Source organism: Ochotona curzoniae, unplaced genomic scaffold (genome assembly GCF_017591425.1).
Source record: "Ochotona curzoniae isolate NIBS_2020 unplaced genomic scaffold, NIBS_Ocur_1.0 contig_883, whole genome shotgun sequence".
Classification (NCBI taxonomy): Eukaryota; Metazoa; Chordata; class Mammalia; order Lagomorpha; family Ochotonidae; genus Ochotona; species Ochotona curzoniae.
In genome coordinates this window covers 51,937,110-52,080,551 of record NW_024466599.1, presented here as the reverse complement: position 1 = coordinate 52,080,551, position 143,442 = coordinate 51,937,110, and the positions used below count along the sequence as shown (strand labels likewise).

General features: G+C 45.7%; 4 protein-coding genes across 7 annotated transcripts; 1 reads left to right on the top strand and 3 right to left on the bottom strand.

Annotated features, from left to right (window-relative positions):
- Window positions 1–935: 935 nt before the first annotated feature.
- POLR1B (RNA polymerase I subunit B) lies at window positions 936–23,055 on the bottom strand. Of its 2 annotated transcripts, XM_040993537.1 has the most exons (15): window positions 22,877–23,055; window positions 20,934–21,101; window positions 20,642–20,788; window positions 20,132–20,264; window positions 18,041–18,177; window positions 16,844–17,067; window positions 15,589–15,760; window positions 11,229–11,400; window positions 10,135–10,416; window positions 8,308–8,441; window positions 6,620–6,790; window positions 5,942–6,098; window positions 4,091–4,287; window positions 3,499–3,752; window positions 936–1,916 (listed from the first exon to the last, which is right to left on the bottom strand). In XM_040993537.1, the coding sequence occupies exons 1-15, from the start codon at window positions 23,051–23,053 to the stop codon at window positions 1,034–1,036; spliced, it is 3,408 nt and encodes a 1,135-aa protein (XP_040849471.1). In that variant the 5' UTR covers window positions 23,054–23,055; the 3' UTR covers window positions 936–1,033. The 2 variants fall into 2 exon arrangements, with proteins under 2 accessions (XP_040849471.1, XP_040849472.1); XM_040993538.1 differs by lacking the exon at window positions 20,934–21,101.
- A 5,207-nt stretch (window positions 23,056–28,262) lies between these two features.
- TTL (tubulin tyrosine ligase) lies at window positions 28,263–52,260 on the bottom strand. The gene is made up of 7 exons (XM_040993536.1): window positions 52,097–52,260; window positions 49,563–49,641; window positions 41,552–41,784; window positions 38,119–38,254; window positions 36,990–37,259; window positions 33,227–33,370; window positions 28,263–30,612 (listed from the first exon to the last, which is right to left on the bottom strand). Exons 1-7 carry the CDS (start codon window positions 52,251–52,253, stop codon window positions 30,498–30,500), a joined length of 1,134 nt encoding a protein of 377 aa, XP_040849470.1. The 5' UTR covers window positions 52,254–52,260; the 3' UTR covers window positions 28,263–30,497.
- Window positions 52,261–61,485: 9,225 nt separating this feature from the next.
- Window positions 61,486–86,661, top strand: LOC121164955. Its single transcript, XM_040993356.1, has 9 exons — window positions 61,486–61,736; window positions 70,932–71,115; window positions 72,424–74,269; window positions 74,562–74,661; window positions 75,301–75,538; window positions 77,627–77,806; window positions 78,396–78,568; window positions 82,353–82,470; window positions 86,479–86,661. The coding sequence occupies exons 1-9, from the start codon at window positions 61,486–61,488 to the stop codon at window positions 86,659–86,661; spliced, it is 3,273 nt and encodes a 1,090-aa protein (XP_040849290.1).
- An 8,637-nt stretch (window positions 86,662–95,298) lies between these two features.
- ZC3H6 (zinc finger CCCH-type containing 6) lies at window positions 95,299–142,135 on the bottom strand. 3 transcript variants are annotated; one of them, XM_040993532.1, is made up of 12 exons: window positions 141,709–142,135; window positions 119,825–120,023; window positions 116,914–117,036; window positions 115,150–115,423; window positions 110,298–110,428; window positions 108,435–108,551; window positions 107,762–107,873; window positions 104,481–104,590; window positions 103,462–103,715; window positions 101,694–102,205; window positions 101,196–101,426; window positions 95,299–99,595 (listed from the first exon to the last, which is right to left on the bottom strand). In XM_040993532.1, the coding sequence occupies exons 1-12, from the start codon at window positions 141,738–141,740 to the stop codon at window positions 98,115–98,117; spliced, it is 3,576 nt and encodes a 1,191-aa protein (XP_040849466.1). In that variant the 5' UTR covers window positions 141,741–142,135; the 3' UTR covers window positions 95,299–98,114. The 3 variants fall into 3 exon arrangements, with proteins under 3 accessions (XP_040849466.1, XP_040849467.1, XP_040849468.1); XM_040993533.1 differs by having other exon boundaries at window positions 115,294–115,423; XM_040993534.1 differs by lacking the exon at window positions 119,825–120,023.
- Window positions 142,136–143,442: the final 1,307 nt, after the last annotated feature.

Here is a 143,442-nt window from a genome sequence, read left to right as displayed (position 1 = left end):
ACATGGACTAACAGCCGTGACAGCCATGACAGCCATGACCTATGTAAGGCATGGTAGGGGACCTGTGGCCAGAGAGGAGACTTCTCCCTGAATACCTTTCTGTTCATCAGTGTCTCTTCCTCTCTCCTTTGAGAGGCACCCCGCCTCCCGCCTCTCTCTCTTGGGAGGTGCTTTCCTCTTCCTCCCCCACTGCCAACCTGGTCCCTTTGCAAATAAACTTCTCTGTCTGCAAATAAACATTTGTAAGGCAAAACAACAGAGAAGGGAAGAGGTAGAGATCTTCCAACCACTGGTTCATTCCCCAAATGGCTGCGACAGCCAAGGCTGGGCCAGGCCAAACCAAGGGGCCAGAGCCTCCCAGTGGGTCTCCCACGAAGGGGCCCAAGCATATGGACCATCTTTGCATCGTTCCCAGGTACCTTAGCAGGAAGCTAGATTGGAAGAGGAGCTGTAGGGACTTAAATATATGATCTGATACAAAATGCTGACTCTGCATGTAGTAGCTTAGCTCACAGTGCCAACACTGGCCCAAATATGTAATTTTTTTAAGAAGATACAGGTGGAATTTTGCAAAGAATACATCAGAAATTGACTTCGTAGCTATTATACCAAGCCAGACCTCAAATTCTTGGTCGACAGTTTTAAAATCCTTGGGGGAAAAAAATGCAAGAGTAGTGTTTAATGAATGAAAGTTATAATTAAAAAATATATATGTATTTATTGATTGATTTGAAAGAGTGACAGAGAAAGGAAGACAGACCTTCCATCCACTGGTTTACTCCCCAAATGGCTGCCAAGAGCCAGGGCTGGGCCAGGCTCAAGTGGGGAGCCAGGAGCTTCCTCTGGGTCTCCCCTATGGGTGCAGAGGCCCAAGCACTCGGGTCATCTTCTGCTGCTTTCCCAGGTGCACCGGCAGGGAGCTGGATCAGAAGTGGAGAGGCTGGCACCCATGTCAGATGTGGGCAGTGTGGTGGCTTAACCTGCCACAGCACCTGTACCGTGCGTTTTCATCTCCTAGAAGAGCAGTCTCAGATTATGCGACATCCAGCTTCACCTTGATGTTCATAGCTGCCAGTTCAGCTACAAAATACCGGAACACGTAAGGCACACATACGGTGTCGATGGTGTCGCTGCGCTTACAGAGCGCACAGTGGTACTTTCTGTTGCGCATGGCAGACCACGACGGGGGCGGCTTCTCCAACAGAGGCGAGAGTAAGCTGCCACACTCTACGCACACGTGGGCTATGGAGCGGTCGGAGCAGTTGAAGAGGCGGTCATGAAGCAGGAAGGACGTGCCATGAGCCAGCAGAGCGTCCCGCTCCATCTCCCCGAAGCGGATACCACCCTGGACATTCCTGCCCCCGATGGGCTGGTTGGTGACTTTGTCCCTGGCTCCGGTTGTTCTGACCTGAAATTTGTCTGAGACCATGTGGCGTAGGCGCTGGTAATAGACCACGCCTATGAAGATGTCGGCCTCTAGTTCCAGCCCGCTGATGCCGCTATACAACCTCTCGGTGCCATAGAAGTTGTAGCCGGCGGCCTTGAGCATCTCACCAAAGTACTCCAGGGCCGAGTTCTCCTCGGAGAAGGTAAAGGGGGTGGCGTCGTGGCAGAGGCCGTGCAAGGCCGCGGACTTCCCCGCCATGCTCTCAATCAGCATGCCGATGGTCATACGCGACGGGAAGCCGTGAGGGTTGAACAGGATGTCGGGGACCATCCCACTCTCGGTGAAGGGCATGTCCTCCGCCGGCCACAGGCAGCTCAAGATGCCCTTCTGCCCGTGACGACTGGCGAACTTATCTCCGATGGTTGGCCCCCGCGGGACTCTCAGGGTGATGCAGATGCACTTGAATTTGCCAGTCCCACTGTCGTTACTGCACACTTTGACGTTGTCCACAATACAATTTTCTTTACTCCTTAGGAAAACACAAACCACACAGAAACGTCAAACTGGTGAAATTCCCAAACACAGCTTCGTCCATGTAATCAGTGCTTCATAAAAGATGTCTGTGATTGATTCTTACCTCTACCCCGCCCCCCGCACTGATACAAATACTTGGTATCTCTTTAAGTAATCAGGAGCAAGGCTTTTGATTCTGTTCTCTACAGAAGAGTGTTCACTTGAAGGGATGTGAGCAGCAAACACTGCTAAAGAACTATGATGAAAACCTACTGAAATAAACACTATTGCTGTAACAACATAAAAATTATTATTTTTTTTTTGAAGTTTTATTTTTATTAGAAAGTCAGATACACAGAGAGGAAGATCTTCCATTCGATGATTCATTCCCCAAGTGGTCACAACAGCCAGTGATGTGCTGATCCAAAGTCAGGAGCCTGGAGCCTCTTCTGGGTCTCCCCTCAGGTGGCAGGGATCCAAGGCTTTGGGCCATCCTTAACTGCTTTCCCAGACTACAGGTAGGGAGGTGGATGGGAAGTGGGGCTTCTGGGATTAGAACCAGTGCCCATATGGGATTTCGCCATGTGCAAGGAAAGGACTTTAGCTGCTAAGCTACTGTGCCAGGCTCCAAAATTTATTTTTTTAAGAAGAAACATACGGCCCAACATAGTGGGACTAAAGTCCTCGCCTTGCGATTGCCAGAATCCTGTATGGGCGCCAGTTTGTATCCTGGCTACTCTACTTCCCTTTCAGCTCCCTGCATGTGGCCTGGGAAATCAGTAAGGGGAAAACCCAAAACCTTGGGACCCTGAACCTGTGTGGGAGACCTATAGGAAGCTCCTGGCTCCAGGCTCCGGATCAGATCAGTTCCAATTGTTGTGGTCACTTGGGAAGTGAACCAGTAAGTAGATCTTTCTGTGTCTCCTCTCTGTAAATCTGACTTTCCAATAAAGACAAATAAACCTTAAAAAAATCGCAAGTGATAAATTTGCAAATATTTATAAAAAAGAAAAAAACACACTTAGTAAATGCAACATTTTGGCTGGGAAGCATTCCTGATAGCATGCCTGAGACAGAAGATATAACTTGTATAAAAAAATGTATTTTTTCGGGGGAAGAGAGGAACCTCCACAAACTCTAATGAACCAAAAGCAAGAAATAGAAAAACTTAGCACAACAGACATGCAACTCTCTCTGCTTTACACAGTGACGATTCAGTTATGACAAAGACCACAGCAGCTACGGCCTGAATGTTTTCCCCTCCGCGTGTGTGCTATGGCTTTTAGGATGTGACCAAGTCATGAGGAACAGATTAGTGAGCTTATAGGAGGCGGCAGGCAGCTGTTGGCCCCTTCCTCCTCCTGAGGACAGTTGGGCAGTGTTATCTCTGAAGAATGACACCGCATCTGCCGGTGCCTCCATCCCGACTTCCAGAAAGACACTTCAATTTCCTAGCCTCACTGGGGCCTTTTGTTATAGCAGCACATACTGACTTAAGACAAGTGAGCTGCCACTTGGGTTCCCCCCACCTAAAGGAGAACTGCCACTGACTGCCAGCACTTGTACCAACAGCTTCTACAAATCGGCGAGACACTTACTTATAGTACACCACAAAGCTCTCCCCGGTGTTGAGGTTTAGGTAGCCATAATATGGGTCCCCATACTGCAGCTTCGCTCCTATGAATGGCAAGCCGTCATCATTCAACGTCTGTGAAACCCGCGGGTCGCCAGGTTTGACTCCAAACACCAAACTATCATCTCCTTGCTTGATTTTTTCAGAGAGGTCTATGAACTCAGACTTGTAGACGCTTCCGTAGGCAAAGCCCCGTTCCCAAGAAGCCTTATTCACGATCTGTGAAGGGGAGGGTTTTGAAATACTGTATAAGTACTTTCCTAGTCACCAAAATCAATAAAACCCAGAAGATTTAGATGTACACATGTAAAGGGTAGCCATATCCAAGAATACGTTCATCACCAATTATTCATAGCATGTGCTTAAACATGCATGCCTGAATACTCAGTTACTATTCCTCAAGGCTTGCCCACTTTCAACTTAGACCAGAAACCACGTTATAGAACGTGCCAGACACTCAGTACTGGAGGTCACAAAATATTTCTTCAGGGATCTCACAGTCTTCAAAAAACTCAAGAACCGTGAAGCTGTGCACTGCGTCTGCCGGCCACACTCACCATGGCATCCTCCATGTCGTAGCCAGTGTAAGAAATCACGGCCACAATGGCATTGGTCCCGGTGGGGTAGTTATCCATGTCATAGTAGTCGTACATGTACGGCCTCACTAAGGGACTCTGTGGTGTCTGCAGACGGTACAGTTTATTATCCGATCGGTCTTGGTAAGTGAGAAGTGGAAAGCCCATTGTTTGTTTGCCTACAGAGGAGAAAGAAAACACCATCTTACTGCTTTCTGCTTTGTTCTGATCATAAAGGTCACAGACCACAGCATCACAAGGGACTGAATCAATCAGTGATTGTGGCTGTGCTTATGACGAAGTAGAGCTTAACAGGACCGGATGGGAAGAACTAGAGTGACATTTCCTATGAAACTCCCCATGTCCGTGTATGAACACGTTCCCAACAACCCTGTCCCCAGCTCAGAGACACACAGTCTGCAGAAAGGCACAGAGAGATTTAAAGGCAAGACAAAAACACGATCTAGCACTACTGGAGGAAAAGAAAGGAACCCAACTCAAAAAACAAACCGTTCCTACATAACCAATGTGCAGACATGTGAGGAGAAATACATCCAGAATTGAAGAAGGTATGAAGCTTCAGAAAACAGAAATGACTACAAAAAGAAATGAGAATTGTAGACAGAAACATAAAAGGTGTATTTGCAATGAAGCAGCAAACGGTCCTGAGCATGATGCAAGAAGGGAAAAGCAACTTAACTGGCTGTCAGACAAACTCACTGGCTGAAGGTAAGGCACAGCTGAGCCTCAGCAGGGGAAACAGAGACCCAAGCAGAAGCAAGAGCTTTAGAAATAATCATATGAACAAAATTCAATAAACCTTCCAACGTTCACTATATTTTTTTCCTAACAGATGGAAGACCAGCAATCAGTAAGCAGAATAAAGGAAACCACACGTGGCCAACCATTAGCCATTCTCCTAAGAATTAGAAATGAAGTGGGAAAACCAGCACAGAGAGATGCGAGGAGACCTAAATCCACTGCCTTCTGAAGAGAAAGGACATAGACCAGGACATGGGGGCACTAGTGACCGGAGAGCACAGCAAAGCACTCATGAAAAACTGGAATTACATTTATATTTTTGAAGTCCAAAAACAATTCTTGATTCACATGTATAATTTCTTTGTGATCTGCATTTTTAATGAATCGCTCGAATATTCTTTGTGTGCAGTTCAAACATTTTTGCACCCAAATAAACTGATTTCAAATTCCTTTTGCAGAAACTTTTTTGAAGTATCCTACTCCATCCAGTAATGACTTTCCTTGAGTGAAAGTGAAATAAAAATGTTTTAAGATGAATGAGAACCAAGAGAACATGTGGCCAGTGATGTGTACTATAAATATGCTACAGGAAGACTTTCGAGGGAAGGGAAATTCCAGGTAATGCTAACTTGAAGCTTTAGGCAGGAAAGGACCCCGGGTGCGGACATTACACAGGAAATCACCACAGCTCACGAGCTTCAAACATGGAGACACAGTGTCTCAAATTCAAATGGATGCACACTCTTAAAAAAATTTTTTTTTTCTTAAATGTCCATTTCACGAAAGAATGAACAACGTGTCATCTTCAGCTGGGTGCTTGCTGCACAGAATATCTGATTTTAGGCTGGACTGGCCAAAGTTTGAATAAGAATTACGAAATGGCCGAACAGTACCATATGAGGTCTGCAAGTCCCTATTGTCAGGAAGACATGTGGAAGCATCTCGGGTGAAAGTGTCCTGTGCCTGCGTCCCACCTGGGCAGTGGGCTTGGGGGAACCTAGGTACTGTCCCCTACCCCCTGCATCTTCGCTTCTCTAAGTGCAACTTTACCAGCCCTCTGTGCCGCCTTACCCATCTGGCACTGGTACATGTTCCGGGGACTCTGGTTGTGATCGGAGAAAGGGATGAAGTTGGCGATCACGCTGAGCATGCTGTGAGGGAAGAGCTCCTGGTGCGTGGTGACTCCGGCCAAAACGTCACCTTCAAAGATTGCCACATTCATGAAGAGCTGGGGAGGGAGGGAGGAACATGCTAAGGGCCCATGTCAACAGTGCCCAGGAGCACCTCAGCTGACTGCTCCTGCAAGACGCCGAAAAGCATGGCCAGCCCAGCGTCGCGAAGGGGAGGCCTGCCGTCAGCAGTCACATCTGCCTCATGTATTCTTAATCAACGCTGGTCTAATTGTAAAGGGAGAACTTTCTAAGCAGCACACAGTTCCTAATTTTGCAACTGCATGCATGGTGGCAAAGACTATAGGCAAATCTCACGGGATGTTTCCATCTCACCAGCCACTTCAGACAGAGCCAGGCACAAAGGGGCTCTGGGGCTGAGTGAGAGGGGCCGAGAGCAGAAGTCCCTCCCAGGTTCCCCGCAGTGAGACACACATCTGCCTAGTGCTGGGCACAGGCGGCAGAAGGTGGTTTACCTTGCTTTCACATGTCTCCCTGTTAATGTAACAATGGCAATAAAGCCGCCTCAGGTTTCTGAAAGTCCCACAGAAGCACACCCCTCATCACGGACAAGGCATACCTGCTCCATAGTTCCAATCAGCTCTTCTCTGCCTAGTTCCACATTCTGCACAGGCCGGACGAGCCTGCAAGGAGTGGTAAAAAGGTACAGACCCGGGTACAGGCTGGGTTTTCCCGTCATGGGGACAAGGGCCACCTCCATCCAAGGGGGGATTCTTTTTTCTCTCAACACCTGTTTTGCAACAAAGAGAGTGTAAGTAGTATGCCTGACATTAGACATGCCCGATTGCCACCATGCTGGTAGATGGGGAGACTGGAGGAGATCTAATATGAGAAGCAATACCCCATGAACTTAAGTTACGCAAGTAACAAATCCAGTGCCCCAAATCCAATGCCATCCGAGCCAGTGTCATCCCCACACAGTGCCAACGTCAGCATGTCCAGAAGGACAAAGGCTCTACCTCCTTGGGAGCTCAGCCCTTATACCAGGAAACCACAATGACTGACATTGGGCATAAGGACGACCAATAACATGCACAAGGATGTACTACATGAAACCCCAGCTCCTGGTGTTAAAAATGCAATAGATTATCAATATTATTTTGTTCCATTTATCTGCTTTAAAGGTTAGTTATCTGGCTAACTTGCCAAGTACCTGCAAGGGTTAGGCAAGGCTGAAGCCAGGACCTCCACCTGGGTGTCCCGTGTGTACCAGCAGGAGGTGGAGGTAGAATTCCACCCAGGCACTCAGTTAGGCGTAGGATGCAGGCATCTGCTACATAACGCCCAACACTGGCTTTAGTTTTAAATGTTAAATGGGAAAGTCCTTCTCGAGAGGTAAGGAAAACTCAAAATAAAACTAATGTCCTCAAGAAACTACTCCCCAAGAAAATGCAAGAGTCACATGAAGGCACACCTGAAGAACAGCTTGATTAAAAAAGAACTAAAAGACCCAGCATGATGGCTCAGTTGGCTAAAGATCCCCTTGCAAGCATGAGATCCCATAAGGGCACTGGTTTGTGTTCCAGCTGCTCCACTTTCCAACCAACTCCCTGCCTGTGGCCTGGGAAAGCAGCAGAGGACAGCCCAAAGCCTTGGGACTCTGCACCCGCATGGAGACCCAGAAGAAGCTCCTGGCTTCAGATCGGCTCAGCTCCAGCCTAAGCTATCTGGGGAGTGAACCAGTGGATGTAAGATTTTTCTCTTAGCCCCTATGTGGCATCCTAGTGGCTAAATTCTTCGCCTTGAACACACTGGCATCCCATATGGGTGCAGATTCACATCCCAGCTGTTCCATTTCCTATCCAGCTCCCTGCTTGTGCCCTGGGAAAGCAGTTGAGGACGGCCGAAAGACTTGGAACCCTACACCCATTTTTGTGATTTAGTTCTCATAGATCTTCATTTAGTATTACCAAAATGTTCTTATTTTGAAATAATTTATATGCCACTGGTACTAATTAATAAGGGGAAGCAGCTAAAATTTATTACACTGGGGTCTTCAAGAGACCATCCTAACCTGCCAATGGGCCCGATGTGCCCCAGATCCAAACCAAGGTCAGTACAGATCAGGCCTTTGCCACCCATGGGAATAAATAAGCACCTCTAGAATGAGCATCAACCCACTGACTGCTTGATCCATTTTTGACTGCCCTGGACCACTCAGAGACTCTCCTAGAGCCAGCTCTCAAATGACAAAGGACAAAAACTCAAGTTTAGGGGCGGTGATAATCCACAAAGACTCATGCTCACCTTGAAATGACGGAGAGTATCTGCAATGCCAGGAGCCAATTCCTGGTCCACCCAGCCCATCATGACGCCATCCAGCAGGACAGGGTAGCACTCGATGTGCGGTCGCTGCGGAGTCCCATCGACAGGTGTGACCCCTGGTGACGGAGCAGACAGGACAATCACGTCAGGGTGCTCTAGCCAACTCCTCACACGTCCACCACACCTTCTTCAGTGTGTAGATATCAACCATCATCTTGGAACAGGTAGCCCTTTGCACTCTTTCGGAAATGAGTTGGGGCAGAGGGGTGGAAAGGCAGTCTCTCCGTGGACCCACAGACCCACTGTTTACAGCCTAGCATTCAAGTCCCCAAAACATCCAACTGCTCTCAAAATTGTATCATTCTTATTTGCAAGGCCCATATTTGCAATGAGTCTGGATAATCACAAAAGCCAACACTAAGGGTATTTTCAGGGTCATTCAATGACACTCAGCCTGCTGCATGTCTTTCCAGCTAAGATGCGGATGCTCTGGGTCCAATGACACTGTCAAGCAGCATCCTTGTGGCAGTTGGCACGGCATCTCAGGCACAGCACTGCTCTGATGTCAGTGCTGCTCAGGGCATGAGGTTGTGCTGCACTGTTACGGGGATAAATAGATCAGGTAAACTCAGTGTCATGGTGCTGATGGACAGCGTGACATCCACAGTCCACCACATCTTTCAACAGAAGCACAAAAAGCTGGGCTGGATACTGCCCAGTTGCTCAACACGCTGTGACCAGAGGCTGGCAGGAACTGCTCGCTGTGATTCCCTGAGAACTTACCAACTCAGTGTGACAGTGACTTGACAGAACACAAGCGCCACTACTAAGAACTAGCTGTGATTACAAAAAACAGTCTTGCTTGTCCAGGAACCCTGCACACATTCTGAAGACAGTCAATGTTTCTCCTCTCGGCCACCTGACCAGCTCAGCTCCAACAAGCCAGCGTTTTCTGCTCTACCTTCTCCTCCACGCCAGAGCAAACAACCCTCGCCGCTCCCCTGCAGCAGTGGGGTGTGTGGCCCCATCACGTTCCTTTTTTCTTTCCTCCTTTCTATCCTTTCCTGGGCTTTGGTCACTAAAATCGCTGGTGGCAAAGTTAGCCCTTTGCTTGTGGAAGGTGAACGTACACATCATACTGCTTACATTCTCAATTTGAGCATGTCTTGGCTTCTTTCTCTGGGACTCCCTCGTCTCAGGCCGCACTGTAACTGGAAGGAATCCTTGTCAAGCTGACCCTTCCGGACCTCTGACTCAAAGCTCTCTGCTGCTGGAGAATCCCTACTACCACCTGGCCTCTGGGAATTGGAAGTTTTACCCGTCTAATCATTAATCCTGCTGGAGAACCAGACAGTGAACATGCCTGGTCTCCAAATCACAACCAGAGAGCCCAGAACTGCAGGACAGTTAAAAGGCTATTGGGGCTGGTGCGGTGGCAGAGTGGCCTAATCCTCCATCCCCTAGTGCCAGAATCCCATGTGGTTCCTGTCCCAGCTGCTCCATTTCTGATCCAGGTCTGTGTTTATGGAAAAGCACTGGAAGATAACTCAAGTCCTTAGGATTCTGTACCCAAGTGGGAGACCTGGAGCAAGCTGCTGGCTTCTTCAGGTCAGTTCAGCTCTGGCCATTGAGGCCAATTGGGGAGTGAACCAATGAATGGAAGACCTTCTCTCTACCTCTCTGTAAAACCTGCCTTTCAGACAAAAATGAATCAATCTTTGGGGGCGGGGGAGAAGCAAAGGCAATCTCTCCTTAAGTATGAAGGTGAACTTGACCCAGGAGCAAGCTGCACAAGAGCAGGTCACGTACCTAAGCTGCAGAGCAGTGGTGCGATGGATGTCGTGTACACAAACTGCGTGACGACCTCGCAGATGGCAGTCAGGTGGTTCATGAGGCCACAGGGCTCGCCGTCAGGGGTGTGCACGGGACACAGGAAGCCCCAGGACTCCGGGAGCAGCCTGCGGACCGTGGTGGTCCTCATCTTGGCGAATGCAGCCCCTCTGTGCACGCAGCGGAAGTGGGAGAGGTAGCGTATGAAGTTCAGTTTGTCGGCCACAACACAGAGTCCAGAATCTTGCAGGATGCCCAGACCTTAACAAAACAGACATCACTCAAAAACGGGTCAAACGTAATGAAACAAAACCAGTTCCTAGAGAAGATAAGGCCTTGGGACACTCAAAAGATCAATAGAGTGGGTTATTCTGACATTCACTCAGCTCGGGTGAGTGGAGCATAACAAAAACAGTGAAACAGAAACACAACACAAAGCTCCCCATCACATCCGCTGGCTCCCCAGCTCCTCCACCACCAGCTCTTTGGTGGGAGAACATCAGGTAACTCGATTCATCTGAGTGAGGAGCCGGAGTCACAGCATGACTTAGCCTGCTAATCACAGCACCCGCTTTAGCAGCATCTATTTAAACAAGAAAAAGCTGGCACAATGCCTCAGCTGGCTAATCCTTCACCTGCAAGTGCCATAGGCGCATCTGTGTTCCAGCTGTGCCATTTCTGATCCAGCTCCCTGCTAATGCACCTGGGAATGCAGAGGATGGCCCAAGTGCTTGGAACCCTGCACTCATGTGAGAGACCCAGAAGAAGCCCAGGGCTCTTGGCTTCCGATCGGTTCAGTTCCACTCACTGCAGCCATTCATGGAGTGAAACAGCAGTTGGAAGATCTTTTCAGGAGGCACAAGAGATGTATTTAGCCCTAAGAACTGGGTTTAAGGTACCCATACGTCTTGGTGAAAGCCCTCTAGACTGACAGACGCTTGTCAAAAGGCAGCCCGTGAAATCAGACTTCAGGGAAAGCAGGCAGTTTCCTTTTAAAGAAGAACCTCCTTTGGCAACTACACGTAATTGCACAGCATGTAAGTCATTTGAGAGGCCTCTCGGCTTAATTTCACCTGTTTTGGAACGCAGGTTCCCAGTAGCCAGAAGATATTCAAATGGCCTGGTCAGGTCAGCTCCCATACTAAAGATCTTTTGCAAATTCTCAGTGTTAATGGACACGTTGGACTTCTGAGCTTTCTTATCCAGGGCAATTTTGATAGATGTTAACCAAACTTCCATCTTTTCCTAAAATGAAGAAAAGCAAATTTTCAAATGCTACATGCTTTCATCATTGCCAGTTCTATCTTGATGCTGGTACGAGTTTGTAACACAAAACCCAGGCTAGCTGTGAGTATACTTGCCCTGGGAAGACAATGAAGCCCTGACACCTGAATGGCAACTTTTCAGTACACAGCCACACCAGGTTCCCTGGACAGAAGACACTAACTTACCAGACACCTGGGCACCTGCACACCAAGAACACGCTGTTGGAAGGGGCCGTCCTGAGTACTGTTGGTAGTTAGCAGCATCCCTGGCCTGCACCTGCCAGAAGGCCAGCACCCCCTTCCCACACCACACTACACCACACCACACCACACCACACACACACACACTCACCCTCTCCCAGGTGGTAACAACCAAAGATGTCTCCAGACATTGTCAAACGTCCCTGTAAAGCGAGGAGGAACCACGGCTCTCCACACACTGATGGGGACAGAGCCACTTCTCTAAGGCTGACCCACATTAATGGGTGCTGGGGTCTGCACAGTGGGTGTGGATGACACGAGGGTGTGATGAGAACAGCTCCCCTGTGCGGCAAGGCCCGGGGGAGCTTCCAGCTGTTTGGCAAGGCCCAGCGGACTTCTCTCTGACCACCTTGACACAGTTTTACCACCTGTTTGCATGGACACTCAAGCACCCCACTAAGAATTCTGTAATCTATTGAGGCATTGTTTGCCCCTGTGGGATGGCTTTTATCACCAACGTGAGCTTGAGAGTTAATGTTATTGATAATGTCTTGGTGAGTGGGCCTTTAACTGCGCACAGGAGTACAATTAAACCCATGCCATTTCTGGACACCTTATTGTGTGCCTACCCATTGCCCTGAAATCGGACCCAGACATATAGCACACCTTCTGGGAAGGGGCTTGAAAATATCCTAAATATTAATACAAGTGATGGGAGTGAGAGCTGAAACTGCTATGGCAATAAATATAGTTATTGTTATCTCAAAGGCTAGCCTGTCTTTGCAATTTTTTTGGAACATAGAAAATGTAACTGTTTTAGCCGCTTTTATAATTTTTAGCTAGAGGAATTAAGGATGCTTTTATTAAAGAAAAATGCTTTTGATTATTGTCATATTGTTTATGGGGTTGTAGGGGTCTATAGTTGTAGGGAGATTTAACATTTGAAGTTTCTATTTTAGATTTTAGGTTTTTTCCCTTATAACCTATTTTCCCATTAAATGATGGGTAAATTGTAGAAGTAAAAATGTGGTGGGAAAGTACTACTGATTAGCAGATAATCACATGTGCCTTGGCCTTGGAGTCCTGGCTGTTGCTCCATGGCTACTGTTGAAGAATAAACAATAGCTTGAAGAATATGAATACAGTATTTTGCAAAATTATCTTTAGGAGCACCTGCTTAGCCTTGAAGTGCAGACGGAGTGACCAAATTTCTGTACATGCCCCCTTAATTTTGAAAAGAAAAAAAAAATAGAATAGTTGCTTGTGCAGAAGCTTGAGAAGGGTTTTTAGTAAATAAAAAGGACAGTTTTTTCCTGAGCTGTTGTGAGAACGCATCAAGTGTCTGTGTCTGTGTCTTTCTTTATCGCCGACTCTATGCACCCTTCCCGAGCTCCGAACTCGGCTGGAGCTGGACTCTGGCAAATGGGATCAGTTGTTTGCTTTGGCAGAAACGGGAACTAACTGCAATTTTGAACTGCAAGACTCTCATCAAGCAACTGCCACAGTGCCATGCCAGAAATCAGCAATCGCCACCACAACGACACCAAAGCAGCAGCTCCCGTGCTCCCAAGAACAGAAACCACCAGCAAGCCCTCAAAGGCTCCAAATCAGCCAACCGGCCAGTGGGGACGAGGCAAACTTCCTTCTGCTACGGGATCGGAAACATAACAGGAAAACAAAAACGCCCAGGAGGAGAGACGGCCGGGGAGCTGGGCACAGGGATTCGGGCACAGCTGCAGAGCAGGCAGCCCGCTCCCATGCTGGCCTGCCTCGCAAGCCTTGCTTTATTTTTGATTGACATTTAACAACTGCACAAACTTACGGGGATACACATGGGGCTCCTACACGTGCACAGGGTAATGACCACATGAACACAGGGGCCTAAGGACTGGCCCATCCGCTGCTTTCCCAGGCATCTTAGCAGAAAGCTGGGTCGAAAGTGGAGCAACCAGGACTTGAAGCAGCTGGTGTTACAAGGAACAACGTAAAGTGCTATGCAACAATGCTGGCTCCTCACATATCTTCTGAAGATGGCTTCTGTGTCTCAAACTCAGGTGTTTGGAAGCTTAAATTACGCTGGCAATGGGCAAAACAATGAGGTGTTCCTAAGTGATGTCTTCTCCCAGAAAGTCTCAGGCTTCCCAGTGCTTAGCCCGTTGCTGAAACACATTGCCCTACTTAGGAAAACGCTGTCTTGCTGCTAAGGATACATTTGTAAGAGTGTGGCCATAAGACAACCGGTGACCTGCCAGGCTTTAGCTTAAGCAGATAGGAAGTGTCAGTAGCTGTACTTGAAAAAAACCAGCAAGAGTCCACTGCAATGGCTCTACCGGCTAATCCTCTACCTCCAAAGACTGGATCCCAAAAGGGCACCGGTTCTAATCCTGGCTGCTCCACTTCCCATCCAGCTCCCTGCTTGTGGCACGGGAAGCAGTAGAAGATGGCCCAAAGCCTTAGGCCCCTGCACTCACATGGAAAACTCATAAGAAGCTCCTGGTGCCGGGCCTGGCGTAGTAGCCTAATGACCTTGGGACCCTGCACCCACATGGAAGACCTGGAAGAAGCTTCAGGCTCCTGGATTTGGATCAGCTCAGCTCTGGCCATTGCAGTTGTTTAGGAAGTGAACCAGCGAATGGAAGATCTTTCTCTGTCTCTCCTCTCTGTATCTGCCTTTCCAATAAAAATAATAAATCTGTAATAAATAAATTAATAAATAAATTAATTAAATAAAGGAGCTCCTGGTGCCAGGCTTCGGATCGGCTCAGCTCCAACCATTGTGGCCATTTGGGGAGTGAATTAGTGGATGAAATATCTCTCTCCATGTAACTCTGCCTTTCAAATAAATAAAAGCCTTTTAAAAAAATAACAAGAGCCTGGCACGATAGCGTAGCAGCTAAAGTCCTTGCCTTGAATAAGCCAGGATCCCATGTGGCCGCCAGTTCTAATCCCCGCAGCCCTGCTTCCCATCCAGCTCCCTGATTGTGGCCTGAGAAAGTAGTCAAGGACGGCCCAAGGCTTTGGGACCTTGCACCTGCGTGGGAGACCCAGAAGAAGCTCCTGGCTTTGGATCGGCTCAGCTCCAGCCGTCGTGGCCACTTGGGGAGTGAACCATCAGGTGGAGGATCTTCCTGTCTCTTCTCCTCTCTGTATACCTGCCTTTCCAATACAAATAAATAAATCTTTAAAAAGCACATTAAAAATATGAAAAACAGGGCACTAAGGAGACCCTGAAGACTCCTCATGGACAGTGTTGGGGCTGAAACAGGAAGAAGATGTCCTGTTGGCCCCAGCTGGGAAGGCAGCATCCAGGGACGGACTGCAAAAGCTCCAAGCATTGTGGGCCACGGGGGTAGGGAGAGGTGACACCAATAAACTTGAGCCAGCAAGTGAATCCACAAACAGGGAGTGTGTAAAGAACAAGAGTGAGCTCCAGGTACACTCCAGCCCGTTCACACTTAACTGTTCATGATGTGACCACGATTTGATGCTCTCAGCTACAATATCGGATGGTTTCTTAAAAAGAAGAAAGAAAAAGAAGAAATATTTATTTATTTTAACTGGAAAGGCAGATTTATAGAGAGAAGGAGAGATGGAAAGATCCTCCATCTTCTGGTTCAGTCCCCAAGTGGTTCCAACAGCTGGATCTGAGCTGATCCAAATCCAGGAGCTTCTTATGAGGCTCCCACTCAGGTACGGGATCCCAACGCTTTGGGCCATCCTCCACTGCTTTCCCAGGCCACAAGCAGGGAGCTGGATGGGAAATGGAGCAACCGGAACACAAACCAGCGCCCATATGCAGGAGGATCAGCCAATCGACCCACTGCAGTGGGCCCCTCTGTTTTTACTACTAAACAACAAAAACAAAATTGCACACTCTAAAATCGGGCATTCTGAACATGCAGACACACTCTACCAGGTGCCACCACCTTCCTCCATGAGCACACGTGGCGAGGACTGATGCGCTTACCTTCAGAAACATAAGGAAGAGCTGGCCAGGTGTGAGCACCTCCTGATTGACTAAACTGTCAGGATTGTCCTCCATGCACTCGCCTTTGGCTAAAGCAAAGAGCTTCCGAGTCATGAAGCAAAGCAGGTAAAACTTCTCCGTGTTGGATTTCAAGTGGATACAGATGCACTGGCTGCCAAAACAGAAAGAAAACGCTTTAAGAAACTCAGCTGCTAATACTTCTTAATGTCTTTCTGACCAAGATCATCAGTAAATACTTCATGTATACTTATAAACAAGAATCCTTACTCAAGCCGGGGGGGGGGGGAGAGGCTTTTCCTTGGGTGATATGCATCGTACAGAACAGAGGTACAAGGTCTAGCACCGCACCAGCCAGTTACAGGAGCAAGCAGTCCCACTTGGCTATTTCCGCTTCATTAAAACTAAGAATCGTTTTTCAGTTTACTGGCCACACTTGCCATGTTCATCTTGCAGCCTGCGGCAACCTTCTTTTTTAAAGATTTATTTTTGTTATTTTTTTATTGGAAAGGCGGATATACAGAGAGGAAGATCTTCCGTCCGATGATTCACTCCCCAAGTGAGCGCAACGGCTGACGCTATGCCGATCCGAAGCCAGGAGCCTCCTCCGGGTCTCCCACGCGGGTGCAGGGTCCCAAAGCTTTGGGCCGTCCTCGACTGCCTTCCCAGGCCACAGGCAGGGAGCTGGAAGGGAAGAGGGGCCGCCGGGATAGAACCGGCGCCCATATGGGATCCCGGGGGTGCAAGGCAAGGACCTTAACCACTGCGCCACCGCGCCGGGCCCAGCCTGAGGCAACCTTCTGCACAGAGCTCGCCTGGAGCTGAACTTTGGGGACATGAACAGACACACAGTAGCTGCAACTATCAAATAGTGCACAAGGAAAAATGTGTATCTATGCACAGGATAGCCATCCAGTGAATGTGGTACAATGTGAACAGTCAGCCAAAGTACTACCTTGGACATGATTTTGGAAATCTGAAACAATTTAAAAATAAATGAAAAAAAAAATGCAGTACTATCAAATGAAACCACCAGAGAGGGAGGAAGACAGTGAGCAAGTTGAGAGACAGAAATGTAAGGCTGGCTAGAGACTCAGCCAGCCCCTACCAGCAGGATCTGCATTCTACCCCAGGCTCACCCCGACTTTCAGAGCAGCACCAGCCCAAACTGCAGGCAGGGCAAGGAGCCACCATCCCCTTCTACCCCAAGAATGCAGACATGGCAAAGCATGCATACTTAAACAGGAATTCCGCAGCCTGCTCATTCGGGTACCAGTCCGGAAGGTTGAGCTTTACTCGGAAACATTCGCCGAGATGGTTAAGGACCTGCTTCTGGGTAGAACAACCCTCCTCCATGACAATCCTCAGCATCTGGGAGACAGAGTTCCGGAAGAAAGAGTCGTCCTCTTTCCCTCTGATGAGCTCCTGGAAAATCTGGTAATCGGAAAAGCTGACAAGGGCCTGCAATAAGGAGAAGAAGGTTAGCCTGAGCTGCTCGCAGGTGACAGGCAAGACATTTTACTCCTTTAGTAGCAATTTTCTCCTCTGATGATTTAACTACTCAAGTAGACTGGGTGCTCCACTACTGCCTCTCCTAACTAAAACACAGTGATGAGTGGACGACAGCCTGGGCGGGGGCCTCAGCTGCAGGCACTTCACAACCTGGATAGACTCCTCCCACAGTCAATCAGCTGAGGTCCACAGGACCAAGAGAATAAGGTGAGAAACACGAGACACCCCAGGTAAGTCAGCCTCTGCCATGTTCTCTGGAACCGCCAGGGTCAGTCCTTCCAGGTTCCTGATATAGGGGAGACACATCCTACTGGACATGGAGGTAAAAGCAGCAACAGACAACTAGCACAGCGTCCACTTCCCTGGGAGAAATCCACGCAGGGAAATCTGAGGACTTCCTTCCCACCCAGCAGGGTCCCCCAGGACTCCTTCCCCAAGCACACAGGGACCCCCAGGACTCCCTCTCCAAGCACACAGGGACCCTTAGGACTCCCTCTCCAAGCACACAGGGACCCTCAGGACTCCTTCCCCAAGCACACAGGGACCCCCAGGACTCCCTCTCCAAGCACACAGGGACCCCCAGGACTCCCTCCCCAAGCACAGCAGGGTCCCCCAGGACTCCCTCCCCAAGCACACAGGGACCCCCAGGACTCCCTCTCCAAGCACACAGGGACCCCCAGGACTCCCTCTCCAAGCACAGCAGGGTCCCCCAGGACTCCCTCTCCAAGCACAGCAGGGTCCCCCAGGACTCCTTCCCCAAGCACAGCAGGGTCCCCCAGGACTCCTTCCCCAAGCACAGCAGGGTCCCCCAGGACTCCTTCCCCAAGCACAGCAGGGTCCCCCAGGACTCCTTCCCCAAGCACAGCAGGGTCCCCCAGGACTCTCACCCTAACCACAATCACATCCATTTGGAGAGTCACACCTTAAGTGCAAATCCCAAAGGAAGAAAAAATAGCTCCTTCCGGTAGATGAAGTTCAACATGACCGTGCCGTTCTCCAGGTAGTGCAGGTTCATGTTCACTGCAGAGTGCTCCTCCCTCACGCAGTGCATGGACACCCCTGTGGAAGCAAGCGGCACACATCACACATGAGCACACCATGACTGGCCACCGAAACATCTGTAGGTCTCACTAACTGTCCACTGGGTGCAAAGTCAGCTTTTTACATCTCTACTATCCACATGCGAGAGCTCACATGGAGAAAAGCAGGATATTAGGTTTTTCAGCGTGTTATGGTATCAATTGATGTGAAGGACTACATGGCTATCTGGCCGTGCCGACACTGCATCTGGGTGTGGTGTGCACAGCTACAATGAAGGGCTGATCTTTACCTCAGTCATCAGGGGGAGCTGTCTGGATGCAGGGGTTGCTGGTTGTCGGCCTGGAGAAGCCAGTCGGTGCCACAGAGCACTTGGGGGTAGGGTGACTGTCAGCCAGTGACACCTCCAGGGGCACTGTCACAACAGATCAGCCCAGTCTTCACTGCCACAAGCAGTGGCATAAAAATACATAATACAGAGGCTTGCGCAAAGCCCTAACATCCCACAGAAGGGCCAGCAGTTCTGATCCTGCTGTTTTTTTGCCTGGAAAAACAGTGGTGGATGGCTCAAATCCTTGGGACCCTGCACCTACATGGGAGACTGGAAAGAAGCTCCTGGCTCCTAGCTTCAGATCAGTTCAGCTCTGACCATTGCGGCCATTTGGGAAGTGAACCAGCAGATGGAAGATCTCTCGGTCTCTCCCCTCTCTGTAAAAATTTCTTCCAAATAAAAAATATTCTTTTTTTAAAAGAAGAATGCACTGTTGCAGGGAAGTAGGTTTCCCAGGATTATATTAGGATTTTCTTTTAAAAAAAAATCTTAAGACCACTTTGAATGTTGACCTCCTGCCGGGCCAGGTACACACAGCATGAAGGGGGCTCCCGGTCAGTGACGCAGCCATGAGGGAGGCAACCCCAGCTGCACAGAACCACATGGCCTGCGTGTCAGCCCTGAGCTCTGCCTTCTCACATTCCACTGTGCCTACAGAACACCCACCTGGCTGTGTACCCGAGAGGGGTACAGGCCTGGCTGTGGGCTCAGTCAGGTGTCCCGAGCTCAGACGGCTGCACCTAGCTTAGTTACACAGCACAGCACGTTCCACTGCATACCTTCATCTTTTTTTTTTTTTTTAATATATTCATCTTTTTTTTTTAAGCTTTATTTTTTATTGGAAAGTCAGATATACTGAGAGTAGGAGAGACAGAGAGGAAGATCTTCTGTCCGATGATTCACTCCCCAAGTGAGCACAACGGCCGATGCCATGCTGATCCGAAGCCAGGAACCAGGAACTTTTTCCGGGTATCCCACACAGGTGCAGGGTCCCGAGGCTTTGGGCCGTCCTCGACTGCTTTTCCAGACCACAAGCAGGGAGCTGGATGGGAAGTGTAGCTGCCAGTTTTAGAACCGGCGCCCATATGGGATCCTGGCGTGTTCAAGGAGAGGACTTTAGCCACTAGGCCATGCCGCCGGGCCCTGCATACCTTCATCTTACGGTGGATTTCTTGGGATATGACCCGACCGCAAGTGAAGGAATGAGCCATGTGTACTTTGGGTAATGACAGCCACAATAAAGCTGGGCAAAACATCAGTCATGACCCACAGTTACCATCTGTGTGTGTGTGCACACGTGTGCAGGAACACATGTACATGCCCTATAGTCAGGATACTTGAAATCTATTCTCTTCCAAATCACAAAGAAAAAAAAGCAGTGTTATTGACTGTTATCACCAGGCCCTGCATCAGACGCCCAGAACTGACTCGCTTAGAACTGAAAGCTCAGCACCCTCTAACCAACATCCTTCCATTTCCTCCCTGCCTTCATTATCAGATCTTTGCATAGAAATGCAAAGCAGAAAAAAATCAAATAAATAGGAGAAAACTCCCCCCTTTTTTTTCCCACCTATTGCACCTGTTGAGGGTGCATGTGTTTTTTTTTTTTTTAAACTGGCTTAAAACTTTTCAAAGAGAACTTACCATACTGAGTGTAGCCAGGTCCTCTGCTTTTCCATTTTGGCCGTACCATGGCAATGGGGAAATTTCTCCGAGGCATAATCAACATCCGGATGACTTTCTCAATGCCATTGATTATAAAATAGCCTCCCATTTCCTATCAGAGACGAAGGAAAATTTGCTAAGTAAGATACCTCACTAGCTGTGAGCATGAAGCCACTGTAGAAAGAATCGGTGAGAAGGCGTGTAAGTTCTCCTACATCTGCACAATCCTACTGTCAGAAGCAGACACTTGGCACAGCAGTCCTGTGCATTAAGATGGCCAGAAACACACACACATTTCCTGGAAGTCTAAAAAATGCATGACTCAGAAAATAGGAGAATAAACTTCCAGTTCTTGCCTCAAAATATGCCTCAGGGGACAATCTCAGGAACCCTCAAGCCTGTGAAGATGAGGTGTTAACCTCTCATTTGTCCCTGTCCGGGAAGCCTGGCTCCCAGCCCCGAGCAGCCAGCTAGCCGGCCTGGAGTTACCTCTGGCTCCTCGTGGTGTTTGATGAGGGCCTGGGGAGGAAGCCCATACAAGTTGCAAAGCTTGGATTTCACCATGATGGGGACATGGCCAAGAAACTGTTTGATGATTCCTCTGGAGGCGCCATTTACTGCCCAGTTGATATCAGCCTAGGTGCAAAGGAGAAAAAGCAACTTCTGAGAACAGTGAAGACTTCCAGAGTAAGGCCCCGTACCATGTCGAACAACCGAGTGCTTGCACAACAGCACGAAGGAGGTAGAACTGTGGGCACAGCCCTTCACGGCTGGCACTCACCATCAGCCTCCCGCGGTAGGTGCTCCTTCGGCCACGGCACTCGGCCGGATACACATTGAGCTCTTTGCAGATGGTCCCCTTGGGAACTGTGGGTGGGCTGATCTCGGCGCCCACAATGGTAAGCGTGATGCGCTCATCTTTGAAAGCAAACTCAAAGGGAGGTATGGCCTGAAACACAAGGCACATGATTATTCAGTTCGCCCGGCCAAGGCATTTTTTTTAGAGACTCCTGCCAAGCCCAGCTGCTCCACGAGCATGGGTGCCTACAGAGCCAGTGCGATACAAAGAAAATGATCACACTTGCTTCTATTCCTAACTTCATGAAGAACCTAAGGCTGTCATCTAGGACCTGCTCCGTGGCGTAGTGGAAAAAGCAACCTCCTGTGGCACCGGCTCCAATCCTGACGACTTTGTTTCCAATCCAGGTCCCTAAAAAAGCAGCCCAAGATAACCCTTCCACCTGGACCCCTGCACCCACATGGCAGACCCAGAAGCTCCCGGCTCCTAGCTCTGTATCAGCTCAGCTCTGACTATTGAAGGAGTGAACCAGTGCATGGAAGATTCCTCTCTAACTCTGCCTTTCAAAAAAACAAATCTTAAAAAACAAAAAAACGGTCATACATTAACTCAAGATTTTTTCTTAGCCTGGGAGCAGAGAAAAGCTCCTGGTCTTGGAACCAACTGTCTGCCTTCACTAGTCCTACCATGTCCCCTCCGATTCCTGCTAAGAGAGCAAGGAGACGGGAACAGCCTTCGAATCAGGATTACTGAGGCTTCCACCTGCAGGCAGTCCCAAGCAAAGCGGAAGGCAGCGTGCCCAGGCACGTCTCTCCTCCTGCAGCCCCACACTCCCACTGAGGACACACCAGCTCTGGCCTGCCCTCCTGTACCAGCCACAGAGCCTAGAGGGAATACACAGGTCCCTTTCTTCATGAGATTCAACCCAGATTTTCCAAATTTTTACCTATACATTTCACATCCAAGGGATGGAGCATTAAACGGGGAACTGTAGACAAATACAAGAATGACTATTTGCCACGGGGATAAATATTTCCCAATAGTGTGATGGGTACCGGCTAAGGTACATCGTTACCTACGAGGAGCAGATCCTCTTCACCTACTTCAACTAAAACAATGGCCTGAGAGGCGCTCGCTGCTGCTCTACATTACACACCCTCTCAATCCTGGCCTGCCTTCACTGTTTTCGCCACCCCTGGGTCCAGGGACCACCTTTCCAAGAGACAGGACCCTGTGAGAGCACAAGCCCCCTGGGGGCTCGCAACCTGCTCCTTCCCAGGAACTCCCCTCATCCTGTCCTCCTCCACCACCTGAGTTAACGTCACCTCCCAGGTGCTCCCACCTAAGCCTGCACAAGCCCTGGGCAGGGCAGTTCTCTATAGGATGGGTACTGACTGCCCCAATCGCAAAAGCCCAAGAAGGAGCGCGCCAGAGCGTCCACTGCCTCCTGGTGCCTGGGGAGCCAGGCGATGCTTATTGTAGGAGCCCGTCCTCCGCCGTCCTCACCTGAGCTTCGCCAGCCTCAGCCACCCACCTCAGGTGCACAAACACTCCCAGACAGCGGCTGGTGCCTCTCTCCGGCTCTGCTGGCTTTTCCAGCTCAGGTACCCCTTCCTCTAACTTGTTTGTCATTGGCTACAGGCACCCAAGAGTTCCTCTTTGGAGCTCGGGAAGGAGGAGATGAGCAACCTTACAGCCCACGATGCATCCATTCAGAGGTTCAGGCGAGTCTTTGGATGCGTGGTGGAGGGCGGGACGCGCCACTTCCTCGCTCCTCCAAAGTCACGCTGAGTTAAGCACAGGTGCACCGATGCAGCGCCCCCTCCGAGATGCTGGGGCGCCCCGAAGCACCACCACAGAGCCATCAGGAGCCGGGGCTCCCGCATCCCGCACCTTCTCCATAGCCCTGCAGGCACCGCGCTCACCTGCACCGCCTGGCTGAGCCCCTCGCGCACTGCATAGTTGAACGACTCCACGTGCGCCCGCGTCAGCTCCTGCAAGGCTGCGTTCTGCTGCTCCCGCGGGACCCCGTAAGAGGGCTCGGTCAGATGCTTCAGGGTGGGCCCCTCGGGCAGGCCACGCCACCGGCCGACCGGATCCATGTGTTCGCCCAGAGGTCCAGGGAAGTCGGCGACTGCAGCACCGCACGCGGGCGGAACTGCGGGCGGGACTCGGCGCCCGGCGCCTGCTGGGAAATGTAGTTTCCCGCCCTGTTCCGTCGGCCCTGCGGTAATACAGGGTCGACGTGGAGCCAAAACCGCACCGCGAATGGGCCGGTTGAAACTGTACAAAACCAGCGCTGGGCCACAGCGCCCCTGCAACTGTGTTCCGACCCGGCTCACTTCCTTCCTCCCCCAAATACCGGAAGTGAGACTCCAAGCGCAATTGAAATGTTAACTCTTCGGTTCTACTCCCTTGCTAAGGATCGTCCAAGGGCCATCTGGATAGTTTCTATTGTGTGGCCATTATGAATGATGCTATGCATGTGTGCACACGTTTTTGTGTTGGATGGATTTTCATTTTTAGGAATTATAGCTATTAATCCGTACTTTATGTTTACCTCCACCCACTGCCTTCTGAGAGGCAGAGTGGGAGACGGAGAACATCCATTCATTGGTTCATTTCCTAAAGGCAAGCAACAGCCAGGCCTGCACCAGGGCAAAAGTGGGGAGCTAGGCCTCTTACGTGGGTGATGGAATCCAGTTTATTTGATCTGCCGTGACTGTTTGCTGGGTTTGGCAAGCGCAGGAAGCTTGAATCAGGAATTGGCGCTGAGAAAGGAACCCGGGAACTCCATCCAATGGCACACGGACCTCCTAGACCCTGGCTAAACAGCTGTCCTCAGGCTTAACTTTATGAGGTTGTGAAAAACTGTTTCCTAAGGGTGCTGCCCAATCTGACATTCCCCACACAATGTCTAGTTTTTCCATCTCCTTACCAGCACTTACTATTATTTCTTCTGTATTGTAAGCATCTTATTATGTTTCTGATGTACTACCTACATCAAATTGGGGCTTTCACTTGTATTTCCTTAACAACTAATGGTGCTTATTGTTGCTACGGTCTTGGGCAGCTAGTTCAGGGTCATGAGCTTGAAAGCCACACCTCCCTACGTGGTCCTTTCTGCCCACCTGTGAGGCTCACCCATCACCACCTGGAACCTGAGAGGGGGCATATTGTGTTGTTGCAGAACCTCTGCCCTCCCAAGCCCCTCTAAAGGGCCGAAATAAGGAAGGGCTTTCTCTTGGTCACCTGCTTCCCTCACTCTTGCACTCCAACTCCTGGCCTCACCAGTACTTGCTTGCTGTGAACATCAGCCCTCAAGATTGACGAGACTCCCATCATTTTGGACCTGCCACTGCTTTAGATAGTTGCTTCCCTTGGATTTTAGTTCCCCTAAGTTTCAGTTTCATTTTTTTGTAAAGTCTCACGCTATTTAGTTACGAGCCCACTTTGTACCTGACAGCCGTATTCCCATGGCCCTGGACTCCCCATACGTGCCCCTGTGTTCTTTCTCATTCTTTCCTTTCCTCATTCTCTCTTTATCCTGCTGGCGCACACTTGTGGCTCTCTATTTCTTTCCCAGGGCAGGAGTCCCTTCTCTCCTCTTCTCATGCTCTTTCTGCTCTACGCTGCTCTTCTCTGTCTCCCTCTCTGCCTTCATCCCTTCCGTGTGCACACAGTCCCTTTCTGCTCTGAATAAACATCTCCTGTATGGCTCACTGGCATCTAGTGTTTTTGGTTGATGGTGAAAACTCCTAAAACTTGCTCTCTGGTTTGCTGCTGACAGACTCCAAGGACAGGTATTCCCTGAGCATGGTGCCTGTGTGTCTGTATTCCTCACTCTCTGTTCACTGCTTGGGTGCCTCGGTGAAAGATGCTTTGTGTTTCTAATCTGTGTACTTTCAAGAGTTCCAAGGGAGGTGAGGCCGAGTAGTAATGGAGCATGGACAGAGAAGCCAGGAAAAGGTGAATGCTAAAAGTTACAACTTGTAAGTGTGTAACATAAATCTTCAGTGTAATGAATGAACTTTACCATCATGACCATTTGTTTGTTTGTTTGTTTGTTTGTTTCTTGTTTTTTATTCAGACTGAATTGTCCTGTGGACTTCTCACTTGCTAAATTCTAGTGGGCCCTGCCATCACCAAGCTTAGTTAATAAAGACTCCTTAAATAAAGACCGCCTCAACTTGTCTGCATGAGCTACCTTACACCCCACAATTGACCCATTTGTATCTATACTTTGGAGAAATAAATATCTTGAACAATAATATTTTACTTACTTTGAAATTGGATTTTAAAATTATTGAATAATTATTTAATATATTTTATGATCATCATATGTGATCTGAAAATATTTTCTCTCATTCTTTCAGTTGCCTTTTTACTTTTGCGATGGTGTCCTTTGAAGCAAAAACATTTTTACTTTTGATTAAGTGGTTTCATTGTTACTTGTGCACTTTTTTTTTTAAGATTTATTTTTTATTATGTTTTTTTCTTATTGGAAAGGCGGATATACAGAGAGGAGAGACAGAGAGGAAGATCCTCCATCCGATGATTCACTCCCCAAGTGAGCACAGCGGCCGACGCTATGCCGATCCGAAGCCAGGAGCCTCTTCCGGGTCTCCCACGCGGGTGCAGGTTCCCAAAGCTTTGGGCCGTCCTCTGCTGCTTTCCCGGGCCACAGGCAGGGAGCTGGAAGGGAAGCGGGGCTGCCTGGGATAGAACCGGCGCCCATATGGGATCCCGGGCGTGCAAGGCGAGGACCTTAACCACTGCGCCACCGCGCCGGGCCCTTGTTTTGTTTTTTAAGAAAAAGGGATTGTGCTGAATAAATAGACATTTCCTCCACGCTCCCCAAAGAGATAACTTCTCACAGCAAAGGGAGCCAGCATCCCCAAGGAAAACATTGTGAAGGCCTCACTCTTGGGTGCCTCATCTCATCACTCTTGGGTGCCTAAGTGGCTGTGTGCCTGGCTGCTGCACCCCGCCCATGAAATAAATCTCTATGGAGTTTCATGTCAGCTGTATCCCAAACTATGGTGTCCAAGCTCGGGTTTCTGAATATGGAAGGGCCTTCTCTGTGCCAGAAGTGTGTTTATTGAGTGGAAGCAGACACAAAAGGCAGACCAGCTGAGCATGAGAAAGGAGCCCCAAAGCATCAGAGGCAATATGCAAGTTATAAATTAATGACTTCATTCAAATGAAGTCCTTTCTATCTTGAGACTAAGTGCCTAAGGTAGGTGACAGCTGTGGGCCTTTACAAGCCTGGGGTAAGTGAAATGCTCCCTAAGGACCTTGGCTTCTGGCCAGTTATGGAAATCTCATTGAGAAGCCCTTCCACTTTGTCCCATACTAGAAGCACACCTCAACCCTCTCTTACAACCTTGGACTCACTTTACAATGGGCATTGTGCCTTGGCCAATAAAGAAGGCCCATGGGAAACAAGGCCTGGGTTGTGGACACTTCATTTTAGAGTCCATTTCTGGAAGGACGATCTCTGGTCACATCTAGTCTCTTTTTATATGGCTTATGAGTCTGGGACTGCTTTTGCACTTTCAATGAAGAGTTAGGGACGAAAAAAAAAATACAGATGGTAACATAGAGATCCTATATGGTTTGAAAAACCCTGGCCTATTTACTACTCATTTACAGGAAAAAATCACCAGTGACATCACAGGGCTGTCAATGCACACAGTAAGATGACAAAAGCAAGGGGAACACACACAGCTGGAATATCATCCATTTAATGCTCCAGGCATTTTGAACATTCATAAACTGCCTTATTTTGGAAGTCATTGCCTCTGAGCTACAGACTCTCTGTCCGGGATCAGACATGTGCATACTGAATGTTGTCTACAGCATCCACATGCTAGATCCGGGGTCCACTTCAGTGCTCTCACTTCGCTAGTGGAGCCCCATTCCACCCACTCACAGGAGGGCTGGATCCACCCCTGCTAGTACACAACCTTAACTGTGAAAAGTTTTGCAGCTTCACTGCTACTTGGCTGGTTTTGTCCCTTCCAGCTCTCCCAGACCCGGCATGCATATGTCATACAAACATGGAGGCACTTACAAGATGTTGATAAAATGGAGTTTACACTTAGCACAGGCATTGAGTACAAGGGAATTTATTCGCACATAAATAATTCATCTCAACATATATTTAGAAGATTTACAAGTTCCTATCTATGTACATCAGTTGCCAAGGCTTCATACACTGGATAAATGAAAGCACATTTTGAGGTTTTCAGGTGCCTGGTGAGAAATAGAGAACCTGCTCAGATAGTACTTGATTAGACCATGAACAGATATGTCAACATCTGGTCATTCCTAAAGAAATGTCTGTGTTTCCAAAAAAAAAAAGGATTTTTTTTGTTTAAGAAGTTATAAGCCATACACAATTCACGATTCTTCCAAAGTGTGTGTCCTTCCTTTCTCAGGCAGAGGTTTGAGACATCTTGGGATGAATTAGTTGCCTGAGGTTTTGATTAATTGGCCAAGGGCAAGAGGGAAGGCCAAGTGTGGGCATCAATGTTTTTTTTTTTAAAGACTAGAATCTTCCCTAGTTAGTCCAGCACACAGCCAGCATTGATAACCTTAGCCCTAAAGGCTTCTGAGTCTTGCGACACTCCTCTGTCCTCACAGAAAGCCCTTGAGGTAGTCCTTGGGTCAGGCAAGGGTCTCTTCCATGAGATAAGAAACTAAGGCACACAGAGGTTACGGGCTTGCTGACACTCGCACAAACAGGGCCGAAGCCAGAAACAACATCTCCAAACACATTTGTGCCTCCTTGCCCAGCATCCTCAGGGACTCGACATGTGAACACTGACCAATCGGTGGGGTGGGGCTAGGGGGACACACAGGAGTGACCACTTATGCCAAGGACACCATGGATACATAGGGGACAGTTCTGAGTTGACCATTCTGCTGACTTAAAAAGGGCCTGACGCAGTAGCCTAGTGGCTAAAGTCCTCACCTTGAACATGCTAGGATCCCATACGGATGCTGGTTCTAATCCAGCTCCCTGTTTGTGGCCTGGGAGGGCAGTAGAGGAAAGCCCAAAGCCTTGGGATCCTGTACCCTCTTGGGAGACCTGGAAGAAGTTCCTGGCTCCTGGCTTCAGATCAGCAGAGTGCTGGCCATTGTGGTCACTTAGGGGAGTGAATCAGCGGATGGAAGATCTTCCTCTCTGTCTCTACTCCTCTCTGTGTATCTTACTTTCCAATAAAAATAAATAAATCTTAAACAAATCTTTCAAAATTTGTAAAGCCATATGAGGAACAAACACCAACTTTTCCTGTTTTTTTGTTTAGAGTCCCACTTCCCTCGTAGATACGCTATTGAAGTTCCCCAGAAAACCCATCAAGATTCAGACTTTCCCAAAACACACACTCTAAGCTCTGCTCTTGCAAGAAGGGGAAAATTGCAATGTCACTGTAATAAAAAGGTTAAGTTCAAGCCTATGTTACAGGTGACAGTACACAAAGACCTCCATACCTTCCCTGATCGCAGCTCACAGCACCCTCCACTTTCTAAATGACTGCACTGTGCCAAGATCCGATCAGATGGCAGTCCCTTCTCAAACCCCATCAGCTGCAGCACACTCAGGAATGACTCTTAGCCATAGACGCAGGCTCTGGATGCCAACTTGCTCATCTACCTTCGGGAGAACTCCCAGGACTTCCCTTTGGTAATTCCAAATCCCCAGTGACAGTCCCCTCAGCAGGGCCTTCCTCCCCTTCCTGCCACAGCCACCTGTCCCACCACCCACTGCTGCATCTGCTCCATCAGGGCTATCTTGACCAGCCTTTTCACTGCATGCCTCTTTTGCCTCATCGTACTGGAGGTGTGGCTTTCCTTTCTCTTCTGTACCTCAGTGCAGAACTATCTGTTCCAAAGCGAGACAAATCATGGCGCACATGGATGCACAAAGAAAGCGGACGTCATGTTCTGGGCCATGTGTGTACGCATGTGCACTCAGCTTCTGCATGGGTCTGCTGTGATTTCTAGGAAACTCAAAGAAGGGCTTACGAGGCTTGCACAGAAAACAAATGACAGCTGCTCTTCCCACTGCAAGTGGTGTGGCTTCTGAAAGGCTTACCGAATACAGAGTTACTGCTAAAGGTTCCTGGAAAAGATAAGCTTATTCTAGTGCAAAAACAGCTCAAATCCATGCATAAAAGGCATCCTTCCATAAAAATATTGTCCATGACCTTTTAGAAGATTTCGCATCTGCATGGATCTCAACTGCTTTCTGCATCAAAATAAACTTAACCTTTTAACTCCATTCCCACTGCACATCTCAAAGCTACCCTTGTATTAGTCGATCTAGGCAAACAAATGTCTGACAGTACGCGTTCTGCTCACACTTAGAAGGCGACTTGTGAAGGTGGGACACTGTGGCATTCCCAGCAAGAGAACAAGCCCACTGTAGACCCCGAATCCTTCTGGTGAGGAAGGGGCCCCTCCCGTGGGTGCCTGCAGTGGGCGCCTTGGGCACAAGAGGAACCAGAAAAAGGGAACAGGGAACCGGGTTGGAGCTGAGACATGCAGGGAGCAAAGGGCGTGCCATTCTTTCTCCTGAACGGAGAAGTTTGTTCAACACACTTTTTGTTTCTGTTTTTTTTTTTTTTTTTTTTTTTTCTTGAAAGGGGAGATGATGGGGAGGGAGGAGAGGAAACTTGCAAAATTGCAATTTAGCATTCTGGCTTTAAAACAAACAAAAAAGAAATAATTGGGAACCACCTTCTGTCAAAGTCTCACCAGAGCTAACCTATCAAGTAAAGCAAGACGCTGTTTCATTTTTTTTCCTCCCTGCCGGGGTGGGGGAGGGCGGGGGGGTGGGGGAGGGTGTGGGGGGGTGAGTGAGTAGATTTCTTGCTGTTTGTAAAACATGCCGAGAGCAGTCCAAGCGCACAGTGCGCCAAACCTCAGGAACCTTGGCAGGTGACAACCCTCGGCCATAGCGGAAGGTGATGAGGGGAAGCTGCTGTGGCCAAGGCTGGCCGGCCGAGGGCAGGAAGCAAAGGGCCACAGATACATGCTAGGCTGGAGCGAAGAGGGCAGGGCATCGTGAGCTGGGAACACAGGCAGGCAACCTCCAGGTCTGCTTGAGCAGCTGATCCCTGCCCCGGGCGTCGGCAGGGCTGCGGCGGGGCGCAGAGCTAAGGCACTAAGTCTGCAGCGAGTGGAGAGACCCCTGCCACAGTCCCAGCCGTCTGCCTTCCCAGGGAGGCGAGGGTCTGCTTGCAATGCTGCCTTAGCAGAGAAAGAGTCCTGTACAATCACCAAACCCTGCTGGGTTTCTTTTTCTCCTCTTGGGAGAAACGCGGTGCTCCGCTCAGAGCCGTCAATTCCACCGTCAAGAGCAGAGCCGAGTCGTGAGCAGCGTGCTCTTGATCCAGTTGGCTCCTCTTCTGTCTCGTCTGCTCCAGCTGCCCTTTTTTCCTCCTCCATGTTGGCATGATAGAGAGCAGTCATCTCACCTTCCCCGGGGAAGGGCCCTGCGTTCTTCCCAGGGCAGCTCTGAGCTCACCGTGTAGCTCACAGCTTGATGAAGGCAGCTGGCGGGGGCTGTGGCTGCTCCACGTCAGGGGGCGGGAAGACCCTGGATATGGCTATGTCCACGATGCCCTGGCACAGCTCGGAGTACAGCTTCCTGAAACGCAATTGAAAACTGTCACTGAGGATGGTCACCAATGGACAAGTGAAAAAATAAAATTAGTGCTTTGGTTTTTTTTGACCAAAGTCAGCTCCACCCAGCCTGAATCATAACGACATTTATAAAACTGGTTCCTATTTGCTATATTTATATTGTAGTAGGCAGTGGAGGAAGATAAACAGTTGAATATTCTCAGATGGCCTTGTACTGAGTCACACAGACAACCTTTGCCCTGACTGACAGGGAGAATGGGGGCAAGTACAACAGCAGGGGAAGGGCCATCTTGTCCACCTGGGCAGGTGTCCATGGAGGCTTGGACACACCCAGGACAGGGACTGGCTCCGTAAGGTTGAGAATACACTGGGAAAGACTCCCCAGGAGTAGCAGTTGAGCTGACATACAGGAAATGAACAGCAAGACAGAGGATGAAGGAAGAAGAGAGAGAGAGAATTGAAGTAGAGAGATTCAAGGCACTGGAGGAATTCGGCAGACGGTAAGCTGGCTGTGTGGGATTCAGGGCGCAGAGCAGGAGTGCTCAGTCCCATCCCTAGAGGCCTCTGTTGGGTGCTGCACCATAGGCTCCCATTGAGTTCTTAGTGAAGCAGGTACACGTCTAGGGGAGGGGGTGGGGGCAGACAGTACTCCTGGCAGGAAAATCAAGGTTCTAACCATGGCCCTCCAGCACAGCTGAGGAGAAGGGACCATCTCACCACCTTCTTGCTTTCTTACATGGATGAAAAGGGGCAGCCCCTCTTGGACCGATGCGAAGGCAAGTGTTCAGCCTAAAGGACTTCGAGAGATGGCCTGCACCTTGACACAGGATGGCTCTACCGACAAAGAGCTACTCCAGAGGAAACCATCTGGTTAACATTGAAGCAAGCTTCAGAGGGACAGAGTGAAAGACCCTCTCACCTGCTCCCAGCCCCCAGCAGCGGGACCACCTTACTCCTCTCTTCCAGGAATACTTTTTTCCTTGACTGTATTTTAAACTCTGCTCCTTGATCCACCACTGGGATGTGATGGCATCCCTGTATCTGGGACTCCCATTATGCCATTCGGACACTCTCTAAGTTCCTTCCCTCCATCTTATATAACAAGACGGCCCGAGTGAAAAAGCTTTTGTACTTTAATACTAAAATCATGAGGAGCAGAAAGATGACACAAAGACACTTCTGTTGAAGCAGAACTCAAACAATTACTGAGCCAGGTGATTATACTGTTAATGAGGAAGGAGCACCTTGTGCATTTAACCTATGCATTACAAGAACTCCGTATGCCAATGCTGTGCTGTAGGACTCGATGAACAATAAGGAAAAGAAGGCCATTGCCTCCACGGGGCACAAGTTCTAGAAAGAAAACCAAAAATGAGTTTAAGACATTCAGTTCAGTGAAGGAAAATGACTAAGGTGAGACCTTCAGACATGGCACTGTTCAGGGATGGCTTCCCTGAGCTGTCGCCGTGGTACAGAAGACCAGCCCTGATAGCACAGGTGCGGAGGTGACAGCAAGTACACAGCCCCATGACAGACAGGAGCACAGAAGGTGGAGGATGCCCAGGGTGTCCTAAACAGGGAGGTGAGGCAGGGATCCCAGAGGTGTTGGAGGGAGATGGCTTTTCTCTCAGATGCCATGGGGAGTCTGGTCCCCGGGGCATGGCTCTGGCTCCTCCTGGGAAAATGGGCTTTAGGCAGGACAAGAGCAGAAGCAGAGATCCCAGCTAGGCGCTCTGCCAAAGCCTCCGCAGTGATGGCACAGGGTTTGCGCAAGGGCCACAGCAGTTGGTGGGCGGGGGTGTGTGGCACCTGAAGAGGAGGCAAGCCACAGAGTCCACAGGCCTTGTGGCCAGGGCCTGAGGATGACAGAAGCGGGAGGCAGGACCTGGCTGCAGTTCTGGGCACTGGGCATTTGGTGGCCACTCACCGAAATGGGGCAGGAGCCTACTGGGGGTTCCTCATGAGATGCTGGGAAGGCAGGAGCGGACGGCAGTCTGTGACCCTGTACTGTGTGTGATTTGGTGGCTTTCAAATCCTCAGGTTGAGTGAGATCACAGGGTCAGTGTAAGCAAGAGTGGACAGGAACAGCTGGGGCTGAGCAGAGGGTTTATTGAGCAGGAGGAAGGGGACACACTTGCCCACATGACCGCAGGCAGATCTGCCCAGTGCACAGTGCATTGAAGCCACAATCCCAGAGCGGAAGGCAAGGGCTGGCCAGCTGCTGCCAACCCTGCCAGGGATGTGATGACAGAAAGGAAAGGCTGCACTTGGCAACAAGGGCACAGCTGGTGACCTTCCCAGGTCAGTGCCTGTGGTGTGCTCAGGTCACCTTCAAACAAAACATATCCTGCTTCACTCCACTGCCAGGATCTTGCCCACTCACCTGCCACCTGAGAGGGTCCCTCTGCCCATTACCAACCACACCAACCTTCTAAGCAGGAGCTCCACACAGAGAGGAGAGAGATGGCAAGGCAAAGGACTCAGCCAAGTCCCCTGCCAGCTGGCATCCTTCCAGAAGACACCCAAGGCCTACGACTCACCCTTCCGGCACCCAGACGGATTATCCCCATTGCCCGGCCAAGTCGCGCTAGGCTCAACATGAGGCCCTTCAGACTTACTGAGCACAAGCAGGGGCGCCGTTGACCTCAATGAGCCAGACCTTCAGTTCCTCATCCACCATGAAGTCGAAGCCAAAGAGCTGGAAGCTTTGGTAAGGGAGGTTCTTGGTGCTAATGGCGGGCTCCACACTCAGGAGACAGCTCCTATGGGACAGGAGGAGAGAGCTCCCTGAGAATGGGGTGGTTGAGGGACAGGGGACACCTGAGACGTGCATGGAAGACGTTATATCAAGTGCATATAAAAACTGGCTTTGATTCAATCCTCTCTTTTAAATCTATCACCAGGGACTAGCATTGTGGGTGCAGTGTCAAGGCACTTGTGCAGAAAACCCGCAAATGGAAGATCGCTCCCACTCTGCCTTTAAATAAATAAACATAGAAAAAGGAGAAAACTGTTAGCCAGAATTCATTAAGAAACTAAATATAATTTTTTTATCTACTGGAAGTCCAAATGGACGCATCAAAGGACTTCTTACTTTAACCATTGGAGACGTCACAGCGTGTCTTGTTTTGACTGCTGTGGGAATCAAGTGGGTGCTGCAGGGAGCATGCCCAGCACCCAAGTGGCAACCCTCTAAACTGCTCAGAACAAAGAGGGGGCTGAGCAGGTTTCCAATATAGATCTTGCCTATGGTAGGAATTCTTTTTTCCAGCAAGTTTCATTTTTCTAATGTCAGAATTATGAGCACTCAGAATTCCTGAAAGAAAATCAGAGACGCTCCAGCTGCTGTAATAATTCTGCTGGACTTCTCGTAAAAATTTTGACAGTCAGGCAGTTTTTTCATAATACATTTTTCTCTTGAATGTTTTTGAAGACCTCCTCATAGGCCTGGATTTCAAAATCCTTTTTGCACCGAAAGTTATCTCTTAATCTCACTTTCCATAAACTTTCTGAAGTTCTCCTACACATTAAACATAAAACTAGCTGACTTCTCAGCAGAAACGGATGCCATGAGACAGGGGCAGATATTTGCAGTAGTGACAGAAACTAACTTGATCCACTGATCTACTACCTGAGTAAATTTGCTTTAAAAACAATGACAAGGTCCAAGTGCCGTGGCCTAGCAGCTAAAGTCCTTTGCCTTGAACAAGCCAGGATCCCATATGGGCGCCAGTTCTAATCCCGGCTGCTCCACTTCCCATCCAGCTCCCTGCTTGTGGCCTGGGAAAGCAGTCTAGGACAACCCAAAGCCTTGGGACCCTGCATCCACGTGGGAGACCTGGAAGAAGCTCCTGGCTTCAGATTGGCTCAGCTCCAGCCATTGCGGTCACTTGGGGAGTGACTCATCAGACAGATCTTCCTCTCTGTCTCTCCTCCTCTCTATATATCTGACTTTGCAATAAAAATAAATAAATAAATCTTTAAAAAATACAAAACTTACTAACAGATACTTCATCACTTGGTAACCCTACTTCAAAAGTTTCAAAAGGAGGGCCCTCCTTGCCCTCTCTGCACCTCTGCCTTCCAAATAAATATTTTTTTTTAAAAAACTAGGGTTAACCCTTGAAGACATTGGAATAGGAAATAACTTTTTTAAAGTACCAAGAGCAAGGTGTTTTATGTTAAAAATAAGAAAAACAATCTAGACAAAAGCAAGGAAACACAAGCAAGAAAGATGCAATGTAAAAGGTTAACAAGGATCCTTGTTAGATTTTTACAATTGAGTTGAATTGGTAAACTATTAATCCAAGAAGGCTCCGAAATATCAGATATATATTAGGTATATATATTGTAATCCCTAGAGCAGACACAGAAATAGAAAAATCATGGAAACATGCCAAGCATAAACAGGAAAAATAAAACTAAACATTTTCAAATAATTCAAAAGGCAGGAAAGGAGAAAATGGAAAACAAAAAGGAGGGACTTGACAACCACAATAAAATGGTATATACTGAGTCAATGAAAACAACAATTACAGTAAACTTGAATGACACAGATATGCCAATTAAAATGCAGATTGTCATACTGAATACGATAAAAAACCAAAACTCAACTATACATTATCTATCAGAAGTCTATTTCATTATTATTGTTTCTTAAGATTTTTTTGTGGGGGCCCAGCACGGTGGCCTAGCGAATAAAGTCCTCGCCTTGAACACACCGGGATCCCATATGGGCACCGGTTCCAATCCTGGCAGCTCCACTTCCCATCCAGCTCCCTGCCTGTGGCCTGGGAAAGCAGTCGAGGATGGCCCAAGGCTTTGGGACCCTGTACCCGCGTGGGAGACCCAGATGAGGTTCCTGGCTTCAGATCGGCATAGCATTGACTGTTGCGCTCACTTGGGGAGTGAATCATCGGACGGAAGATCTTCCTCTTTGTCTCTCCTCTCTGTATATCTGCCTTTCCAATAAAAATAAATAAATAAATAAATAAATAAATAAATAAACGTTTTTTAAAAAATCTTTTTTTTTTACTTGAAAGTAGAATTACAGAGAGAGACACACAGAGATCATCTGCCAGCTCACTCCCCAGGTGGCCACAACAGCTGGAGCTGAGCAGATCTGAAGCCAGGAGCCAGGTGCTCTTCCAGGTCTCCCGCACAGGTGCAGGGTCCCAAGGCTTTGGGCCGTCCTCGACTGCTTTCCCAGACCAGAAGCAGGGAGCTGGATGGGAAGTGGAGAAGCTAAGACTAGAACTGGGGCCCATATGGGATGCAGGCAGAGGATTAACCTATTAAGTCATGGCATGAGAGCCTCCCAGAAGCTTACTTTAAATGTAGAAGGGTCTAATATGGAACGTAATAAAAATAAAGAAATGGAAAGATACAAACCTTGGTAACACTAAAAGCCAGACAAAATAGCATAGAAAATAAGAAATGCTACCCAGAGGTAAAGACATATTATGTAACAGTAAAAATGGCCAATTCCTAAGTAAGGGACAACATCCCCAAGTGTGCACGTCCCAAAGACACACCTTCAAAATGCAGGTAGCAAAAACTGAGCAAACTGAAGCCAGACACTGACAACTCTCAAATTCTCCTTGGAGACTTCAACGTTCTTCCTCTTGCTCATGATCAGAACAAACAGAACAGACCGCTGGTGCGGCTTTCCAAGACTTGAACAGCTTCATCAAAGCGCTTCGACCAGCCTGCCATCAGCTGGAGTCTGTCCAACCCCAGCAGGAGCCCACTCCTTCCAGGGTACAGGACCCATGCACTCAGACCGCATTCTGGGCCTTGAAGCCATGCCAAGTGCCTTGACCATGAAGGACACATCCTCAACCATCTGGCTACCAAACAGAAAGTTCTACATCACCCGTGAGTCACAGACGAAGTCACAAGGGGAGTTAGCGGGTGCTACAATTAGCTGCAAAAGTTTCTGAGGTGCAGCAAACGCTGTGCTCGGAAGAAAGCCGACCGCATTAAAATGCTGTCTTTTATTTCAAGGAAATCTTCCTAGTTAACAGTCTCAACCTTTACCTTGAGAAACTAGAAAACTAAAGAAAAAAAAAAGGAAAATAATATAACGCAAAGAAATTAAAAACAATAACAATAAAGTCAAATGCTGTTTTTCTTTTAGAAAAGATTATTAAAATTAATAAACCTCTAGCCAATGGAGAAACAGAAATGATCAGTATCAGGATGAAATCTGTGACATAATTAGAGACTAAATGCTATAAGTAGCAAAAGGAAGAGAAGGGATATTACAAATAACTTTTACTCATGAATTTGACAGCTTACATGAAACAATTTCGTATAAGGCATAAGCACGCCGACCTCCTTCAAGAACCGCACAACGAAAAAGAGATGCAACCAAGTTACCTTATGATGTGTTTGATTTGAACCAGAATGCTGTTTTCCAGGGTAACGTTCAAAGCACTGGTCAGGTACTGGTTGAACTCCTCAAAGAACATCTCATTCCCTTCTTCGTACTTCCCGTAATTCTTGGAGTACTCCTTCTGAATGCAGTGGTTGGTCAAATGGCACGTCTTGTCCTGGAAGTTGTCCATGTGATAGGGTTCCGACGCCGTCCGCAGCACACCCTCCCTATAGAGGTAGATGTTGTACTGATGGTCCACCAAGACCCAGCTTCTGCAATTCAGTAAAACAGGGCGAGTCAATAGACTCCAATCTCAGAGTACATGACAGTATTTCAAAAAGTTACTGAGGCCAACAGAACCCATACCTATGAGGGAATCCTCAAGAAGTTCATGGACAAGTGGGTACAACTTAAATTCCCCTTTCGACAAACTTCCGGAAGCACCCTTGTATATATCTTTATATAGCCCATGCTCACATCATCACTTTTAGGGGGAAGTGGGGAAATGAGCGGGAACGGAGAGAGGAGGTGAGTTCTAACATTATACAGACCAAAATGGTGTGTTATCACTATAACGATAGCATTGTAAACACACCACTGCACCCTATGTGACAAGGGTCACATTGGCCCATTGTGAAGAGCCTCGACGGGCGATGGCTTTGGGTTAGCCCATAAAAGTCCACTTGTCCGGGGTGTTCCTTGAGGAAGGTCAGAGAAAGCTGGCTCAGGGCTGACCTGCCAAACGGCTGAGCAAGAGGCAGCCGCGGCAGAGGCCCACGGTGCTTGGAGAGCGGTGACAGTCAGGCAGAGGGTGAGCTGAGGGACGCTGGAAAGCACCCCATATCTTTTTCCAACCTACACCTTTTTGCTTGAAATTTATGGTCTGCCATAACCGAGGCATGCTCAGGAAATCCCTGACACGCGGGACCCAGGTGATGCGGCAGGGCCACGGGGGGCTTGTAATGCAGGCTCTTCTCTTTGGAAAGCAGAACATGAGGTAGGGAAGCTCTGCTGCGTTCGGTTGCACCACCCAACACTTGCTAAGTATTTAACATGGTACCCCATTTCCTCACTTTGCGCTTCTCAGTCCTTCCCGCACAGCACAGCCTGCTGAGGGCCTGGATGCGTTACCGAATGTCGAACTTGCGATGGCCCGGCTCCAGCAGCAGAGGGCGCTCGAGGTATTTCTGGATCACGTGCACTTGGCCCTGGGCGTCTATGAAGTCCAGAAGCTCCGTGGCCTCCGACGAAATGAGGATGCCTTCGCCTAAGAGACCAGAAGAGGAACAGGAAAAAGTACAGGTGGTGTCAGGAGGAAAAGCTTGATCTGTCGACAAAGCCATGGAGGAAGCACTGACGGTGAACATGAACATGGACACGCACACACGTGTGCAGCCAAAACTCAGGTGCTTTGGCTGGCTCATGTATTCATTCTCATTTTTCCCCTCCAATTTTTCCATATTCTTTCCTCTCCGGCAAGAACATCCAGTGTCATGCAAGAGTCTCTGTCTAGGATTGCCAATACTATTTGGACAGGCGTTAACGGTGAAGGTCCAGTTTTATAGGTACTTAAAGGGTCTACAAGCTGTCAGCCCATGTCACTTTTATTGCTCACTAGCTGCCAAGGGAAGAATGTTCACTGCCTCTGACCGAAAAACTCACCGCTGACATATTGGAAAGATCAGGACGTTTAAGGTATAAAGTAGACCGTCTGAGTCTGGTACAATGGCTCATCCTCCATCAGCAAGGACCAGCATCCCATACGGGTGCCAGTTCATGCCCCGGCTGCTCCACTTCCCATATTGCTCCCTGTTAGTGGCCTGGGAGGGCAGTGGACGACGGTACAAAACCCCGGGACCCTGCAAACATGTGGGAGACCCTGAAGAAGCTCCTGGATTTAAATCGGCTCAGCTCCAGCCATTGTGGCCATTTGGATAATGATCCGCAGATGGAAGATCTTTCTGTCTCTCCTTCTCTCTGTAAATCTGCCTTTCCAACAAAAACAAATATTTTTTAAAAAGGTAAAACAGATCATTTGGCTAACTTCAACATAATTCCTTAGAAATTTGCCCGTGGTGTATCAAGACTTCATTGCTTTGTATGGCTGCATAGTATTTCATTGTATGACAAGATTTTGAAAGGAGATTCATTAAAGAATGAACATTTAAGTTGTTTCCAATATGTAGCTCTTATTAATGACCCTGTTATAAAAATAGTTTTTATAAGCTTTTGTGTGGAAATGTTATTTTGATTTCTTGGGACTATATGTAGGAGTGGAAAAGACAGACTTTGCAGTAATTGTGTTGAGCTTTCTGAGGAAGCATTTCCCAAAATGGCCGCACAATTTGGCATCCTCACCAGCAACCCCGGCTCTTTACATCCTGGTAAGCACCTGTCACTGTCTGCCTTCTTGGGCACAGCCGTCTTCATGGGCAGGAGGTGGTACTGCTCTGTATTTTGGGTTTGCATCTCCCTAGTGACTGATCATGCTGCACTTTGCATGCACTCACTGGCTATAGGGACATGTTCTTTGGAAAAATGTCTACTCAGGGGCTTGCATGACAGCGTAGTGGTTAAAGTCCTTGCTTTGCATGTGCCGGGATCCCATATGAACGCCGGTTCTAATCCCGGCAGCCCTGCTTCCAATCCAGCTCCCTGCTTCTGGCCCGGGAAAGCAGTCGAGGATGGCCCAAAGCCTTGGGACCCTGCACCTGTGTGGGAGACCTAGAAGAGCTCCTGACTTCTAGCTTTGGATCAGCTCAGCTCCAGCCATTGTGGCTGCTTGGGGAGTGAACCATCAGACAGAAGATCTTCCTCTCTGTCTCTCCTCCTCTATATATCCGCCTTTCCAATAAAAAAAAAATTGTCTACTCAGATTCTTGCCTATTCCCCGATGGAATCATTTGTCTTTTTAAAATATGGATATTTATTTATTTATTTTATTGGAAGGGATGGGAAGTGGAGCAACCAAGACATGAATCTATGCCTATATAAGATTCTGGCACTTGCAAGCTGAAAATTTAGCTATTGAGCCATCACACTGGGCCCTTCTACATTACTTCCTTTTTACATATGGGCAAAAAAATCCTGGTTCAATCACAATGAATTCATTTTGCATTCTTTTTTCATTTATGTTGTTAACTGTTCTTATGACTTAATGTGGGTCCATGAGAGCAAGAGATCAAATCCATCTTGTTCTTACAACTCCAAACATCCATCCACTCATGCACTCAGGATAAATGCTGAACCTCTGCCGGCCGCAAGGTGCTGAGCACAGACGTGGCACGTTTGGCATGGCTGCCTGCTTTCTCAGGGTCTTTGCCTGCTGTGCCGTTGGTAGGCTCTGAGCAATGGCCAAGGATGGGTAGCAACATTCCTGTGCAAAGTGAGGGTGGCTGAGGTCAGAGATGGGTGGCAGATGTGATGAACAGGGCCTTGCTACTGAGTAGAGTTTGAAAAACGACCCAACTCACCCAAGCATGTAGTAGAGACTAAGTAACTATTTTGTTTAACGTGAATAAAAAGTTTTTATTTACTCTACTGGATTCATTTCAGTTTCCCCCAACAAAACAAACAACCACCATGGACTGCAACCCTTAAAGTAAAAACGCAGTGTCTGCCAGGCTGCAAAAGCCAGGCACCTCCACTTCATCCTTGACCACTCTTTGCTTTACAGTCCTGACCTAATGCATCCGCTGTAGTCTTGCTAGCTAGCCCTACCTTTCAAAAGACATGTTCTTAACTGGACTTTTACTTGTCATTGCCATGGCTGTCACCCTACATAAAAGCCACCATCTCTCCAATTTGATGTAACGACACTGCCTCCTCTTGGCTGGCTAGCCTCCTCCCAGACAGAGCAATGCTTTGAAAACAGATATGATTATGTTGCTCCCTGCCCAAATCCAGCCAGCTGGCTTCCTAAAACAATTAGGATCAATTCCGGGATCCCGGTGGTAGCCTGTACCATTAGACAATTTGGCTGGCATGTTTTGGTTTCATCTCCTTCACTGCACTGTGTGGATGCCGAGACTGCCCAGGGATCAGCAAAGACTCAGGATTGGTCTCTGTACCTGGAATGCACATACACAGGGGATTATCTGTTTATCTCAATTCAGATGTTGCCTCACCAGAAAAAGCTTTTCTCCTCTACAACAGGCCCTAGCTGCGTTCTTTCTCTCCCTTCACTCTGCCTTTCTAGCCTTTCCTGGCACTGCATCACTCATTTCTCTGTCTCATGAGCTCAGGACTTTGTGCCATGCGAACATTTGCCTTGTTCATCCTGTAGACACTCAATAAATGAGTGTAGAGCAGGAGCAGGAAGAGGTGAGGCTATAACATTATTTTAGGCATCAAACACGCCTGAATTGATGTAGTGATCATGCCTGTTTTGTAGTGAGCGCATAACCAGCCCTCCTTGGTGTCGACCGTGATTCTCTCCTTAAAAAATGTTCCGTTGTGAGCATACATAAACCAGTATCTAAAAAAATATATATATCACATGTTGCCATTGAGCAAAGCACTTTGGGAACCTCCAGGGGACAGAAGGGCTGTGACAGAAACTTACCCTTGGCACCAGCTGATGACTTTGCAATCCAAACATTGCCCTCCCCGTCCTCTTTCTTTTGGTTGTAAGAAGTCAGGAAGAATTCCCTCTCATCTGTTCTGGAGCTATTGACTGGCAGCTGGATTCCATTCTGCGCTGGGGCCACGGGCGTCTTGAGTGTCGTTGGGTAAATGACATAGGACTCAGGGAACCATGTGCAGGACTCGGCCAGTTCTGGGCTCGTCTTGATCAGCCTGGCAGGTGACAGAGGGTCAGTTCCCTTCTCGGTGCACTCCCCCCCTGTTGCCCGATTTAGAAAGGACACTACTTTGCCACTGAGCTTCACAAGGAGACAAGGCATGGCCTGGTCTCCTCCTTACCCTTCTAATTTGCCCTTGACCTTGCTGAACAGACATCCCAATGCACTACAGAGCAGCACACAGCTGGCAGGTGCAATGTTAAAGGGATGTTCTGGTTCATTCAAAGGGCTTGACACTCAGAACTTCAGCTTTTTTGCTAATGCATTTCCAAGGAAACTCAACTTGATGTAATCCTGAGCTAACATCTTTTCAGCAAATACGCCAAGGATGAACCAGATTCACACAAGAACATAAAGTGGGAAATGAAGGGAAATATTGGAACCATGAACAAATGCACTATCGTAGCTCAAATCTGGGGAGCAAACGTGCTTCGAAAACAGTGCTCTAAAGACATCTTTAATTTTTTGTTCTTCGCCTTCAGCTCAGTCTGGCTTAACAGACAGATGAAAGAAGGAATCTTTTCATGGGACACCAGTTGTCATAAACAAATAGATCTCCTGCTCCCAAAATAACATGACAGCACGGGGGCTCAAGTCAGACCCAAGCAAGGGACTCGATACCCGGAAGGGCTTACTGCAGACTTCCTCGCTGTCCCGAGCCCTGCCCAGGAGCAGCAGGCCCTGGCATTCCATCTCACTAATTAGGAACTGGGTCACACAGGCATAAATATCTCAGGATCACACAAGTGGTGAATACTGGCCAGGATGCAATCCTCAAATTCCCAACCCCCACCTCCCCTTCCTTCCCCAAAATCAGAGCTACTCAAAGACACGGGTGGGGCTTCTCTAGGCAGCATGCCCTCTTGGGTCTAGATCAGAAACATTCATGTCAAGACTCAGCTCTGGAGCCCAGACAGGGGAGCGTGTACTTAGCCCAGAGGTGAAGACACCTGCCTTCCATCTCAGAGCACTGACCCCCGCTCTGCCTCCGGACCCCAACTTCCTCCCTGTGCAGGCGCTGGGTGGCAGGAGCTGAGGACTCAAGCATCTGGATTCCTGCCACCCCATGAGAGACCTGGGATACGTTGCCAGCTCCCAGCTTTGGCCTGGTCCAGCGCTACTCACGCGGGAAGTGAACCAGCAGATAGAAATCCTGTCTCTCTTCCTGTCTTTCCTCTATTCCTCTCCCTCTCAAAAAAATACAATATGGAAAAAAGGGTCACACACACAAATCCTAGTCTGTGAGCAATAGACATAATGAAAACATTTAAACTAAAACTATTACACATTAAAATTGTTTCGAAAATAAAGGCAGTAGAATTTGAAAGTTATCTGAACTCAAAGGAACAAGAATGTATCTCTAACATGATGAATGTTCACATCTGTATGTCACTGTCCCTTAGGCTGACCACTGGCCACATGTGGCTGCTGAGCCCAGGAAGCAGGAGCCCAGTTTTGAATTGTACTGAATCCATGCTAAGTTACAGTGCTAGCTGTGCAACCCAAAACAGGAGACTAAAGTGAAATGTAATTCTGTGCTTTCCTAAGTCAAAAGCAATAAGACCGGGGGGGAGCGGGGGGCAGGCTTTGGTGTATTAGTTAAAACACTATTGAGCCTCCTGCACTCCATACTGGGAGTGCATGGGTTTGAGTCTTAGCTCCTCTCCAATTCTAGCCTCTTGCTAAAACACACCTTGGGGGTACAACAGCTGGTGGCTCTAACAGCTGATTCTTTGTCACCCAGGTTGGAGCCTCAGACTGAGTTCCCAGCCCTGGACTGGACCCGGCCCAACCCTGCTAGTGGCAGACACTTGGGGGCGCTCTCGTTCTCTGCCCCACAACCCATCTACCCCTCTGTCTTTAAAGTCACCAAAATAAATTTGAAGACATTTTTCAGAAGTCTGAATAAATTTTAAAATTTAAAATAGGGCCCGGCACGATAGCGCAGTGGTTGAAGTGCCTTGCATGCACCGGAATCTCATATGGTTGCCAGGTCTAATCCCAGTGACCCCGCTTCTCATTCAGCTCCCTGCCTGTGGACGGGGAAAGCAGCGGAGGACAGCCCAAGGCCTTGGGACTCTGTATCTATGCAGGAGACCCGGAGGAGCTCCTGGCTCCTGGCTTCGGTCGGCTCAGCTCCAGCCATTGTGGCCGCTTGGGGCCGGACGGAAGATCTTCCTCTCTGTCTCTCCACCTCTCTGTCTGTATATCTGACTTTGTAATAAAAATAAATAAATCTTAAAAAAGAGAGAGAGAGAGAGATTCTTAGCTCCTAGCCGTGCACAATCTCACTTTGATTTAGGGCTCTACCCACAACAAAACACTCTGAAAGCCTTTCTTAGATAAGCTATAAGCTACATTTTAATAATAATAATAATAATAAATTTAAAACAAAGGCCAACTACTATTGTGGAACTGGGATATACAGAAGTTCAGACAATGACCAGGACAGTAAAGCTAAAAACAAACAAAAACTGAGAAATTAAGTCACAAATTCACAGGGAATAGCAACTGCATGTGCTGTGACAGAGTGAAATGAACATGTAATTTATCATGCTAAGGAGATATTTTCAGTAGACACATAATCACCTTAATAAGAATTCTCTCAATGGTGAAAAACAGGATCAAGGAACTAGGCTAGAGGCGGGGGTTCAGTGGAAATGCCACTGAAGCCCGGATTTCCTTATCATGTTCTGGGGTTCAGGTATGGGCTCTGCTGCACATTCCAGCTTCCTGCTAATGTGCATCCTGGGATGCAGCAGGTGAGGGCTCAAGCAGCTGAACACCTGCCACCCAGAAGGGAGATGTGAACCGAGGATGGTTCCCGCCCGGTCCAGCCCTGGCTGGTATAGGCACCTTGGGAGCAGTAGCAGCTGAACACTTGCCACCCAGATGGGAGATGTGAACCCAGGATGGCTTCCGCCCGGTCTAGCCCTGGCTGGTATGGGCACCTGGGGAGCCAGTGTGCATCCTGGGAGGCAGCAGGGGACGGCTCGAGTATTTAGGCTCCTGCCACTCAAGTGACAGACCCAGACCGAGCTCCCAGCTCCCAGCCGTGGTCCTGGTTGGTGTGGGCAGCTGATAGAAGATCTCTCTTGCTCTTTCAAATTAAGTAAGATTTTTTTTTTAACTGAAAAAAGAAATTGACTAAAATTATAATTATCCATGGAAAGGTTTTTTTTAACAGGATCTGAGCTTATAACTTTGGTCAACTATAAAATGGCTTGGATTCTTATACACATACAAAAAAAAAACATTTTGGGGGGGAAATATGGTGACAAAACTTAACAATATATTTACAAAACATAAAGCATCTTCAGTTAAGCCTAGCTGTCATAGAATATAAAATACTTTCAACCAACAACATCAAAGTTTGACTCAAGGTTAAATATCTGGGGCCAGTATGATGGCTCTCTTTCCTAATCCTACACCCCCAAGTGCTGGCATTCCATATGGGTGCTGGTTCGTGTCCTGGTTGCTCCAATTTTCATCCTGTTCTCTCCTTATGCCCTGGGAAAAGCAATGGAGGATGGCCCAAAGCCTTGGGACCTTGCAACTGTGTGGGAGACCCAGAGGAGACTCCTGGCTCCTGGCTTTGGTTTGGCTCAGCTCTGGCCATTGCGACCATTTAGGGAGTGGACCAGCAGATGGGAGATCGTTGTCTCTCCATTTTTCCATAAATATGCCTCTCCAATAAAAATTAAAAATTACATATTTTTTCAGATTAAGATAAGTTATGTGACATCAGCCTAATTGATGTTTTGGGCATCCCTGGTCTTGGAACTTCCACACACATGAAAAAAATAATGGCAAATAGCAGCCCGCCAGATTTCAAATTCTTGGTATAAATATTTTTGAACCTTTTACATCTGTCAAAGAATTCTACCTGTATGTTGAAAACCCGCCTTAAAAAAATTAAAATGTGTTTATTTTCATTGGAAAGGGAGATTTACAGAGAGAAGGAGAGACAGAAATATCCTCCATCCTCTGATTTACTCCCCCCCAAGTGGCCACAATAGCCAGAGCTGAGCTGATCCAAAGTAGGAATCCAGAGCCTCCTCTGGGTCCTCCAGGTGGGAGCAAGGTCCCAAAGCTTTGGGCCACTGTTGACTGCTTTCCCAGGTCCTGAACAGGGAGCTGGATGGGAAGTGGAGCAGCCGAGACACAAACTGGTGCCCCATGGGATCCCAGCATATTCAAGCCAAAGATTTAGCCTCTGAGCCATTGTGCCAGGCCCCGGCCCCTATTTTCTGTCTTGACAAGTAGCTAAATACGAGTAAGTATAGATTTGCTGGGATTTTCAATGGAGTTTCCTTCCTTCCTTCACTTTACTCTGTGATACATATTGGAAACATTGTCTGGGTGCACTGGTGGAAGCCTCTGTGTTCAGTTTCCTGAAGCTGACTGCTCAAGCGGCTACAGTCACGGAGATGGTAAACTGTGTGGCACTCACAGATGTTACAATGATGCGTCAGTTGGGACTGTTGAAAGAGACAGGAGAGGACAAATAGAATGATCCAGAAATCTTTGCCAATTGCCGATTGAGAAGATGAGACATTTATACAGAAATTTACTGTTAAGTCTCAGACTTTTGTGAATAAAAAACCTGCTTGGCAAACCAGTACTTTGACTCAGTAAATATTTCATTCAATAATCAAAGATAAACACCGCAAGTGTGATTTGCATGAACTTCCCACTGTATCTGCATTGCATGTTAACCAACTAAAAGCTCCAAGCAAGGCAGGGAAACAGGTGTTTCACTACAGTCAAGATGCTCCTGTCCCATACCTGAGTACTGGGATTTAATTCCTAGCTGAGCTTCCTGCTGAGGCACAACCTAGGAGGAGCAGAAATAACTCAGGAGCCTGCTACCCACGTGGGAGACCTGGATTGAGTTCCAGGATCCTAGTTTCAGCTCTGGCCTTCCTCCAGCTCTTCTGGTATTTCGGGAGTAAATCAACAGATGGTGTATTTCTCTGTTTCTTTCAAACACTTATTTAAAAGTCAGACTTACACAGAGAGAGCTTTTATCCACTGTTCACTCCCCGCTGACCTCAGGAGCCAAGGCTGAGCCAGGCTGAAGCCAGGGCCTCATCCAGGTCTCTCTCACCAGTGGCAGGGGTCCAAGCACTTGGACCATCCTCCACTGCTTTTCCAGGCACATTAACAGGGATCTGGATTGGAACTGGAATAGCTGGGACATGAGCTACATGGGAAGCCGGCATGGCATGCAGTGGCTTTGCGCACTATGCCACAACTCCAGCCCCCTTTCAAATAAATTAAAAGTTAAAAAAAAAAAAAAAGCTCCAAGGGAAAGTTAGACAGATGTGAGAATTTATATTTGTTCACAATAGAAATCAAATTATAAATAATCATTTTATATATCTATTACAGGGCTCGTTGTGCAGATGATTTTATTTATAAAACACTATAAAAACTAATCGCAAAAACTAAAAAACAAATTGAACACGGTGACACCTTATAAATAAATAAATCTGAAAAATGGGACAGCTGAATTCAGAGTGGCACCATCGGGGTCACATGTACATCCCAGAATCTAATTGAGACGCCAGCTGTGGGTCTCTCTACCGCATAGATGCCCAACACACCCACGTCAGCACAACATTCCTCTCCACAACAGCCCATCCTCTGCTCCCCGCTATCGGGGAGTAAAAGTCCACCTTTGCCTTTAGAGAGAAAAATTGTAAGGAAAAAAAATTGAATATATTTCTCAATGAATAACCTCCAGGAAATGCCCTGTGCCGCGTCCTTCTTGCTTCTGGTGACACAGTTTTCTGTCTTGAAACCGTGTGAATAGATGCTAAGATGACTGTGGGCCTTTCTCCTTAGGATCATGGAGAACCACACTCCAGTTCCAGGGCTACTGAGTTTGAACACAAAGCTGGAAACAGTCCATGAACGCCCAACCTAGTTATTAGTTAGACTATAAAAAGAAACCCAAGTGGAGGGTCCAGCACAATGGCTCAACTGGCTAATCCTCTATCTCCAAGTGCCAGGATCCTATATTGTCACTGGTTCACATCCCAGTTGCTCCACTTCCCATCCAGCTCCCTACTTGTTTCCTTGCCTGGGAAAGCAGTAGAAGATGGCCCAAAGCCTTGGTATCCTGAACCCCCATGGGATACACAGAGGAGGCTCCTGGCTCCAGGTTTCAAATCAGCTCAGCTCTGGCTGTTACGGTCATTTAGGAAGTGAACGAGCCATGGAAGATAGTTCTGTCTCTCCTCTCTGCAAATCTGCCTTTCCAATAAAAATAGATAAATCTTAAAAAAAAAAAAAAAAGAGAAAGGAAAGGAAAGGAAACATGAGCAGAATAAAAAAAAAAAAAAAAAAAGCATTGTGCCTGGTGTCTTCTCCGTTACCTGATCTGGCCAGCTACACACACATTCCCTAATATTGTAAAAGGATCATCTGGGGCCAATCCCAGTTCACCAACACATTAAGCCCAGTCCCCATTAAGATGGCAACATAATAGCCAGGACGGCCACCATAATGGAAGAAGGGGAACACTTGCAAGGCAAAGCTTTTTTGTGCATGAACTCAATTACCATTCACAACAACCCTGAGGTCTTTCCCATTTTTAACAATTGTTATGTGCTTATTTGAGAAGCAGAGGAAATGGGGAGAGGCAGGACAGGCAGGCGCATGGACAGATAGTCGCATACACACACACATCTCTTATCGACTAATTCACTCTCCAAATGTCTGCAGCATCTAGGGCTGGGCCAGCTGAAGCCAGGAGCCTGAAACCCCATCTGGGTCTCTGTGGGTGGCAGGGGGCCATGTGCTTGAGCCACCTGCTGCCTTCCAGGGTGTACGTAACCAGGAAGCCGCAATTATGAGCATAGACAGAACTTGAACCCGGGCACTCCCATAGAGGGTGCAGGCATCTTGACTAGTGTCTGAAGCACCAGGTGAAATACCCCACCCCCAAGGTTGAGTCACTCTTACCAACCTCATTGAATGGAGAAGAAAACCAAGGCAGAGGGTCAAACACTGATTTCCCGATCAGCCTGCTGGGTTAGATACCACTATACTGCTGCATCACATTTACTTGTCACAAGGAGGGAGGGACAGATGCTTAGAGAGGTGGGGTTTGCCATGAGAAGAGGAAGAGCCAGGGTTCAGTCCACACTGATGACCCTAGATTAGTTGCTGGGCCATACCACCTCCTTAAGGGCCATGTCCCCTTATGATAGATATTCTTGTGACACCTGCCATCCCCTAAGCACCCAGAGATGAGTAAGTGCTGGGTTATTTCCTGTTACACTTGCCTAGACATCCTTTCTAAAAATGCCTTCACAGCAGCATCCTCTGGCTCTTCCCAGGGCCAGTGACTGATGGGCTCTGGTCCCTCAGCTTTAACATGCCACCACCCTGCGGTGACACTGGCTTAGGCGTCCTATGGGATGGGACTTTCCCTAGTACCTGTTCTTGGCCCGACTCCTGCCCCACTGCGTCCTCCTTGCTTTCTAGTGCGATTCTCTGGAAGAGACTGTCCCATAAGAAATCACCCACTCAGATCCCCACCCCACCCTGAGTCAGGCACCGCCTCCAGGGAGTCCCCCCTAAGAGGCCTCCGCCCTCAACAGCAACATTTGTGACTGCCAGTCACTGCAGCTCAGGGAAAGCTCCAGCCAGCGGAGGATCTGACCCTTCGATTCCACATGTCTGCGTCCATGCACGCTTCAAGATGAATGCTAAAGACAGCAATGTGAATAAGTGACACGGCGAGGCTCCAACAACACTTACTTCACCAAGGACGCTTTGCGGCACAGCTTGTCGGCCCCCCGGTAGTAATTGACCAGCTGTGCCAGCCCAGGCTCGTAACCTAGGAAGGAAAGAAGAGGCTCAGAGGGCTGAGGACCACATCAGCACCAACATGCAGCAGAGACAGAGAGAGTGGCCATGTCATGCCCAGCTTTTCTTCCCTTTGCCAGACTGCTGGTTAGAAATGGAATCAATTTTCCCCCTTGTGCTACCATGTTTCCACCAGCTGTCAGCTACGATTCCTCCTTCCCTTCACAGTGAACATGACAATCTCAGCATTGTGGGGCTACCCAGGAACACTGCTGCTGCTCCCTTTGCTTCTCCCTGTTAAAGTGAAGATCATCAGGGCTGTTTTCTATCTCACCCATCCATGTTCCTCACCATGCCTCTCTCCCGGCTTAACATGCCCAGGTTTTCAAGCCCCCGTGTGGTCAGGCTACTTAACAGGGAGCCATACATGGCACGCCCCTTAGCATGCCATCCAGGAAGGCAGCCGAGCCTCTGGAAGATGAGAGGTCATGGAGAGGCCACGCCCATAAAATCAGAAGCTACTGGAACTTTCCTCTTGGCCTCGCCCCCACAGGAATATCAATTTTGGTAGCTCTTATTACAGTTCCTGCTCTCTAGGCAATTAAAGCAGGAAGGGCATGAGTTGATGTTAATCTGTAATTTAAAAACTTTTCAATGCTGCCAAAAGTCATTGCCATTTCCAGCAACATCCAAGCAGGAAAAAAACCAGAGACTCTGAAGTGCAGATGCCAGCAGTAAGAGGAACTCATCCGAGAATGGCACACAGTCCAGTCTCTGGCACCAGAAGCCTGCATGGGCTGCCTGGGGTGGGCACACCTGCTTCCCACCTAACTACCTGCTTTACCCCCAAGCTCCTGAGTGTACCTCTATCTGAGTGTTGACTTGGCTCTGTAGCTCTCCTCGAGTCACATGATGCCTCTAAGCAGGTGGTAAATATCTCTATCAGCGATGACATGCAGCCATTTCGGTTGTGGGCTGTTGTCTTTTGTCCCACTGAAACCAAGTGCCTGCTGCCTCTGGGGCACCTGCTCAGGCTCAGGACCCTCCAGTTTTTCACTTGTCATCCCCACACTCCGGTGCCACAGCAATGCCAACCTTCCCTGCCTGAGCTCAAGGAAGCTCTTTCGATTTGCTTGTAGCCATTCGATGTTGGTGTTGGCATTCCACCCCAGCTTGGCCAGAGAGGACAGTCAGGAGGAGAAGCAGACCGCCCAAGGAGAAGAGAAAACCACCCCCTCTCCATTACGGGCATTTTCTCCACTCTTTCCTGTAGGAAAGGTGTTTTTGTTTGTTTGTTTGTTTTTATTTTTTGCCTTCCAGAAGAAACCGTTTACCGTTTACCAAAAGTGCATCTCCGGGCACAGCTCTGGTATGCTGGGGAGCGTCAGTCACCCTCTCCATGCAGTCACCACACTATAGGATAAACTGGAGCTAACAGAGGTGATGCCAAAGAAGAAAGTGCTATGAGTAACCAGCACCCATCTAGTCCAACTTGGTCCAACCAGCTCAGCCATGGTCAACGCACTGCAAACGCCCCCTGCGGACCTGCGCCCCTCCAGCCTGGCCACACCTGTGTCAGAACCCTGCCTGGACTCCTGCACATAACAGCCCTGCTCTCCAAGACACATCGGATTCCTGCTCTGCCTCAGGTCTCCCCTCTTACTGTGTGGAATGCAATCAGGGCCCCTCCCCAGGTGAAACTCAGCCAGGAATGCGGCGGCTCAGGGTTGAGGCCGACCCCACGCAGGTGCAAGAGATGGGCTCCAAGCCATCCGCACAACTTACGGGTGACGTCATCGAGAAGGAGCCGCCGGTCTCCCCTTCCTCCAGCAGGCTGAGTGCGCACGGTGGTGCCAAGCCCGCTCCCAGACTGCAAACCACGGCAACTCCCATCCGGAAAGCCGGTCACATACCCGGGGACACAGGGCAAACTCTGGCTCACGTGAAACCGTTATTCAGAGCCCAATTGAGCAAGCACGCTCAATGGAGATGGGAAGAACGTGCCCTCAATCAGACGCCCGAGGCTGGGTACCTGCTGGGGCTCCTAACTTGGGAATCCAGGTCTTCTCCCAAATCCCCTGGCCCGTCCGAGCTTTGGGGGGTGGGGGTGGGAGGGGCAGAAGGCGGCACGGCTCCCCACACCCGCAGGGCGGAATTGCGGGAGCGGGACAACCGCAGAAGGGTCCGGGATGCCTGCCGGCAGAACTGCGCCCCGTGCAATCCCCCGACTTGGGGGACCTGGACTCTTCCGCCCCCAGGGGCTGCAGGGTCAGGTTACTGTCCCCGCGTGGCCGCAAGCCGACTCCGGCTCCAAAGTCGACTTGAAGAGAAAAGGCATTGAAAAATGACGGGTTTCAGTCTGTCCCAGAAAGGATGGCCGGGAAGATCCCATGGCCTTAAAAACAAAAGCGCCCGCCGCAGCCGGCGTGGGCGGAGTGGCCGGGCGGCCCGCGGCGCGGGGAGGCGGGGAAGGGCGCGCGGCTCACCTAGTCTTCCGAAGGGCAGCCGGTTCCTCTCCCCCAGCATCAGGTTAAAGCGGGGGTTGTCTCGCCGCAGTCGCTTCCAATGGCCAGTGGCGAGCAGCAGCCGGGAAACCTCGGCGTAGACGCTGCTGTTCTCATCGCGCACCACGAAGGTGTACATGGTGGAGGCCGCGCCCGAGCCGGGCCCCGGGGCAGCCGAGGCAGCGGTGCAGCGACGAGCCGGCCCAGGGAAATAGCTGCTCGGCGGGGACCCCGAGGGCGCCGGCGCCCGCGCTCCGGCCGCGCCTCCCGGCCCGGGCACCGCCCCCGTCCCGCCTCCGGCCCGTGATGCCGCGCGCTCCCCTCCCTGGCTGCGCCGGCCCGGGTCGCCGGGGGCTGCCGGGGAGCGGCGGGCGCGGCTTCAGCCGCAGTGCTTGGAACGCCTGGTGGAAAGGCCGGGCCCACGGCCTGGGGGCGGTGCAGGCGGAAGTGCCGTTTTTCGGGGTGCGCACTCTAGGGGCGCTTCCCTAGGCGTTTGCCAAGGACTTTTTTTTTTTTTTTTGGCTAGAAACATGGATCTTTAAGGCCCTGGATTGTGTCACGGAAAGATGCAGTGCTCTCTCCCCTCACCATGTGCCCTTGGCGTCGTTTTCTCTTTCTTAGAGAAATAGTATCCTGGGGGTCCTCCCCATCCTCGTGCCCCCTGAGCTCGCAGCATCCACAGAGCATCTTGCACAAGCTGCCTGCTGGGCCCTTCCATGCCCACGTGGGGTGAGCACTCCACTCGTTTTGCACACGCACCTGCACCTGTAGGCGTGCGTCAGCAGTGGGGAAGCTGCTGAGGGAAGAATCAGGGCTGGGCTCCCCGCACCCGTTTGCCAGCAGCTCTCGAAGTTAAGAGCTGGTCGGCGGTCAGCTAGGAGTTGGTCGGCAGCGCTAGGTTTTCTCCCAGGCTCCCAGGGCGTTGAGTTCGCCGGTGGGCGTGTTCCCAGGTCCCATTTCAGGGGATCTCTGCACGGTGCAGCTCCTTTGGCGCATAGCTAACAGCTCTGACTGGCTTGCTTCCTTTCCAACCACTCCACTAGAGATTGGGTTGGCCTCCAAGATAAGCCGCCGGCCCTCACGTGCTTGTTCCAGGGCCACCTGTTTGGGGAACTCAGGCCAAGGTATTCCCATCTGTGGTACCTCTCCACAGTGGCACACACGCTCACTGCCCCTCCCTCCCACGCTGCTTCTAGTCTTGCACCTCATTTAGTCTCCCTTTGCTGCCTCACAGCCATGGATCCGGATCCCGTTTGAAACATCGGTGACCTCTGAACTTGCAAATTTAGAGGGTTCATTTCTCCTTTGTCTCGTCTTGCAGTGAGCACCATTTTTGTCCTTTTACAGCAATTCTTATCCTTTCTTATTTGGTAGCAGAATTTGGGGAACCCACGTTTGTGACTCTGATGAGATTAATGCCCTCCATTATGGGCCCAGAAAAATGAATAGCTAGGCCCGGTCTGGTAGCCTAGCGGTTAAACTCCTCGCCTTGCACGTGCTGGCATCCCATATGGGCACTGGTTCGTATCCTTGCATTCCACTTCCCATCCAGCTCCCTGCTTGTGGCCTGGAAAAGCAGTCAAGGACGGCCCAAGGCCTTGCGACCCTGCACTGGCTTGTAGGAGACCCAGAAAAAGCTCCTGGCTCCTGGCTTTGAATTGGCTCAGCTCTGGCCATTTCCCCCACTTAGGGGGTAAACCAATGGATGGAGGATCTTTGTCTCTCCTCTCTGTAAATCTGACTTTCCAATAAAAATGAACAAATCTGAAAGAAAGAAAAGAAAGAAAGAAAGAAAGAAAAAGAAAGAAAGAAAGAAAGAAAGAAAGAAAGAAAGAAAGAAAGAAAGAAAGAAAGAAAGAAAGAAAATGAGTATCCACGACGGATTCGGCAGGACAACTCCATCCCATTTGGCGTAGTGAATAGTAAAGTATAAGAAAATGATCTAAGTCAGATGAATCCAATTATTTATGGAACTATTTTTCTACCAGAGCTACAAGAGAAATCCTCTCTCTCTCTAATGCAGTTGCTTGGATGGAAGGTGGTATGGGCCAACTTGCTGCTGTGTTAACTTACAGAGGGAGGACCTGTCTGAGAATTTGATTTCCCTCCTTCTGTTGCATTAGGCCTGGCTATTTGTTTTTTTTTTTTAATATTTATTTTTATTGAAAAATCAGATATACAGAGAGAAGCAGAGACAGAGAAGAAGATCTTCTGTCCATTGATTCGACCCCCAAGCAGCTGCAACAGCCAGAGCTGAGCCAATCCAAAGCCAGGAGCCAGGAACCACAAGCCTCTTCCTGGTATGCCACACAGGTGCAGGGTCCCAAGGCTTTGGGCCGTCCTTAACTGCCTTCAGGCCACAAGCAGGGAGCTTGTGGGAAACACAACTGCTGGGATTAGAACCAGCGACCATATGGGATCCCAGGTGCATGCAAGGTGAAGACTTCAGCCACCAGCTCTCTGTGCTGAGCCAGGATTTTTCTTTTTTCTTTAATTATTTGTTTGGAAAGCTGAGCAGCAGAGAGAGAGAGTGAGATCTTTCATCTACAGTTCATTCCTCTATGTGGCCACAACAGCCAGGGCAGGACCAGGCTGAAGCCAGCAACGTGAATCTGCACTTGGGGCTCTCATGTGGGTGACAGAAGCCCAAGCACCGTCTTCTGCTTGCCTCCCAGACACGTTAGCAGGCAGCTGGATCAGAAGCAGGGCAGCTGGGACTCACACCAGCACTCCCATTTGGGAGGTTGGCATCATAGGCAATATCTTTATGCTTCGTGCCACGTGGCTATTTGAACATATTCTTGTCAACATACACGAGTGAGGCATGCCACTTCCCAGCAAGCACTTTCCAATGTGGAAATGCCTTTTCCTTCTCTGAGAGGCAGGCGCTACTAATAGGAATAGTAGAACAAAAGGATGTAAAGAATTGAGAAAAACCAGCACTGTGTTTAATCATAAAGCGACCCTCAACAAATTTTCAAGCGATTAAATAATTCTGAGCATTTTTTCTAACAACAGTGGAATTAGGCGTTGGAAAATTAAGTCATGCATTTATAAATAACTCATGAGTCAGTGAAGCAGTCAAAATAGTATGAAGAAATGTATCTTAAATTAATAATAATGAAGCTATGACACATCAAAACCAGTAGAATACAGCTAAAGTTGTGCTTAAATGGAATTTTACAATCTAAAAATACATTTAAAAAGGAGACTGAAAACTAGTTATCCAAGATCTCATCTCATGGGACTAGAAAAAAAATCAAACCCAAGATAAGTAGAATAAAAAATTAACAAAAGGAGAAACCAAGAAGATGGAAATGTATTACAAAGAAATGAACAAAATCCAAAGAAGGGTTTAGAGAATGACCAGTTAACTTGTTAAACATTCAGGCGCAATTCAGGAACCAACAGGGGCACAGGTAGTCAATGTTAACATGGCAAGACAGATGTCAACGAAGACAAATACGATACAATGAATAATTCTTACCAATTCATTTGACCATTGGACAAAATAGACAAATGGCTTAAAGATAGCATTTATACACACACAAAAAAAATAGAAATACAAAATCTGAATAATCCTCTCTCTCTTTTCTTGTCTCTCTCTTTTTTAAAAGGTTTACTTATTACAAATTTGCTGAGGAGAGACAAAGAAAGATCTTCCATCTGCTGATTGACTCTCCAAATTGCCACAATAGCTGGATGGAGCTGAGCTGGCTCCATCACAGTAGTAGGAGTTGCCAGGAGCCTCCTCTGGATCTACTATGTTGGTGCAGGGTCCCAAGGCTTTGTGCCATCCTTTGCTGCTTTCCCAGACCATAACTAGGGAGCTGGATGGGAAGGGGAGCAGCTGGGACTTGAACTGGCGCCCATATGGCACCCGCATGCTAAAGCCCATATGGGAGGTGGAGGATTAGCCAACTGAGCCAGCGTACTGGTCCAAATCCTATCTCTATTGAAGAGATTGATTCTGGTCGCAGATGGCATGTGTGCAGAAAATGTTAGTGAATCAAGGACTAAAGACGGACTACCTGCTACTCCCTCACCCAATAAACTGATACACAAAATCAGAAATAAAGAAAGTTTCATTGATAATAGCAACAAATCCCCAGTAAGGCAACATTTGAAAAACATTAGTGTCACAAAGTCAGCAGGCCAGCAGGTCAAATGCAAAATATCCACTGGGTTTTTAAATATCAGCAACAACAAAAACCCAGAAAATTTCAAAAACATAAAATTTGTATTAGAACTAAGAGATGCCAAGTACTTAGGACAGTAATAAAAGCTGAACAAGACTTCTAAAACAAACCCTAAAAAAATGCAATTCTTTTTTTTTAGGATTTATTTTATTTTATTTTTACTGCAAAGTCAGATTATACTGAGAGGAGGAGAGACAGAGATAAAGATCTTCTATCCGATATTCACTGCTCAAGTGACCACAATGGTCAGTCTGCACTGATCCAAAGCCAGAATCCAGGAACTTCCTCCAGGTCTCCCACGTGGGTGCAGGATCCCAACGCGTTGGGCTGTCCTCGACTGCTCTCCCAGATCACAAGCAGGGAGCTGGATGGGAAGTGGGGCTGCCGGGATTAGAACCGGCACCCATATAAAATCCTGGCGCATTCAAAGCGAGGACTTTAGCTGCTAGGTCACTGTGCTGCGTCTGCAATTCATTTTTTTAAGTGTATTTATTTAATTATTTGAAAGGCAGAGTGCTAAAGAGGGAGAGACATATTTCTTCCACCCTCTGGTTCTCTTCCCAAATGTCCTCCAGCTGCCAGGTTAGGCCAGGCCAAAAGCAGGTGCCAGGAATGCCATCTGGGTCTCCCCTATGGGTGGCAGCAACCCAAGTACTTGCCTCCCAAATGCACTAGTAGAAAGCTGAATTGGAGGAACAGAGTTGCGAGGTGGGTGTCTCAAGCAGCAGCCTCACCCTCTATGCAACAATGTTGGCCCCAAGAGAAGTTTTCAAAGCACAAAATAAATGGAAAGATGTGTCACACTCATGGCTGAAAGACTCACAGTTGCTAACCTCTCAGTTCTTGCCAAATTGATCCAAACTTTCAATGCAATCTGCAGTCAAATCTTTATGAAGCTACCCATGGGAACTGAACTGGCAATTCCAGTATTTATCCAGGAATTCATAGGATCAAGAGCGACGAAGACCGGAGACGTTCGTGAGGCTGGCAGAGCTCAGATTCATTTACTTCAGAAGGGAATTCTATGAGGATTGGGACTCCTGACTCTTGAGCATGCCATGCAAAATAAAAGGACGACTCTGCTTGTGTCCTGAGAGAACAGTGAAGGACAGCCCAACGCGTTGGGACCCTGCACCCACATGGGAGACCCAGAGGAGGAGACTCCTGGCTCCTGGCTTTGGTTTGCCTCAGTTTTGTTGTGGCCATTTGAGGAGTGAACCAGCAGATGGAAGATCTTTCTGTCTGTCTCTCCTTTTCTTTGTAGATCTGATCTGTTTTTTTTTTTTTTCAAATAAAAATAAATCTTAAAAAAAAACCCTTATTTTCACTCTAGTTTAAGCCCCATTTCTTTCCCAGGAAGCAGTAACTAGCCTATTGAGTCACAAATTCTTGTGAAAATTGACCACAATGAAAATACCAGTGGACAGAACAAGAAAAAAAAAAAAAAGCAATTAAACTGCTCAGTGATTCCTTACGTGGCCTTCCTGCATCCCAGTGCCTTCAATTCGTCTCAGTTCCCTACAATAACACTTTTCTGCAGAGCCACGGCTGAAGTTCTCTGCATTTGTTTCTTGCTCTTGCACAGAAGCTGGGCCTTCTCCCACAGCAGAAACAGGAGCCCTCCCTGGCTGCATGCATAAATCATGATGTTTGCTTGTTAGCAACACTAGGCGTGACGTCAGCCCCAGAGTCAGCTAACGGTGGCTGGGGGATGCTTCCACAGTGAGGTGCAGCTGAGCTGTGGCTTGCCCCCTGTGAACGCGAGAGTGATTGCAGTGATCCGAGCTTTAGCAGGAAGCAGGCAAAGTGTCTTTCCATCAAGGTAAGTAAAAAAGGCCTTATTTCCCCCTCCCTCCCCTTTCTTTTGGTTCTCTGCAGGTGGCTACACTCTCACCATTGTCCATCAAAGATGCATCATAGGATTTTGTGAGCTTTGAGTAAGATGGTGTTGGCTGATCCCTCAGTGTTTTCCAAAGCAGGAATAATCCCACTCCCTTTTTCTTCTCTGTTAAATCCTTTGTTATCTGAAGTATTAACCACACATGGTGAGGTGCTAAAATGCCTGTTTACCAGGGTTCATGCTGAAAATACTGTATAACTTATCCACTTGAAATGAGAATGCAGTATCCACTAAAGTAAAAACCCCACTCCCTCTTTCTGGGTTGTGAAGGAGGTAGGGAGGCGTGAATGGGTTCTGCCTGTCTACCCTTCATTGGCATTATGTGTTTGCCAACTGTAGCCGTGCAGAAAGGCAGGTCTGTGGGGACAACACAAGGTGCATGGGATGACAGAACGGCCAACAGAAACAAAATGGCTTAAGGGAGAGAAAACATGAGTTAGAGGACAAATGTTGGCTTGACCCTTGGGGTTTGAGCAGTGTCCCCAGGATTTGGTTTCACTCTCTCCCTTGGTGGCACTGTTTGCAGTGCTGGCTGTATCCACCATGGAGGTGGGAAGGAGGGTTAGGGGAAGTGGCCCCCAGCCCCGAGCGCATAGTAGAGCTTTCAGCAGGTTTGGGGTGTCAGCCCTAACTGGAGAGTCTAGCATCATCTTTCCTCCGTGAGTCCACCCGAGGAGTCCAGGACAGGGTCTTCACTTTCCCCAGAGGTGGAGCCCGAGACAGGTGGAGGTGCATGTAGGAGAAGCCTAGTGGGGAGGGAAGGAGCCAAACTCCAGCCAAGTCTTCCCTACTGCAAGCTACAAGATATGGCCACAAGTTATATCCTAGATGGTCTTTCCCTATGGGTTGGGGTAGAAAGAGTGGTAGCGGTGCTGACCTTCTCTATTCTATATCCAACCTGGCAGAGAGAATTGCTCCTTGGAAAGTAGCTGGCATTGTCTCTCTCTTTGGCCTGCTGCCATGTGGTGCCTTCCACCTGGTGAAGTTGTATCAAGCAGGCCCTCGCCTTCTAGAAGGCTGAGCCAAACCATTTCTGTTCATTATAAATTACCCAGCCTGAGACGCTTTGAGAGCAGATTAAGACTGGAAATGGGTCCCAGGAGCTAGGTGGTGCTGTAACAAATACTTGAAGATGTGGAAGCTTTTGGGGGTTGGGTACCGATCACAGAGGCTTAGCAGAGTGCAGCAGTGAACGCTGGGAAAGCCTAGGTTGCCCAGAATGAAGCACTGAGGGCAATTCCTGAGAGGCTCGGAAGAAGAGGAGAGCTGTAGAGAAAAGTCTGGAACTTTTAAAGGTTACTTAAGAGGTCGTGACCTGCATGTTTGTAGAACTACAAGCAGGAAGGCCATTCTGATGAGGTCTTGGGGTAGGAATGAGTAATAAAATACTGGAAACTGGAGAACGGGCCATCGTTGCTCTAAAGAGGCTAAGAATCTGGCTGAATTGTGCCCCCACCTGAGAGCTTGGCAAAAAGCAGAATCTAAGAGTAGTGAACTAAGATATCTTGCATAAGAATTTTTTTTTTCTGCAGAAGCATTTTCTAAGCAAAAGGTGTAGCATGACTAAAGCCTATATAGGAAAACACCAAGAACAAAGAATTTAAAGAAGGAATTTACAGTTTATGTTCGCTTCGGCAGCACATATACTAAAATGGGAATGATACAGTTTAAATAGCAGCATCATGCAAAGCCTTGGTCAGCTCACAGTCTGGCCGTCTAAAAAACTTGTTTTCTTGGGAAAGAATACCAAGGTGACCCTTTTGAAAGGGTTTAGGAGGAATAAAAGGAGGAAGGGGTTGGGGGATGACTCCTCTTCAAGATAGAGAGACAGGGACCCCGTGTGATGGCCTCCTAGTGGTGAAAGTCCCCACCTTGAATGTACCAGGATCCCATATGAGTGCTGGTTCTAATCCCAGCAGCCACACTTCCCATTCAGCTCCCTGCTTGTGGCCTGGAAAAGCAGTTGAAGACAGTCCAAAACCTTGGGACTCTGTACCCATGTGGGAGACCCAAAAGAGGCTCCTGGCTTCAGATAGGCTCAGCTCTGGCCATTGTTGCCACTTGGGGAGTGAACCATCGGACGAAAGATCTTCCTCCCTGTCTCTCCTCCTTTCTGTATATCTGACTTTCCAACAAAAATAAAAATAAATCTTAAAAAAAAACCCAAATTGCCATATATTGTTGATATTGGAAAAATTCTTATTTCTATGAAATAGAGGTTTTTTTTTTCATCCAACCAGGTTATATCTCTCAATTTATTCAGCTTTTCATTTCCTCTATAAGATTTAAGTCTAACTAAATCTGTACCTTTCATAGTAAATTTATTTCATGCTAAATTTCTTAAGTTTTTTTAATGACGTCTTCTTTTAAATTCTCATTTTTAATTTTTGCAAATGGGGAAAATATACACAAGGATATATGGAGACCATTTTAGTAAAGTACCTTGGATAATCTTGCTCATTTTCCCTATTTCAATTGATTCTTTCATTTTGGGGCCACTTGTATTGAGTAGAACTTGAAAAGCAACATTTTATTGTGGTTCTAAGTGGTATTTCTACCTCGGAATAGATTTGGATGAAGCTGGCACTGCATTTCATTCTTTGTTACGAAGCTTTCTCTTGATGAGTAATCTTCATCCTTTTTACCTCTGAAAGGATTGTGAATGAGATCGCACTCCCCTCTTGCAGTCCTGCCTTCACCGTTTTACCATTTCTTAAACTGTCACCATTTCCTAGTCTGTCCATTTGTCATTGTTTGCCTTCCCCCACACCTGTCTCATTGCATCTTTGTTCTGCTTTCTCATTTTATTCCTTGAAAAATAGGATTTACTTGTAGGGCAGAGTGACAGAGAAAGGGAGGGAGAGATTCCATTTACCTGTTCACTCCCTAGATGGCCACAACACTGGTGTCTGGGCCAGGTCAAATCCAGGAGCCAGGAGCTGTATTCCGGTCTCTTACTCAGGTGGCAGAAACCCATGTACTTGGGCCATCTCCGCCACCTGCCAAGGTGAATTACAAGGAACTGGACTGGCAGGTGAGAACCTGGAACTCAAACCAGTGCTCTGTCTTGGGATACCAGCTTAACCCACTATACCACAATGCCAGTGCCACCTTCTTCATGTTTCTGCTCAGCCACAACCTATTCCATACTTGCAGCATCCTGAAAATCAACCTCTACGTATTCCTTGAGCATCTTGTAGATTTCTCTCCCTTTGTAGAATTAGAATCAGACGAGCAACACATGAGGAAGAAGTAGTCTCACTTCGGTGAACATGGACAATGATCACGTTGTGACCTCTGTTCACAGACCACGACAGATGGATTCTTTCGTCTTTGATGACATCAGCTCCATGATACAGAACGAGGCTACTGAGAGAATCATCTCACCAATGAGTGTTCGGCTCTGCCACCTGCTCATCTCCATGGAGAAGGCAGATGTGGAGGAGGAGGCATTTGGCTCTTTGGAGAAAACGGCAGAGGACTTGGCTGAAGCTACTGAGGCATTGGTAGAGAAGGCCAGGAGGTACGCTGTGAAAGAACTCAGCCCTTTACTCCTACAGTGCTTTAAAACACCTTTGTTAAAAAAAGTCACATGTGAAAAAGCAGCACACTTATTTAATATATTATTATTTCTGATTTTGAGTATCCAAGTATTTCAGAGCCAATTGAATTTTCCACTAAGAAGCATATCTGTGTCTCATCAAAAGACTTTTAGATTCATCCGTATTGCATTTCACAGGCAATTTTTCTATATAGATATAAGAATATTCAGAATAGTCTAAACATAACTTAATTTTTTTAAATTGGAAAGTCAGATATACAGAGAGGAGAAGAGACAGAGAGGAAGATCTTCATCCCGTTGATTTACTCCCCAAGTGGCTGCAACGGCTGGAGCTGAGCCGATCTGAAGCCAGGAGCCTGGAGCCTCATCTGGGTCTCCCACATAGATGCAGGGTCCCAAGGCTTTGGGCCGTCTTCCACTGATTTCCCAGGCCATAAGCAGGGAGCTGGATGGGAAGTAGAGCTGTCAGGATATGAACTGGTGCTCATATGGGATCCTGGAGCATGCAAGGTGGGGACTTTCACCACTAGGAGGCCCTAAGCATAATTTTAATTTGGTCATTCAGTGCACTGAGCATGAGTCTTCTATTTTTTGAACATAAAAACTGTATCAGATGCAGAGAGAGAAAGGTCTTTCTTCCCCGAATTCAGCCAGGGCCAGTCCAGCCCACAGGCAGGAGCTAGGCGCTCTTATGGCAGTATGCTATGCGGGTGGCAGGACCCAAGTGCTTCAGCCATAACATGCTGCCTCTCCGGGCACACATTCTCAAGAAGCTTGATTGGAAGAAGAGGCTGGACCCACTGGTGCTCCAGTGTGTGATAGAAGCATCCAAGTGGCAGCTTAACTTGCTGAGCCACAGTGCCTGTCCCAATATTCCCCCTCTTTTACCCAACATTATTGACCAACCATTAAGTTGCCAGGTACCGTTCTGGGTTCTGAAATAGAGCAATCAATAAGAAAGACATTTGAAGTCCCTGTTCTCAGAGGCAGTGGAGACAAACCAAAACACAAGGTTATACTAGCAGAAAAAGTCCAAATACATAAATAGAAAGTGGGGACAGTAAAGTCATTTCACTGAAGAAATACATTTAAATTACAAAATATGGAAAATTAACCCAATCTTATAAATAACCTTTTTTTTCAGTAAGGATGCAAATTTAAATGGTAATATCCCAGTATTTGGACCCAACATATTAGCAAAGATTAAAGAATGATAACTCAATGTTGGGAGAAATAGATCTCTCATATACTAATGATGGAAATGAGAATTGGTATTTTATTTATTTCTTTTTAAAAATGTTTATTTATTTGAAGGCACAGTTACAGAGAGATGTGTGTGTGAGAAGAAGAGAGAGAGAGAGAGATAGAAACCTTCTATCCACTAGTTCACTCTCCCAAATGGCTGCCATGCCCAGTGCTGGGTCAGGCTTAACTCAGCTTCCTGTGTCTCCCACCTGGATTGCAGGGAGCCAAATACTTGGTCCAACTGCCACTACTTTCCCAGACACATTGGCAGGGAGCTGCATCAGCAGTGGAGTAACCAGGCCTTGAACTGGAACACTAGCATATGGAATCTAGCATCATGGGCTGTACCTTAACCCACCCCTGCAGCACAAGGTCAGCCCCAGGACTGGCATTTTAGAGGCTAATTCGGTACTAAAGATCCAAGACTTCAGAAATTATATGTTTATTGCACTCATTGATTCCAATCCTATTTGCCTGAATGTCTGAAATTATTGACTCCAGAAGTGTTTTAGACTTCTTTTTAAGTTTGGAGCATTTGCATGTGTGTGAGATGCCTTGGGGATGGGACCCAAGTGTAAATATGAACTTCATGTATGTTGCACATATATAATGTTCATATAGACTGAAGGTTATTCTATTTGGGATTTTCAATAATAATTTTGTATATGAAACAAAGTTTTTTTGATATGGAGTTTTCAACCGGTGACATGTGTCTGTGTCAGTGCTCAGAAAGTTTTAGAATCTGTAGCACTTCAGGTATTGGATCTTTGGATCAAGGGTGTTCAACCTGATGCTCATCCTAAGGGGATATTCCAAAATATGCACCCAAAATATGCATATCAGCATGTTTGTTGTGACGTTATTTAGAATTGTGAAAAAATAGAAGCAGGGTAAAATGTCTGAGTTTAATAATCCTAGTTGCAACATAAAATACAGTGTAGATGCTAAAGATGTTGCCGAAGAGCATTTGTTGGTTCGATATTCACAGTATCACTTAACATGGGAAAGCACGCTACCCAAAACTTACTTCGATCAAGGCAGCATGAGCGGGGTTGGAGAGTAAGACAATATGTAATTGAGAAAATAAGAGATGAGATGGACATAGATGGGCAGCCAGGGGAAGCCCCCTTCTCTGAGGCAGGAGGTTGACTTAGAAGGCTCGCTGCCTCAATCTTATATTGAACCACTTGGGAACTTGAATCACAGGAGTTGAAGTGGCACAAACTTTGATAGCTACGTCCCCTGTAGATGTTAACTGTAAGCCAGTGTTTGTGATCAGGAAGCAGCAGTGTGACCCAAGTACCGAGTACAGAGGTCAGCGTGTGACTGTCTCAGGCATTGCTCGAAGCACACAGTCCTGTGGCCTTGAGCCATTCGTCAGCCGCAGACCCTGACCCTCACCCCTTCACCTTGATCTCGCACCTTTGCCCACTTGCGGATCCTTGTTCTGGGTCTCCAGCTCCAGCAGTGGGAGAATTCAAGATTCCAGATGCAGTCTGCCTGCTCTCTCATGTCAAGTCACACTGTTATTCTTTACGAACTGCCTGCTGCAAAACTTAAAGCTAATGTGGAGCCAGAGTTGACACTAACTAGGCACACACCGTCTTAACAAGTCATCTGCAAACTTCCTCTCTTTTCTTTTATCTCAGTATGTTTCTGTCAGATTTTATTCAAGATCACATAGTAGCTATATAACTAGAAGTGTAGAACTCTATTTTAAAATATGAAAGAAATTTTAATTTAAAAATGAGATTAAGTGAGATTGGTCACCTTCAGAACCAACAGGGCGGGGTGAAAGTGATGGGCAAGGAAGAGGGACACTTTTTTGAGTTTTTGTGCAATTGGGAAACCTATGAATATTTTTGTAGATACAAATCCACTTAAAACTTAAAGAATGGAAGATAAAACCCTAAATTGGAGAAAAAATGGTATTGAAGTAAGCAAACAGGAGTGGCAAAATTTTTTCCTGCCATGTGTATATTTATAATGTCATTCATGGGCCGTACAGAATGACCATCATTAAGATCAACCTGTTAGGCCAGACCAAATGATTTCATGAACCTTATGTGTGGCCCGTGGTCTGGGTAAGACCATAATCTCATGGTGGAAAATAAAAAGAACCCAAGTGCCTAATTTTTGAGCAAGGCACTTCAATGTAATCCATCAATCTAAAGACAAAGCAAACTGCAAACAAAGTGGGTTTTTTAGTTTTGTTTGTTTTTTTTTTTTTTCCAAATTAGGATGGGCTATCAGCTTTGGATTGTTAACACACTCATGAACAAACAAGTGAACATGTTGAGGCTAAAGGGAGTCAGGTTTCTCACTCACGGAAAAGGGAGATCACAAATGGAAATGAAGAGTCCAGGAAGAACCCTCGGTGCTGGATGGGGTTAGGCTGCAAGGAGCAGCCATGTCCCCCAAATACAGAAAAAGTGGAAAAAGTTGTCTCACCCACTTTGCCCTGTTCCTCAACCCTCCCTGCCTTAATCAGTGGTCCACCCGGGCATGCATCCTTCTCCACTGCGCAAACATCATCAAAAATAAAACAAAATAGAAACACTGGAGACAATTGGATATGAACTCACATATATGCCCAACCACATGTCTGTTTACCATGTTTGTATTTCCATGCTCCTCCCACTACAAAGACCTAGAGGTAATGGTACCCCAGGAGCAGTGAGCACACCTGTCACCCAGATCTTGGTTTCTAAACACTATCTGCTTTAAAAAGAGCCCAAGTCTGTAGAAATGACCTGTCCTGGGACTGGGGTAAGGAAAACATGGAACCTGGATTTTCTTGAGTCAAGGAAGGAAGTGATTGAAAAACAAACCAAAAGACAAACAAATAAACAAACCCTTAAGGCCAGCACTGTGACATAGGGAGGAAAGCTGCCAGCTGAGTCCTGGCATCCCGCATGTGTGCAGGTCCAAGATCAGGCATCTCCATCTCTGGTGCAGCTCCCTACTAACCTGCTTAGTAAAGCAGCCAAGGAATCCCACGTCCCTGGACCCCTCTTTCCATGTGGGAGACCTAGAGGAAGCTCAAGGGTCCTGGCTTCGGATTGGCCCAGCTCCTAACACTGTGACCATTTGGGAAGTAAACCATCAGATGACGGATTCTCTCTGTTTCTCTGCCTACCCCCAATTCATAAATCTTTACAAAAATAATAATAATAACAACCCAACAGGGACAAATAAAAAAGATATAGGATACAGTTTGAAAGGGGAAAATTTGGGGGGAAATATGGTCCAATATGGGATCATATGAGGATAACAACAAAAAAATAATGGTTTATAAACCATTGAAGAAGATAAAAATGGAAGAGTCCCTAACATAATAAATGAACAGTGGAGAAGAGAACATTCTTTCTTGTTGTGGAAGGATCGTTGATGATGTCAGGAGGAGCTGTGAAATTAGTTACCATTTGGGCACTCTTCACTGGTCCACGCAAGGATCCTCAGTGGAAGCTTACAGCAGTAGACGGAAGCTTAATTTAGAGGCAGTTAGTATCTCAAGGAGAACTAGGACCTTCAGAAAGGAGAAACCTGGCAGGTCACTGCCCCCGCATGGTCAAAGGTGGCATTGCCCATTACTGGAACCAAACGCCTTCCTTGCCTGACAATGTGGCACTTTGAAGACACAGCGTCATTCTGGAGAACCACTTCCCACATTGTGCAACCAGAATTTATTAATAACACATCAGACCGACCCACACAGAAGAAGGGCTTTCTGTAAATCACTGGCTTGAAGGAGCCATAAAATATCAAGGTCAAGAAAGCCAGAGAAAGCTGCTTGACTTGTGGCAGATCAGAGGGATCTAAGCTCATTCCTATCGCTGATGGACCAAATTGTTTTTTTTTTTTTACATTTGTTTATTTTTATTGAAAAGGCAGATTTACAGAGAGAAGGAGAGAGAGAGAATGATCTTCCTTACACTGTTTTCCTCCAAAGTGTCAGCAACAACCAGAACTACGCCAACCCGAAGCCAGGAGTCAGGAGTTTCTTCTGAGTCTCCCACTTGGCTGCAGGCTCCCAAGGCTTTGGAACATGTTCCATTGCTTTTCCAGGCCATAAGCATGGAGCTGTGTGGAAAATGAAGCAGCCGGGGCATGAACCAGCACATTTATGGGATCCCAGCACCTGGAGGTGGAAGATTAGCCAATTGAACCACATCGCCAGGCCCACACACTAACTTTTGAGGGAAGTTCCATATTACTTTTGTGTGTGTTAGCATAAGTGCTTTTGCTGCATGATCTGTCCTTGGCAAGGTCAGTTACGTATACAGAGAGTGATCTGTGCTCATGACCGTGGGAAGTGGTCCAGCTCGTCCATTGGAGCAATACTATTTATAATTCATATCTGCACTCAGATTTGACTGCACCGACTTTCACAACAGTTCCTTCAGCAGTTCCCTAGGGAGGCCAAGTGGAGGCAAGCAGCCCGGAGCTTGTGGAGGTGGCAGCTCCTTCAGGCCTTCCTCTGCCTGGTGAGCCACCCAAGGACAAATCAACAGGCCCCGGCCAGCATTGGCGGTGGGAGAGGGCTGGTAGGAATGACCTTGCAGAAAGAAGACAGTACAACACGTACTTCCTTTTGCTTAAAAACCCACCTTTAAATTACTTCTTAACCTTTTGGCTAAGACCAAGTATAAAATCCCGCCTATGGGGACCAGTGTGGTGGTATATCAGCTTAGGCCTCTGCATGCAGTGCCAACATCCCACATGGACGCAGGTTCAAGTCCCAGCTGCTCCATTTCTGATCCAGCTCCTTGTTAATGTGTCTGGGAAAGCAATGGAGATGACCCAAGTGCTTGGGTCCCTGCACCCATGTGAGAAACCCAGAAAGAAGCTCCTGGCTCCTGGCTTTGGACAGTCCAGTCCTGGCCATTGCAGCCTTTTGGGGGAGTGAACCAGCATATGGAAGGCCTCACAGTAACCCTGGGGGAAACTGGTGGTTTCACTTATCTCCCCTCCACCTCCACTTTCTGCCCCCTGGGCATGCTCCTGAGAATTTTCTAGTTATCTTGTTTTTTTTATTTCTAGTATAATTGTGTTATAATCCAATACATACTTTGTATGATTTTTTCCAATTTTTGGTATGATTTTAAAAGATGTATGTGTATATAGATACAGATCTTTTTTTTAAAAAAGATTTATTTATTTGTATTGCCAAGTCATATATACAGAGAGGAGGAGAGACAGAGAGGAATATCATCTGTTCGATGATTCACTCCCCAAGCAGCCACAACAGCTGGAGCTGTGCTGATCTGAAGCCAGGAGCCAGGAGCCTCTTCCTGGTCTCCCACATGGATGCAGGGTCCCAAAGCCTTGAGCCATCTTTAACTGCTTTCCAAGGCCACAAGCAGGGAGCTGGATGGGAAATGGGGCCATCGGGATTAGAATCGGTACCCATATGGGATCCCGGCACATGTAAGATGAAGACTTAATTGCTACAGGCCGATCTTTTCTTTTTTAAACATGTTATTTCTTTGAGAAACAGAGAGCAAGACAGAGTGAGTTCCCATTTGCTGAGTCACTCCCCAAATGTCTACAATGACCAGGATTAGGCAGGTGCTGAAGCGAGCCAGGAGCTGAGAAATCTGTGGAGGTGTCGCACGGAGGTGACAGGAGCCCTCACTGTTGCCTTCCAGGGTCCGTTGTAGCAGGAAGCTGGAGCCAAGAACCAGAGGCAGGCATTGAACCCAGGCACTCTGACATGGGGTATGGGCATCTTAACCACTATGCCAAATGCCCACCCCTCTCGTGACTATATCCTCCAGCTCTGGGTCTCTATTTGGAAATGTCCCATGGACCCTTGAATAGACATGCATTCTAAATTATTGGGTGTAATATTCTGTATGTATCACCGAGGGCATGTTTGTGTGTTGAAATATCCTATCCATGCATCTATTTTTTTTTTCCTAGAGAGTTGAGCAAAACATCTTCCATTGTGATGATGGATCTGTTCTTCCTTTTCCCTTTTGTGACTACTTGCTTTTGTATATTGGGCTTATCTGAAAAAAAAAAAGCTTACAAATCTAGAATAGTTACCTTCCTTGTGGAAGCAATCATCTTTTGTCATTTTGAAATCTACCCTTCAAATCAGATCATTCTTGTCTCTTTGTCTAAATATTACAATATTATAGTTACTCTAGATTTAGTAGTTCATGCACTTGGGAGTTTATACATAAATACCGGATCATGTCCCGACGGCCCTGCTTTCCCTGCTTAGGGCCTGGGAAAGCAGCAGAGGACGGCTCAAAGCCTTGGCACCCTGCACTCACCTAGGAGACTCAGATGACTCTCTCAGTTGCTGTTTCAGATCGGCTCAGCTCCAGCTTTTGCAACCATTTGGGAAGTGAGCCAGCAGGTAAAAGACCTCTCCTTCTGTCATCCCTCTCTCTGTAAAATCTGCCTTTCAAATAAAAATCTTAAAAGACACACACAGAGACAGATATACGCCATCTGCTGGTTCACCGCCCCTCCCCCCCAAAAAGGCCACAAAAGTCAGGGTTGTGCCAAGCTGAAGCCGAGAGTTGGGAACTCCAGCTGGGTCTTTCATGTGAGTGGCAGGGACCCATGTTCCCTTACCCACTGCCACTCAGGATGCGTGGTCAGTAAGCTGGTTTGGAAACAGCGTAGCCAGGACTTGAACCAGGTGCATCAGTAGATATGGGCCTTCCACACCATAGTTTAACCCAGAATACCACCTGGCCTTTGTTTTTCACAACTTTATTAAGGCAAACTAATGATCAACAAACTGTATAAATTTAAAATGCATCCATTGATACATTTTGGCGTATGTATTTACCAATGAAACCATGACCGCTGTTAATGTGATAAACAGAACTGCCACTTCCAGAAGTTTTCAGTGTTGAGGTGAAATAGGAATGAATGGGTTCACAGAGGAAACTTGAAGGTGATAAATATATTCACTCTTGACCTTGAAGGTGGTTTTGTGGGTGAGTACACAACAAGCTTACTAAATTTTATAATTAAAATAGTCCAGTATATTTTAAGAAGCTGTAAACAAAAACACAGAACGATATAAGCATCCATGAGGCAATAGTGTGTAAGTAAATACATGACATAATAGATGAACGCAGAAGAAAGGACAGCATTTCTTTATAGAATTCCAGTTAATCAAAGCAGATGGAATGAAGGCAACTACAAATTATCATTGGGCAGGGCCTGGTGTGGTGACCTAGTGACTAAAGTCCTCACCTTGCACACGCTGGGATCCCACATAGTTGCTGGTTCTAATCCCGGCAGCTCCACTTCCCATCCAGCTCTCTGCTTGTGGCCTGGGAAAGCAGCTGAGGATGGCCCAAAGCTTTGGGATCCTGCACCCGCATGGCAGATCCAAAAGAAGCTCCTGTCTCCTGGGTTCGGATTGGCGCAGCTCCAGCCATTGTGGTCACTTGGAGGGTGAATCATCGGACAGAAGATCTTCCTCTCTGTCTCTCTGTCTCTCCTCCTTTGCAATAAAATAAGGAGGTTGAGACTGAGAGAGATATCTTCCATCTGCTGGGTCACTCAAACAGCTGCAATCACTGGGGTTGTGTGGTTCTGAAGCCAGGAGCTTCTTCAGGGTCTCTCATGTAGGTGCAGGGTCTCAAGGACTTGAGTCATCTTATGCTGCTTTGCTGGGCCATAAGCAGGGAGCTGGATAGGAGGTAGAGCATCTGGGCCATGAACCGGCTCCCATTTAGAATGCTGGCACTGCGATGTGGAGGATTAGCCTGTTGAGCCACTGTGCTGGCCCCAAACACACCGTATCTTTGGAGACTCCCAGCACCCTTAGCACAGCCGGGCATCTCCATGGGAGCGGCTGGTTGCTTGGTTCCTTGCTGCTGTGTATCATCCTCTCTCTAGGACATCAGCTTCTGTGACAGCATGTCGTCTCTCCAGGCTGGCGGCTGACTCTGGGGAACAGTGGCTCAGGGCAGAGGTGGAGCCTGCAGCAGAATCACTCCTGCTTTGCGGGAGGAATGTCACGCAGGTGGCACGGAAGCTCCTACTGCAGCCCGCCTGCCAGCGCCACCGCGAGGAGCTGGCGACTATGGCTCAGCAGATGGTGGTGGCCACTACCAAGGTGAGGCTGCAGTCCGAGCTTCACAGAGAGCTTGTTGCTGGGGACTAGGGGTGGAAGTGGCGTTTTCACAGTAGGTACCTGTCCCAGGCACAGAATCCAGGCCCAAGTCTCTGCTGAGTCCTAGGGCTCAGGATTCATGACCAACTACATGAAGGCTGCCTGTGGAAGCTGCCATGGCTGGGGCGAGGAACTGCAAGGGGGGTCTATGATCTTAAACACCTATGCAGTCCCTTCTGGCTTTACACTGAACCACCTACCTCTAATTTAAAAAGAAAGAAGGAAGAAAGGAGGGGAGAGAGAGGAGAGGAGAGACAGGGAGAGAGAGGAGAGGAGACAAAGGAAGGAAGGCAAGAAGGAAGCAAGGAAGAAAAAGAAAGGAAGGAAGAATGGATGGAAGGAGGGAGGGAGGAAGGAAGCTCTTAGAAACAAGATATTGCTGCAGTGGGGGTGATGTGAGGAAGCTAGAACAAACTCTCAGTTCCTAAGCATTGCCCAGTGCCAGTCTGACAGTCCTCCCTTACTGTGCCACTCCCTTACTGGGCACTTGGTGTTCCCTGTTAACATCACTATGCCTTGGGCCTAGCACAATGGCTTAATTGGCTAGAATCACTGGGATCCCCTATGGGTGCTGGTTCCTGTCCCTGCTGCTCCACATCCCATCCTGCTCCGTGCTTATGGCTTAGGGAAATGGCCCAAAGCTTTGACCCTACATCCACGTGGGAGGCCTGAAAGAAGCTTCTGACTCCTGGGTTTGAATTGGCTCAGCTCCAGCCATTGTGGCCATCTGGGGAGTGAATCAGTGGATGGAAGATCTTTCTCTCTGTCTCTTCTCTCCATAAATCTGATCTGCCTTTCCAATAAAAATAAATAAATCTTTGAAAGGTCTACATGCCTTAAACACTCTCAAGTGTTGTCTATCATTAGCTAGTTAGTGTGGACTGTTTGGTGGTGGTGGCGGAGGGGCATTTGTAATTCAATAGAACCTCAGTGAAACAGCATTAGAAATGAGTAGAGGAGACCATCTTGTCCACCTGCTGGTGGGAGGCTGGGCAAACTTTGTGGAAGACAGGAGATGGGAGGGCAGGGCTAGGCTAAGAAAAGTTTCTCAGAGGCACTTGCTGGAAGGTCCTCCCTCCCGTAGCCACTTTTTCCCTCCTTTTGACTTAGAGTCTACACTCCACTACAACGTTGGGATTTGGGAAGTGCAGAGGGCTTTGTAAAGCCTAAGACAGGGGCCACAATGCTCTCGCCTTTGCTCCAAAGCATGCAATAACCTCCAGGACTTGTCTTCTCTGGATGCCCTGACAGGTGCTGCTCCTCGAAGATGCGGCAACGGCAAGGAGGGCGGCGCTGGAGGCCGGCTGCTGCTTGAGCTGCCTGGACGCGCTGGAGGCCACGGACGACGCGGCCTCGCTGAGCCGCCTTTTCGCGGATCTGGCTATGGCGCTGCTGCGCCTGGGGCACCTGACGGCGCGCCGGGGCGAGGCCGACGGCCTGCTGCGGGGCTGCATCCCCGCACTTGTCGCGGTCGCTCGCGGCCATCTGCGGTACCCACGCGACCCGCAGTTGGCAGCCTCCAGGCGCCGCGTTCTCGCTCAAACCAGGGAGGCCCTGAGCAAGCTCCTGGCGCTGCTGGAGCCCAGCGCCAGCTCGTTCCCAGCGCAGACCCTCTCACGGAGCGGCGCGCTCACCCGGCGCCTGCAACAGGTGCGGGAGCTGCTGCTGGCGACGCCCACACCCGGGTGCCTGAACGGCCTGCTGGACGCGCCTCTGGCGGCGGTGCTCGGACACTGCATGTACCTGGCCGCCGGCTGCGCGCCGCCGGAGCGGCTGCACCTGGTAGTCCGCTGTCGCCAGCTGCTGGAGCTGCGGGGGAGCCTTGGGGCTGCAGAGACCGGCCGCGCGAGCCTGGATTCGGCCGAGGAGCGCGCGGCGCTGTGGGCTGCGGCCGAGGGCCTGTCGCAGGGTATCCGCACAGGGTTACTGAGCCAGATTCTGGACACGTTCACGGACACGCAGAGTCCCCTTCAAAGTCTGATCCAGGCCGCGCGAGTCACTCCCCCAGAAGACTGCCTGCGCAGTGGGGAAACCTCACCCACAAGCCTCCAGCCCTTTCTTGCAGTCTTCCTTGAACAGGCCGGGCACATGCTCCGGGTGGCCCACCTGGTTTTGGTGTGCTGCTCGCGGCCGCAGACTGGCAGAGACTTGGAAATCGCTGCTGCCGGCTTGTGGGCTCTCGTGGTTAGAGTGCAGCAGTTTTTCTCCCAAGACCCCCGGAACTGTGATCTGGACCTGAGCCCCGACGCCTTGCAGGCTTTGCTTCAGGCCTGGGCCGCTGCATCTGATCACCTGTTGTCATGTTTTGATGATGTCCTGGATATTCCTGAGTTCCTGAGCGCGTGCATTTGGGAAATGACTCGGCGCCTGCCCTTCCTTGCGTGGGCTTTGAGCAGTGGCGATCCCACAGAGCTCCGCAGACCTGTGGTGTATCTGCAGGCTCGAGCGGTGCACATGGTGCAAGTGATGAACAGGTATGTGGGCAGAGAAAGAGACCCCATTTTCCGAAATGGCCTGCGAGTCCTGATCCAGCAGCTGGCACAGGCTTCCCGGCGCCTGGGTGCAGCTGCCGAGGACTGCTCAGAGGAGAACAGCCTATGGGACACAGGTGTGGTTTTAGCAGCAGCCAGACAACTCATCTGTTCAGCTCAGAGCATCCTGGAGGGCTTGGATGGAACCAACCACCCAGACATCCTCAGCCCCCTACGGGTTCAAGTCTGCAGGTTTGGAACGACTGAGGACCAGCCCTGTTTGGTGCTCCCTGGCCTCTGGGACGGCAGGGCTCCTGAACTGAAACACCAGCAGGTGCCTGGGTTCAGGGAAAGGGATCCAGGCACTTTCTGCTCCCCCAGAGTCCATCCTGCCTGCCCCTCGATTCCTGGCATGGATCCCCCAGGAGGGAAGGAAGACTCTCGGCTCTCTGCCATTAACAAGCTGGTGCTGGCAGTACAGCGCTGTGGCCCTGAGGGGTCGACCTCAGCTGGCTTCAGCCTGCCTGAGCAGGGTGCAGGTCAAGAGCCCCTAGCTGGGGAGGGACTGCTGGGGTCAGAGCGGATGCCAGGCCTTCAGGAAGTCTCCACTCTGCCACCTTGTTTGTGTAAGCTGCCTAGGGAAGTAGCCCATGGTGCAGCTGCTGGAACGGACAGGCTTCTGGAGGCGAAGCTCCAGCTCCCTGGGAGGACCAGGGAAGCCAGGCAGGATATGGTAGCCACTGCTGGAGACTGGTACCTTCTGTGCAAAAAGAGGTTATAATAAATGATTTATCAGCTGTATATAAATGGGTGCATGGAATCTTTATATGGAGCTGACAGCAGTATTTGCATAGGTGGTGAGTAGTGATATTTTTGGGTAGATTGGATGTGGGTGTTTGTTTGGGAAATTGAGAATAGGGGATAACAGTTTAATGGGGGATATTTGGATTGATGTGGTGGGTGGATGTGTAGAGGAATTGATAGGTGGAAATGTGGAAGGGAAAGATGATTGGGGAAGGTGAGGGTATTATGGGGGGGAGGTGTTTATGGGTTGTATGTGGATGGGGGGGATTAGGAATGAATTGGTAATTGTATGAATGGGGTTTTGAGATTAGTGTGTATTGGGAAGGGGAAGGAGAAAAGAGGGATGGAGGGGTGATAATATGGGGGGGGTTGTGGTTGGTTAGGGGATGATGTTGATTATTTATATGAGGGATGTATTTGAAATGAGGGGGATGAAATAGGGGGGGTTAGTATGGGATGGAAGTGAGGAGAAGGGAGTGGATTGGTTGGATATGGATATAGTGGAGAGAGGGTGAGAATACACAGTGAGCGGAAGAGAAATTGAAGAGAATGAAGGGAATTATTAATGCAGTGAAAGAGGAGGGGTAGATAAGAGAGTGAATTGGAAAGGTTAGTATTAGGAATATGAAGAATGAGTATTATATGAATAGATTTGTATTGGTGATGAGAAGTGTAAATGTAATGATTGGTTAAATGTAGTTAAAAGGTTTATTGGTGTTGAATGGGGGAGGGATGAATTGAGGGTATGGATTGAGTGGATGTTGGTTGGTGGAATGGGAAAATAATGGTTGAAAGATAGGGGGTAGAGTGTGTTATGAAGGGAAGATAATGGTGGGGGAAATGTGGAGTAAAGGGAGAAGTTTATCATAGTGGAGTGCGAGACGCAGACCCTGGATTTGCTTTGGTGGGAGTGGGCAGCCACGGCTCACTCTGCCATGGCCCAGCTGCAAGCCTGGAAGGGCAGTCACTCAGAGGCCTGGAGACTCCTGGCCCAGTGCTTGAAACCAGGGGAGGACCCAGTGCTGGCCCCAGTGCAGGACCTTGCCCAGCCCGGGCTCTACCACAAGGCGGGGACAACAGGAACTGAGGCAGTAAGCAGTGTGAATTCTCAGGATTCCATCCTGGCAGGCACCCCCAGGAGCACAGAGGGAGCCTGCTCTACTGAAATAGCGCCAGCAGACCTGGGCATGGTAGGATACTCAGCATCTTTCCTCTGCCCTGTCTGAACCCTCTTCCTCTTACCCAAAGACCTTGCCAAGCTCCAGAAAAAAAAAACTGTCTTGGTGCACATGTGGGTAATTCACACTGAACAGGCAGCACCCACAACCTGTAGGAACCCAAGCTCTGGGACCAGACTTGTAGCAGAGTACCTGCTGCAGGCGCAGGGTAGGGTCATGCAGCCACACGGGGTCTGCAGGCTTTGGGAATGGAAAGGACCCCATCCCACTCCACCCCCTAGACATATCTGGCTCTGTCACCTGTATGTGAAAAGGCTTCTTTGGGTGGAAAATAAGGTGTCATATGCCAATGTTTGCCGCCCAAGTAGGTACTCTGTGCACATGAACGTAAACACACACACTCAGCTCCAGTGAAACAGGGAAAATAACTCTGTCTAAGGATCCTGCCACTGAGAGTGTGAGTGCTTGGAGAAGTGAGACTGACCACTCAGGGTGACCATCTGCTGTGCTCGCCACTCCTTGGGGCTCCCAAGGGGCAGAAGCTCAGCCTTTATAAAGCGCAGAAAGGCCACCGAACTCTGAGTAGCACCTGCTGTGGGAGGAGGACCTGGACTGGGAGAGTTCAGGCACCTGTAAGTCACCAACCGGAGCCTCCTGACTGCAGTTACGGGCGTCTGTGAGATGCAGCCCTGGGCCTCGTTGCTGCTGAAGAAACTGGAGGTGCTTTCAGCCATGTGTGATCCAGCTGCCTCCGACAGTTGGATATGGGCCTTGAAAAGGACAATTGCTGGGATCCGTTCTGTCAGCTCCAAGGCCGCTGAATCACACTGGCCATTTTCTTCCTCCTTGGTCTTCCGGGGCTGTAGCTGAGGGGTATTATCTGCCAGGTTCTCTTATCTTTCCATCCTGGTGACCTGCATGTACTCAGTCCCCCTCCTGAAGAGATGGCAGCTCACCCCTCACAGCATCCAGGGACAACTCACTATGTCCAAAATGAGGCCAAGAAAACAGTAGGAGACACGGTCAGTTTTCAGAAGGTGAGGGCAATGTGGCTGAAGCAGTCAACTTCAAAACCACAGTAAATCCAGGTTTCTTTTCAATATGCACCAACTTAAGATTTTCAAAACCACTAGTGGGCCCAGCGCAGTAGCCTAGCGGCTAAAGTCCTCCCTTGCACGCACTGGTGTCCCATATGGGCACTGATTCATTCCCTGGAAGACCCACTTCCCATCCAGCTTCCTGCTCATGCCCTGGGAAAGCAGTCAAGGACGGCTCAAAGTTTTTGGGACCCTGTATCTGCATGGGAGACCCAGAAGAGGTTCTGGCTGCCTGACTTCAGATTGGCTCAGTTCTGGCTGTTGCAGTTACTTGGGGAGTGAATCAGCAGACAGAAGATCTTCCTCTGTGTCTCTCCCCTTTTCTGTATATGTGACTTTGCAATAAAATAAACAAATCTTAAAAAAAAAAAACAAACAAAACCAAAACCAAAACACCAGCGGTTGAGGTTTTGGGACTCTGTCTTACTGGTCCTTGACCACGTGGTCTCTGACAGTGCAGGTGCACAGGAAGTAGTTCTGAATGCTTGCTAGGATGCTGAAGACAGCCTAGATGTACAGAACACGGGGTAAATTGAGTGTGGGAGGGATGGAGCTGATGTTCTAGATGCTTCCTTAGAGCAGAGCAGTTCTGGATGCCCAAGGGAGTATAGGGTTTACAATCACAAATGAAAAATGGAAGAACTTCCAGGGAATAAGGACTGGCAGGTGACTTTGGCACAAGAGGGTCTCCCGGTGCTTGGAGCCCAGTGGGTGCACTTTAGGCCCTTCCAGCGACCCACCTGGCTGATTGCTATTTTCAGTATCAGAACAGCTTTTCTGAGTCAAAACTGAGCAGTCAGGGCTGGTACCCACAGGGGATGCTGGCACTTGCAGGGGGAGGATTAGCCAGTTGAGCCATTGCGCCAGGCCCAAATCTGACAATTTCTAATTTGTTTTCTTCCAGCAGCACAATGGCCTACCTGCTGCCTCTCCAGGTCATCCTGCCTGGCCACAGACAGAGCTGGCCCAGTCATTGCAGAAAGATGACAGCGCAGACAATGACAACAGACTCTCGCAGATCACCCAAGAGATGACTGAAATGGTGCTGCGAATGGCCCAGAGTTTGAGGAAGAGATGCCTCCTGGTACTGGACATCAGCAGGCTGCGGTGGGGAACGGACTGGACACCTTGTAGGGGAAATGGGTTCCCACTGCATTCTCTGGAGCTGGATAGCTCCAGGCAGCACCCAGGACCTGTACAGCTTGGGGAAGGGGCCTGGAGGCTGCGTACCTCTGGCTTCTGGGAGCCACTTCCACTTGACAGTTCAGCTGCTCTGATCTACCCCAAAAGCCTCCTTACAGAAGTAAGGAACATTGTCATATCTTGGTTGGCATGTAGCATTGTCGGTTTGGACAACCATGCCAGATCTGGGGAGCGGAAGTTCATGTTGGCTCTGCGGGGTGATTCCTAGGCTGTCCATTTCCAACCTGGCTCTCCTCACCCACGGCCTGTCCAGGGGCACGTGCCTGCTCTTCCCAGACAAGCAGAAAAGGTTTGCTTTGGGCTCCATGTCAACTCATATCCCAGGCTGGATGGAGTGTGTTCACACTGAGAGGTGAAGCGGGAGGTGCGGAGTACGTTTGACGTGCTGCGGGATCTGTGACCAGCTTCCTGGGCGAAGCGTGTCAGGGCATCATCCACCTGCTTCTAACTGTTCCGTGTCTCCGGTGCAGACCAAAGATGAGCTCATTACCTCCGCGAGGAAAGTCGCAACCTGTGCACAAGAATTTGCCAGACTCATCTGCATGATCGCCAAGAACTGCATAGACAGAAGATGCTCCCAGGAACTTGTGTGTAGAGTCGAACAGATCCAGACGATGAGCAACCAGCTCCGTATCATCTCCAGGTAGGAACTGGGTTTGGTGAAAAGTGTTCATCTTTGCAGTGTAGGGGTGTAGGGTGGGATAATTCCATTTTCCCACGCTTCCTTGAATTATTTTATCCTTCTTCAAGAATTTACACTTACTTGGGGAAGAGTAAACAGACTCATACAAGGCCAAGAGGGAGGGGCAGGCCATGCCAGGCAAGAACCTAGTACCAGCTGTCATGCATGAGATCTGGGTCTGGGAGTGGGGCCAAGTGGGGGATCTTGGGAAACTCCCCTAGTGGGTCATAGCTCCTGCCGTGAGAACATGGTCTAGGCCTGGGAGTTGGGCAGGCTGGGCATGGTAGATCCAACTGTTGGCTAATGTGTGGGTTGGTTTTGGAGGAGGTCAGACCGGGCCAAGCAAACCTTAGCTCACCGGCAAGTACAGAAACCAGGCTGGAGGATAGGTCATAACGGGCTAGGCTGTCAGACCTACTGGTTTGCATAAGCCAGGGATGGAAGCAGACTGCTTTGAGTAAGACCAGGTTCCAGCACCCGCCAGTGAGAGTCAGGACTGGGTCAGGCTGGGTCAGGCAAGGCTATAGCATCTAAGGCAAAGGCCAAGACAGGTGAGGGACTATGCCAAGCTGGGTCAGAGCAACCACTGGCATGTGTGTGATCTATGGCTGGGAACAGGCCTGGTTGGGGAGCTAAACGGACACCCTGGCTAGGTTGGGGTTCCCACTGGTGAGTGTGGGGGTCAGAGTGGGAGCTATGTTCTGGTCTGGGTAGGGCTATAGTCTCCCTTGGGATAAATGTGAACTGGGGCTGGGCACACCAAACTGGGCTAGACTCAAGCACCAACTGGTGCTCTGGAGAACCAGGGTAGGTGTAGGATGGACTAGGCTAGGTCTCTGTCCCTACTGAGTCATGTGTGAGCTATGCCTGAATGTGGACCAGGCTTGGCCGGGCTGAAATATCCAACAGTAAAAACCAGAATGGGTTGAAGGCCAATCAGGAAAGGCCACTGTTCTTGCTAGGACAGGAGGTGGACTAAGTAGGGCTGGTGTGTGGACACACCTGTGTATGCTAAATCTGGCACTGGGAGAGGTTCTGATGGAGGAGCTTGGGGAACTCCTCTGCAGGCAAGTGCAAGAATCATAATAGGAGCAGCCCAGACCAGGCCAGGGAATGGTACCCAGTGGCATACATTTGGCACAGGTCAGAAGCAGACCCGACTGAGCCAGTTCACATCACCTGCTGGTGAATCAGCACCAGAATAAAGTATGGGTCGGGCCGGGCTCAGTTGCAACACATACTAGTACATATTATGGTTGGGACTGGGTGCTGGCTGAGCTGGACTAGTCTGTAACCCCCAACAGTGTGAGCTGGAATTGGGGGGTAGGCAGAGCCAGGCCAGGCTACAGCACCCACTGGCAAATGCCGGGGCAAGGAAGACCATGCCAGACTAGACCACAGTACCCAACCAGCGAGACCCAGGGGAGGGACAAAGCCAATAGGGGGGACTACATGGGGCTCCCTGCTGGACCACTACTCCCACTGGACAATGTGATATGGGATGGGGACAGACCAGACCAGGCAGGACTATAACACCTGTTGGACTCATGTGGGCTGGATCAGGGGAAAGTCAGAGTGGGTGTGGGTTGGTTGGCTTTGCCACAGCATCAGCTGGCAGATGCTGGTACTGGGGGCTAATTCTGTCAAGTTAAATTGCAGAACCACTTGGAGAGTGCATGATCTCAGAATGGAAGGGGGCCCAGTAGGGAAACAGTGGGCACCTCCCTCTTGGGTTACCACTGCCAGTGGTGAGCATGAGAGCCAGGACTGGGGCAAACATGGCTAGACAGAATGGCACCCACTGCCATGCATGTAGGCTGGATAGTGGGGCTAGTTGTGTTGAACTAGGCTTGATATGTATGAGAGCTGAATGGGATGTGGGACAGACTGGACCAGTCTGCTGTACATACTGGCAAGCATGGGAACCAGGCAGGGGGGTGAGCCTGGTGGGGGTTATTGTGGGACATTCCAACTAGGCTGCAACTCCCACTGGTTTATGTGAGGGCCAAGTGTGTGGTGGGCAGGATCGGGCTGGACCGCAACACCTGTTGGTTTGTTTAGAAGACAGGGCTGGACACAGAACTAACTCAGCAATTGCAACCACCAGCATATGCATAAGATGATTGGGGCGACAGACAGTGCTAGACCCTGCAAGCACACAAGAATCAGGTCTGGGATCTCCTTAGATGAAGTTTGTTTTGGGGATTCCCCCAGCTGAACTACTGATCTCAGAACCTCAACTGTGAAGAGAAGTGCAGGTTCCATGGTCTGACCATGGAGTGCAAATGCCAGAGCCAAGCCTCCTCAGAGGCTCAGATGGAGCAGTGGACAGCACAATCAGGTGCGCGTGAGGTAGTACACTGGAGCCTGCAGAGAACACCTGGTACCACAACAGAGTACAGAGGGCAGAAAAATCAATCAACTACTCCAGCCATGTGATAGCAGTGAAAATCTGAGCAAATGGAGACTCTAAGGTGGACTATGTCAGCCAGTAGATTGTGAAGAGATTTCATCGTGCTTGGAATGGCGAGACTGGCAGCAATTCATAACTGTTGACTATTGAAAATACTTGAGCAGGACCCCGGAGCATGCCCCACATGGAGGACCCTGGGATGGTTGGGAGGGAGGGTGTGGCCTCTCCCTTTGTCTCTCCCATTCCCCCAGATACAAGAAGGAAAAAAGAGAATGTGGAAACAATGGTCTTACCCACTTTCCTGTAGCCCTTGACCTGTTGTGCCCTAATCAACTATGTAAAGATCATTAGAAAGAAGAAGAAGTCGTCTGATGCTGTTAATACTGGCCTAGCGCAGTAGCCTAGCGGATAAAGTCCTCTCCTTAAACGCGTCAGGATCCCATATGGGTGCTAGTTAATTCCAGCAGCCCTGCTTTCCATCCAGCTCCCTGCCTGTGGCCTGGGAAAAGAGCCGAGGACGGCCCAAAGCCTTGGGACCCAGAGCTCACATGCAAGACCCAGAAGAGGCTCCGGGATCCTGACTTCAGATCTGCACAGCTCTGGCCGTTGCAGCCACTTGGGGAGTGAATCAACAGACAGAAAATCTTTTTAATTTTATTTTTACTGCAATGTTAGATATACAGAGAGGAGGAGAGGCAGACAGGAATATCTTTCATCCCATGATTCACTCCCCAAGTGAGTGTAATTCAGAACTGCTGAACTATCAAAACCACTTGAACAGTGCCCTCACAGCATGCCCCTTGTCTGGGATCCTGGGATGGGTAGGAGGTTAGGTAGGGCTTCTCTCTTCCTCTTCCCCCTTATCCCAGATATAGAAAAGAGAGAGAGAGAGAGAATGTGGAAACAATTATATTACCCACATCCTGTAGCCCTTAACCCTTTGAACCCTAACCAGCTATGTAAAGATCAACAAAATAAAATAATATTCATTTAAAAAAAGAAAAAGGAGAATGTCAAAACAATGGTCACAGCCACTTTCCTCTAGCCCTTGATCCTTCACACCCTAATCAAATATGAAAAAAGTCTCAAAAATAAAATTTACACAACAAAAAAAAGAAAAATTATCAATTTTTTAAAAGGTTTAAAAATGTTAAAGGGAACGCTCTCTCTGACTAGTCCCAAATGCTCTTCCTGATTACTCCCCCACAAAGTCATCCCAGATTTCTGAATGGAACTAGCATGGTGAAAGTCTTCTGGCATTGGAGACGGTTTCTGTGTGATTGCACCTCTTCCCTGGGGTAAGGTATGCTTTCCTTCTTGCTAACTCCGCAGCGTGAAGGCCTCCCTGGCCAGAAGCAGGTCCTCCGAAGAGCTCCTGGTGGGGAACGCGCAGCAGCTGCTCCAGGCCGTCCGTGAGGCCGTGAGAGCCGCAGAAGCTGCGAGTCTGCGGGTGAGTGCTGACCAGACGGGTCTGAAGTGGGTGTGGGCATGGGCTACCTAAGTGTGCACCGTGCCAGTGCTCAGGCTTGCAGGCTCCCTCCTGGCCACAGCCACGAGGGTTGGGCCAAGCAGAAGCCAGGAGCCTGGAACACCATCTGGCTCTTCCACACGGCTGGTAGGAGAACCATTATCAGCCACCTTCTCAGGAGCATTAGCAGGAAGCTGGATGGAAAGTGGAGCTGCCAGAACTCGGTGCTGTGCCTCAGTATATGGGATGCTGGCATTGCAAGTGGTGGCATAACATGCTATACCACAATGCTGGCCCCTCTGCCCTCTTCTTAGCTATTAAATTCAGCTTCATTCCTTCCCCCAATCTACCACCTGATTCCCTGTGGGACTGTTTGGTGAATCATTGGCTATTCCTTTAGCTCCATCCAGTATGTGGGTGAATTTGGTGAAACATTCTTCATGTCTGTTACATGAGTTTTTTGTTATTTGTAACATTATTGCTTATTTTAATAACTTTTATTCATCTGCTAGAATTTTCCATTTGTTCATGTATTTTTGCTCTTTTTCACTAGAATCCTTGACATGCTCCTCATAGTTATTTTCAGTTACCTATATAATTTTAATATTGTGGCTCATGTTTGAATCTGGATTTCTGGTGGGGATTTTTTTGTCTTCTGATAATGGGTTAGTCTTTTGTTATTCTTTCTTCATGTCTCATAACTCTTTGTTGAGAATTTGACATTATGCAGGGCATGGTATGGATCAAAAAAGCTAGAATACATGTGTGTATGTTCCAGATCTTTAGAGTGCTTGGTGATTCAATAGAGTTGGGTTTTGGGGCCTGCACTGTGGCATAGCAGGTAAAGCTCCCACCTACAACACTGGCATCCCAGATGGGCACTGGTTTGAATCCTGGTTGCTCCACTTCCAATCAAAATCCCTGCTAAGTACTTGAGAAAGTAGTAGAAAGTGACCCAAATGCTTGGACCCCTGCTCCCACTTGAAAGACCTGGAAGGAGCTCCTGGCTTCAGTCTGACCCCAGTCTAGCTGCTGTGGCCATTTGGGGAGTGAACCAGAGGATAGAAGATTAGAACATTCTCTCTCTCTCTCTCCCTCTCTCTCTCCTTTCATATAAACAGAATAAATCATATCCAGGTTCTGAGTTTTGGGCTTATTGTTGCAATCACAGTTGGCACACCATTACTATTACATTTGCTGGCGTGTATCATTTCTTCGCTTTAACTTGTACTGGTTTGAGAGGCTGAGACAGAGAGCACCCATTCTCTTGACACCTGCAGTGAGTGACCAAGCCTGAGCTTCACTGAAACTGGGAGCCATGATTCAATCCAGGTCTCCCACAGGGGTAGCAGGAACCCAAGTACTTGAGCCATTACCTACTGCATTTTGAGGTCTGCATTAGCAGGAAGCTGGATATGAAGCCTGAGGCTGGACTCCAATCCAGGCACTCTGATAGAATACAGATGTCTTAATTGGTACCTTAACCAAAGCACCTGCCCCAGCCAGAGTTACCTTCTGTCAGTTTACTGTCCTGCCCTTGGTGACTCAGCTGTCTTTTTAAAAGAGACAGATCTGGGCGGGGACTTGTGCCTGTGGTGACACTGGTGGCTGCTTGCCTCCCCCAAGCCTACATCACAAGAAGCCTTGTTCTGCCCAAGTCTTTCTCATGAGCATAGACATGGTCCCTTGAAAAACCTATGAGTTCATGTAGGTTTTCTTGTTGTGGTTTCCCATAGTTTCTGTACAAGCACACTAGTTTTTAGAGTTATTTTTGTTTTACTTCAAAATCAGAGTAATTGACAAAGAGGGAGAGAGACAGAGAGAGAGACAGAGAGAGTGAGTCTTCCATTCACTGATTCATTCCCCAAATAGCCAAAACTGCTGGAGTTGGGCCACTTGGAAACGGAGCCAGAAGCTTCTTCTGGGTCTCTCATATCGGTTCAGGGGTCTAGGCACTTGGGCCATCTTCTGCTGTTCTCCAAGTTGCATTAGCAAGGAGCTGGATTGGAAGTGGGGCAGCTGGGACTAGAACCACATGCCAATATGAGATGTTAGCCCTGCAGGCAAAGGATTAGCCTAATAAACCTGCAGCAGCCTCTCATATTATGCCATTACCTATTTGTTAGACATTTTTCCTAAATTTGTTTTATAGGATTCTAGGGTAGCCCTGTTTTCCTCCCCTGTTCCAGTATCTTGTGACAGTTGGATTATCCTTGTCTCTTCTCAGAGGTGTCTGTCTGCTTAGATTCCAGACCAACTTATCACCTTTTAACCTGAACTCTCTAATGAGTTGAGATTGCAATTTTGTGGACAATGTGTCTTCATTGTGATGGTGGTAGTGGTGTTAGGGTGTGGGCAACACTGTAGGGTATTTCCTATACCCTAAGTGGAAGCTGGAAATGGCAAATATTTGAGTGCCTCAAATGTTTTTCTTAGGGTCTCTCCATTCTTGGCCACTCCACGTCACCAATGATTCCCTCTTCCTTTTGTTCTTTTTCTTGATTTGTGTTATTACTTATTTGAGAGGTGGGGGACAGAGAGAGACAAAGAGCAAAGAAGGGAGGAAGGCGGGAGGGACAGAGAGGGGAGAGAGAGGAGAGAGCACAGGTGAATGAGTGAGCTGCCAATCCAGCTGGGGCCAGAACCAAGAGGCTGCAAGTGCAGCCGGATCTCCACGTGGGCGCACCACCCCTTGCTGTCTCCTAGAGGTTGCATGGAGAGGAAGCTGGAATTGTTAGCCTGGCTGCTTCTTAGCTTTTGAGTCTGAACTTGAATTCTGCCTGCTCAGGGTCGATAAACAATTCCACTCTGTCTAAACTGAATCACACCCACTGTCCTACACATTGATATTTTGCATGATTCCTTGATAGTACCCACCACAGTTTGTAGTTAGTTTTCTTTCTTTGTGTTTATTTATCTTTTTGGCCCCTTATTAGCATGTGAATTTCTTGAAGTCACATACCTAGACTGGCAGGCTGGCACAGCCAAGTGCTAAACATGTGTGGACAAGGTTCCAGCTGATGGAAACTTTGTATTGGTTAAGTTCAAAGAGTACCTAGACCAGACATATGCAGTAGAAGGGGTTTGACAGTGTCCGTATTGCAGCCACATGCAGCACGTGGCCCTCCTTGTGCCAGGGCCATTGTCCACAGCCTCCACGGACTGCAGCACCAACTAAGACAGGGCCCATGCCAGTCCCTCAACCTCCAGACCACCTGAGCCCAGGGAAACTGAGTGCCATGTGAGTGTGCATGGTGTGCACTTGTGCTGGCTGGGTCTTCTTAGAGCACTAGCTCCCTGACCCATACGTGTTTTGCAGAAAGCAAACTGAACACAGCAAGACCCAAAGGGAGTGGGAATCCCAATAGGGGAGAGAATTGACAAGTGCTGGCTACTGTGTTCGCAGAACAAAGATGACAAACCTTTTATTTTATTGGAAAGGAAGATTTACAGAGAAGGAGAGAAAAAAAGATTTTTCATCTGCTGGATCACTCCTCAAATGGCCACAATGGCTAGAGCTGAGCCAATTCAAAGCCAGGAGCTTCTTCCAGGTCTCCCATGCTGGTGCAGGGTCCCAAGGCTTTGGGCCATACTTCACTGCTTTCCCAGGCAAGACAGGGAGCTGGATAGGAAGTGGAACAGCCTGGACATGAACTGGTGCCCATATGGGATCCCGGTGCTTGAAGGGGAAGGATGAGCCAATTGAGCCATCACATCAGGCTAATGACAAAACCTTTTATGCTGCTGCAATGCATAGCTCCTCTACAAACAGGGCTCCTCAAGCCCCACAAAATAACGGGGAGGGAAAGATTGGGATTCAGAGCTTATGGAACTATATCATAAAAAATAAAGAATATTAAAAAATTAGGGCCAGAGCAACCTGAATCAGAGGAATCGAAGAGCCCAAATAACCAGCACGCAGGGGGCCAGCGGGCACGAACACCTACACTACTTAATCGCTTCTCTCTCCCTCCTTCACTCCAACTCCAGGGATTGAGATCGCCTCCCCACAACCCAGAGGAATCAGAAGTTGCTGCCCTCTGCATGCAGTGGAGGAAGAGACTTGTAAAACACAGACTTCAAGAAACTTCCACCAGGGACTGGGATGAGTGGGGCCTGCGAAAAGCAAGCACGGAAATGCCTCCCACACTTGCTGCCCTGATTCAAAGCTAAGGAATGGTCTCCAAGTGTGGCTCCCTGTTACCCAGTACCTGGATCCTGGGGAAAGGGCTGGGCAGGCTGAGTCAGCCAGTGAGACCCCAGAGGGCTGGGCCGTGCCAGGTCCTGACAGTATTCCAGCGAGGTGAACATCCCGGGCCTCTGGTGACACCAATGCCCTTCTGAGACAGACACTGTCATTTCTGTAGCTCAGAAGAAAAGTCAAATTATACAAGGTGGGGAACATGAATTTAAGCATTTATTAAGATGTAACGTGAGCACAGTTCCAGAATGTTCTACAGGGAGCAAAGAGCTGAAAGGCTCATAGAAACCGACTGGGGAGGCCACTATTCACTTTGCTTGTTAAGATTCGCAGAGGGGAAACTGAGGTTGTGTCTGTCAGGAGCTAAGAGGCAAGGACTGCCGTCGGTCTACATTTAGTGAATTTGAAGTTTGGGGTTAGAGCTAGCAAGGCCTCACCCAAGTCCAAGAGAATTTTTCAGCTCTTCAGCATTTTCACAAAACCTGACTTGTAAAAATCAGTGGCCTTCATTTGTGTCAGAGGACCGAACTCTGGGCTGGGGCCAACAGGCTGAGAGCAGGAGGAGGCCAGGCCTGGGCACCAGGGTCTCTGTTAATTTTTAGTGGCTAGAAAGCATTTGTTGTGTAATAGGAACCCTCTTAAATTTAGGGAGTTTTAGTTCGTATCTTGTATTATGGTCTCTTGTGCTCTGTGTTCCATGTATTCTAGAAAAGGATGTCCATTTCTGCAGAAATTGGGTAAAATGATTGATGCTGTTTATGAAAGTATTTTGTGGTCTGGCTGCTTTTATTTGTTCTATCAGTTTTATGGAGCAAAATATACACCTGTAATTGTGAATTTATCTGTTCAACTCTTTAGGGTCTTGCTTCATTATTAGATGCAGAAATGTCCTTGAGGGAGGGAGGATGGGGAGGGGGTAAGAGAAACCTCAGAGCTTATGCAATTGTATCATAACATTAAAATAAAATAGAAGGGAAAAATATTTATGTCGTCTTGATGCATTTACCATTATCATGAGTAAATTACACCTTGGGGGGTGGGGTGGGCGTGATGGCACAGCAAGCAAATCTTCTGACTGTTGTACCAGCACTCCATATGGGCGCTGGTTCGTATCCTGAATGTTCCAATTCCCATCCAACTCCCTGCTTGTGGCCTGGGAAAGCAGTAGAGGTTGGCTCAACCTTTGGACCCTGCATCCATGTGGAAGACCCCAAGAAGCTCCTGGCTTCGGATCGGCTCAGCTCCAGCCTTTTTGGTCACTTGGGGAATGAATCAGTGGATGGATCTTTTTTGTCTCCTCCTCTCTGTAAATCTGCCTTTCCAATAAAAATAAATAAATCTTTAAAAATAATTGAAATAAACATATTCTGCTCCATTTGTCTTCTATGTTTCATCCCATTTTATCCCTTCCTGCTTCATTTATTATTTTTACAACTTAATCATTTAATATTTTCACAACCTTAATTCACACAATACATTGACTGTTTTCAGATGCAAATATCAAAATAATCAATTTTAGCATTTTCTTCATCCCTGACAGAAATCCCCTATCCCTTCACATTTTTACCTAAAATTTAAGTATATAATTATTTTCTATAGGTTGTTTTTTTTAAAATCTATTTTTATTGCAAAGTCAGATATACAGAGAGGAGAGACAGAGAGGAAGATCTTCCATCCGGTGATTCACTCCCCAAGCAGCCGCAATGGCTAGAGCTGAGCCAATCCAAAGCCAGGAGCCAGGAACCTATTCCAGGTCTCCCACATGGGTGCAGGATCCCAAGGCTTTGGGCAGTCCTCGACTGATTTCCTAGGCCACAGGCAGGGAGCTGGATGGGAAGTAGAGCTGCCGGGATTAGAACCAGCGAGCATATGGGATCCCAGCGCGTGCAAGGTGAGGACTTTACCCACTACACTATCACACCAGGCCCTATTTTCTATAGGTTCTTTATAAATGTGCCTATTCTAAATATTTCATGTAAATAGAACTCCAAAATATGTGGTTCTTTGTAACTGGTTTAACTCAGCATAATGGATGCCTAGGTTATTTCCATTTTGGGATATTCAGATTAAGACTGCTCTAAACATTCATTTGAGCTGTCAATTTTATAGGCATATCATTCATAATACTCTGCCTTGCTCTTCACTGTCTACAGAACGCCATGTCACTCACTTCTTAAATTGATAATTTATCCTTTTTTGGATTAGTTTGTTAAGTGGTTTACCAATTTTATTGAACTTCTGAAATAACTGAATTTGCAATCTGTAATGATTTTTTAAAAATATTTGAAAACCATAGTTACATACACACAAACACATAGAATTTTCCATTCATTGGTTCACTCACCAAATGGCTACAACAGCAGCTGGACAGGTTGGAAGCCAGGAGCCAGGAGCTTCTTCCTGCTCTCCCAAGTGGGTTAAGGGGCCCAAGAACTTGGACCTTCCTGGGTGTACTAGTAGGGAGCTGGATAGAACTGGTGCAGCCAGAACGCAGAGGGTGTTCATACGGGATGCTGATTTCTGCCTTTGAGACTGCTATTCCTGTTCTAATCTATCAAATCTAAACAGAAACCATTGAGAAACACCCCTTGTTTTGTTTTGTTTCCAAACAGGCATCTAGTCCTATAAACTGCCCCATAAATACTGCTGTAGCACACATGCTGGTGTATTCCATTTTAATTTTCATTCAGTTAAAAACATTTTGCAATTTCATTTTAAATTTCTGCCCAGGAGGGTGGCAGCTCAGCAGCCCTGGCATACTTTAGCAACAAACAGAACATAGGTCAGTTCCTCCACACTGCCCAACCCCAAATGCTGCTGAATTCCAATAAACATCTTCCTGTATCATCTCACACATGCCTTTCAGTCCCTATTTTTCTTGCATATGGATTCCATAAACAGAAATACAACTAGCACTCAGTAGCAAAGCTTCTGACATACACCATGAGACCTAGTGGTTTTTACCCCAGGGTAATTCCTGACTGTACATGCGGAATGGGTAGACAGGTCAAGTGAAGGCTTGCATGGGTCTCAGGGTACGCTCATTTTCAAACATCCTGCTTTCTCGTGGACAGCAGTGGACACATCGCGTTCCTTAGCAAGTGTGCACATACCCATAATGATTACCAGGAAATACGATGAAGATGTTTAACAACTTTCAAGATGTTACACCATGTGTCTGTATTTCATTGTTAATATTTTTGTATCAGTGACTTTTTGGAAGTTGCAAGAATCGTGGGGAAGTCCTGGAAGCATGCACACAAGCCCCCAGTGGGGGTGGACGTGTGGTGTAGAGTTCTGCTGCCTCTCATGTCACTGCAGCCTCATCTGAGTCCTATCTTCTTCATTTTCTGATCCAGTTTTCTAGCTGAGGAACTTCCTGGGAGACAGTAGGTGATGAATCGAGGCGATGGACCCCTTCCGCCCACACGGGAGGTCCAGCTCAGCTTCTAGGCTTCTTGTTTAAGTTGGCCCAGTCCTAGCTGTCAGAGGCATTTTGGGAATGCCCCAAAGGGTGGATGACCTTTATCTTTCAAATAAAATGATATAAGTACATAAATGAATAGAAGGTTCTGATGTGAAGTCTCAGGTTGTCACTTCCTACTGGATGTGTATCCTTGGAACCCCTGCTGACAAGTACATCCGGGTGAGCTTGTAGGGAGATGAGGACAGAGAGAAAGAAACAGAGCTCCTAGGGTCATGAAGAGCCCAGGCCACAGCCCACTGCCACAGGATGTGAACAGCAGCAGGGTGACACAGAGGAATGGCTCCTTTTGCACAGAGCCACGGAGGTGACAGATCGAATGCAGAGGGCCCTGGGGAAGGAGTCACGACTGCCAAGCCCAAGCAGGGTAGGGGACTAGCAAGCCAGAGAATAGCGGTATACCAGCTGCATCTCAGGACAAGCCGGTTGTGATGTGAGAACTTAGAAATTGGTTCTCTTGCTGAGTTCCCAGCTCCTTTGCGGTGGCCCAGGAGTGGGACTCAGCACCTGGACACTTAATGTTTTCACTTACAAGTTGCAGAACATAACGACAGTCTTTTGGTTCACTAACAAGCCTAGAATTGGCCCTGAACAGGTACACGATAAGTATTTGCTGAGTGGCTATTTGCCACAAGGAATTAACCCAAGTATTCTGACTGTTTCACTCTGCCCCTCTCCCACGGTGGACAGGGGTCTTCCCTGGATCAGGGTGCTGCCCAAGGCCACAGAGCTGCCTCAGCGACAGGAGGCCAGCAGATGAGACAGAGACTTGTCTGTTCTGCCCAGGACCTCTAGAGCGAGTCTCTCAGATTCAGATATTTTCAAAGAAAACTAAATTCTAAATTTAGCTAATTTGAGTGGTTTCCTGGAATGAAAGCAGTATCAGAAAAAAAAAAAAAGACCTTACATGCTGTTCCTCATTTTGGTCACATGAAGGGCAGCTAGTTACATGCTTCTTCCTTCCTGGCAGGTCTGCCACAGGTTCCCATCTGTGCACTCCAGCATGGGCACATGGCTGTTCTATGCTCTGTTCTTAAATGCTCAAGAACCATGTGGGCAAAGCAGCACACTGCCAGACAGGTATTATTAGAAACATTTTTATTTAAATTCTGACAATAGTAAGGTATCACAGGAGAAAAGAAAAACTGACAGAACCTTGCAGTAACAGAATACAACCTGGAATTTCTAGAGAATTAGAAAGATAAAAAAAAAAAGAGAGAGAGAGAGAGAATCCTGATTTTACTCAGAGGTTTGCTAATTCTCAACAATTTATCAATTCAGCAAAGTATCTGTTGAACAGAGAATAAACAGATTAGCAAATTAGTTAATCTACTAAATTGTCATCTACTAAAATCTTCCCAAGTGAAATAATAAGGCAGTATTTCCCCAACATGTGAGATCCAGCTTGTAGGACTGAAATTAACAATAGAAAGTTAAAACAAACAAACAAACAAACAAAAAAACCAACCTACCTCATACCAAACAGGTCTAACCTGGATTTCAGGTCATTGAATATGCTGGTAGAGCTGACAGAAGAGAGTCGATGCTACGTCTAGACACTCCACTGTCACTCCTAAACACTGTGTATCCTCTCTCTTTGGGCCATTACCTAAAAAGACCAGGAACTGGGCCCTCGAACACTGGGTCTGTGCCGAGCCCTTTCTGAATCCTTGGAGGATGGGGTACAGAATGGAAAAATAGCAATAATCATAAACTTTGGCAAGTCAGTATACAAATGACTATTTCTTGATTGTCACTTTTAAGAGGATGCTTCATTCTAACTCTTGAAAAGATATTCTACCTTATTTGATTTCCCTCAAACATCTGGAGAGTAAATTCCTGTTAAAACAAAGCAGGTGGTTTAAGAACTCTTCCCTGTAATAATGGCTAGTCCCTCGGGCCCGGCGCAGTGGCGCAAGTGGTTAAAGGTCCTCGCCTTGCACGCCCGGGATCCCATGTGGGCGCCAGTTCTAATCCCGGCAGCCCCGCTTCCCTTCCAGCTCCCTGCCTGTGGCCTGGGAAGGCAGTCGAGGACGGCCCAAAGCTTTGGGACCCTGCGCCCGTGTGGGAGACCCGGAAGAGGCTCCTGGCTTCGGATCGGCATAGTATCGGCCCGTTGCGCTCACTTGGGGAGTGAATCATCGGACGGAAGATCTTCCTCTCTGTCTCTCCTCTCTGTATATCCGCCTTTCCAATGAAAAAATAATAAAAATAAATCTTTAAAAAAAAAAAATAATGGCTAGTCCCTCATTTTTCACCACCTCTACATAAAAGGCATATGGAATGTACAGTCTTTCACTAACAAATGGCCCAAAGACAATGCTGGTTACAGAGGCTTGGGAACATCTCACTGTTGTTTTGAAAAATTTAGTCCTTATATATTGTCTTTATAATAATATGTATTTCAGACCTTCCATAAAGTATTAGCTAAAGTGAATTTCACCATTCCCATCAACCCTAATACCTTTGCGCGTATGGGTAGGAACCAGTCATTTGCACAGCTAATTGTTTCTAAGATGCTATTAGTAGCTGGCTACTTACTTGTTTTAATAAATTGTTTCAAAGAGACTCAAGAATAAACAATGCTATAAAATATTATTCAAAGAACTCACAATCTGTGAAGAAGCAGATTTTATGTCTGCTATGAGTTTGCTGACTGTAGCACATACCTGCTTCATTCCCAAGGGTAATGAAAGCTGCTTCAAGACGAGACAAAGACTTCAGATTAGAGTCCAGCTGTAAGTTGATAGGGCTCATCAATGTCAGGCTATTAGGAATTTTAATTGTTATTGATAATTCGCTAAATTGGCCCTATCTGCATAATTCTGATTTATATTTCAAAGAGAATAGAGTGAGGGAAATTAGAGGACTACATGTAAAACTAAAAATATATCATTTCCATTATATACCTTCTGGTTACAGAAAAATCCTTCACACATAGATACAAATTGCTGATCTATCCGAACTTCCACCATGGGGTAAGCTGAGTCACCTTCTGAGTCTGGAGGATTTTTAAGACTTTGGAGTAGTTGCAGAAACATATGACCCCTCAGTAAGGTCATCACCTTGCCTTCACATTGTTTAGATATATGTGTGTTCAAAAAAGAAAAAGCTGGGCGGGGGGCCTGGTGTTGTGGCATGAAGGGTTACAATGCCTCTTCTGATGCCAGTGTCCCCTACCAGAGCGCCTGTTTGAGTCCCAGCTACTCCACTGCCTATCCAGTTCCCTGCTGACGCACCTGGAAGAATGGAAGACGGTCCATGTAGGAGACCTGGTTGGGGTTCAGTCCTGGCTGTCGCGTCCATTAGGGCAGTGAACCAGCAGATGGAAGATTTTTCTGTCATTCTGCCTCTCAAATAAATAATCCTAGAGTATCCTGTGGTTACTGAAGCAAAAATAAACGGACAAGTTCATTCTAATGTGATCACAGAATGCTTTCGCCACACCTGTTCCACTTGATAGCACCTGTGAAACCTACTCCTGGACGGAGATTCAGGAAGCAGTCAGGGAGCAGGTATCAAGTCACACATGCTGTGTCTGGTTTAAAGGGAAACATAAAAACAAGACGCAGATGGCTCCTGCCACCACTAGCACACAATGAGGCTTCCTTAACACTCGCAAACTCGCACACTGCATTGACGTTTGCCTGACATCCATTCTTAGGTCCGTGTGCTTCCCAAGGAAAAGGCCAAGTGGCTCTGGGCTTTGTAAGGAGTGGCAGATGCTGCAGATAAATTACATACCGGCACATAACACTCCCGCAGTAATAGTGCAAATGTTAGCCACTACAACAGGTTCTGCAGACTCCAGTTAGCTCTCTGAGGAGAAAACATCACATAAATACCAAGTCATAACAACAGGAGAACGGTTTTAAACACTCAGACCCTGTTTGGTTATATTTAATCAAAGCTTGTGTCTCCTAAACTAAGTTTCATTTAAACTAACTATAGTTACTACTGTGGTTTTTTTTTTATCTTGCTAAACTTCATTTTTCGGTTCATTTTATTTTTATTACAGAACAATCATAGTTTTTAATGGGTTTTGAACATAATAATACTATCAAGCATTACCAAAAAAAAAAAAAAAGCAACTCTTCATTTTAGAAATTCATAAAAACGCAGAGACCGAAGGCTAGCTACCAGGACCTTTATCAGAGAACAACCTGTCTTCAGACTGCCCCTTTGAAGCACAGCTTTCACAGACCTGCCACCTGAGCTGTGGCCTCAGCACAGAGGAGGAAAACAAGAGCACAGGATTCTGGGTCCTGCACATGGGATGGTGTTGACAGTCTCTCCAAGAGCTCACATCTGGCCCTCAGGGACCTCCTAACTTCTAGCTGCCACTAACCAAAGGAAATGATACCTTTATCAAACAAGTGGAAAATCAGAAGGCTTCAATATCACATGCCTGCAGAAATATATACTGAGAGGAGTAAACAACTCCATTTCTGAGTTAAGCAAATACAACATCACAACATGCAACATGGATGGTCACAATATTCTTACCCTTCATCAAAACCCAATCTGTATAAAACGGGCAGAGAAGTCAGACATCGAGGAGACATGACCAGTGTACACAGCTCTAAGGTAGGGAAGTCCTGTGTCTTAATGGCACAAGAATATGTAAGGAAATTGCTAACTTGACGGTTAATATTTTATGAAACAACTTCTCAGGCAAGTTTATCATTGTGTTCAGTGTACATCATCTAAAAATTAATAAAATTGGTAAGCCACAGTAACCATATCATGTTGCAATTTGTACAACTTAATGCACCTTAATAGGAGTGTAATTATTATATTCATAAAAGTTATAAATCAATTTCATATTTACAAATACTTTACAAAAAATTATTCATTCATTCCTTGCATCAAACCATTAAAATTATCCCCATGTCACATATAATGAAATACACATTGAAATATATTGCCTAGTGCTCAGTACAAAGTGAGAATATGATTTAATGTTTTTGAACTCCCAGCACTTCTGGTGTTTCTATCTATCCACCTAACTCTTTCCCTCTCACTCCCCTTACCTCTGTATTCAGCAAAGCGGCTTAGCTGAAAGCTCATACAAGATTTATTCAGTAATAAACATTTTTTCCACTGTTAAATAGGACTGGGAAGGAATACTATTAAGTACGAATCCCATAGCAGGTAAAATAGACGAAGAAACCTAAGTAGACTTCATTTTATCATTAGGCTGCTCTGGTACAGACTAATTGTGGGGTCTGGAGCATTTGGTTGGAAGACATAAGGTCCACACAGAAATGCATGCTGCTGCAGAGTCAGAGATGGAATTCATTCCAACACCTGACTTGTTTTTGAGGTTCGGAACTGAGTTTCAATCAAGACATGGGAAAGAAGTTGCTAAATCTAAATCATGATGTTCTTTTAGTGTTCAAATTCAAAACAGTGATAAACCCCAATCTACTGAACATGAATGTAATCAAGTTTAAAATTTCTGTCACAAACCAGGATGAAGTGACTCAGGAACAGATGGTTAGCCTGTTAAGACACCTGTGCCTGGGTTAGATTATCAGCTTCCTCTTAATGAAGGTCCTGAGACACGGCCTTAGTAGCTCAAATTATTGGGTTCCTGCCACCCTGGTATGGAAACTAATGAATTAACCAATACTGCAGACTGCATTCATGACTTTTAAATCTCACTTTAAACCAATAATTTGACATTTCCTTTAATAATAAAAAAGAATTTCTACCAAAAATTTTAATCCCACATTTAAAACTTTTTTTATTTATTTGAGAAGGGTAAAAAGGAGGTGAGGGGAAAAGAGAGTGGGGTGAGCCAAGAGTGCGAGCAAGAGATCCCTTATTTGCTGCTCACTCACTTCCCAAATGCCTGTAACGGCCAGGGCTGGACAGGGCAGGCTGGGAGCCAAGTGGCAGGAACACAGACCTCCCAGGGACTGCACCAGCAGGAAGCTGAAGGCAGGAGCCAGAGCTGGGAATGCAAGTCGCGCCCTCTGCTGGGAGACACAGACCTCTCAACAGGCAGTTGAGGACATGCTCTTTGCCAAATTCTTTCCTTGTGTGTCTGAGCTTTATTACTTAGCATTAGAATTACAAAATACATAGATAAGAGGTTGGCTTAAAAAATTTCATTTATTATTAAAGTCCAGAAGTCCTGCTGATTTGATCCTGGTAAATATATGTGTGTGTGTATATATATATATATATATATATATATATATATATGCATGTGTATGTGTATTTTTTTCTCTGTCAGGTTTTAACCATTTTATTGACTTTCCAATTCATTCAGACACTAAATCAGAAAATACTTCTATGGCAACTTTAAACTGCATTTTTAAACCCACAAGTGTATGTGGGGCAATTTTTTAGGCAACAATTGCAACCAAAGTATAAACAGTAAGAATCCACATTCCCTCAAGTAATGGTCCTTCTACCCAGAATACAACGAACTTCACAGATAAGCAGTTTTGTTCACTAAGCTGTGACCTCTTTTCCTTGTCTTACATGGAACTGAAGCAAGTAAAAGTGAAGAGAGAAGTGAATAGAAAGGATTAAATTATTACTAGGCCATATGCGTAATATTAAGGTTCCCACAGAAATATTTTGCTACAGTTTCTTATAATCACTTCTCAAAGGGAGCTGTTTTCAGCTGATTTTATTATACCCCCTTTCCAAGTCACTTACTGGACTTACCAATAAGTTCACAGCAAATGGTGACATGACTCCAGTTCGAGCTATGTATCAGTGTAATACTTTCAGTGGGAAGTCATGTATATATAAAGCACAGCTGCTGTTACCTATGTACTGCAACTAATAAAGAATAAATGCAAGTTTTTTTTCATAAAAATACAATTTCTAATCAATTTATGTTTCCAAAATAGGAGGGCATTAAATACTTAAAACACCAGGTACTCCCCTCTGTTACAGAATGCCAGTCAGGTAAGAACTGTAAGAGGTTCTTTTTATTGATAAGAGATAGATAGCTGAATATACCTGCAACCTATATGTTTTCTTGCTGTTTAAGAAAAAATATAGAAACTAAACATTGAAAACATGATCAATGTAGTAATCACTACAGACTCACCATCTTTTAAAATTTTGTTAAAACTGCCAAAACCATGATGAGTACAATTATTACAACTACATTATTTGAAAAAGTAATATGAATTATGCTGCTAAAGACAAGACATTGAAATACATAAACACCACAATGTAATAGCAGTAATTCATGACTATTTGATATGAAAAATTAAATTTAAAAAGTTATGTTAGAGAACTTGGGAGTCTTTCCCTTTAACAAAACATTCTGTTTATACACCTTCCAATGTCTCTGATACAGCAGACAATCAAATACCTTTAAAAGATATGACATTCAAATGCCTCATTTATACAAATAATATTACCAATACTAATAATGTGATGCCCTTGAACAGCAACTGCTCTGCTAATTTTGATTGTAAACTATTTTCTTCATTTCATTTTGCATTTTAGTTAGCAGTTGGCATTACATACTAATCAGTTCTGGGCTGACAAAGACAGTTTTAGTCAAAATACTGTTTCTCAAAAGTATGATACATCAATTGCTGAAAACTAAACAACCATATAAAAGTGGTAATCATTTATCTAAACAGTGATTATGAAAGACAACTAGCATATATTCAGGCAGGGTACTGCATTCATGATGGATTATTTACAATAAAAGTACTTTTACTAAAACTAACATGATATATAAGTGTCTATGTCAATTACTACAGTCTCTTAAAGTTATAAAAATATTATATATAAAATACCACAGGCTTTACAGGATATAACTTCATGTGGTTCTGATACTAGCAGCTGAAAAGTGTTTATAATTTAAAAATAAATAAACTATAGAGGTAAACCAGGTACAAAACAGCAGAGGACTGCAATAGTCACAAGAATGAAAAGAAATGCTCAATTACACAATAGCTAACAAAACGGTGAAGCAGTTGGATCAAAAGTTTTAAAAACCTCTTTGAGAGACTTGTCATCTGTTTCTCTACTGAGCTCACTGTCTGGGACTGGGCTCACCTGTCCAAGGGGCTTGGCTTGCCTTGGGTCGCTGTACTGGGGTCTGATTAAGCCTGTGAGTGCCTGAATAGGAAGAGTGTGCACTGCTGGGAACTGACCCTTACTGGAACTTTTCAGACTATCGGCCTGCGTGTCAGATGGCCCTTCAACAGCGACTTCCACGCTTGGAGAGCTCTTCTGTGACAGAACTGCTTCTCCAGCAGAAGGCTCACTTTTGTCATTACTTTTCAACCCATCATCTTTTTTCTCATTCTCTGCATTTTCTCCTGCAGAAGCTGTTGCTGTCTCTGACGTAGATGAGCCCTGCTCCCTAGGGTTGTACAGACTGATAGCACTAAGGGCAGAGCTTTGAGATCCCAGGGGAAGGCCTGCTGATGAGGAGAGTTTAGGGGCATAGGGAGGCAGGGCCCCAGAGCTACAACCGCTAGTTACTGCTCCAGACGGCTGTGAAGAGCCAGAGTTGGATCTGGCTGAAGGAGGGGTACCCTTTGATACACGGGATTCCTTCATCACAGCCTGGTGAGAGTCTGAATGGGACGATCTGTGAAGCCTAGGGTCGAAATTCTTTTGCAGCCTAGGATCTCCTAATTTACTTCCTGAACTATGTGAGTCCCCAAATTGTTCTAAGTAGCCTTCTCTGTTTGTTGTGTTACTTTTGGCTTTCACTGCTGATTTTGGATCAACAGATACTATGTTTTGATGAAGATCACTTTTTGTATTCCATAACCTACTGAGCCTCTGGTCAGCTATAAGAGGGGGCAGAGGTAAATTGATTGAAGATACTGGATCAGGTTTAGGTAAAGGTACTGGAAGTAAGTCTTCAGGAGCCCACACAATGTGTTTTGCAAAGTTGGGTTTGGCTAGGATAATGTCCATTTTAATGTGACTGAACTGTCTCAGCTGGGACCTCGGATCCTGGAGCATGACACCAGGTAAAGGCTCCAAAGGTATGAGGAAGGCTTTTTCTCTCAGTTCTCTTTCTGTGTCTTCATCATCATCATCCCCTCTTTTGTGTCTGACACTAGAACCGGTGTTTGTATGATGTAAATCCAACTTTGCTCCACCAACAGAAGAGCCTCCATGACCACTTCCACTCCCTCTTAATTTCCTGGGGTCCCACGCAAGTCTAAGATCCTGCGGGGCAGACTCAGAAGGCTTCCGCACGTCTTGCCTTGAGATAGTCCTAAGTCTAGGGTCAACCACTTGATGGCCTTTATTTTTCTCCTTAGCAAGTCTTGGATCAGTGAGAGTGCTGAGTTCTGGGGAAGGTTGCTGCTGGTTCCTTAAAGTTTCTGTTTGTTTCTGTAATGTTTTCAGTATTGACTTGACACTGCTTCCTTCTTCCTCTTCACTGCTGGAGTACCAGTTAACCGTATCATCTAAATGCATACAAAAATTTATTGTGAAGACTGAAGCACTCATATTTGGCCTTAACTACAATTTTAAAAAACACCACTCTGAAATAAGCATAGTAAGAACATACATGCTAGAAATGCCATGTTTTAATTCGCAACAAAACTCAACAACGGAAGAAGTGTATCCTAGAGTATGTCTAAGTCCTTTCTAGTCACAGAAAAGTCAGGATCTTTCACTCCACACATTCAGAAATATGTGTCACTTTTATGCCAGCACTGGGGAGAAGGAAAGATACTTTTGAAAAGCCACTCTAAACTGTTTAAGAGTCTCTTCAATTCAAGCAATTCTTAAGCTATAATGGCAAAGGGTCAGATCTCAGACCAAGAAAAATACTTTGAGACACTCTGGCTCATTTCTTCCCTTTGACCTCCAGGAAGCCTTGAGCTGAACTTGTGCTTCATTTTTACTGGATGTAGTAATTTAAATACTTTTGTATAAATAATCCCACTCATAATGTTTGCTACTTCTATCCTTACTTGCTTTTCCTTTCCGTGTCAATCTATTTCAAAAGGAGTTTTAAGTAATTTTTGGAATGAGACTAAATAACAGGATGTAGAAGTGCAGAGATGAATCAATGTAAAAATAGGTATGAGCATAGAAATGTTAGCAGCTTTTAATCAAAGGAAGTAAAATTCATGAAAGCATTAAAATTCATAAAGATGAACACACAAATCTAGTTATTAGGGATTATCTTTTTTATTTCTATTTGATTATCTTCTTTTTATTCACAGCAAGCAACTTTCCAAAGAACATTGCTGTGTACCACAGCATAAAGTTTTATATAAAATTTGATTATTTATAAAAACATAAAATTTGTAACACTTTACAAAAAGATAATCATTAAGGAGGTTTATTAAGAAAATCAGACTTTAGCAGTTAAAGTAGTCAATTTAAATAGTACAGGAAAGTCATTTATTAGGAATTCCTCTTTCCTCTGTGATTATATTACTGAAGAGTTAGTTTTCCTTCTTCAAAAAATGTAACAGATCATGTACATAAGCTTGTAGTTACCTACTTCCTATTTTATTCATAAATTTTATAAATAGGAGTGGCTAAACACAACCAAAGAGAGTAGCCAAATATATCAGTGTATTAATTTTGTAATCCACAAAAAGAACTAAGTGCATTAAATTTTTTGACACTTTATTGAATTAATTGTGTTATGCTTATCTATACCCCAAATACTAAGATACTTGTTATTTCCATATCATCTATTTATATTACAAAGTATGCTAACATCATAGCAAAACCTTAACTGGGCCCATGAAGATTTCTGTAATAGTGAAAGATTTGGATACTGGTTTAGAAGTCAAATCTCCAAACTGGAAGGTATCCCTTTCCTTTTCTTTCTTCCCTTAATAAACAGGGATTTAACTTCTTCCAAGTCTACTCACCCAGGCACTTCAAATGAACCCTTTCACACAATTCACTATTACTGTCACAAAACCACAGTCAATCCTAAGATGGGTGCTATGGAACTGGAAATATAGTAGATGGTTCTGAGGAACTCATTTTCAAATATTAACCAATTCAAATTAAGACGTATTCGAAAAACTGACACACCTTCTTCCTTGCTTGGTGCCCGATGAGGATGGGTGCCGGCTGGTTCTTCACCTTCTGGGTACCTCTGAGTCAGCCTGACAAAAAGGGCTCTCTGCACGGCAGGGAGGAGCCCAGGAGCAGACAAGGGGCCATGGCCGGTCATGTTGCTGCTGCTGTCGGGCCCACTCCCGAGACCAGGTGAGTCCTGAACGACAGGGGGCTGCTGGGCAAACTCCTCATGCCACATCCCATCTACAGACACAACAGGGGAGCAGACACTGTGTGAGTACAAAGACATGGGAGCTCTATTCATAATCACCTTGGATTCTTACATTGTTAAGCAATTCCTAAATATTTTTCAGTTATCTCAAGTTCTACTGTTTTAAAAGTTTGGCTAAACTGAAAGCATATTTTAAGAATTCAGTTTAGTTAATTCTCCTTAACTTTACTTAAACATAGTTATATACTTCTAACAAAAAAACAAGGCTCTAGATATGTTATTAAAAGAAGTCAACTTACCACCACAGCTACTGGGTGTCTGAAAGTCATGTACAGCATGCTGTGAATAGTAACTACTATAAAACTCGTCTGCAGCTTGTAGCGATTCATAGTTTGTGTTGAGTGGCATTTCACCAGGACCTTGCTGGTAGGATGAACCTGAAGAACAGTGATTCTCTCGAGGGACCTTCATCCCATGTCCTGAAAATGCAGGAGAGTGGTAAACCCCACTCATATTTGGTGGTGTCAAAGGTGCATCCGATTGGACAACTACTCCAGCTTGACTGTGAGGACCTACAATTTCAGGTGGACCAGGCGGCAAAGGTGGGCTCTGTCGCATTGACATGCCAGGAGGTCCTGCACATGTGTGATGCCCAGGAGAGCCTGGGTGCATCACAGGACTGCTGCATCCATGAGACACATTAGGTCCTGGACCTGGACTTGACCCAGAATTGTAGATGTGCTGAGGGTGTGGGCTGCTTCCCTGAAACTGTGGTCCTGGTGGTGAGGCACTGTTATAAAATGCTGGTGGCCTGTTCATAAAAAGAGCAAGTTGAAATATAATTATTTTTTAAAATTAAGCTTTTTTTCTACATAAAGCAGAATACTATGTGTTTTAAGAAGCATTATTCCATATCATCTATAGCATAAGTGGAAATACCACATATGCTTCTTGCTTTCCCTCATAGGCCAGACTTTTCCAAATTGCTGTTTACTAATCACTAAATTTTACTCATTAGGTATAGTATTGTTTAAAAACACAGGTTAATACAAAAACAAGAATCACCTCTATTCCCATTCCCCAGATGATTCTAACTGGTTCTCTGTCTTTTATCTAGACATGCATATACATTTTTTCTATGAAAATTAGTCATATAAACATACAACATTTGACTATACTTTCCAATTGGTTATATCTGGCATATAAGTTAACTTTTGGTTTTTAAATGGTGCATTCTCCTGGACATCCTGCTAATTACTATTTCTAATAGTTCTCTATCCGTTGGCTTTTGGGATTCATTGAGGAAAACCGCACAAATAATGAGTCTGGTCATTACTTCTGATTTTAATGCCCTTTGTTTCTTTCTCTGATTTTATTGATTAGGACCTGATATATAACAGTAGCAAAACAACAGACACACTTGTCCTCTTGATTTCAATGGCTCCTATTGTGATGCCTGGTACAGATTCCTTGCTTCTCATTTGCTGAGACCACATTGCTTCCCTGAACATTAGGCAATAAAAAAAATAATGACCATTGGGACTTGGGGCCCAGGTGCAGCCAAGAGACTGGCAGTGGCCAACAGGGCTGGGATGATGTGGTTAGAAAATGATAATCTACATCCAGATTACCTAAAGATTTTCCTCCAAGAGCCCACAATTAACTTTTTAAAAAGGACCAGACACACATTTACTTTCTCACACAAATGAGAAGCAAGATGTGGATTACCCACTGCTTGAAGACATCATCAATGACACTGCAGCTTCAGGGTCAGCAATGCCAAATCCATCCACTTGGCTTGCAGTGTCCTGCAGATCACTGAGTCTGTGAAGAGGCTTCTGCAGCTGGGTAAAGATTTTGCAGACAAAAGCATGGATGGCAGGCAGCAGTGGGTGACAACACACAGAAAGAGGGAAGTAGCGATCTTGGTGCATGCCAGGTACCTGCCATCTTCATCGAGTTTAATTGCGTGACTTACTTGGAATACTATGTAGTTTCCTAACACACACTTTTAACTTTTACAGGGAAAGAAGAGAGTGTACTGCCATTTTTAAAGATTTAACTTACTTCTTCCCAATTTTATGTGCTAAATCCACAGTAGGTTTTACAACTATTTCGAAGAGTGAGGGGATTTTCTTGAAGTCATCAGGAAAATCTGTCTGAAAATCGTCTTCAGGATCAGAAAAGGGAAAATGTTCCGATGGGGTTGGCAGAAGCCCAACTCCTGGGGGTGGTTTGGGAAGAGGAGTTATGCCACGTTTTCTGAGTTCTTCTAATTCTCTTTCATCTTCATTTATAAGCTCTTCCTCATTATTCAATACCTAAAAATAATTAGCTAAAATTAGTGTTTCAAAGCAAGTTTTCTTCCTAATTTGAAAACTGTACATATGATCTTAGTTTAAAAAAAAGTCTGAAAAAATGATCATTTTGAAAACTGTGTAAAGGCTTAATTAAGCTAGATTTTTAAAAATAGGAACAGTAACATCAAAGTTCAAATAGAGGGGCCAGTGCAAAAGCTCAACTGGCTAGCTTTCCACCTGCAAGTGCTGGCATTCTGTACAGCCACGGGTTCACGTCCTGGCTGCTTCACTTGATCTGGCTCCCTGATTACAGCTTGGGAAAGCAGTGGAGACTGGCCCAAAACCTTGGGGCCAGGCACCCACACGGGAGACCTTTAGAAGCTCCTGACTCCTGGCTTCAGATCAGCTCAGCTGCAGGCATTGCAATCATTTGAGGAGTGAACCAGCAGATGGAAGCTCCATCTGTCTTCTCTGTAGATTTCCCTTTCCAATGAAAATAAATATTTTTTTTAAAAAAAAGTTCAAATGGATCAGACAGTTAACTCCTCATTTTTTATACGCAGTTCGAGGTTCAAAGAGGTTAAGATAATGGTTGAATCAGTTCTTTTAATGGTGGAGTAAGGATGAGTAAACTGCTTCTTAGTCCAATATTTCTGTTTTTAATACACTTTACTAATGAAGAATAACAAATCCTTGATTTCCCAAAGTTTCAAAAATATGATAAATAAAATGTGATTCAAATAATCAACACTCAATAAATAACAAAAGTTCAAAAGTAATACTCACTTTGTCCAAAAGTTTCCTCGTCTCTTTAGTCAGATCATCATGGGAAAATTTACAGTTGTCTCCTTGGTAACATTTTGCACCAGTATGATAGAACTTACATGGAAATTCATGTAAATAAAAATATTAAGGAACAGTTTAAGTATAATCATGACCTGGTTTTCAAAGCTCAAACCATGTGACTGCTAAGCATGGCTACCTTCGGGAGAGCTGTGGTGCAGCACATGCCTATGGTCAGCAGTGTTGTACTGTACACTTAAACATGTTAGAAGACCACAGGTGTTGGACCTAGCAGTTAAGATGCAATCAAGATGCCTGGGTTGTTAACAGGAGTGGCTGGGTTCAAATCCCAGCTCTGAGTCCTTTTAAAAATTTTATTTTATTGAAAGGCAGGGTGACAGAGAGGCGAAAGGCAGAGAAAAAAAGATTTATCTATTGGCTCACTACCCAAATGCCGGAAGCAGCCTGGACAGAGGGAAGCAAACTTCTACATATGCTGTATGCCACCATGCCCTGAGTCTTGACTATCAGCTCCCTGATGAGAGAAGACAACAGGTGACAGCTCAAGCAGCTGGCTCCCTGACACTGGAACAAAATTCCTGACTCACAGGTTCACTGCCCAATCCCAGATCCTTGGCTGAGGTGGTCATTTGGGGAATGGACCAGAGGTTGGGGAAACATGTACTCATTTTCAAATAAATAAAAAAATATTTAAAACCTCTAAAAACTGTGTAAAAGCAGAAAGATGTTAAGTTTTCTATAATCACGTTATTCACTTTGCTATGAGTAGATATTTTAATTGTGCCAAAAGATACAACGATTTTTATTATTTGACAACTTTGTGAGATCTATATCACCACAACTCTCTTCACAACTATAACTCTAAACACTCCAGTATTTAAAATTATACTACATTTCATCTGTAAATATCTCCATATTTTTCTTGAACAGATAATATATTTTTTTTTACAATCATGGCCTCACCTGACAAAATTAATACACTAATGCTTATTAGTATGCAAGTTCAACATACAAAATTTTGACTGTTTTGGAAAGATTTTTTTTTTTTACAATTGTCTTATTCAGAATAGAATTTGAATCCAAATATGATCCTCAAATTTTACTTAGTTAATACATCTCTCAACTTTCTTTTATTGATCTCTAGAAATTCCCTTCTCTTTATTTCTGTACCACTGTTGCTTTTAATAATACCATATAACGTAAACTTTAAAAATTTTTCATTTATTTCAGAGACAGAGAATGCAAGGGCAAGGGAGAGCTCTCATCAGTTCATTGCCCAGATGTCCACACTATCCTGAGTTGGGTCAATGTTGGAGCAAGGAGCCAGAAATGTAATTCAGGTCTCTGGGTTTCAGGAATGCAATGACTTGAGCTGTCACCACAGCCTCCCAGGGCCCGTGTGAGCAGCAGCTGAACTCAGGAGCCAGAGGCAGCTGTCAAACCAGGCACACTAAATGGAACGTGGACATCTTAACTGCCAAGACAAATAACTACCACACAGATGGTGTTTAAATAGTCTCCACTGGAGACTGAAAATACTGACTTGACTGCTTCTGTTTTGACATTAGAACTGACCAGTTCTTCCAGGTGTTGTCTTAAACTTCCTCATCAACTTAACTTCTCAGCCAATATTTTAGTGGCTATCACAATCACTACTCAGATCTACTAATTGACTAGAACTTGCAAAATGGTGGATTGTCTTGTCAAAAGGTGAACACATATGCAATTCTGCCAGAAATTGCAAAGCTCTCCTCCATTAAAGGTGCAATATTTTAACAACCATAATATAGCAGAGCATTTTCTTACCTTCTTGTAACCAAATTTAACTGTTATGTGCTTTGAATTTTTGTAAATCTTACAGCAGTAAATGTTATTTCAACGTAGCTCACATTACATTCCTCTTGTTAACAAGCATGATCATCTTTCCATATGTTTTAAGAACATCTGCACTACCTCTTGCTTCATTTTTCTCAGAAACTCACACTGCAGCACTGCACGGGTATTAACTATGATACAAATGACATACAATTTGCCCACTTTGTTACTTACATTTTTACTTAGTTATACAAATCTAAACTTTAATGCGAATTTTCAACACATTCTATCATTAATAGTTTTCCATTACAGCTCTTGGATCTTGAATCACAGCTGGGAAGTTCTGTTCTCTTGCATTATAAAGGACTACACTCCAACATTTCTCCAGTTTCATTTTTCACATTTGAATCTATAATAACAGAATTTTCTTCTTCCCTATCATTCTCTTTCTTTTTGTTTATATTCATTCAAACTTTATTGGGAAAAAAATATGAGAAATCCAGCAGATCCCTAGAGGCAGCAACAGCCACAACAAATGAATCCACAGAGACAAACTGAAAGTTCAGGGGGGGAAAAGTGTACATGTATAAAAAGGTGCTCTCTAGCTAAAAAAAAAGACACACACAAAAAAAACCCTCCAAAACAGCTTCAAATCCATATGTAGTGGAATAGACACGAAAGTATAATTTAGATGCATTTATTTACAAAGAGAAAAGTAGGGAATACAGTGTTTATCATTCAGTGGTAAAATCTGATGAGACTTCAATTTTTACAATTTTCCACAATGAAAATTTATTACTACGAACCTAAGTAACATAATTATATGATAAAATAAATATTTCATAAACTACTCTTTCAGGAAGCACATTCCCTTGAAATACTTTAAACTGATTATATTAAATAAAAAGTACCTTCACTTCACAGAATTGCCTTTCAAAGGGAAGATAATTCATTTCTCTAAAGAACAAAGGTTAGTTTGTTTTTTTCAAATATAAAATCTGACTAGACTGGGCTTACTCAATATGTTGTTTTAAATTTAAAATATAATGAGGCGTTCTAGGTGGAATGATTTTTTTAAAGTTTCAGTGAGGGGCTCCCAGCACTGTGATGTTGGGGTAAAGCTGCCACTGGTGGTGCTGACACCCCATACAGATGCTGGGTCAAGCCCTGGCTGCTCTACTTCCAACCCAGCTCCCTGCCAATGTGCCTGGGAAGAGGCACCCGCATCCGGACAGGATACCCAGAAGAAGCTCCAGGCTCCTAACTCCAGACTTGCCTGGCTCCACCTGTTACAGCCATTTGGGAATGAACTAGTGATGGAATAGTTCTGTTTCTCTCCATCTGTAATTTTCTGTGATTCTTTTAAATAAAAATTTTAAAAAAGAATTTCAATGACACTTTAAAGACCTCAATATCTTGGGCACTATATATATTATAGTAAAGGATATTATGCATATAAATGCAGTTCTCTCCTTTGGTACAATATCCTTGTAAATAAAATTTGCAGATCTCTTTCCTCTTCTCCAACTCTGCATCATGATCAAATTTACATTGATCTCCCTGTTCACAAAAGAAAAGAAGTATGTGAATTTAATTTTCTCCATAGTGCTTCATGATAGCATACCAGTCATTACCTTTATTTCTTTAAATAATGAGCTAGTAATAACTAAAACAATACCCAGACAGTGGACATGGCTGTCTGCAGCAGGCCTGCCAGGGAGCAAGGCTGCAGAGGAGGCTGACAGCTTTCCCACTAGCGTGAACCATTTCTGGGACTTAACTTCTCAGTGCTGTGTAGGGACACCAACAGCAAGTACTTTGTAATGTCACTGTAAGGACTGAATCATTTAGTGTTAGCTGTACTTGCTATTTAGTCAAAGTTATATGTTTGTTAAACAAGATCTGATTTCAACAAATTATGGTACTGTCCCAGAATATAATGGAATGAGTGCTCATGCATAGTATTCCCATGCAAAATCCATTTGTAAGAACCAGTTTTATTATAATTACACAAAAAACAGTAAAATAAAACAAAACAACCACCACCAAAAAAAAAAAGACTTTAAACTTAAAAAATCATTTTGGCAGTAGAAATGACTTATGATATCTCTATGTATTTACCTTAATGCATCTCCCTTCCAGGAAGTATTTACAGATTTGTTTTCCTTTGTGTTCCACTGTATGCTGATTAATAAATTCCTGAGTCATAACTTTCCACTTTTTCCCTGGTTTACTATACTATAAGAAAAAAAGTCATTGAATGTAACATGAAATATTAACAGGTATAAAAATGTACAGTTAAATGCATCACCATTAAAAGTGATCAAAATCCAGTGTTTTGATGCTATTCATTTATTTGTACAGATACACATTTAATAATTTGCTTATACAGCTACCAATAGTACAAAGAGATCTATTTGTTTCTACCTTAATGAGGATAATATATTTAAAATAAAATTATAAAAAGCTTGAAAGTTCACAATAATATTCTATTTTAGTGAAGATATAACAAAATATGCACTGTACGTGTCATTGAGATGACTTCAAATGACTGCTTAACACAGAATGTGTAGTTTTCATGATCAACCTGAAGTAACTCACAGGAAAGCCTGAAAATTAACCATAGTAAATTAAACTAAAATAGAAACAACATTCAAAACTAGGAGAAGCATGTTTTCCCTTAAAACTTAAAATAAAGAGATACAGTAAGAAAAATGAGGAATCTCACAGCCTGGTTTGCTTTCCTTAGTTCCCTTTGGTCCTCTGTTCAACCTATGCTGTACACAGAAAACTGAATAGCAAAATGGACCATTGGGCCCGGCACAGTGGCGCAGTGGTTAAGGTCCTCGCCTTGAACACCCGGGATCCCATATGAGCGCCGGTTCTATCCCGGCAGCCCCGCTTCCCTTCCAGCTCCCTGCCTGTGGCCCGGGAAAGCAGTCGAGGACGGCCCAAGGCTTTGGGACCCTACACCCGCGTGGGAGACCCGGAAGAGGCTCCTGGCTTCGGACCGGCATAGCATTGGCCGTTGCGCTCACTTGGGGAGTGAATCATCGGGCGGAAGATCTTCCTCTCTGTCTCTCCTCTCTGTATATCTGCCTTTCCAATAAAAATAATAATAATAAATCTTAAAAAAAAAACGGACCATGGTGTTTATAATGAATTACATTCGTGAACTCCGGACGTTTCCAACACCTATCATGTGCCCTTCCACACTGTAGGTACTGAATACTATTTGCTCGTGATTCAATTTCGGATTTCCCTTTTCCTTCAATGAGCTTAAGGCACATTCTGTGGATGGCAGAATACTGCCTCACAGAAAATACTTGAGGAAAATACACAGAAAATTCTTGAGGAAAATACACAGAAAATACTTGAGGAAAATACACAGCTATTCCAGTTTTTCAGTTAGAAATTCTTCTCTTAGAAGAAAATGGAATAGAGGGTATCTTCAAAAAGCCATAGAAACACAGTATAAAAATAGTCTATGAATGAAATTCAACATAATTTTAATATCAAAATAACTTTGTCTCTTAATTTCCTTTCCTATGAACTTCCTAAGCACCCCTGCATTACTACTGGCCACAGGAAGCGCGGCAGGGTGGAGATGGGCAGCAGTTAGAGCAGCACTAACACACAGCTGAGAAGGCTTCATGCTGGTGTTCTTCAGCACTGGGCTAGCTACTGTCTGCATCACTTCACACTGAACTTAAAATTGACTACAAAGAACCTGATGGCCCTCAACACACAGAAGTGATAATTACTGTGGAGAGGAAATTGTTGATCACTCTTATTTGGTCATTACACATTTATATACATGGATCAAAATATCACACAATATTCCAGAAGTTATATACAAATATTAATGTGTCTATTTATAATAAATAATACATTAGTATTTAACAGCCACAAGACTCTTTTTGCAACCAAATAAATTAAAATACAGGAACGTCACTCTCTTCTGCCCATGTAAGCTCTCAGTACCTCCTGATAGTCATCCGTCCCCGAGTAAACAGGTCCCTTGTTCGTTCTTCCCCCACGGTCTTTTCGCTTGATTTTCTTTGGCAAACTACGTCCACGACCGATACTGAAACTTTTAGCTCTCTGCTCTGTACCTGAAAAAGTTAGAAGAACTAACTTTAAATATTATAGAATAACAAAATAATGTTCAGTCTGTTAGTTTGCAAGGAAGACTGTATTCTAAACTGTTTGTAATGTACAGTGCCTACTCTTCCCCCATCCACCAGATTCAATGAAAAAAAAATCTTTCCATTTTATCACCTTGGTAACACTTTCTGTTCCTTTGCTTTTAATGGATGTTAACAAAGCAAGGAAGGAGCAAGGATATACACAGAGCTTAAGAAGCCCAATCTAACCTTATGCTTTTCCACTTTCTTTAGGATAATGGCAAGTTTTTCTGTTTTGAGAGAATTAAATATTATTAGTAGAACTTAAAGAAGACATCAGAGTAGTAGTCATTAATTTGTAGCAAACTGTTTTCCTTTTGACAATTCTGAGAAGACCTATACAAATATTTCCAAGTAAACATGTTGTTTTTTGTTTTGGGAAAATTTGGTGCTTAAAAGTATCCAAAAAGGGCCTGGCAGAGCCATAGCCTTGAGGCTCAAGTCCTTCCTCACACGTACTAGGATCCCACACAGGCACTGGTTCTAATCCTGGCAACTCCACTTCCCATCCAGCTCCCTGCTTGTGGCCTGGGAAAGCAGTCGAGGACGGCCCAAAGCCTTGGGACCCTGCACCCAAGTGGGAGACCCAGAAGAGGCTCCAGGTTCCTGAGATCGGCTCCTGACTCAATTCTGGCCGTTGCAGCTGCTTGTCGAGTGAACCATCAGATAGAAGATCTTCCCCTCTGTCTCTCCTCCTTTCTGTATATCTGACTTTCCAATAAATAAATAAACAAATCTTTAAAAAGTATCCAAAAAACATAACTCGTTACGGCAGCAAATTATAATATGTGATAGTATCTCACCTAATCAAAGTCATACTCAAATGAAGACTCCAAAAAACTTAAAATCTATAAAAACAACAAAAAACTACGCAAAAACGTTTCAATCTATTAAATTTTTTAAAATGTTTTAATTACTAATACATTTTCGCTTCAAATGCAATAAAACTTAGGACTAGCACCATGGTAGAGCAGGTCAATCTGCGTGTTGGAGAATTTGTTTGGGTCCCCATCCAGCTCCCTGCTAACATGTCTGTGAAGGCTGCCAAGAACCGCTCAGGCACCTGAGTGGGAGACCAAGATCAAAGCCCTGGCTCCAGGTTCAGCCTGGCCCCAGCCTGGCTGTTGCAGCCATATTTTGTGAATGACAGATCTCTCCAAACAAAAGATCTTTTTCTGTCTCTCCATCATTTCCTGTCACTCTGCCTTTCAAATAAACAGACTTCTTAAAAAGTTAAACCTTGTTGTTACGATTTGCGGAAAGTTACATTTTGCACACTGCTGGAGCTGGGGCCTGTAAAATTAACATATCTTTATGAATATTTACTTGATACATATCTTAATGAATATTTACTTGATACATATCTTAAAATACATAAAAGACATACATGTCTTTTGACTTGGCAAGCCTATTTTTTTTAAAGATTTTTTTTTAATTGAAAAGTCAGATATACAGAAAGGAAGAGAGACAGAGGAAGATCTTCCATCTGATGGTTCACTCCCAAAGTGATCGCAACAGCCAGAACTGAGCTGATCCAAAGCCAGGAGCTTCTTCCAGGTCTCCCATGCAGGTGCAAGATCCCAAGGCTTTGGGTCGTCCTTGACTGCTTTCCCAGGCCACCAGCAGGGAGCTGGATGGGAAGCAAGGCCTCTGGGATAGAACTTGTGCCTATATGGGATCCTGGCACGTTCAAGGTGAGGACTTTGGCCCGCTAGGCCATGGCACTGGGTCCAATCTGATTTTTTATTGTAATTTTTTTTTGAGATATACATAGGAAGAGCTTCCACTTACTGAGTCATTCCCCAAACATCCACGAGAGGCAGAGCTGAGCCACCCCGAAACAGGGAGCTGCCAAGTCAATCCAGAACTCTACAGAGTGACAGGAATCCAACTATTGGATCATCTGCTGTCCCCCAAAGTCTGGGTTAACAGGAAGCTGGGATCAGTACTTGGAAATGTGTACTGAATCCAATGTGGAATGCTGACATCTTGGTAGTGCCTTAACCACTTGGCAAACCAACCACTCCAGGAAATCCACTTTTTATAATTTGTTCTTAAAAAAAAAAAAGATTTCTTTTTATTGGAAAGGGAGATTTACAAAGAGGAGAGGCAGAAAGATCTTCCATCCTCTTATTCACTCCTCAAGTGGCTGCAATGGCCAGGGTTGAGCCTATCTAAAGCCAGTGGAGCAGCCAAAACAGGAACCAAGCCCCATAAGGGATTCTAGCACTTGAAAGGGGAGGACCAGCTAACTGAGCCACTGTAGTACACCCATATAATTTATTCTTAAGAAAAGAAAGTATGCCAAGATGTTTTCTGGGTTATGCATAAGTATGTTTACTGAAGGGTGAATTTCAAGATTTGGAAAAATAAAAACTGGGTCCAACTTCAATCTCTAGTAATTGCTGTACTACTAAACAAACCTAACAATATGTTAGGACAAATTTCTATCAATTTCACTGAACAAAATGTAGCTATTTAAAGCTGCTCATTAACATGGGAGTGATTAAGATACATTTTACAGTTAAGGAGAAAAACAACATGTACAGTTTTTATTAAAAAGATTGGCCAGGAAATTTCTGGAAGAATGTATACACAAAATAATAAAAATTATTATCTCTGGTGGTAGGGATTCAAATTAATTTTGTCTTATCTTTGATTACTGCTACATTATCTTTTCAATAAACAAGAACACTTTTCTGCATTTAACTTCATACTATTTCTATAGCTTCAGGGAAGAAAATATCAAAAATAAAGTGCAATAGCCTCTAAAAAGACAAAGGAGAACTTACAAATCCAGGCAGGAAGATATATGCAAATTCTCTCAACACTATCTTCTGTAAATACACTGATGAGACTACATATGAACTCCATGAGTAAAAAACTCACCACAATAACATTCATGGAGATACATTATTTTTCCTTTGGTTCAATTAAAATTAACATTCATACTTTACAATGAATTTTTCTAAAAGAATTAAGAAAAATAGGTAAATTTATTCATAATTAATTCCTTTTTCAAAAATAATTACAGGGTCTTTAAATAGCGTGGCTGTTAATGTCTTCACCTCAGCCTCATCTTGTTATTCTTTCCCTGAATCTGCCATATCATCTAGCTAACATTTAAATCTGATTTGGGCCTCATGCATGTCAAAGTGTGAAACATGATGTGTTGTCAGCTAGCCAGCTCGCCTTGACCTCTACAGGGACAAGGTACCTCAATATAGCAGGTAAGCAGACAGGCGATAATTCCACAAATTTCTTCAGATTATGTTATTTTCGAAATTAAAGGCTGTTTGCAACCTTATGTACATGTGTACAACAAAGATGGTTACCATATTTTAGTTTAATAGAAGATCTGCTTCCCAGAATGCTGCTCTTACTGATCTAAACTATAAAGTAAATCAGAAACATAACTGTATACTAACATAATATAAAATGGAGGGGAGGACCTGGCACAGTAGGCTTGTGGCTAAAGTCCTCGCCTTGCATGCGCCAGCATCCCATATGGGCGCCGGTTAATGTCCTGGCGCCCTGCTTCCCATCCAGCAGTTGCTTATGGCCTGAGAAAGCAGAAGACAGCCCAGAGCTTTGGGACCCTGCACCCACTATGAGACCCAGAAGAGCTCCTGGCTCCTGGTTTTAGATTAGCTCAGTTCCAGCTGTTGTGGCCACTTGGGGACTCTTCTCTATATATTTCACTATCCAATAAAAACAGATTATTTTTTTTAAAAAGGAGGGGGAAAACATAAGAAAGTTAAATGAAAATTCTACATACTTTAAAATATTAGAATCTTTGTAATTGAAATATTAACGAATCAAGAAGGCTGATAATTATAGATTTCTGTCAAGGTCTACAAAATAAAGGAAAATGAATTTAGGTACCATAAGAATAAATCGATTTTGAGGGGCCCAGCACAAAAACTTAGTGGCTAAAGTCCTCGCCTTACATGTGCTGGGATCCCATATGGGTACCAGTTTGTGTCCTGGCTGTTCTGTTTCCCATCCAGCTCCCTGCTTGTGGTCTGGGATACCAGTCGAGAACGGCCCAAAGCCTTGGGACCCTGCACCCACGTGGCAGACTGGGAAGAAGCTCCTGGCTTGGATCAGCTCAGCTGTGTCCATTGCAGACACTTGGGAGTAAACCAATGGACAGTCTCTCTGTGTAAATCTGACTTTCCAACAAAACAAAAAAATCTTCTTAAAAAAATTTTTTTAACAAATTATCTATTCTTACTGCAAAGTCAGATATACAGAGAGGAGACACAGAGAGGGAGATCTTCTATCCAATGATTCACTCCTCAAGGGATCGCAACGGCCAGAGCTGAGCAGATCCAAAGCCAGGAGCCAGGAACTTCCTCCAGTTCTCCCATGCGGGTACAGGATCCCAAGGCTTTGGGCCATCCTCAACTGCTTTCCCAGGCCACAAGCAGGGAGCTAGATGGGAAGTGGAGCTGCTGGTATTAGAACCGGTGCCCATATGGTATCCAGGCATGATGAAGGCAAGGATTTTAGCCACTAGGCCACCATGCCAGGGTCCAAAAAAACTTATTTTGAGAAACGATTAAGACATTTCTAAGTTTCACCCTGGAGGTACCTGTTGAAATAAGGTTCTCATATTCTAAAACGGACTACAATTTTAAACTGACCTTGCTGAATTCCTTTCATCCTCTGTTTTTTCCCTGGATCTTTAGAATATGATGAACCTAAAGCACTGCTTGAGGATTCTTTACCATGTCTATATTGCTTCATCTGTCTTGAAAAATCTTCCTCTGTTTCCTGACCGTAGTTACCAAAATTGTCATCACTGTAGTTACCAAAGTTGTCATCACTGTAGGCACTGTACTCATCATATTCTTTACTCTTGAATTTTTTATGTTGATCCTTCTTTGATGTCATGTAGCTTCCTGATACGTGTCCATGCTAAGAAAAAAACGGGCAATCATTTTAGCAAGTTTTCCACTATATGCTTAATAGCACTTAACAGCAACAAAAGGCATCTTTTCAAGGAATGAATAAAGAAACTGTGGTACATTTACTCTATGAAATATTATTCAGCCATAAAAAATGAAATTTTCAACCAAATGGTCCCAACTGGAGAACATTATGTTCAGTGATATTTGCCAAAGGGCAAATATCATGTTTCCTCTGATACAAGGCAACCCTTATGCAAAATACAAGATAGAGAGATATACAGTAATTTGTGTATATACATATTCATCTAGAGGAACTGTATATAGAGACTAGTATACAGAGAAGTGAAGATATATTGCAGTATGCATTTCCACTCCCAATGAAACAGTTAAATATATGTTGACAATAAGATGCTGAACTTTCTATCATCGTCTATGCTTACAATGTCAGGATACAGTGTGATGGACTCGTAACTGTTCCTGAAGGACTATACTATTATAATAATATAGGGGAAAATCGAGGGGAGGTCTACTGGGGAGGAAAGAGAGGCAGTCAGCCTACATAATTGTATTATAAAAAATAATAATAAAATGTAAAAAGATCTTTTCTCCATACTAAGTTGAAAAACAGAAGCAAAGGTATTTATTAGTTTTAATCTTTTTTAAATTAATTGACTTAACAGAGAGAGAAAGCAAGACAGAGCTCCCATTTGCTAGTACACTGCTCAAATTCCTGAAATGACCTTGGGTGGGGCAAAGCTGAGAGAGGTCAGCAGTCCCCGCCTCCCAGAATGTGCAGTGGCAGGAAGCTCAAGTGAGGAGCCAGAGCCAAACCCTTAGTTCCCTGAAGCCACAAAATAGGAGGATTGCCCAAAGCCTTGGGATCCTGCACCTGCATGAGAGACCCAGGTACAGCTCTTGATTCCTGCCTTTGAGTAAGTTCAGCTCCAGTCAATGAGGCTATCGGGTAGTAAACCATTGGATGAAGATCTCTCTGGCTTTCCTCTCTGCAGAGGTTTCCAATAAAATAAATCTTTTTTTTTTTTCTTAACGAACATGGTTTATACATGCAAGAGAATATTATTTGGCTTCAAAAATAATGAAAAATGTATGAACTTCAAAGTACTGTGTTGTTATTGTGAAATTTTTCACTTCATATGAATAAAATAATTTTTTAAATTGTGCTGAAAAAGATAAGAGACACAAAAGAACAAATACTGGATGACCCACCTATATAAAGTATGTAGAGTGGGAAAAATGCATACAAACAGAAAGTACAATAGTGGTTACCAGTGGATGGGGCAAAGAAAACTAGCTTTAGTTGTTTCATGAGTATAGTTTCTATTTGGAATTCACACAAAGTACTAGAGAAAGCTAAGTGATGGTGACTGACAATACTGTCAACACACTCAATGCCACTGAACTGCACACCTTAAAAATGATGGAAACAGAGTTCATGCCATAAGCTTTATCACAATGTATCTTTTAAAAATACAATACCTGAGAAAATGGAATGTCATAATCCCTGTAGAAACCACTTCTTTTTTTATGGGAACTTTCTGTATGTTCAACGTCTGAATCAGGGCTGTAGTCGGAACTATCATCACTAGAGGGAGAATTATGCTGCAGAGAAAAAGACGAAGATGTTGCATTTGTAAAAAGGAAGCAAATTACCTAGGAAGCAGACAAGCTTGTTTTGGTTAGAAACACTAACCAGCAGATCTTACTATGCCAGTAGCCTGAATGTTGCTGGCAAATCCTCACATCAACTTCTCCGTCTTCTAGGAGGAAAGGATAGGTATCTTCCTTTCTGCTTAGAGACTTCATGGCAACATTTTCCTCCTCATCCTTTTGGCACAAGGACTTGAGTTGGAAGTTCCCTGTGCTCCAAAATGACCTTATATTTAAGCTCATCATAAAGGAAGAATTCTCAACACCAAAAAGGAGACGTGAAACATGAGGGGAGTACGTATTATTTTTACCTCAAATGACATCAAGGGTTCTTACTCTAATATGTTTGTACTCTTAAACGACACAACATTACAAATCATATGAAATGAATCCAGCTCTCAAAACTGAACAGAAATAAAAACTACAAAAAACTGATAATAATTGACAAATATAAAATTTCAACGAAAAGGTCATGAAATCATCTCTCTGGTCTGTCTCTCTCCTTCCAACACTGAGTTTTCTATTTAGAGAGTTCTTTTTTTATTTTTTTTAAAGATTTTTATTTTTATTATTTTGTTATTGGAAAGGCAGATGTACAGAGAGGAGAGACAGAGAGGAAGATCTTCCATCCGATGATTCACTCCCCAAGTGAGCGCAACGGGTCGATACTACGCCGATCCGAAGCCAGGAGCCTCTTCCGGGTCTCCCACGCGGGTGCAGGTTCCCAAAACTTTGGGCCGTCCTTGACTGCTTTCCCAGGCCACAAGCAGGGAGCTGGAAGGGAAGTGGGGCTGCCAGGATTAGAACTGGCGCCCATATGGGATCCCGGGCGTGCAAGGCGAGGACCTTTAACCACTTGCGCCACCGCACCGGGCCCAATTTAGAGAGTTCTTAAAAAGCTTAGCAATGAAGACACTGGCTGTATATTTTATGATTTCTTCCCAGCATTAAGGCTGAGTATAAACTCAGAAAAACATGCTGAATTGAATTAAACTCTAATGAACTCACAGAGGAAGAATCTGTTATCTTCCACCCCCTTTCCTAATGTTCTCTTACGGAAGGTAAACTGCTTTCCTCCAGTTTTTTGGTTTTTTTTTTTTAAGATTTATTTATGTTCATTGGAAAGGCAGATATACAGAGAGGAGTACAGACAGAGAGGAAGATCTTCCGTCCGATGATTCACTCCCCAAGTGACCTCAATAGTCATGCTGCGCAGATCCAAAGCCAGGAGCCAGGAACTTCCTCCTGGTCTCCCACATGGGTTCAGGGTCCCAAGGTTTTGGGCTGTCCTCAACTGCTTTCCTAGGCCACAGCAGGGAGCTGGACGGGAAGTGGAGCTGCCGGGATTAGAACCTGTACCCATATGGGATCCTGGCATGTTCAAGGCGAGGACTTTAGCTGCTAGGTCATCGTGCTGGGCCCTTTCCTCCACTTTTAATCTTACATCCTCTGGTCTTGGTTTTCTGTGGTTATTAGTTTTTCTGCCGAGGTGATGGGTGGCATGAAGAAATCTGATGTTTTAACATTAAATCTTTCAAGGATTTGAAATAAACACTGTCCATTCTTAACCCATGTTTGTTCAGCCACTACCAAAAGTCTGCTCCAATTCTAAGGAGAGCCTCTTGTTTGAAGAACACTACAGAGATAACACTGTTCAAGAAGAATCTCTAATACAGACACTGATTTAGGAAGAACAGTTGGAAAAGAGAAGATGCTGAGGCAGAGAGGGCTTCTGAAGCTACTCCCAAAGATGAGACTTAACACACGGAGTTTGTAGCTCACATGGAGAAATAAAAAGTAACCTCTAACCAGAAATAAGAAACTGAATTAAATGAAAAAATCAAAATAGGGCCATCTCTTTGGGCCAACTGGCTAATCCTATGCCTCCAAGTGCTGGGATCCCATATGGGCATTTCAGCTGTTCTACTTCCTATCCAGTTCCCTGCTTGGCCCTGACAAAGCAGTAGAGGACGGCCCAAGTCCTTGGGACCCCGTGAGAACTTTATTTGCTAGGCCACTAGCAGATAAAATTAAAAGTGGATTGCCCAAACCAATCCACTTTTAATTTTGAGATTCCTAGGGCAAACTTGTTACTTCATTTTTCTGTATGTGTTGTAAAGTTTTGGTTTTGCTATTTTTAATTGCTCTGCTTCTATGGGAGAAATAGAGAATTTCAAAAATCATCCCATCACTGCTGCCAACTTTTCCCTGATTTTTCTGTCAGCACAGGTCTCCCTTCTTCTTTCCCACCCCAAATCTGTATCACTGTCCAGCAGTATCCTGTTGCTTTCCTGAACATCTGTTTTCTCCTTTGACTATCTCTTCTGTCCTTCCTGCTTCCACATAACCTTGGTAAGATAACTTTTGGACATCATTTTAACTCCCCTCTTGTGGCACAGTGACTTCCATTGTAGGTACTGAATGCATATGAATGAGTAAATCAATGAACAAACAAAATACTGCGAATCCATATCTGCAGGGAAGATCTTTCCTTGGTCTTCCAATATCCTGGTGTACAATCTTCCATCAGTTAGAAGATTATTTAATCTATAGTACAATTTATCTTGATTTGTAGAAATCTTTAATTAATATATTTACATTTACACTTTTTTAAACACATAAGTATCTAATCCACACATATCATAAGAAAACAGGCACTGATTTCTAAATTCTAATGTTCAGTATTGTACAATTCATAGAAATTTACCAACAAGAATAAAAAAAGGAAATTCTAACCAACCTTATGTTTTTCACGTTTTCTCCTTTTGGATTTTTTCTTCTCTCTTTCTTTCTTGTGTTTTTTCCTTGATTTTCGGTAGGCTTTTTCGTTTTTGTCATTTTTGTCATTTTTCTGCTTTTTATCTTCCTTTGCTTCCTGTTGCTGTGTTTCTTCAAATCCTGCGTCATCTATCTCACCATCTTCCAATTCACCATCTTCTCTGTAGAAGACAATGAGCATTTTAATTTTCAAATGTCAATTACTAAAAGATTTTACACAAACTTTTCAAAAGGAAAAAAAAAGTCCCAAGAACTGAAATTGCACTCATTTACATAAAGGATTGAAAATTGTCTTTATAAAGGCATGGAGAGTAAATATTTTACACTTGCAGGCATACGAATATGTTCCTTTGCCGAAAACGTTTCTTTTTAACAACCATTAAAAATGTAAGAACCATCCTCAACAACTAAGGTTGCCAAGCTTGGTTTTAGAGCAAGAATTTGACTTTCACAAAATGACTGGATGAATGACACATCCAGGTATTTATAATAGTTATCACCTAAAAAATATCTCTAAAAAATTTAAACTACTTTAACAAAACACTAACCGCAGAAAACTTTAACTTAGTTGCCCATAGACAGCTTTAAAATAAAAGCCATCTATGTTTCTTATCAGCAAAATTAAATAAGTGAACAAATTTTTGTATGTAAACATGTAGCAAAACCAAAGACATGCAACTGTAAATTCTTTCATTTGAAAAATCTGCAAGGTGAAATTATAAATTCCACCTTTCAAAGTAGTCTCTTTGGAGGCTGATTATAGGAAAAATATGACTTTCATATTTTGACCTTTTTTTATAGTTACAGAATCCAAATGTTCACCAACAGTGCCTTGGAGCTGCCTGTGGTATCATGGGTTGAGCTACTGATTGGAACACATCAAAGTATCCAAGATAAAGTCCCTTTTCCTCTGTTTCCAATCCAGCTTCCTGCTAAGGCACCTGGGTGCCCTGAAAGCGACCTATGGTTCAAATACATGTGTTCCTACCATCCACAAGACCTGGACCGAGTACCTGCCAGCAGGCTTCATCTGCTAGCCCCAGCTGCTGCAGGCACTTGAGAAGTGAACCAGCAGATATAAGATTCTCTCTCTTCCTATGGGGCCCAGCGTGATAGTGTAGCAGTTAAGGTCCTCCCCTTGAATGCACTAGGATCCCATAGGGGCACTGGTTCCAATCCCAGCTGCTCCACTTTCCATCCAGTTCAGCTCCCTGCTTGTGGCCTGGGAAAGCAGTGGAGGATGGCCCAAAGTCTTGAGACCCTGCACCCGCATGGGAGACCCAAAAGAGGCTTCTGGCTTCAGATTGTCTCAGCTCCAGCCATTGCGGCCGCTTGGGGAGTGAACCATCAGACAGAAGCTCTTCCTCTCTGTCTCTCCTCCTCTCTGTATAACTGACTATGAAATAAAAATACATAAATCTTTAAAAAAAAAGTCTCTTCCTTTCTCTCTTGTGATCACTTTGCTTTTCAAACAATTTTTTTAAAGATTTATTCATTTGCAAACTGATGCCATGGCATAGTAGGTTAAGCCTTTCCCTATTGTGCCAGCATTCCATATGGATTCTAATTCGAGTCTCAGCTGTTCCATTTCTGATCCAGCTCCCTGGAGGGGAGGATGGCCCACATCCTTGGGATCCTGATCCCTTATGGGAGATCTAAAAAAAGCTGCAGGCTTCTGGCTTTGGATCAGCCTAGCTCTTGCTGTTTTGGCCATCTGGAGCGTGAACAAATGAATGGAAGATCTGTGTGTCTCCTCTCTCTCTCTCTAAATCTGCCTTTCAAAAAAGAAAAATCTTTAAAGATTTGCTTATTTGAAAGTCAGAGTCACAGAAAGAGAAGGAGAGACAAAGATCTTCCATCCACCAGTTTTCTCCCCACATGGCCAGACCTGCTCCCTCTGAGCCAAAGCCAGGGCCAAGATTTCATCTGGGTCTTCTCACATGGATGGCAGGAGCCCAAGCACACGGGCATCTTATGCTGCTTTTTCCAGGCCATTAGCAGGGAGCTGAATTAGAAGTGGAGCAACTGGGACATGAACTGCCTCCCATGTCAAATGCCAGCAGGATCACAAGTGGCAGCTTTATCTTCTATTCCACAACACTAACCCCCCTCATGCACACTTTTTAAAAATATTCATTTTTTAAAAATATTTATTTATATTTGAAAGGCAGCGAGAGAGAGAGAGAGAGAAAGCAGCTAGAGCTGAGCCAATCCTGAAGCCAGGAGCCAGGAGCTTGTTCCAGGTCCCCAGCGTGACTGCAGGGACCCAAAGACAAGCCATCCTCTGTTGCTTTCCCAGGCCATGAGCAGGGAGCTGGATCAGAAATGGAGCAACCAGAACTTGAACCAGTGCCCATATGGGACGCTGGCACAGACAGCATAGCCTACTACACCAAGGCACCAGTCCCATAGAGTGTGTGCTTTCTAAAGATAACTTACAATTACTAAGATTACTAAGAATGCTCTAAAATGCAAAACTGATCTTGTCCAGCTAAATATCTTCAATGTTGACATATCTCAAATTTGCTTCAAAAATCATATACTGCTGATACAAGAGGAGTCTCAATATGACTGACCATGAGTTGGTAATTGCTCAAACTGTGGGATATACATATATAACAGTCACTCTATTATTCTTTAAGATGTTTTGTATTGGAAAAGCAGATTTACAAAAAGAGGAAACAGACAAAAAGATCTTCCACTCACTGGGTCACTCGCCAAATGGCTGCAATGGCCAGAGCCAAGCCAATCTAAAGCCAGGAGCCAGGAGCTTCTTCCTGGTCTCACACATAGGTGCAGGGTCCCAAAGCTTTGGGCCATCCTCCATCGTTTTCCCAGGCCACAAGCAGGATCAGAATTAGTATCAGAATTGAAGCAGCCAGAACACAAACTGGTGTCTATATGGGATGCCTTGCTGGCAAGTGGAGGATAGCCAGCTAAGCCACTGCACCATCCTATTATTCTTCACGTTCAGTTTTCAATGTGAGCCAGCATTTTGTAATTTTTTTAAAGATTTATTATTATTATTATTTTTTATTGGAAAGGCGGATATACAGAGAGGAGAGACAGAGAGGAAGATCCTCTGCCCGATGATTCACTCCCCAAGTGAGCGCAATGGCCGATCCGAAGCCAGGAGCCTCTTCCGGGTCTCCCACGCGGGCGCAGGGTCCCAAAGCTTTGGGCCATCCTCAACTGCCTTCCCGGGCCACAGGCAGGGAGCTGGAAGGGAAGCGGGGCTGCCGGGATAGAACTGGCGCCCATATGGGATCCCGGGCGTGCAAAGTGAGGACCCTCACCACAGCGCCACCGCGCCAGGCCCAAGCCAGCATTTTGGTACAATGGTTTAAGTCACAGCCTGTGTGCCAATTGGGAGTCCCATCTGCTCTGCTTCTGATCCAGCTCCCTGTTAATGAGCCTGAGAAAGTAGCAATAGGAAGAGCCAAGTACCTGGACCTCTGTTACCCACATGCCTTTAGCCTGGCCCAGTCCCAGTCATTACAGCCACTTGGGAGTGAACCAGCTGATGCAAAATCTATGTCTCTGACTCTCCCTTTCTTTCAAATAAACAAGCAAACAAACCTTTGAGAAAACAAAATTTTCTATAATAAAAAGGTAACTGTTCCCTCTGGTCTGAGGATACTGATCTCCCGTTACTGCCTAAAAACCATTTATAATTGAACTCTTGCTTAACTGCTTTCAACTTCTCAACCCTCTACACCTTAAACAAAGCCTAAAAAGTCAAGATTTCATTGGCTACCTCCATAACCAGTCCCTTCACTAGGCTAAGTCCAAATCACTACGTCGGCCTCCAATGGGATGTCACTTCAAGGTTTGGGGATATGCTCCATCCTAAGCACTTGCCTAATGACTCTCCTTGCTTAATGCCATACTTGGTATATTATGTTCAAATGGCTTCTTTGTTGGTAAAAGCGGGGTGTGACTATTTTTCAGACTCTGCCAGCACTTCGCATGGTACCCTGCTGCTCACTGAATGCTTAAATGATAATATCTCTAACTCCTGCATCCTAGAACAGGCATGTGATACATTTTTTAAACGGCTGAAAAGTCACTACTATCTTTCCCCAACTTCTATTCATTTACAGACTTCTGTTTCTTGTGGTGATTTCAAGAAAAACGCTTTCAGCTTTTACAAAATTGTAGCGTTACCCAAGAAAATGAGCACATATACTCATCAAAAACCAAGTTGCTTTAGCAGACTGTTACAGTAGTAAAAAAAAAACAAACAAAACCAACTGTAAACCTCCAAGTATATATCAATGCACGAATTATAAATTGTACTTTATATAATTCTATTAAGAAACTACCACTACACAAAACTACATTGATGAAATTTATAAACAATGAACAAAAAGAAGCCAGACAAAACATGGTAATTTCTTTTTTTAAAAAAAGATTTATTTTTATTGGAAAGTCAGATATACAGAGAGGAGAAGAGACAGAGAGGGAGATCTTAGATCTGTTGATTCACTCCCCAAGCGGCCACAATGGCCGATGCTGCGCCGATCCAAAGCCTGGAGCCAGGAGCCTCTTTGGGGTCTCCCACATGTGTGCAGGCCTTTAGCCATGAGGCTACCATGCCAAGAGAACACTATAATTTTATTAAATGTACTTCAAAAACAGTTAACACTAATCTATAGCGACAGAAGTCAAAACTGTGATGACTCCTTGACAAAAAGGGGAAGGATGATACTAGAAACACTCCTGGGGCTTTGAAATATTCTGCACATTGATCTGTGTATGTATATGCACAACTGTAACAGGTCATCAAGCTGGACAATTAAGAAGTGTACGCTTGGGTCTGGGTAGATAGCCTAGTAGCTGAATCCTTGCCTTGCATGCACCAGGATCCCGTATGGGTACTGGTTTGTATCTTGGCTGCTCCACTTTCCATCCAGCTCCCTGCTTGTGGCCTGGGAAAGCAGTGGAGGATGGCCCAAAGCCTTGGGACTCTATAACCATGCGGGAAACCCGAAAGAGGCTCTGGGCTTCAGATCAGCTCAGCTCTGACCACTGTGGTCACTTGAGAAACAAATCTGCAGATGGACTATCTCTCTCTCTCCTTCTCTCTGTAAATTTGACTTTCCAATAAAAATAAACCTTTTTTTTTAAAAAATCATGGGCCTGGCGGCGTGGCCTAGCGGCTGAAGTCCTTGCCTTGAACGCACTGAGATCCCATATGGGCGCTGATTCTAATCCCAGCAGCTACACTTCCCATCCAGCTCCCTGCTTGTGGCCTGGGAAAGCAATGAAGGACAGCCCAAAGCTTTGGGACCCTGCACCTGTGTGGGAGACCTGGAAGAAGTTCCTGGATCCTGGCTCGGGATCAGCATAGCATCGGCCATTGAGCTCACTTGGGGAGTGAATCATCGCATGGAAGATCTTCCTCTCTGTCTTTCCTCCTCTCTGTATATCTGACTTTCCAATAAATAGATAAATCTTTAAAAAAAATCGTATACTACCAATAATCCTACCACAACCAGTGGCTATTTATCCTTTCTTATGGTTCCTGTCTTCCCCAACTTGAGATCCTGAAAGTTAAAAAAAAGTAAAGTACAGCTGAGGGCAGGCATTTGGCTTAGCAGTGAAGATAAGGATACCCCATATGGTATCAAATGGGTGGATTCACGCATCAGACCTGATCCTGGCTACAGCTTTCTGCTAACAGAGACTCTTGAAGGTTGCACATGGTATTTCAAGCAGTCGGGACTATGCCACCCACACAAGAGACTGCGATTGCGCTCCTGGCTTCTGGCATCAGCCTGACCCAGCCACAGCCAATAGAGGCATTTGGCAGATGGAGAGTTCCCTTGTTTGTATCTCTCTGGGTATCCCTCTGACTCTTAAATAAGAGGCTTAAAATGCTGTATCTGGGAAACAGCAATTTATATTTAACATTTGACAATAGCTGTTTAAAAATATTAAGCATTCAAGATAAAAATGCTGATTGTGAATTTATGCCCTATTCCACATAAATTCTTTTAAATGTGAAATAGACTGTTTATGTTTGATACTACAAGTTATCTTTAAATCTTTTCTTTGGAGCTAGATCTAGCACCCTGCTAAAATGTATCAGTAGTATCAAGAAAAATCAACAGAGGAGATAACAAAATTGAGAAGGTGGATGTTTTGTGATGAGGTTAATTCTATGCTAGGAATATCCACATCAAGTCCCAGTTCCTCTTCCAATTCCAACTTCCTGCCAGTGTTGCACCTAGGGAAGCAGCAGGCTATGGGTGAAGTACTTGGCTTCCTTGCTACCCACACACGACATTCCAAATGAATTCTGTACTCCAGGCCACAGCCTGGCCAACCCTCGGCTAGGTCAGGTACCTAGACAATCTCTATTTGTCTGTTTTTAACTCTCTTCCTGACCTGACTTTCAAATACAGTTTTTAACGTTTATTAAAAAAAAAAAAAAGAATGTTTAGCAATATCTATACTTGATTTAACACTATCACAAGAACTATTTTGTTTACTAATCTCAAGACATTTAAACAAATGTGTAAGCAGAAAGAAGGGAGTGGGCATATGGTACAGGGGTTAAGGAGCTATTTGGGATGCCTGCATCATACTGGGTTTAAGTACCAACTCCACTCCTGTTTCCAGCTTCCTGCTAATGCACACCCTGGGAGGCAGCAGGGGATGGCTCAAGGAACTGAGCCCCTGCCACCTCTACTAGAGACTTGGATTGAGTTCCAGGCTACTCGGTTTGGTCTGGCCCAGCCCCACATAAAGTGAGAATTTGGGAAGTATGCAAAAAACAGGTGGCAGAAATCTAATAATTTTAGAAAGTATGTTTGGGAGTCAATCATATATGTGAATCTTTACTAATGTATTTATGCCCTTTTCAGGAAAGCAGCACATTCATGCTTATGTGCCAAATATTAGAAATAACTCCCCAGTCGGAAAAAAAGATTTTAAAACCAGTTTATTTCTTGAACAAATTGACAGGGACAAAAAATAGATTGGGGGCTTCCAGGTACATTAGAGAGAAAAATAAGTGCCAATGGATACAGGGTTTCATTTTGGAGTGATGAAAATGTTCTAAAATGAGACAGTAGTGATGGCCACACAACTCTAAAGTAAAATCTAGTAATACCTACACTTTAAAAGGCTTAACTACATCTCAACAAAGTTCTTAAAAAATAATAAAGCTAAAAATGATTTTTTCCATATTTGCATCTTAATTGGAGATAACTGGAGAAAATCACACTATACAATGGTATAAATTAAAGGCTGAGGGGCCAGCATGTGATATAGCAAGCTAAGCTTCAGCCTACAGCACCGTATCCAATATGGGCACCTCTCCTCTCAACTGTTCCACTACCGATCCTGCTGCAAGCTTGTGGCTTGGGAAGGTAGTGGAGAATCACTCAAGTCCTTGGGCCTGCCAGTCAGGAAAAGCCACAGTTCCTGCCATGACAGGAGGTGGACTGAGTAGGGTTGGCTCATGGACCCACTGGTAAGCGTGAAACCTGGCATTGGGAGAGGTTCTGATGGAGGAGCCTGGGCAACTCCTCTGGCAGGACACAGACCCGGCAGGTAAGCACAAGAAACACGATAGGAAACAGCTCAGAAAAGGCCATGGAAAGCTACCCACTGGCATACAATTGGCAGACGTGGGGGCAAGACCAGGCTGAATCTGTCCACGTCATCCACTGGCAAATCCAGGCACCAGTGTGGGTCGACCCAGGTTTGGTCGCAACAAAGACTAGTGCACAATATGGAATGCCGAGGTAAGGTTGCCTGTACTGGAAGGGACCGCAGCGCCCAACCAGCCTGAGAACAAGAAAGGAAGTGGGCAGAGCCGGCAGAGGAATAAGGGAGGGTTCCTTTGATGGACAGCTACTTCCGTAGGAGAGTATAGGCTGGGATGGGGGCAGACCAGACTAGGCAGAGCTACCACACCTGTGCGCCTCATGTGGCCTAGCTCAGGGAAAAGCCGGGCTGGGCGGATTATTCCTGCTGGTGCAAACAAAATTAAAGTGGGCGAGGGCTGTTTGGGCTTAGACACAGCATCAGCTGGAATCTGGGAGTGGGAGAGGCGTGGGAGGGAAATAGTGGGCTCATCCTTCTTGGGTTACCACTTCCACAGGAGGACATAAAACTAAGATAGCGGCTGGGGTTGAATGGGGTGTGGGACAGACTGGATTACTGCTACGCTTACTGGCAAACCAGGGTAGGGGGCAGGCCTGGTGGGGGTTATTGTGGGTCGCTCCAACTAGGCTGCAGCTCCCACTGGTTTATGTGAGGGCCAAGTATGTGCTGGGCAGAACCAGGCTAGACTGCAACACCCATTGGTTCCAGTGGAAGTCGGGAGTGAAAACAGAACCAACCCAGCAATTGCAACCACCAGCTGATTGGGGCGATGAACGGTGCCAGACCCTGTACTTGTTAGCACATACAAGAAGTTTCTTTGGAGATCTTCCTAATCTAAATGCTGGACTCAGAACCCTAACCAAGAAAAGAGAGAAGACAGAACAGGCCAACCAACCATCTCAGCTATGATGGACTATGTCAATCAGTGGATTTTTCAAAGACTTCATAGTGCTTGGAGTAGCAAGATTGACAGCAATTCATAACTGTCGCAATATCAAAACCACTTGAGCAAGAACCTCAGAGCATGCCCTACATCCGGGACCTGGGGAGGGTGGGAAATTGGGTGGGCCTTCTCCCTTAATACCCCCCTTTAAACATGAAGGTAACAATATGGAAAACATACTAGTATTATCCACTTTCCTGTAGCCCTTGAACCTTCTTACCCTAATTAACTATGTAAAGAATGTCAAAATAAAATAAAATAAATTAAAAAAAAAAAGTCCTTGGGCCCTGCACTCCTATGAGGGATCCCGGCTTCAGATGAGCTCAGCTCCAGCTGCTACGGCCATGTAGAGGAGTAAACCAGCACAGGGAAGATCTCTGCTTCTCCTTCTGTGTAGCTCTGCCTTTCAAATAACAAAATAAATCTTTAAGACTGAAACAACTCAGTATACTCATTTTCCATAATATATTCTTATTTTGGGGCAATTTTTTAAAAAACTAAATCTTTATAAATTAGTTTTCTCCAACACAGGCATCTACTTTTCTCCATTTTGGAATCAGTGGCCATTAAATTAACCTGCATCATTCAGTATTACATGTACAGATCGTTTCTGCTTTCACTTTAGGCTTGCCTAAAGAGTCCTGTCACAAGCCACTGATAAGACACTGAGTCTTCTGGAAGAAACAAAAGCCTCAGTAAGAGGCCACCTAAGCACTCCTGATGGATGACATTATAAAGACATTACTCATTTCATGAATACAAACTTACTGGGATAAGCTGATATACTTGCCACAAAAAAAAAAAAAAAGAAAAAGAAAAAACATGGGGACACTTTTAAGAATGTACCACGTGACAGTGTCAGGATTTCCAAGCTTTATTCGAACACCAGAACCATCAGACAACTTAATAGAAATGTTTTATCCTAAGACCAATAAAAATTCCCTAAATTGACATTGTTATTTGCAACACTTTTCATGCTTTTGTAGTAGTTCACAGAGTCATTTCTCCCTAACCATGCATGATAAAGACAGAGGAAGGTAAGAGAACTTTCTACCTGTGCCCTGGGGACACTGCATGTCTCCACAAAGGCCACGTAGGTCAGCCCCAGTCCAGGCTGACCTAAGCCTGGCATAATGCCCTGTGAGCCAGCACAGTAAGGAAACACCAGTAGTTTTCTGATACTGCTACTGGGCTTCTTATCACACACCTCCCTGTTGGCTGGAAACCACCGGGAGGTAGTTTATCATCTACCTTCCCTGGTCCAATAAGGTCTGAAATGTGCTGCCTTGCTACCGTATAAAAACTTGCTTAGTGACATCGCACCCACCATGTATGTGACCATTATCTGGACCCTCCGGCTCCTGTTCTATACTGTGGAACAAGGGCGACGTGAGGAGCTGATGCTATGCTGATCACATTATCTATGTGGGCATGAAGCTGCAGCCCCCATGCAGGGATCTATCAGCATGTCTCACAGGTAACTTCCTGTGCCCAGGATTTGCCCATGCCTACCCTGCTCCTTCCCCTCAACACAGATGGTCCTCTTGATTAAGCCTTGACCTAATCCCTACCCTATATACCCCAAGCACCCTATATACCTCAAACTAGGTAATGCCCTTCAAGGAAAATATTGTCTGATCACACAGAGGTCACACAGAAGAGCTACTTGAGTTTTTGATTATCTGTTTATCTGAAACATGGACCTTGAAATATATATCCTGGATGATGCATCTGTTTTGTTTACAATGTCAGAAATGCTGCTTCTTTACAAGTTGTCAGTGGTAAAATCTGATGAACACCATACCTATAGCCTTCAAAGAACTCTTAATCCTCCTTTATCTAATACATTCTTAAATCCTCTGGAATGTACTTAAGTTTGTAGAAACTACCTTAAGTCCTGATAATTTTCACCTTAAGCCCAACTTAGAATCTGAATCTGTCATTTGGCAGATTCCTGCAGCAATGAGACTCAATAAAGTATGCAGGCAATACTGCACTAGAGCCTAATATGCTCCATAGTCCTGGGACAAGCTTTAGATCTCTACTTCAGAGACAACTAAGAATTCCTTTGTTTGTGCTTCAATAAATCCCCTTTTGTTTTTGAAACGGTATGTAGCTCTCCTAATATTTATTTCCTGAACCTGTAACATTTTTATTCACATTTACCTCATCAAAACCTAACTTGCACATATATACATATACATATATAAAATAACTGTGTGGGCGCTGATTCTAATCCCAGCAGCTACACTTCCCATCCAGCTCCCTGCTTGTGGCCTGGGAAAGCAATGAAGGACAGCCCAAAGCTTTGGGACCCTGCACCTGTGTGGGAGACCTGGAAGAAGTTCTTGGATCCTGGCTTAGGATCAGCATAGCATCAGCCATTTCACTCACTTGGGGAGTGAATCATCAGACGGAAGATCTTCCTCTCTGTCTCTCCTCCTCTCTGTATATCTGACTTTGTAATAAATATGAATAAATCTTTAAAAAAAACCATGATAGTTATGGGTGACATCATACATTTCTTGCTGGCAAGCCAAGGAAAAGTACAAACCAGTGCCAATACTTCCTGCCACATGTGGAGTAATCACTGCTGGCCCTCCTGTGGCTGAACTGAAGAAAAAGACAACCTGGCTGTGACTCACAGATATTCAAAAGGACTCATAATAGGTCATCTCCTGGTAAGAGTGGGGAACCTTAACCCTAAATGTCTTCCAGAGCTTCCTTATAATAGTCATGGTTACTTCTCTTTGCTGGTTCTCCAGAGCCATACATCTCCATCTACAGCTACACAACTGTTATTTCATTCCAGGCACAAAACTTTACTTTTCCAGCAGAAGGAACTCTGACAGTGTAAGTACCAAGGCCTTCAGTCATAACCCCTCAGAGGTCAGAGCTCATACAACAGAGGAAATGGAACCTGCTGTGTCTCTACAGGATGAAGGGAGGCTCAAAAGGGAAACGGTCAAAGTAGAGCTCTCCTAAGTGCCCAATCTGTGCGTGCATGCCCATGAGTCTAACAGACTATCACATTGTACACCAGACCCCTCTCTCAACAATGCTTGGGTTTCTGTGACACACTCAGGAAAAAACCAAGGGAGACTTACCAGTCACAAAACGAACCAATCAGACTTTAATACGTAGAATGCTTTCTAACAGACAAAAGAACAAAACAAAAACTTACTCTTCTTTATCTCTTCTACATTCAGTGTGAGAGACACACTGAACTCATTTCTTACCCAGCAAGCATATTATCTTTTAGTTTAAGCTCTGGTGATATATGTGATGTTCCTTTAAAGGTATTTAGAGACCTTTATATTAAATAAACCATCAAATACTCAAACAAGTCACAATTGAAATCCCAAAGAATGAAGAGTGAGATTAGGTTACAAGAGGGTATGCCAGAAATCACTAATTTCTGGACGTGAATTACAAACCTGGCTCTGAGCTTCAGGATGCAGAGCTAGGTATAAGACAACAGTGCTCCAAAGACCAAATCAGCTAGGTGCTCCAGGGAAGCCCAGTTCTCTGGAAACAAGATCACAGAGCATCTATCCTCTGAATACTCACAAATATCACCTGTTATAATGGACAGTACTTGTCCTTAAAAATAGCCTTATAATTCATGTAAATTTGTTTACAGCACACCTCAATTTGAACCAGCATAAAGGCTGCCAGGGTTATATTAAGCAATTACATAAGAGAACAAGGAATTATTGACCCAAGGATATAACTGTCAGATGTTACAGGGTTGAGACGTACAACAACCAGAACAGTGATTCTTAAAAGGCCATGTAGACAGGAACTGTTCACCCAACTTAAAAGGCGGAGGGCATGAGCTTATTTAAAATACGTTATTTATCACCTTCTCTGTAGGGATAAACATTGAACAACAAAGAGACATGGTTTCTTCTCTCAGTTTTTAATCTACTGGTGGGAGAGATGGACACAAGTCAAAGAATCACAGACATGCCACTACCACCATGCAAGCCCATGAAGGCAGCACACAGCGCTGTGAGAGCACACACGGGAGGAAGCACGTGCCAGGACAGGAAGGCTGCTCCCGAAGCACCGTTCAAGAACCCACAGACACTCACTTGAGACGAAGGCCAGGGAGGGACCTCTGAGGTCAGAGGGAACAGGAGAACTTCTGTGCAGAAGAGAGCACAAACCATGGAAAGTGACACAAGGCTGATGTCAATGGATAATAACTATTAATGACTTCAACTCCTGGGAGTTATTTTAATGTTTGTCAATAAGGGGTTGCCACCAGGGTAAATCAATTAGGTTGACAGAATGGGAACTGGTGTTGAGATAATGAAGGGTTTTTTCTTTTCTTTTTTTTTTTTTTGTAAGATTGGTTTTATTTTTATTGGAAAGTCAGATATACAGAGGCAGATCTTCCATCTGCTGATTCATTCCCCAGATGGCTGCAATGGTCAGAGCTGCGCCGATGTGAAGACAGGAACCCAGAGCCTCTTCCAGGTCTCCTACGCAGGTGCAGGGTCCCAAGGCTTTGGGCCATCCTTGACTGCTTTCCCAGGCCGCAAGCAGGAAGCTGGATGGAAAGTGAAGCTGATGGGTTATAAATCACCATCCATATGAGATCCCAGAGCATGCAAAGCAAGGACTTTAGCCTCTAGGCTACTGCACCAGGCCCACAAGGTTTTAACAGAACAGTATTTTTTTACGTGCACAAAGCACACAAGCCTCAAGGTTTTTTTGTTTTTGTTTTTACAAATTTTTAAAATCTACTTCTTTATTTGAAAGGCAGAGTGACTAAAAAAGAGGAAGAGACAGAGAGTGAACCATTGTCTGGTTCACTCCTGAAATGACCACCACAGCTGAGGCTGGGCCAGGACAGTCAGGAGGCAGAGCTGCAGCCAGGTTTCCCACAGGGGAGACAAGATCCCAAGTACTTGAGCCATCACTGCTGCCTTCAGGGGCGTTAGCAGTAAGCAGGTCAGAAGTACAGGCAAGACTCAACCCAGGTGCTCTCCAATGGGACACAGGCATCCCACGTGTGACTTAACCCACTATGCCATAAGGTCTGCCTTGGTCTACAGTTTTTATTATAGTCTGTCTTTTTTCACAAATAAGCAGGAAATAATTAAAGCAAATCATACAGAGGGGGAGAATGGGTCTCCTTATTTCATTTCAGGATAACAGGCATGTTGATAATGTTACAGTTTAGGTAACTGTCAATTATTAAAAGCCTCCACATCAACAGAAAAGGAGGAGAAAAAACAAAGAAAGCTGGGAGAAAGGAAAAGTGCTGTCACTGCTAAGACCTGCAGTCCAACTGCAACAACAAAGGGCGAAGCCCCAACATCCAAAAGAAAGCCAACGTGTTGGTGAGGTGGGCAGATGCCAGAGCAGAAAGTTCTACCTGAAAGTGAAGAGGAATCAAACTAATGAGAACTCATTCTTTTAACAAAGTGAATTCATCTGATATGAAAAAAATAACAGCATTAAACAAGAACAATAAATAGCAATAAGAGACTTCAGGACTGGGCCAGTGATACAATACATTTCCATAGGGGTGCTGGTTTTAGTCCCAGTGGTCCCTGCTTATGGCCTGGGGAAGCAGCAGAGGATGGTCCTAAGTCCTCGGACCCTGCAGCCATGTGGGAGACCTGGAAGCAGCTCCAGGTTCGTGACTGACCAGCTCAGTTCTGGCCTTTATGGCCCTTTGGGGAGTCAAACAGCGGATGGAAGAGCCCTGCTCTCGCCCCTCTCTGAAGAATCTGCCTTTCAAACAAAAATAAATCCTTAAACAAACAAAAAACACCAAAAACCTAACAACAGTTCATTGTAGGCACTACCCAGGAGGGAAAACAACTTCTAAGGCAGATGGGCACACTTTGGAAACGGGGAGGCTACTTCACTAGAGCCTGGTACCACTTACATTACAGTCATTTATAACAAACTCCCTTATTCTAATCTCATGTACTTGTCCATTAGACAGCTTCTGTTTCATTTTCCATACAGCAGTCTAGCACAGAAAGAATACACTGTGATGCAAAATACCTAGTCGTCACTTTACATTTATCAGTTGCCTTTCTTGCCATATATGCAATCTGTTGGGATGGGGATGTTACCCTTGGATAAAAGTATGGACTCCAGAGTCATGGTTTTTATTTTATTTATTTTCATTTTATTTTATTTAAAAGAGATATAAAGATACCCCATCTGCTTAGCACTGACCAAATGCTGACAAAAGCTGGAGCTGGGAAGGCCAAAGGCAGAAGCCTGGATTGAGGGGGTGGGGGCAAGGATCCAAGTTCTGGAACTCTTACTGCTGCCTCCCTCAGTGCACATCAGCAGGACGCAGAATGGGCACAGAGGCAGCACTCAGACCAGGCACTCCAACACAGGCATCTCCATCAGCAACTTCAGCACCCACAGAACCAACCAAATATCCACCCCCGTGGAGTCCGATTATTTAAGTTACTATTGGTTTACTGCATGGCCTTGGGAAATTTACTCATCCCTTAGTGTCTGCTTTCTCATCTGTGAAAGTGGGGAATGCCTCGTTCCTAGAGCTGTTACGAGGATTGAATACCCTATATAAAGCACTTAAAACAGTACTGTGATACAGCAAACTCCACATGTTAGTCACATTATTTCTGAGTATGAATTAGCATTTCTGAACAGAAAAAATAGCTCTCGGGGCCCAGTGTGGTAGCCTAGTGGCTAAAGACCTGCTGTGAACGCGCCAGGATCCCATATGGGCACCAGTTCTAATCCCGGAGGTCCCACTTCCCATCCAGCTCCATGCCTGTAGCCTGGGAAAGCAGTCGCAGGCAAGAATGGCTCAAAGCCTTGGGACTGCACCAGTGTGGGAGATCCAGAAGAGACTCTTGGCTCCTGGCTTCAGATTGCTGCAGCTCTGGCCACTACGGTCACTTGGGGAGTGATTCATCGGACGGAAGATCTTCCTCTGTCTCTCCTCCTCTCTGTATATTTGCCTTTCCAATAAAAATAAATGTTTTTTTTTTTAAAAAAAAAGCTCTCTGACCAGTTTATGAATTTAAAAAACTGTGGTGAGGCCACTGTGTTACATACTCCATGGATATCATTGCAGAGAACACTCTGGCAGCACTAGACTGAAGGCCTGACCAGGTTCACTCAAGGCACGCATCCTGGTGGGGTCTGCTGCTGGTGGTGATGATAATAACCAACCTGTCCAGTTCAAAATTTCACTTAATCAGGCCTGGTGCAATGGCTCAATTGGCTAATCCTCCCCCACAAGCACCAGCATTCCATATGGGCACTGGTTCATGTCTTGGCTGCTCCGTTTCCCTTCCAGCTCCCTGCTTGTGACCTGGGAGAGCAGTAGACAACAGCCCAAAGCCTTGGGACCCTGCACCCAGGTCGGAGACCCGTAAGAAGCTCCTGGCTCCTGGCTCCCAGCTCTGGACATGGTGGCCATTTGGGGAGTGAACCAGCAGATGGAATATCTTTCTCAGTGTCTCTCCTACTTTCAGGAAATTTGTCTTTCCAATAAAAATCAATAGTTTGGGCCAAGCGCAGTGTCCTGGCAGCTGAGGTCCTCGCCTTGGATGCTCCAGGATCCCATATGGGCACCAGTTCTAATCCCAGCAGCCCCACTTCCCATCCAGCTCCCTGCTAGTAGCCTGGGAAAGCAATCAAGAATGGCCCAAAGCCTTGGGACCCTGCACCCATGTGGGAGACATGAAGAAGTTCCTGGCTCCTGACTTCGGATTGGCTCAGCACTGGCCATTGCAGTCACTTGGGGAGTGAATCATCAGACGGAAGATCTACTTCTGTCTTCTCTCCTCCTCTCTGTATATCTGCCTTTCCAATAAAAATAAAATCTTTAATAAATAAATATCAATAGTTTAAAAACTGATTTAATCTATAACAAAGGGTCACAATTCTAGTGTTTACAAGTGATGAGGCAGCTCAACTACACAAGTAAACCTCACCTTGGACAACGAGTTCCTAACAGATTATATGCACTAAAACCATGGAGTGTACACAATGCAAGTCTTAAAGGCAAACAATAATATTTTTAAAACATCCTGTCAAGCAAACAACAGTGTGCATAGATGTTAAGCTTAAGAGCCTTCAGTTCACAAATCCTGTAGTACTCTTTCACTTGAATATTAAAATATTTTAATTTAGGATGATCAGTATCCTGTGGCCTATTTCCCTTCACTGTTCTGTGATCATTCTTTCAAACTTCTCAACCTCCAAAGCCTGTCCTTGTATCCTTGGCATGTGGGACTGGGTGTTCATTCACTTCAACTCGCCACACCTAAAGACGCCCGGATACACACATTCATCAATGCATTTTGCCTTGTGTTTACTCCCTCACTGCCCACAGCCTGAGCAGACCCTCACCACACACACTTTCACAATAGCTTGGCTGTTCTTTTCTCTCAGCAAATCTACTGCTCTGCTGCAAGCAAAACATCCCTAAAGCCAGCTACTTCCACGGTCCTGCCCCAAGCCATCAGCTCCTGTCACCTAATTACTACTCGATCTTCATCTCACCACTCTCTCCCTGCCCTGCCCCCTGCTTGCTCTCTCCAGCCATTCTTCACTGTTGCTGTTTGCTTACTTCCCAAATCTCTCAAACCACACAGTGTCACTGCTGGCTCTTGGCTTTGTTCCTCATATCCACTGGACTTCCTTATTCTCCTTTCTGCTTTATTATAATCTAATGTATTATTTATGTGTTTGTTTATTCCTTCTCTTCTAGAAAAATCTAAGTCCCATTACAGTAAACATTTTTATTTTCCTGCATTGCTGTGCCTAGACCAAAACACACTAAATATTAGGTGCTTGATGATTAACAAAAAATTACCAGAAAGCCTGTCTTCCTTCTACTGATCTTTGCTTCGTCGCCCACTTCCTCCTACCTCCCAAGTTATAATACTAAAAAATGCATCTGACATTCTGCTGGCTAAAAACTTTAATGGCATTTTCACATCCTGCAGATCCTCTCTCTCCATGCCCCAAAAGCTTGTGGGGTTTCATCCTACTGGAACCTATTGTGTCACTTCATTTTTCCTTGTTTCTCACATAGCTCTGCCTTTACTTACTCCCATCTTTATCCATTCCCCAGCCTATCTAGTCCTTTTTTTCCCTTTAATTTACTTACTTCTTTGAAAATCAGAGAAAAACTGATTGAGAAACAAAGAAGTCTTCCATCTGCTGGTTCATTCTCCAAGTGGCCAAAAAGGTCAGGGCAAAACCATCCTCTGCTGCTTCGCCTAGGCCATTTACACGAGGAGTACACGGTGTACAGAGCAGCTGGGAAGAACCAATGCCTTTACAGGACACTCCTGTTGCAGGTAGAAACCTGATCAACTAAGCCACATCAGCCCGGAGAGCCATCTATACTGCAATGTCTCCCTGAAGCTGTCATCTGCACCCACCATTCAGTTCACACCTCCACCACTGTATCTGGGCTACAACTATACATTTATCAGTCTGGTTTCCCAACTAGATTAAGATCCTGGAGAGCAAATCTCAGTGATGCTGCATCCAGTTTTGTTTCATCAGTGCTTAATGCTATAATTAGAGAGGAAGCACTACACCAGGAAAAGAGAATGTCTTCCTAAGGGAGTGTTTTCAAACCTGCACCTGATAGATAACTTGGTGTACATATTCTAAAAACAAACTTAGTTTGGTAATTTCAACAATAGTTAACTTGACAGACTCAGGAACCAAAAATAACAGGAAGGGCACTAAACATACTAGTATACAAATCACATACTGGGTAGAGCATAAAATATACTCTGATGTGAGATAAGGCAACTAACTACAGTTCTTTTAAAAGAGGGAAGGGAAACTTGGAACAATCTAGTTCAGCTACCTTATTTTATGAAGGAAAAAAAAATCATTAAAAAGCATATTAAACAAGTTAGAAAACCAGGATCAAAACAGAAGGTTCTTACAAATGGAACACATTACAATTGCAACCTATTCAAGAATTTTAAGGCCCGAAATTGTAACTTCCCGGGCCAAGTGTAGATAGTGAAAATAACACGGCAAGTAGGAGTTTGCATATCAAGGTCTTTATCAAGGTTGTGCTTGTGAGGTCTCACATAAAAGATCCTAACACTACCATGATTGCTCACCACAAAGCACTGATTTAAGAACCAAGGGAAAGTCTGCTCACAAAGTACAATCACTTCTATTCGCATCATTTCGGATTTTCCAGGGCAGTCTCTTGGTGAGATTTCAACTGGTATGGGGAGTGTGGAGGGCCATAACCTACTATGATTCTGACTATTTGGAATTATAACACTGTTTTATATGTGAAAGAAAAGCAGGGGAAGGAGGGAAAAAGGCACAAAGGTTGTTCATAATGGGTATAGAATTATCTCCTAGGGAAGCAGAGTGTTAGCCAGGCCTGTCTGTCAGGCTCTGAGGATCAGCAGCTTACACTAATTCACATTACGGTATATTTTTCCCAAGTGCAAGCACTAGAAAACTTAATAGCAGTACACTCCAGAAGTTCCTTAATGGTTACTTGAGTTTTATTTATCTTTTCCCATACTACTGTAGATGCATCCAAAACAGGGACTTAATAGTACTCAGCCCACAAGAGTTATTTGCAAACTGTTTTAACTGGGTTCAACTGGGTAAAGCTGGCTCGTGGGAGTTGTGCCTACGAGGAGTGAAAGACAACACTGAGAGGAGAGAGACAAGGATGCCACCTCTCTCTGACTTCCATGACTCCTGCACCCTCTTTACTTCTAAAGACCTTCAGAAACTCCGCTCAAAGCCTACAAACAGATGGCTATTTCTACACTGCTAACACTTAAAAAAAAATACAATGTTCCAGCTCAAGGCCTGAAAATATTCAAAAGGAACTACATCAAACAGATTTTTCTTAAAGTTAGCCATTTGGCAAACAATGTGCAAAATGTTCCCATGTACAAGAAAATAAATTTTAAAGAGAAAAAAATACATTCCGTGAAATCATTTTATATTTAGAATCTCATTCTAAAAACAAAAAATTCATAGCAGTTGTAAATATACATCAATAACCCCACATTTTCCTGGTGCTCACAATATTCCTTACTTTTCAAAAACATCAGAAAAAGAATACTCAAGACAATACCAGAGTCACACATCTTTCTCCAGCTAATTTGCAAGAACTTTTATTATGGTATAAAGTAGCTGTAATGCAGAGTAACTGGAGCCCTCACACAGATAAGCCTGTTTTTCCCTTAAAAATCATCTTGTTTGGGGTCCGGGGAGAGGGAGGAACGGAGCATCCAGGAGTGAACAGTCCGGTTCAGCAGCACCGGACAAGACAAACACCTGAGAAACACTGACCCAGCACAGCAGTCTTCAATGTGGCACATATTACTACTACCTGGGGAGTTTTCAAAACTGCTACAGCACAGGCTGAGGGTTAGACCACACAAGGGCATCATGACGTCCCCCTACAGCTCCCCAGACAAGGTTGAGAAGCACCAACTTTGCAGACCTTGCAATGTTCTCTTAGAATCCTTTTAGCCCTGAAGAAACTAGACTTGGCAAGTTACAGAACTAAGTGAAGTGGTAGCAAGGCCAGAGCCCGGCCCATTTCTCCTGATTGTTGTTGTTACTATGTGGGGTGGATGGCATGGAAAAACCACCTGCTTGCCTCAAAATAACTTTTACTTAACAAACTAAAATATAGCTAAATATGTTTGCACTAATTAAATCACAACTACTTTAGTCCCTATTTGTTAATATGCCTCTCAAAATTCTTCTTCAAAGTTTTCAACATTTAAAACAGCAAAATTTCAAATTCTTTTTAAAAGTTGGCATCAGCTCCCAACTAGAAAACTTACTTTGCTCTCTGAATTTGGTGAGATGTATTTTTCATCACATAGAATATATAATTCTAAAGTACTTTGCACTAACAAGCAACAGTTTCCTCGCACATGAAAGAATTTTTCATCTGTTTTAGCAAAAATCTCCCGATTGGTTTGCCCACATTCAGAGTACTTCTCAAAGTACTAGTTAACCTATCCCATGAATTTCCTCAGTAGGAAAGATTCAGGAAAAAAAAGTGTGAAGTACAAAATTCATGCACCTGTTACTTGTAAGAGTTTATTTTTTTCCCCTAAAAATGATGGACTTGTCATCTAGTAATGTTTTTATTATTACAATACCAAAGTTGTTGCAAAATCAGTTTTACCCTCTCAAGATTGCCAAATAAGTAGCTATTTCAAATTCCAGCCATGTCGATGATTTTGGCTTCTAGGTTTAAAAAAAAAAAAAAAGTGTTTAGAATACTTGAGCAAAGTCAGATCAAATTACTTCACAGGTAAAACTTCAGCCATCTGAAGATAGCCTACAGTACAAAGCCTATTTCTGATTACATCTATTCACACAGGAGTTCATTTCAAGGTTCTGCATTTTCAACCTAGTGTTTTAAACAAGAATAAAATGCAATGGATTTTGTGTCGGTCAACTTGATGAATGAAAGCCCCTCCTTTTAAACGGTTAAAATGGCTATGGATGTAAACTTTAAAATCTAACCAAAGTATAAAAGCATACACTGTGTAACTGTCCCCCAAACTCTGCACTGGAGCCAAGACCATGCCTCTTCAAGGCACAGCAGACAATAAAATCAACAGAAGCAGCTACATCTTCAAGTGACAACACAGTACCTAGCAAATCGGGCTAGTTTGGGTAACTCCTCGGCGTCTCCATTTCTTGCAGGAGGCTGTGTACCCCCCAAGGTTTGCAAAAACCTAAGTATTTTTTTGGTGCTAACCACGTTTCACTTGCCATTTCAAACTCCCGCCTGCGACACGGCCCTCGAGGGTGGCTCAAAAAACTTTCCTAAAACCCAAACGTGTTTATTTTTAGGTTTTTTTTTTTTTTTTTTCTCGCTTGCTTACAGGCATCCTTGGGAGTAGCAGTCAGCCAACAAAACGCCAGTCAAGTGGGCGATCTGGGCTGCACCTGCTAGGCCTTCAAGCAGCGGACCCAGCGGGGGCCGGGCCGGGCCGGGGGTTGGGGTGGACACCCCGAGGCCCAGGGGGGCCGGCCCGGCGCCGCACACCCCTCCTGCCGCCCCGGGGCGGGGGGCTCGCGCGTGCCCGGCCGGGGCGGGGCGGCGCCGGCGACCCCGGACCTGCCCGCGGCCGCGAGCCTGAGGTTCACACGAGGGCGCGCGTCATGGAACTGACGGAGCCACACAGACGTCCAAGTCATGCAGGAGGCGCCCGGCCCGGCCCGCCCCCGCCGCCGCCCGACCCTCCTCTCCTCAGACAGAAAGACAGACAAGGGTTCCCGACCTGTCGTGCCCTGCATGTTCACAGTCTGTCATGTTTGGTCAAGAACGGGGGGGGCTGGAGGGCAGGTCTGCGAGGCCGGCGGCGGCGGGGCGCGGGGCGGACCCCCCTGCGCCGCCTGCGGGCACCTGCTCCCGGCCGCCGCCGACAGGTGACGAAGTGGTAAAAACTCACGGTTACTAGTGAGCGACACAGACACAGACTTTCCAGTCTATTAACAACCACGCCAGAGAGATGGGGCTCTAACTGCACACACTGGGCCACGGCCCCCGCGCTGCCGGCGCTGCCGCTCTAGTCTCTATTCGCCGCCGGTGGCTGAGGCGTGGGAGCGGGCGGCGACGCGGGCATTTGGACAGTGGCCGTAACGGTGATTTCTCCTCACCAACATGGCGGCACCCGAAATAGGCGGCTCGAAAAGATGGCGCCGGCCGCAACACCTTGCCCGGGACTAAAGGGCAGGAGAGATTCCTCCGCGAGCCGCGGCCCTTGCCCAGCCCGCCGGGCCCGAGCGCGCGCGCCATTGGAGGAGACGGCGCGTCAGTCAGCTCCGGGGGCGGGTCTCTCCCTCCCCTGCGACCGCCGTCTCGGAGGCGCGGCGGAGGCAGCAGCCCCGGTGGCGAGGCCGAGCGCGCAGAGACGCGGCCGGGGGTGGCGGGGGAGGCGGCCCGCGGGGCTCGCGAGGTCCCCCGGTCCACCCGCGCCTTGGGCCCGGCCTGGCGCAGGCCCGCCTTGGGCCCTGGGAGGCGCCGGCTGTTGTCGGGGATGAGGAGTGACAGAGGCACCCCGGACCTTAGCCGACGTGCGTAAGGGTGGCATGATGAAGTGGCGTCGTCTTTTTGCAGACTTTGTCGCTGAGATGTAGAGCGATGATCTCATTGTGCAGTGTTCAGAGTTCAGCGTTTTAACGAAAATAGCTTGGCCTGCAACATTTGTGATATTTGATACTAAGTGTATACACCCAATCCTTACTTGGTAATAAATAGATGTTGAAATAATTACGTGAATTTTATGTTAATTCTTAAGAATAATTGACACTGAACACAGGGCTTACCCCCTCCCCCCATTATACAAGTGTTTTATAAATATGGCCTTTTGAAATAGCCAGTGTTTTGGCCTACTTAATATAGTGTATATCTTAGTTGTGAAGGGAAGTTGTTTTTTACAAAAATGATAGACTTAATGGTTAGTCCTCCCAGCTGCCTGCCTGCCTTTGTGTTTTCTGAAGAATGCACTGCACTAATGTATAAATGGAATGCATTCAGAAGTAATTGCAGTTAGTAGATTAAATTTGGAACTAAGTTTTGTGTGTACACATATATAGGTTAAAAAAAAAAACTCTTGCTTTTTTTTTTTTTAAATTTGAATGCACCCATTAAGAGGACTGATAATTCCACCAGCAGCTTTTAGAATGCCTTAATAGGAAAAACTCAAAAAGCAGGTGTTGTGTCTGGAGGAACAATATTAGCATCTGGAATTACATTAGAACATCAGGCCTTGTTACAGCTCTTTTGCAGAATTTGGGGCCTACCTTGGGCTAATTTGGATAGCTATTTGGTTTGAACTTGTCCAAAGGCATTTAAAGCAAACAGTGGCTATATATTTTGTTTTCCCCTTTGCTTCTGTTTTTTTGTCTCCTAGACCTAGAGGCCTGTCTTGGGCCTGTTATGGTATAGGAACAGTGCAATTTTTTTTTAAAGCCTGCTTTTGTAACTTCGTCGTACACACTGCTTAGGAAAT

Coding starts and splice junctions, on each gene's coding strand:
- LOC121164955 (XM_040993356.1), top strand. CDS start 61,486: ATGGACAATGATCACGTTGTGACCTCTGTTCACAGACCACGACAGATG. Junction 74,662..75,300: donor GGGAAAGATGATTGGGGAAG/GTGAGGGTATTA, acceptor TGTGGAGTAAAG/GGAGAAGTTTATCATAGTGG. Junction 75,539..77,626: donor GGACAACAGGAACTGAGGCA/GTAAGCAGTGTG, acceptor GTTTTCTTCCAG/CAGCACAATGGCCTACCTGC.
- ZC3H6 (XM_040993532.1), bottom strand. CDS start 141,740: ATGACAGACTGTGAACATGCAGGGCACGACAG. Junction 117,037..119,824: donor GAAAACGTGAAAAACATAAG/GTTGGTTAGAAT, acceptor TTTTCTCTGCAG/CATAATTCTCCCTCTAGTGA. Junction 110,429..115,149: donor GATGAAAGGAATTCAGCAAG/GTCAGTTTAAAA, acceptor TAACTTTTTCAG/GTACAGAGCAGAGAGCTAAA.
- TTL (XM_040993536.1), bottom strand. CDS start 52,253: ATGTACACCTTCGTGGTGCGCGATGAGAACAGCAGCGTCTACGCCGAG. Junction 33,371..36,989: donor CAAATCAAACACATCATAAG/GTAACTTGGTTG, acceptor CCTGTCCCATAG/GAGCTGTCTCCTGAGTGTGG. Junction 30,613..33,226: donor GGCGCCCCTGCTTGTGCTCA/GTAAGTCTGAAG, acceptor ATTGCGTTTCAG/GAAGCTGTACTCCGAGCTGT.
- POLR1B (XM_040993537.1), bottom strand. CDS start 23,053: ATGGATCCGGTCGGCCGGTGGCGTGGCCTGCCCGAGGGGCCCACCCTG. Junction 10,417..11,228: donor GAACCTGCGTTCCAAAACAG/GTGAAATTAAGC, acceptor TGTTTTGTTAAG/GTCTGGGCATCCTGCAAGAT. Junction 6,791..8,307: donor ATACTCTCCGTCATTTCAAG/GTGAGCATGAGT, acceptor GTTGCAAAACAG/GTGTTGAGAGAAAAAAGAAT.